At 39.1% G+C, this 144,179-nt stretch overlaps 2 protein-coding genes across 6 annotated transcripts in view; one reads left to right on the plus strand and one right to left on the minus strand.

Annotated features, from left to right (window-relative positions):
- The first annotated feature begins 19,523 nt into the window (after positions 1-19,523).
- On the plus strand, positions 19,524-88,443 carry ppp4r1 (protein phosphatase 4, regulatory subunit 1). Of its 3 annotated transcripts, XM_073047249.1 has the most exons (21): positions 19,531-19,569; positions 19,831-19,875; positions 28,393-28,528; positions 35,468-35,574; positions 37,960-38,102; positions 41,174-41,320; positions 43,154-43,261; positions 43,345-43,410; positions 45,072-45,230; positions 48,067-48,191; positions 53,093-53,652; positions 59,490-59,674; positions 61,009-61,110; positions 69,247-69,333; positions 70,771-70,956; positions 72,301-72,462; positions 73,642-73,742; positions 81,327-81,447; positions 83,610-83,744; positions 84,604-84,745; positions 85,621-88,443. In XM_073047249.1, exons 1-21 carry the CDS (start codon positions 19,563-19,565, stop codon positions 85,782-85,784), a joined length of 2,988 nt encoding a protein of 995 aa, XP_072903350.1. In that variant the 5' UTR covers positions 19,531-19,562; the 3' UTR covers positions 85,785-88,443. The 3 variants fall into 3 exon arrangements, with proteins under 3 accessions (XP_072903369.1, XP_072903350.1, XP_072903359.1); XM_073047268.1 differs by lacking the exon at positions 28,393-28,528 and having other exon boundaries at positions 19,524-19,569; XM_073047258.1 differs by lacking the exons at positions 19,531-19,569; positions 19,831-19,875 and adding an exon at positions 20,141-20,234.
- Positions 88,444-99,494: 11,051 nt separating this feature from the next.
- The window catches only part of ralbp1 (ralA binding protein 1), a 56,350-nt gene continuing 11,665 nt past the window's right edge, over positions 99,495-144,179 (minus strand). For all 3 annotated transcript variants that reach the window (XM_073047281.1, XM_073047301.1, XM_073047293.1), the window contains exons 2-10: positions 143,049-143,337; positions 141,415-141,876; positions 138,436-138,785; positions 130,676-130,837; positions 118,999-119,130; positions 116,320-116,430; positions 110,674-110,795; positions 105,392-105,518; positions 99,495-100,695 (exon numbers count right to left, since the gene is read on the minus strand). In XM_073047281.1, coding sequence (XP_072903382.1) covers positions 100,426-100,695; positions 105,392-105,518; positions 110,674-110,795; positions 116,320-116,430; positions 118,999-119,130; positions 130,676-130,837; positions 138,436-138,785; positions 141,415-141,876; positions 143,049-143,292 — 1,980 coding nt within the window. In that variant the 5' untranslated portion in view covers positions 143,293-143,337 and the 3' untranslated portion in view covers positions 99,495-100,425. The remainder of the gene's footprint in view (positions 100,696-105,391; positions 105,519-110,673; positions 110,796-116,319; positions 116,431-118,998; positions 119,131-130,675; positions 130,838-138,435; positions 138,786-141,414; positions 141,877-143,048; positions 143,338-144,179) is intronic.

Genomic DNA, 144,179 nt, shown 5'->3' on the forward strand with positions numbered 1-144,179 from the left:
CAACAGAAAATACGACGAGACATACATAAAATATGGCTTTAATGCGACTGGTGACTCGCACGCTCCAAGCCCCCTGTGTGTGATATGTGGAGACAAGCTGTCTAATGAGGCAATGAAGCCCTCAAAACTGCTTCGGCACCTTGAGTCCAAGCACCCTGCACTTATAGACAAACCTGTTGATTTTTTTGAGCAGAAAAAACGTGAGCAAGCGGGACAGAAGCAAGTGCTGAGAGCCACCACCTCCACAAATGCTGCTGCTCTGAGAGTGTCGTACTTAGTGGCTAGCCGTATTGCTAAGGCTAAGAAACCTTTCACTGTTGGTGAAGAATTGATTCTGCCTGCTGCCAAGGGCATGTGCTGTGCACTGTTGGGAGAAGCTGCAGCTAACAAGATGACACAGGTTTCTCTTTCAGCTACCAGTTTCAAAGAGAATTGATGACATAGCAGAGGACATCCAAGCACAGCTGTTGGAACGGCTTAACGAGTCACCATGGTATGCCATCCAGGTCGACGAGTCTACCGATGTTGACAACAAGGCAATACTGCTGGTTTATGTGCGATATATATTTCAAGATGATGCAAACGAGGATCTGTTGTGTGTACTGCCGCTGCCAACTAACACAACTGGGGCAGAACTATTCAAGTCTTTGAATGACTACATGTCAGGCAAACTGGACTGGTCATTCTGTGTTGGAATGTGCAGAGACGAGGTTGCAGCTATGACTGGACGGCTGTCTGATTTCACTACTCGAGTCAAAGAGGTTGCTTCTGAATGCCAGTCTACACACTGTCATACACAGGGAAATGCTGGCTAGCCAAAAAATGTCACCTGATCTTAACAGCGTATTGAGTGACGTTGTTGAAGTTATCAATCACATCAAAGCAAAAGCCCTTAACTCACGTCTGTTTGAGCAGCTTTGCGAGGAAATGGATGCAGAGCACAAATGCCTTCTCTTACACACTGAAGTCAGGAGGCTATCAAGGGGGAGAGCCCTGGCCAGGGTTTTTGAGTTAAGAGAGCCACTACAAAGATTTCTTTCAGGAAAAATGTCACCACTGAACTGTGGGGACGGCGAGTGGACAGGGGCATATTTGACATGTTCCCAACATTAGCTGGGATTTTGGGACAGACTGAAGCTGCACCGTCCTTCTCACAGCTGGCGCACGATCACCTATCTTCGCTGTCGTCAGAATTTGAGCATTATTTCCCAACCGCAAATGACCCAAGACGTGCATAGGAATGGGTCCGTGACCCATTTGTGAATGTCCCCGGTGAATCATCCATGTCAGCGCAGGAAGAAGGTCAATTCCTTGAGCTTGCAAATGACGGTGGGCTGAAAAGTATGTTTGACATAACATCTCTGCTTGCATTCTGGATCAAAGTCAGGCTGAATATCCTGAGATAGCCACGAAAGCACTGAAAACGTTGCTTCCATTTCCAACATCATATCTCTGCGATTGGTGTGTTGCAATGATTTTATATGTTCAGACGAGGAAAATATGCGCTGTGTGTTTAATATCCAAACGTCACTTAAAATGTTATGATGCTATTGACTTATAAGTGAGTTATAATTGACATATCACTATATTCATGCGAGGAAAATATGCGCTGTGTGTTTAATATTAAATTCATTAGATAAACCCTTTCAGAAACGAAATTGAGTGTATTAGCCACAAAAATGTGACTTATAGTTGACTTATCACCTATACTCCAGTCGTGATTAACACCCACACCCCACCCCATCGGCCAGTCTGCAAGAATATTGTCGATATTAAACTGGTCCGCAGTGCAAAAAAGATTGGTGACCCCTGATCTAAATCATTTATATACTAGCATAAAAAGAAGTTGGTCCCAACACCGACTCCTGCGGAACACCACTAGTCATTGGCAGCTAGCCAGAGAAAGATCCTTTTTTTTCCACTCACTGCCTCCTATCAATCAGCCAATGCTCTAACCATACCAGTAACTTTCTTGTAATACCATGGGCTCTTAACTTGGTAAGCACCTTGTCAAAGGCCTTCTGAAAGTCCAAATATACAATATCCATCGCATACCTTTTATCTATCCTACTTGTAATCTCTTCAAAGAATTCCAACATGTTCATCAGGCAAGATTTTCCCTTAAGGAAACCATGCTGACTTTATCCTAACTTGTCCTGTGTCACCAAGTACTCCATAACTTCATCCTTAACAATTGACTCCAACATCTTTCCAACCACTGAGGTCAGGCTAACTAGTGTATAATTTCCTTTCTGCTGCCTTCCTCCTTTCTTAAAGCATGGAGTGACATTTGCAATTTTCCAGTCCTCTGGCACCATGCCAGAGTCCAATGATTCTTTAAAGATCATTACTAATGCCTCCACTATCACTACTGTTACCTCTTTCAGAATCCTAGGGTACAGTTCATCTGGTCCAGGTAACTTATGTACTTTCTTTCAATTTTTTAAGCACCTTCTCCCTTGTAATAGTAACTGCACTCACTTCTCTTCCCTAAAACCCTTCAACATCCAGCACACTGCTAGTGTCTTCTACAGTGAAGACTGACACAAAATACTCACTTACTTCATCTGTCGTCTCCTTGGCCACTGTTATTATTTCTCCGGCCTCATTTTCTAGCGGTTCTATATCCACTCTCATCTCTCTTTTAATTTTTACGTACTTGAAAAGCTTTTACAATCCACTTTGATATTATTTGCTAGCTTGCTTTCATATTTCATCTTTTCCCTCCTAATGATTCTTCTAGTTGCACTCTGTGGTTTTTAAAAGCTTCCCAATCCTCTATATTCCCGCTAATTTTTGCTTTGTTGTATGCTCTTTCTTTTGCTTTGACATTAGCTTTGACTTCCCTTGTCAGCCATGGTTGTACTATTTTGCAATTGGAGTATTTCTTTTTTTTTGAAATATGTCTATCCTGCACCTTCCTCATATTTCCCAGAAACTCACGTTGTTTCTGCTCTGCTGACATCTCCTTCCAATTTACTTTGGTCAACTCCTCTCTCATACCAATTTCCCTTACTCCACTGAAAGACTGCTACATCAGACTACTTTCTCTCTATTAAATTTCAAGTTGTAACACAATCATATCCTCCAATTCCCCTGGAACTTCACTTGTCTCTAAGGATGATTTAAATATCTCTGTTAGAGCCCCTACAATTTCTGCATTTGCCTCCCAAGGATTCAAGGGAACATCTTGTTAGTCCCTGGGGATTTATCCACCCTAATTTGCCTCAAGACAACAAACAGCCTCCTCTTCTATGATCTACATAGGGTCCATGATCTTGCTGCTGCTTTGCCTCACTTCTATAGACTCTGTGTCTGTCTCCTGAATAAGTACAGACGCAAAAAAGAAACTCCATTTAAGGTCTCCCCCATCTCTTTTGGATCAGATTACCATTCTGATCTTCCAGAGGACCAATTTTGTTCCTTGCAATCCTTTTGCTCTTAACATTTCTGTAGATTCCCTTTGAATTCTCCCTCAGCTTGTCTGCTAGGGCAACCTCATGTCTTCTTTTAGTCCTCCTCCTTTCTTTCCTAAGTGTTTTTTTGCATTTCTTATACTCCATAACAACCTCATTTATTTGTTCCTTTCTGCCTATACCTGCTATGCAGGTCCTTTATGCTCTTAACTAGGGCCTCAGTATTTCTCAAAACCCAAGGTTCCCTAAACCTGTTGTCTTTACCTTTTATCTGACAGGCACATACAAGATTTGTACTCTCATAATTTCTTTTTTGAAGGCCTCCCACTTACCAAGTATGTCTTTGCCAGAAAACTGTTTATCCCAATCCACACTTGCCAGATCCTTTCTGATATCATTAAAATTGGCCTTTTTCCCAATCTAGAACCTTAAACTGCGAACCAGACCTACCTTTATCCATACTTGCTTTGAAAAAAATGGCATTATGATCACTAGATACAAAGTGTTCCCCTACACAAACTTGTCACCTGGCCTGTCTCATTCCCTAATAGTAGACCAAGTATCGCACACTCTCTCTTGGGACCTCTATGTACTGATTAAGGAGACTTTTTCAAACACATTTGACAAACTCTATCCCATCTGGTCCTTTTACAGAATGGGAGTCCCAGTCAATTTGTGTTAAGTTAAAATCACCTACCTTAACAACCTTATGTTTCTTGACTCAGTCTGCAATCTCTCTACAAATTTGTTCCACTAAATCCCTGGGACTGTTGGGTGGTCTGTGGTCATACCTTTTTTATTACTCATTTCCACCCATAATGCCTCACTAGATTATTTCTCCTTATGATTCTTACAACAGTCTGTAATCTCTCTACTTATTTGTTCTTCTGAATTCTGCAGACTGTTGGGTGCTCTATAATACAGCCTCATTAACGTGGTCGTATATTTCTTATTCCTCAATTCCATCCATAAACCTTACTTGACCAGTCCTCCAGTCTGTCGTGGCTGAGCACTAACATGAGATTTTCTCTGACTAATAACACCACCACTCCCTCTTTAATCATTCCTGCTCTGTTGCGTTTAAAACAACAGAACCCCGGAATATTGAGCTGCCAGTCCTGCCCCTCCTGAACCAAGTCTCACTGATGGCAACAATATCATAATTCTGTGTGTTACTCCACTCTTTAAGAAGGGAGGAAGGCAAAAGAAAGAAAATGATATGCCAGTTAGCCTAACCTTAGTGGCTGGGAAATTGTTGGAGTCTATTATGGAGTACTTGGAGACTAATGATAAGTCAACATTAGCATGATTTCTGTAAAGGGAAATCCTGCCTGACAAATCTGTTAGAGTTCTTCAAGAAAGTAACAAGTAGGGTGGACAAAGGAGAGGCAGTGAATGTCATTTACTTGGATTTTCAGAAGGCATTTGATAAGGCACCACACATGAGGCTGCTTATCAAGATAAAATCCCATGGCATTACAGGAAAGATACTGGCATGGATAGAGGAATGGCTGACAGGCAGGAGGCAGTGATTGGGAATAAAGGGGGTCTTATTCAGCTGGCTGCCAGTGACAACTGGTGTTCCTCAGGGGTCAGTATTGTGACCACTACTTTTCACATTGTTTGTCAATTTCTTTTTAATGGATTTGATAGCTTTTGGCAAAGTTTGTGGATGATATGAAGTAGTTAGAAGGATAGGTATTGTTGAGGAAACAATGCGATTGCAGCAGGACCTAAAGAAATTGATAGAATGGGCAAAAAGTGGTAGAAGGAATCCAGTACTGGGAAATATATGATAGTGTGATTATCTAAATGGGGAGAAGGTGCAAACACCAGAGGTGCAGAGGGACTTAGGAGTCCTCGTGCAAGACTCCCAGAAGGTTAATTTGAAGGTTGAGTCTGTAGTAAAGAAGGCAAATTCAATGTTAGCATTTATTTCAAGGGGAAGAGAATATAAAAGCAAGGAGATAATTCAGAGCCTTTATAAGAGATTAGTTAGGTTGCACTTGGAGTATTGTCAACAGTTTTGGGCTCCATATCTCAGAAAGGATGTGTTGTCATTGGATAAAGTCCAGAGAAAGTTCACGAGGATGATTCCGGAAATGGAGGGATTAACATATGACGAGTATTTGGCAGCTTTGGGCCTATACTCACTGGAATTTCGAAGAATGCAAGGAGATCTCATTGAAATCTACAGAATGTTGAGAGGACTGGATATTGATAAGGTGGATATGAAGAAGATGTTTCCTGTGGTGGGAACAACCAGAACTGGAGGGCACAGCCTCAAAAGTGAAGGGCAACCTTTTAGGACAGAGGAATTTTTTTAGCCAGAGAGTAATGAATCTGTAGAATGCTCTACCCCAGACTGCAGCGGAAGCCAAGTGTGTGGGTATATTTAAAGCGGAAGTTGATAGTTTCCTGACTGGTCAGGGCATCAAAGGATATGGCGAGAAGGCAGGTATAGGGGGTTGAGTGGGATCAGCCATGATGGAATGGCAGAGCAGTTTCAATGGGCTGAATGGCCTAATTCTGCTCCTATGTCTTATGGTCTTGTGAACCTATGGAGAAGACTCTGGAGTCTGCTGAATCACCCCCACTATATAAGGAGCCTCAGGAGTCTCCTCAGAGGATGTTCAGAAGTAATTGCAGCACCCAATTTTGTGGGAAATCCCTTCCCTCAACAAGGATTTGGAAGAGGTCTTCAGCAAGGAAGGGCCTCAACTCTTCCACTGCACTGAACTTATCACTGAGCTGTATCTCTACTGCCTGGGACATGTCCTTAGTGGGGCCGACTACATGCACTCTCAGGCCTGTAGAGAAGCACAATGGAGGAGCTCTTGCCCTGGGATTCATTTGGCCCTTCACCTCTCTAGGCAGTGCTGGTATCTTCTCCGTACAGAAAAAGGACAGGAGCCTGCAGCATGTATTGATTATAGAGCACTGAATTGCTTAACAGTCAAAAATCATTGTCAAATGCTATGGTTTCCAGGGGTTTTCCGTTTCTAGCCCTGTCGCACATAATCACCTTTTTTTACCTACTACGTACGATTCAGCATTCCATGTTTGGTATAGGAAGGGCATCAGACATTTTGAAGATCTCTTCATTGATAATCGCTTCGCTTCTTTTCAGCAGCTCTCTGTTAAGTTCAACCTGCCTAACGCTCACTTTTTCAGATATCTCCAAATCCGACACTTTATTGCTCCTTTAATTCCTAACTTTCCTGAAATGCCTGCGAAAAATGCTATGGACCTATTTCTTTCCATTAATCCACTAGGTAAAGGTTTAATATCAATTATCTGAGATAAACTAGCAGCCTTACGACGGGCCCCTGTGGATAAAATTAAAATGGCCTGGGAGCAGGATTTAAGTATCTCCTTATCCGAGGAGAGCTGGGACTCAAGTTCTCAAATCGGTTAACTCAACCTCTCTTTGTGCTCGCCATTGCCTTTTACAGTTTAAGATTGTTCATAGAGCCCATATGTCTAAATCTAAACTATCTCGATTCTACCCTGGCATTAGTCCGCTCTGTGATAAATGCAAGAGGGGCGTGGCCTCTCTCATCCATATGTACTGGCTCTGTCCTAGCTTGGAGAAATTCTGGAAAGATGTCTTCACTACATTATCGGGTATTCTGAATCAGCACCTAGAACCAAACCCCTTAATTGCTCTGTTCGGTTTTTGGGGCGAGACAGATTTATGTCTGGGTCCGACCAAATGCCAAATACTATCCTTTGCCTCTCTCCTGGCGAGACGCTTGATCCTCCTTAGATGGAGAGATGTTGCCCCGCCCACTCATGCGCAATGGCTTAATGATATTATGGCCTGCTTGGACCTCGAAAAAATTCATTATTCAGTTCTTAATTTGGATCTAAAGTTCCATAAGGTCTGGGGACCTTTTATCGAGTACTTTCATAACCTTCCTCTTGACTAGGGTTTTTTTTTCTTCTTCTTTTCGGTCCCTTGCTTTCAGCTTCCTTTTTTTTCTGGTAGTAGGCATTATTATCCTCTATTGCTAAGTGTATTCACAGTCTGGGAGTTTGACTGTCCTGACCTATACTCTTTATATTGTGCTGTGGTCGGTCTGGAGTTTTTGTTTTTTTTTCCTTGTGTTGTGGGGCTTGGGGAGGACACTAAGCTTACTTGTCTTTAATTTAGGTGCTTTTTTGTGAAATTCTCTTCCTTTGTAGCATATTGTTATTGTATGCTTCATTTTGCACTGTATTAATGCTCCTCATTGGGATTTGGGGTTTTTAATTTGTAAAATGTTTTGAAAAACTAATTTTAAAAAATTAAAAAAAAATCATTGTCCTCTTTCATGCATGAACACGGCCTTCAAGATTCTCCAAGGGGCAAGAGGATCCTTGAGGCTAGACCTAATTTGCATAAAGAAGGGTGACGAGTGGAAGACAGCACTCAACACACAGACAGGGCATTGTGAGGACCTGGTCATGCCCTTTGTCCTTGTGAACGCACCAGCAGTTTTCCAGGCTTTTATACACAACACTCCTGAGGAGGCTCTCTGTAAGTATGCCTTCATCTACTTGGATGACAGTCTAATTTTCTCAACGTCCATAGAGGAAATATCCTAAAGAGACTTCTTTAATCATGGACTTAATGTCAAGCTGGGTAAGTCTGAATTTCACATAACCACCATTCCATTTTTAGGTTTCATCATCTCAAATGGCAATCTCAGGATAGACCCTAGTAATACGCAATAAAGTCAGAGATTGGCCACAACTATCCAATGTAAAACAAGTCCAACAGTTCCAGTTCCAGGGATTTATCAACTTTTACCAAAAGTTCATCAGCTCAGTGGTGGCTCCACTGACAACACTAACCAAGGTAAGCATGGGCCCTTTTGTTTGGATTACCGAAGCAGAGGCTGCTTTTGCAGAGTTCAAACAGCGCTTCATGACAGCTCCTTTCTTGGCTGCACCTAACCCAGACCTTCCCTTCATTGTGGAAGTGGACAGCTCGAATGTCCGACTGGATGCTGTGTTATCTCAATGGACACCTTCGGGCAATAAACGGCACCCATGTGTTCTTTTCCAGATGGGTATCTCTGGCAGAGGTGAGCTGTGATATTGGAAATAGAGAGCTGCTCACAGTCAAGTTGGCTCCAGAGGAATGGCTTGAGGAGGCCAAGAACCATTTTATAGCATGGACAAACCAGAAGACACTGGCTTTTATTCAGGAGGCCAAGATACTGAATTCCTGGCAAACCAAGTGGTCTCTTTTCCTTAACTGCTTTAATTTCATCTTGACCTAATGACTGCTGAAGAACCAGAAGGCAGATGCCTTGTCCTGTCAGTTTGACAAACCCAAATGAAAGGAGTAGCCTACCACCATTTTGCCCCAAGCCAAGGTGATAGCAACAATTAGTTGTGGAATTGACACACCAGGTGCAAGGGGAGATTCAACAGAATGGCCCTCCAGGTCAACTGTTAGTTCCTAGTTCCGACCGGTTTCAGGTTCTTCAATGGAGACATGCATCAAGAATGACCGCTCACCCAAGAATTGCCAGGACCTCCGAGTTAATTACGGAAAGATATTGGTAGCCTGGAATGGTGAGAGAGGTCTGTCAATACATGCAGGCATTTAAGTTGTGCGTCCAAAACAAGGAGCCTGCACCCAACCTCAAGGGATCCTTCTCCCTCTACCTGTTCTGGACAGACCATAGGCACACCTCTCCATGGACTTTGTCACAGATCTTCCTCCTTCCAAGGGGAAGACAGTTATCATAGTAATTGTGGATCAGTTTTCAAAGGCCTACAAATTCATCACCTTGGACACGACTACCATCTGTGGTGGGGATGGCCAAAATTGTCCTGCACCAGATCCACAATTTGCATCATGTTTTTAGAGGGCGTTCTGTAAGCTGATTGGGGCAACTATGAGTCTTTCCTCTGGGCTTCACAGCCAGATGGAGCAGGTGAACAAAGAATTGGAACAAAGCCAAAGAACGCCTAGCTTCTGAAAGACCGGATGAGTGGTGCAACCATTTGATGTGGGTGGAGGACACCCACAACACTTTACAGCATTCAGCACAAGGGATGTCCCCTTTCAAATGCCAATCTTGGTTTTCTCCGCCACTCTTCCCTGAGCAGGAGGCTGAGATTTGGGTTCATGCAGCCAAAGATCTACTTTGGTACTGCAATGAGAAATGGACTAGGGCAAGGGAGATTTTGTAAGCTTCTACCCAGAAGGCTGAAATAAAGGCTAAACACAAGAGAAGACAGGGCAAACACGTCCACACCTGTGCTGATGTAAAGGGCTAATTCAGAACTGGCAAGGTGCCCAGATAGTTCAAATCATTTGAAAGCCTATGCATAACTGATTAAATCAGAAACGTTACACACACTTAGCACATCATATGGCCAGCCAAAAGGGTTACTTGTCTGTTTAACTCTTTGAAAGATTAGAATTTTGAAACATTATATTTAATGTATTGTGCACTCCCATCTGCAGAAGAACTATGCCAGATTTTCTCATACTTGGCAAAGCTTCACACTGCAAGCCATTTGTGATTGCAGTTATGCTTCTAGTGTTGGACCACTAGATGGGGTTTAGTACCCAGGAAGCTTGCAATGCACGTTAAGCTAAAGATGTGGCTGCCTCAAAAAACACCAGACACAGAGCTTCAAATCTACTCTGCTAATCATTAGAATAAGGCTGAACTTCTGCAACTGCACTTCCTCACTGAGTCTATATATTGCATTCTATTGAATACAGACGGTACAGGCCATTCAGCCCACAATGTTGTTGGTGACTTGCATAGACCTACTGCACATGCACAATGAGAGAGAGGGAAAGGGAGAGGGGGAGAGAGAGGGAGAGAGAGAGGGGGAGAGAGAGGGGGAGAGAGGGGAGAGAGGGGGAGGGAGAGGGGGATGGAGAGGGGGATGGAGAGGGGGAGGGAGAGGGGGAGGGAGAGGGGGAGGGAGAGGGGGAGGGAGAGAGGGAGAGAGACTTTTACATTCTATCCTCTCTACCATGTCTGCAATAAAGGACAATGTTCCATTTGCCTTTTTTATACCTGCATGCTAACTTTCTTTGTTTCTTGCACAAGGACATCTAGATTTCCCTGAACCAAGATTGAAAATAATTATGCCAAGAAAAATAATGTCAAAATATTATCTGCTAAAGCACAATGGGTTAATGCTTTGGCGTAACTATTCATGAGAAAAAAGAAAAGATGTAAAGACAAAACAGAAACAAAAGCACCTGCTCACGTTACCATCATCCTGTTTATTGTACTGCAGGTTATAAAAAGTTCAAGCTAGATATAATGCCACAGAGCAAAGATGCAGGGACTTTGGCCCACTGTATCCAGACCAGTTACCATCATTTGAATGGTGAAGCAGAGTCAATGGGCCAGGAGGCCTGCTTCTGCTCAGTAATTTTGTTTTGTTTCTCTGCTTTCTCAAGTTGAGTTTATTGCTTTATGCAGACGTACTTACTGTATATGCATAGGTACAATAAAAAACTGACCTGCAGTAACATCACAAGCACATACTCAACTTGCTAAATTACATAAGTAATTTTCTCCTTTCCTGCAGAATCCCCATGTAGTTTGCCCCTTGTAAATGCTTCACCTCAAACATCTCTGAATTACACTGACCACTTTCCTACCCAGCTGATCAGTATTTCTTCCAAAATCTTCTTGACTGGAGTGGAGTCACCTTTGAAATAGAAAATGGGAACACTGAATGTAGTACACACTTCAAAGTCAAAGTAAATTTATTTTCAAAACACAGATATGTCATTTTCTTGCAGCATTTACAGGAATACTTTTTTTAAAACAGTAGAATTTATGAAAAACTCTAAATAACAACGACTGACAAACAACCAATATACAAAAGAAAACAAATTGTGCAAATAATTTTAATAAGTAAATAACACTGAGAACTTAAGTTGTTGAGTGCCTCAAGGTCAGTCCACACATTGTGGAGTTAGGTCAGTGTTGAAGTGAGTGAAGTTATCCACACTCGATCGTGAGCCTGATGGTTGTAGGATAATAACTGTTCCTGAAGCTGGTGGTATAGGACCTAAGGGTTTTGTACCTCCTGCCCAATGGCAGTAACAAGAAGAGAGCATAGCCTGGTTGGTGGGGATGGTGATAATTAATTTAGAAGTTCTTCAGCTGAAAAGACTGTTTGGGTCCATAGCTTGTGGGGAAGGAAGAGGTGAAGGGGTAGGTTTTGAATATGAAAGGTTCATTTGATGGGGAATGGTTGGTGGAAACAGAACAGGGAGTCATCAATATAATAGTTTCATTGAAAAGCTGAAAGGGAAATATAGATTTGATCTACAGAAAAATAGAATCTCATTGGAACTGTTGAAAAATGTGAAGGATGATCTGCTGAAAGTAGGATAAAATACAAGGATTAGGGGAATTCTGTTCAAGAGGAGAGGTGGTGAAAACAGAGGTGCACAAAATAGATGAGGTCTGGCCAAGGGCTTTACCCATTATAGTGTCGAGGAAGGCACAGTTTAGGAAGAGGCACCTGGGCCAATATCTTATCATTGGAGTAAATGTGATGGAAAGCAAAGGAACTGTGAAAGTGGAATGGAGTCCAAGCAGGTCGCAGGGTGGAAAAAAAGTATGGTCAAGGTAGCATTCCAACTAATGTTTGTAAGACCTACAAGTATCTGGGAGTACAGTTAGACGAGAAGCTAGACTGGACTGCCAACACAGATGCCTTGTGCAGGAAGGCACAGAGTCGACTGTACTTCCTTAGAAGGTTGGCGTCATTCAATGTCTGTAGTGAGATGCTGAAGATGTTCTATAGGTCAGTTGTGGAGAGCGCCCTCTTCTTTGTGGTGGCGTGTTGGGGAGGAAGCATTAAGAAGAGGGACGCCTCACGTCTTAATAAGCTGGTAAGGAAGGTGGGCTCTGTCGTGGGCAAAGTACTGGAGAGTTTAACATCGGTAGCTGAGCGAAGGGCACTGAGTAGGCTACGGTCAATTATGGAAAACTCTGAACATCCTCTACATAGCACCATCCAGAGACAGAGAAGCAGTTTCAGCGACAGGTTACTATCGATGCAATGCTCCTCAGACAGGATGAAGAGGTCAATACTCCCCAATGCCATTAGGCTTTACAATTCAACCGCCAGGACTTAAGAACTTTTTAAAAGCTATTATTAATGCTTTTTGAGATAGTGATTTAGATGCATATCATATTTTTTACTGAGTTAAGTATTGTATGTAATTAGTTTTGCTACAACAAGTGTATCGGACATTTGAAAAAAAGTTGAATTTCCCCATGGGGATGAATAAAGTATCTATCTATCTATCTATCTATCTATTTAACTCCTGAATTTCCTACAAACATGGGACTTAATTCAAATTTTGAGGCACTATTATTTCTATAACCGCTAAAACAGAACATGACAATTTAATGCTTTTATGAGTTTTCTTCTGTTAAAAGAACATTCTTGTATTTATTCACTGCCTTTCAGAGTATAAGTTGAAGTATAGACACTGTTGTGATGTCAGAAACAAAGCAGCAAGTATTCCGCATTTTATCAAAGTTGTTAAAACACAGAAGCAAAGTATTTAGCTTATTCATTATTGTTATAACAAAGGTGGAATTAATCTTTATCTATACTTTATGAAAGATACCCGGAGGATTAGCTACTTTGTGCCAATTCAAGAATTTGATTTCAAGCACAAGGTTGAACTCAAGCCGAAGAAATATTTTCCTTGTTGTCACAATACAGATTAGAAACAGGCCCTTTGGCCTAACATGTCTAGGCTGACCAGACCAAGATGCTCAACTAAACTAAATTCAATTGCCCATGTTTGGTCATATCACTCTAAAACTTTCCTATCCATGTGCCTCTCCAAGTATTTTTAAATGTTGTTCTTATACTTTGCTCAACCATTTCCTCTGGCAGCACGTTTGTATGTGTATCACCCTCTGCATAATGAAGTTGCCCCTCATTCAGAGGTCATGGTTCATGTAGGTACCAATAACATAGATAGGATGAGTGATGAGGTTCTGCAAGATAAGTTCAGGGAGTTAAGTGCTAAGTTAAAGGACAGGACATCCAGGGTTATGATCTCAGGATTGCTACCCATGACACATGCTAGAAACAGGAAGATTATACAGTTTAACACGTTGCTGAGGAGGGAAGATGACAGATTTTTGGATCATTAGGCTCTCTTTCACAGAAGGTGGAACCTGTACAGAAATGCGGCATGTTAGCTGGAAGGTTTGCTAGTGTTGTGTTTCATGGGGGGGGGGGGGGGGGGGTTAAACTAGAGTTGAAAGAGGATGGGAACCAGAATTCCAAAACAGATGTTGGAGAGGTTGTGGTGACAAAGGTTGTTAAGACCTTTAAGTCAGGAATCAAAAGGTTGAGCATGGCACGACTGAGAGCCTGACCTGCCTGTATTTCAATGCAAGAGGTATTGTAGGAAAGGGGGATGAGCTCAGGGCATGGATCAACACATGACATTAAGATATTGTAGCCATTAGTGAGATTTGGTTGCAGGACAGGCAGGACTGGTACTCAGTATTCCGGGGTTCATTGTTTTAGACAGGACAGAACAGGAGATTAAAGGAGCAGGGGCGGCATTACTAGTCAAGGAAACTGTCTTGTGCTCAGTCTGGAGCAGGAGAAATAACCTAGTGAGGCATTACAGGTGGAACTGAGTAATAAGAAAGGAATGACCATGTTAATGGGGCTAAAATACAGAGCACCCAACAGTTCCAGGGATTTAGAGGAGCAAATTTGTGAAGAGATTGCAGACTGCCTCAAGAAAAATAAGGTTGTTATAGTAGATGATTTTAACTTCCCACAGATTGACTGGAACAACCAGAATGGATAGAGTTTCTCAACTGTGCTCAGAAAAGCTTCCTGAATCCGTACGTGGAAGTCCTCCATGAGAGCGGGTGCTATACTGGATCTGCTATTCGGGAATGAGACAGACAGGTGACAGAAGTTTGTGTAGGGAAACACTTTGCATCTAGTGATTACAATGTCATTAGTTTCAAAGTAAATATACAAAAAGATAGGCCTAGCCTGCGTGTTGAGGTAGTATCAGAAAGGATCTGGCCAGTGTGGATTGGGACAGGCTGTTTTCTGGCAAAGGTGTACTTGGTAAATGGGAGACCTTCAAAGTGAAGTTTTGAGATTACAAAGCTTATATATGTCTGTCAGAATAAAAGGTAAAGATAACAGGTGTAGGGAACCTTGGTTTTCAGGCAATGTTGAGACCCTGGTTGGGAAATAAAAGGAGGTGCATTACAGGAATAGGCAGTTAAGAACAAATGAGGTACTTACAGAGCATGAGAAATGCAAGAGGACACAAGAAAAAAATCAGGACAAGGTGAAGTTGTCACTTTTTATTGTCATTTCAACCATTGCTGCTGGTACAGTACACAGTAAAAATGAGGCAATGTTTTTCAGGACCATGGTGTTACATGAAACAGTACAAAAACTAGACTGAACTACGTAAAAAGAAACACAGAAAAAAAAAACTACACTAGACTACAGACCTGCCCAGGACTGCATAAAGTGCACAAAACAGTTCAGGCATTACAATAAATAATAAATAATAAACAAGACAATAGATAGATAGATAGATAGATAGATACTTTATTCATCCCCATGGGGAAATTCAACTTAGGGCAGTAAGTTGGTGTCAGTCCAGGCTCTGGGTATTGAGGAGTCTGATAGCTTGAGGGAAGAAAGTGTTACATAGTCTGGTCGTGAGAGCCCAAATACTTCGGTGCCTTTTCCCAGATGGCAAGAGGGAGAAGAGTTTGTATGAGGGGTACGTGGGGTCCTTCATAATGCTGCTTGCTTTGCAGATGCAGCGTGTCATGTAAATGTCCGTAATGATGGGAAGAGATCTTCTCAGCTGACCTCACTATCCGCTGCAGGGTCTTGCGATCCGAGATGGTGCAATTTCCGAACCAGGCAGTGATGCAGCTGCTCAGGATGCTCTCAATACAACCCCTGTAGAATGTGATGAGGTTGAGGGGTGGGAGATGGACTTTCCTCGGCCTTTGCAGAAAGTAGAGACACTGCTGGGCTTTCTTTGCTATGGAGCTGGTGTTGAGGGACCAGGTGAGATTCTCCACCAGGTGAACACCAAAAAACACCAAGAAATCCTAAGGAGAATCCTGAAGGAGAATCCTAAGGGATTCTGCAGCTATGCTAAGAACAAAAGTATCACAAGAGACAAAACTGGTCCTCTAGATGATCAGAATTGTAATCCATGTGTGGAGCCAAAGAGATGGGGGAAGATGATAAATTCATTTTTTTTGCATCTGTGTTTACATAGGAGACAGACACAGAGTCTATCAAAGCAAAGCAAAACGGCATCAACTTCATAGACTCTCCACAGATTACAGAGGAGGAGGTGTTCGCTGTTTTGAGGCAAATCAGGGTGGATAAATCCCCAGGGCCTGACTATGCATTCCCTCGGATCCTGTAGGAGGCAAGTGTAGGAATTGCTGGGACCTGAGTTTGGAAAGATTGACTGGGTTAGGACTTTATTCCTTGCGACATAGAAGATTGAGAGGAGATTTGATAGAGGTATACAAAATTATGAGGGGCATGGATAGGGTAAATGCAATCTGTTTCTTTCCACTGAGGTTGGGAGGAACCACAACTAGCGGTCATGGTTTTAAGGGCAAAAGGTGAAAAGTTTAAAGGGCACATGAGGGGAAATTTCTTCATGCAGAAGGTCATGAGAGTGTGGAATGAGTTGCCAGAGCAAGTGGTGCATACAAGCTCGATTTCAGAATTTAAAAGAAGTTTGGATGGGTACACGGATGGTAGGGGTATGGAGGGGTCTGGTCCTGCTGCAGGTCGATGGGAGTAAGCAATTTAAATGGTTTCTGCGTAGACTAGAAGGGCCAAAGTTTCTATGCTGTACTTTTCTATGACTGAGGTCCCTTTTCAATATTTGCCTTCTTGTCTTAAACCTATGTCCTCTAGTTTTTGATTCTCTTTCACTGGGAAAAAGACTGTGTGCATTCATCCTATATATGTCCCTCATGATTTTATACAGCTCTACAAGATCATCTCAGTCTCCTTTGCTCCAAATAATGATGTCCTTGACTGCTCAGCCTCTCTCTATAACTCAGGCCCTCAAGCCCTGGCAGCAAATTGTAGATCTTCTTTGCACTCTTTCCAGCATAATGATGTCTTTCCTCTAAGATGATAACCAAAACTGTACCCAATACTCCAGGTATGGCCTCATTAATTTCCTGTGTCACAAATTTATTGTCAACTTTGTGCATTTTGCAGGAAGAGATAAAGTTTGTTGGATATTGCCTTATTTTTCTATCTTCTACAGTAAATATTGTAGCTTCCTTGCAGGATATTCCAAATGCAGTTCTTTATGGTTGATATTGCCAAGGGTGGTAATGGAGTCAAGCTCCCACTGCCGATTAAATGCTCCCAATGACATCTGCCTCAAATAGCCTCTGACAACCAAGTCCAGTCCCCGGACTTCATGTGTAACTTAGCCACTAAGCCCGGCAGAACCGTTTCTACTGACAGGAGAAGGGGCAATGGCAGGTTACTGGTGCCTTAAAACCAGTCACTTTGGGCAGGTGGGGCTTGTTAGCCATGGTTGGAAGCTCACCTAGGAGAAGGAAAACTCTAATCTCAAACTTCCACTGCCTTGCAGCTATACCCACTGATGGGGAAAGCCTTGGGAGTAAACTGATGGAAAAATCCAGAGCTGGAGTCCCAAAGCATTGATGGCAACCCCTGCGATGCTGCTGGTACCAAACTGTGTCAGTCTCTGCCGTTCCTTTGGGTTTATCAGATGCGTGGAGAGGGGGAGCTTGCTACATGGGCATCAGCTTGCTCTCCATATTGTACTGCCCAGGCTTGTGTATCTAAACAGGTAGGACACAATATCCATGATCAACCTTGACTGGTAGAGCCCCTCATTACAAAGGCAAAGTGGTTAGAATTGCATTTCCTCTCCCCCTTTCTCTCCCTGACCCCCTCCTTTTGTTCTTCCCCTCCCATGAGGTTATTTTTCTTTTGTTACCCACTATCTTCTCCTTCATCCTCATTTCATTCTTGTAACTGTAATAAAGCAACAAGTTTTGTACCTCATTCTAGACTTCCGAACAACCTTGGATCAAAAACATCAGGATTTAACATTACTGACAAAAAGGACACAAAGGTCCAAGCAAATACATGCAAGTTCCCTTCCCAAAGCCATGCACTGCTCCAATATAGAAATAAGATCGCAAAGCCAGAAGAGATAGGAAAACAATTAGGCCATTCAGCCCACCAAGCATTCTCCATCATTCAATCATGGCTGATTTATTTTACCTTAGCCCGTTATCTACCTTCTCCTCGTAACTTCTGATGCCCTTACTAATCAAAAACCTATCAACCTCTGATTTAAGTATACCCACAGCTGTCTGTGGCAAGGAATTCCACAGATCCATCACCCTCTGGCTAAAGAAATTCCTCCTTATCTCTGTTCTGAAGGGATAACTTTTCTGTGTCTGTACATCTTCTCCATGGTCACTGTTTTTGGCCTTTCAATATTTGGTAGGTTTCTCTGTGATTCCTCTCATTCTTCCAAAGTACAGCCAGTACAGGCCCACACCCATCAAATGCTCCTCATATGTTAGCCTTTCCATTCCTGGAATCATCCTCATAAACCTCCCCTCGACCCTCTCCAATGCTAGCTCATCCTTTCTAATAAAGGGAGCCTGAAAATGCTCACAATATTTGAAATGTGGTCTGAGCAGTGACTCATAAAGCCTCAGCATTACAGTACATCCTTGCTTTTTATATTCTAGTTCTCTCAGAATGAATGCTAATATTCCATATGCCTTTCTTATCACTGACTCAACCAGCAAGTTAACCTTTAGAGAATCCTGCACAATGATTCCTAAGTCCCTTTGCACCTCTGATTTTTGAATTTTCTCCCCATTTAGAAAATAGTCTATGCCTTTATTTATTCTAACAAAGTGCATGACCATACACTTCCTGACACTCTATATTCCATCTACTACATCTTTTCCCATTCTCCTAATCTGTTTAAGTCCTTCTGTATACTCCCACCCCTCCACCTGACTTTGTATCATCAGCAAACCTGACAACAAAGCCATCAATTCCATCATCCAGATAACATGAAAAGTAGCAGACCCAACATTGACCCTTGCCGAACACCACTAGAAAAGGTGCTCTTTATTCCCATTCTTTGCTTCCTACCAGTCAGCCGGTCTTCTATCCATTCTGGTATCTTTTCTGTAATACCATCCCCTCTATGTTGTTTGGCAGCCTCATATGTGGCAGCTTGTCACAGGCCTTATAAAAATCCAAGTAAACAGCATTGACTGACTCTCCTTTTCTATCATACATTTTTTTTCCTCAAAGAATTCCAACAAATTTGTCACACAAAATTTCCCTTTAAGGAAACCATTTTGACTTCCACCTATTTTATTGTATATCCCTAAACTTAATCCTTAAATTATTACTATTGCCTTCTGTGGTTTAAATTCTACTCAACAACACTGTGAGAGTATTATCACCAGGAGTGGCCTCATCTTCTTAAGGACAGGCAAAGATGGGCGATTATATAATATAATTATCATATATAATTTCCAAAACAACTAAAATTGTTTCAATCATAGCAACACACACAAAATGCTGGAGGAACTCAGTAGATTAGGCAGCATTTATGGAAATGAATAAACAGTCAGTGTTTTGGGCTGAGACCCTTCATCAGGACTGGTTTCAATCATATTAGGATTTCTCTAATTTCACAGATTGATTCCCATAAATATTAGCGTGAATTACAATGGGTGTTGGAAATCCGAAACCTGCTAAATAGTTCCTCTGTTTCCTATTATTCCGTGAGATGTTACGACACTTATTGGTCTATAAAAGAACTACACTAAGTTATCATCTGATGTTCATTAAAGTTATTCATGTTAAAATACCTCATATATATTTATAAAAAGGAAATATCAAATCTAATGCTCATACATCTTTCTGCTCGGCTGTGGTGCTTCAGTCCCTGGGACATCGGGCCCTTTTCTCGGGTGCAATGTGCGTTGTCCGGCTGGTCTGGTAGAGACACACACATTCGTGTATACAGCCAGGACCTGCGGAGCGTTTTAAATGTAGGACCAGGGGGGCAAGATGGCGGGTAGGGGAGAGCTGGCTCCTATTTATTTATTTAATTAATATACTGGAAAAATTCATCATCTGAACAAACTCAGTTTGCATGCACTTATTGTTTAATTTCGACAAGTGTATATTGAGATTTTATTTTTTTAGTTTAAAAACGTTTTACAAGGAAAAACTTGGTTGTGAAATTTTGAGGAGTTTTTTTTCTCACTCTACATTTCCATTTTTCCGGGCTCGATGTTTGAAATCATCTTTCTCTCCCCCGCCTGATTTGTTGCAGATTTGTCGCTGGTGCAGGAGGAGCTGCAGGAAGAACTGGACGGATGTGAGTGGGGTCTGGGCCCGGGTCCTCAGGGGCGGGGTCCGGAGGAATTGGGATGGGGGGGAAGCAGGAAGGGAAGCTTGGGGTCTTGCTCCAGGCCCGGGTTTTGGCCTCCTTTCCTTGGATCCCGGGTCCAGGGGTCAGTATTCAGGGTCTGGGCTCAGGGCCGATCCCCGGGCGACTGTTCCCGTCTCCTTAGGCTTTTTCCTCCGCTCCGTTTTCTGTGGGTTCGCCCTCACGGAGTTGGCAGCAGTGCCAGAACGGGGGGTGGGGGGGAGTAAACCCTAAATACTCCTTCGAAAAACACCCGACCAGATGCATGGGATACAAGATTCACCGGAGCCGGAGAGAGGCCGGGAACAGTTAAGATGTTTCCAGTGTTTGGTTTTATTGTTTTCCAGGGAATGTACCGTAGTTGTAAGAAGAAAGGGGGTGGGGGGTGGTAGTCGGAGCTAAAGCAGAATTTCAGCTGCCGATGAATTGTCTTTTTTTAAATAAATTTTAAGTAAGAGATTGGTATAAATAGTTTTTTTTATAAATAGTATTTTAATGTAAAAATCATTATTTTAAGAATTCGAGGATTTGAAATCGGAAATGCGTTAGTTGAATTGTCTGCTGTCACTTTGTCTCTCAGTTAAAAATGTTTGGAGTACTGTTGTTTCACAGGGTTTGCCCAGGATTAAGTGCGTTGAGTTGCGCAATGAAAGTGTCAAAGTACTTATCAGACCACTGGCGTCCAGTTGATTTTTTTCCTCCCTTCGCTTATTTTTAAGGTGCTGTTTGACTCCATGCTGGGTTGCCGTTTTGTACCTACGGGTGCGCTCCAGTATTTAGTCCAAGTGCCCATTTTTCATGTGTGACTTGGATGGTGAGTGGTAGCAGGCTTTTCAACTGCATCATAGCCAAGGCCTGATCCTATCCTCTTTTGCTGTTGCCTGTATCCAGTAGGTAACCAGTCAGAATTAATTTTCCTTCTTTAGCCCAAATGTTGCAGCAGTTTTCTGTTGACAGTCTAATTTATTAAAATAAAGACCTGGAAATATTGTGGTCAACATGATTGAGATTCCAACAAGTTTTCTAGAAGCAATTTAGGAAATTAAAGCCACCCTTTATTTATTTTTGAATTCAGTCATAAGCTGTCAAGTGGTAGCAGGCATTTAGTCCAGTGAATATAATAAAGTAGGGTTTTCATGATTTAATATGGAATAGTTTCATGTTTTAAATTGAGCTAGAAAATAGTGCAGTTGGTCATGAAATCTCTGCATTAATCACGTGTTCCTTTCCTATTTTACACATTTTAGTGATCATTGATTTTTGTCCTTCATGTTTCAACAGGCAGATTTTCTAAAATATACACCAAGACCTCACTATTTGCAAAAGATAGGACTTCCTATGGATTAAAAAAAAACATTTGCACCGCACCAAGGCCAATGATATTGACGTTAAGGCTGCAATCTGTCTATGCTTACTGTCTCAGTAAAGCAGCCGGCATAATCAAATACCCCAGCTACCCCAGACTTGCTCTCATCTCCCCTCTTGTAGATACCAGAATATGCACAAGGTTGAAAGCACATGGACAGTTTCAGCCCCATTGTTCCCTCGTACAATAGATGGACTCTTGACCTTACAATCTGCTTCATTATATCTTGTACCTGCACTGCATTTTCTTTGTAGTTGTTGGACTTTATTCTGTAGTCTGTTAATTGTTTTATCTCAATGAACTGTGTCATAATTGGATCTTTATGAACAATATGTGAGATGTGCTTTTCACTCTATCTTGGTACGTAAGAATAATGAAGCAATTCCAGTGTACAAAGCAGCCAACCCCTCCATGAATAACTTCAGCTTGTATGTTTAGCTTTGCAATGCAACCCAAGTCCCAACCCTAGCTCTGACTTTGCACTTAATGCATACTATTGACCCTGATCTAGCCCTAAATCTCCCCATGTTCCTGATCAATATCTTGGCTTCAAGCTGCACATTCCAATGCCTGACTCTGACCACAAACCTGTTCACATTCCTGAACCTTGTTGTTCCCAATTCTGGATGCACATTGTTGATATTTCCTTACTTGTTAGCAGAAGGCATCAAAGGCATTTCAGCTTAGTAGGATTCACTGGACCCTGGAGGAAGGATTCTGCTGTATTTTCCGAGGCACCCAGCATTACATTGTCAAATTGCCGGTGCACGGAACTGCAGATAACGAGGACTTTGTGTATAGTTGTAGATCTTCTGTTTCGTGTGTGTTTTTTTGCATAGAAAGTTTATGACAATGGGTGGCATTTGGTTACTGTTTTAGTGAATTCCATTAGTGTGGTGATCAGCAATGGTCACTGTAGCATGTGCACAAGTCTTTCCTGCATGTATATCCAATGTGTAGAGGAGCTGTTAATTTTAAGAATATATAGGAACCAAGCAGGTTTTGGACCAAAGGAAGGTCCATCTAATATTTTGTTACTAACCTGGTTGTTGCATGAAAGATGGTAGATGATTGTGTTTTGTTTGTAATACAGTGACATTTTTGATGTGATACACAAGCTCAGATGTATTATATGGTCATGTTTTCAGCACCTTTTAATGGCTTGTTAAATGTTTAAAATGCAGTACATTACAAATTGTAAAAGTGTTAAATAATGAATCATCACTGTGAGAGCTTGTGACCTAGTGGACTTCAGATTTGCATCTGATTTTTCTTTGATTTCCTGTTATCATCTAAGTATTCGGGAGACGCACTGTAAATTGAGGTGCCTTTGGTAAAAGGTGGATAATTTAATGCAGCTAACTTGATCTTGTTCACAACGCACCTTCAAGTGGCATTGGCAGAATCCTAAAATAGTTCACCTGTCATTATTTTTAATTTTGTTTTTCGTACCCATTTGAAATATATGGGGGCCAGTGCATTCAGAGAAGTTGGCTGCAAATTGGGATTCAGTGGTAGCAATACCTTACCTTATGGGGTAGATGAGAGAAGAGGATAGCTCGTGTTAGTGTTTTGCAGAATAATTTCAGGACGTAATTCTGTAAACCTAGTTTTTGGTGTCTTGTAGCATGCAATTTTTGAGTTTTTAGATCTATATTAAAACGTTTTTTTTGCACGAGTACTTGAAAGATCCTGTTTGCAGTTTTTGACATGGGAGGATGGGCTAATGTGCAGATCAACATGAGGAAATTTTCTTTGCTGCATTGTCAGATTTCTTTGTCAGTAAATGTCAGTTGTGAAGGCTGTTACCTCTCACTTGTACATTTCCTCCAACCTTGTTCTTTATTAATAATGACATTGGTAACCTGGATTTGAATATTTGAAAGGCTTTCATCACTGTTGCCAATTCATGCATTTCGTATTACCATTTTAGAATTGCAATTGACATTGTAAGCCACCCACAGTCCTAGTAAAGTAGTTTGAAATATCTTCTGTAATGTGGCTAGTAACTTCAATGTAGTGGCATGAGAGCATGTTATTCATAAAATGTCTCTTAAATTTTGCTAAAGTATGCAAAGGATCCATTTTTCCATTTATCTAAACTTCCCTAATTGACTTTTAGCTATATTTTATTTGTTACAATTTCACAGATGAATAGTTGTAAAAGCAAATTTCAGCTAATGTGAAATAAAAATAAACCCGTGCACTGAATGTTATATTAATAATACCTTTGTTCATTGTAGATTGGATTCGACTTTGTTAATATACATTCCAATGTTAGTCGAATCTGATGTGAACGAATGGTATAAAACTAACAAGAGAAAATTTACCAGAGTAAGCGATATAACAATGAAGTATGAGTTAAAGAGACTTGCAGTTGTAAGGAAATGGGCCCTGGAAATGAGTGTCCAATAAAACCAAGATTGATGTTAGTATTTCTTTTAGTGATGGCAATGAGAACTAAATAGTCTTCATATTCTGATTCATTGTTTTGAATGCAGAAATGAAACAGAACATGAAGACATCTGGTAAGTAACAAGTTAGTGCATCTTCTGAAGGAGGGTAGGAAAGAGTGTAGTAGCAATTATACTTGAAAAGTGTAGTTGAAAATATTGATAGCATGCAGCAGATGTAAATACCTTTAAACATTGAATAACAGCATGGTCATTGATAGTGGGTCAAATTGGAATCCAAGAAAGGAAACCATCCGAACAAACCTTCCAACTTTATTGGATGTTGCCAGTGTTGCAGTAAGGGTGAAGGGGTATGGGAAACAAGGGAAAATGTTTGAGATAGCATTTTAAAATGTTGGGACCATCCAAAAGCGAAAAGGCTAGTTATTATGATAATGAAGCTTGATTTATTAATGAAGGTTATTTATGAATTTTGCAGCACCTGTGCCTTTGTTGTTATCCTCCTTGTAGGCTCTATACATTCCATGACACAGGTCTAATAGGAGGCATCAGAACTCTAATGCTGATTTGCCTCTTTACATGGCATTTACTCCATGTTTGAGCCAATAGAGAGCAGCAAATGAATTCTATGATATAGAGTCATAGAGAAGTACACTGCAGAAACAGCTCTTTGTCCCATCTAGTCCATGCCAAAACCATCTGTACTGCCTACTCCCTTTGACCTGCACTGAGGCCATCGTCTTCTGTACCATTACATATCTAAACTTCCCTTTAAAGTTGATATTGAGCTTGCAGGCACCTCTTGTTCTGGCAGCTCAATCCACACCCTCGTGGCCCTCTGGGTGAAGAGTTTCCCCTCGTGTTCCCCTTAAAGTTTTCACCTTTCAACCCTTAAACCATGACCTCAGGTTGTAGTCCCTCCCAACCTTAGTGGAAAAAACCTGCTTGCATTTATCCTATCTATACTGCTCATAATTTTGTATACCTCTATCAAATCTCACAATCTTCTACATTCTAAGGAATACGGTCTTAACCAATTCAGCCTTCCCTATAATTCAGGTCCTCCGAAGCTGGTAACATCTTTGTAAGTTTTCTCTATATTCTTTCAACTTTGTTTTCATCTTTCCTGTAAGTAGGTGACCAAAGCTGAACACAATACTCCAAATTAGGCCTCACCAGAGTCTTGTACAACTCCAACATAACATCCAATCTCCTGTAGTCATTACATTGATCTATGAAGGGCAATGTGCCAAAAGCTTTCTTTATGACCCTATCTACATGTGCTTCCACTTTCAATTAATTATGGACCTGTATTCCCAAATTCCTTTGTTCTATCACACTCCTCAGTGCCTTACCGTTCACTGGGTAAGACCTACCCTGGTTGGTCCTACTGAAGTGCAAAACTTTGCACTTGTCTGCATTAAATTTCATCTGCCATTTTTCAGCCCATTTTTCCAACTGATACTGATTCCTCTGCAACCCAGAATAGCCTTCCTCCCTGTCCACTACACCCCCATTGTTGCTGTCATCTGCAAATTTGCTTATCCAGTTAATCACATTATCATCCAGATCATTGATATAGATGACAAACAACAAAGGACCTAGCACTGATCCCTGCAGCACACCACTTCCAATCAGAGTAGCAAACTTCAACTACCACCCTCCCACAAAGCAATGTGTAATCCAATTATCACCTCATCTTGAATGCCAAGTGACTGAACCTCTTGACCAACCTCCCATGCTGGACCTTGTCAAATGCCTTGTTGAAGTCCATGTAGATAACATCCACTTTACTGGTAACTTCGTTAAAGAACTCTGTAAGATTGGTTAGACTGAACCTACCACCCATTGAACCATGCTGGCTTTCTTTAATTAGTCCATTTCTATCCAACTACTTGTATATCCAGTCCCTTAGAATACATTCTAATAACTTTCCTACAACTGATGTCAGACACACCAGCCTATAATTTCCTGGTGTATGTTTAGAACTTCTTTAAAACAGTGTAACAACATTGGCAATTCTCCAATCCTCTGGTACGTCTCCTGTACCTGAGCATGATTTCAAGCACACCTCTTGAAGGGTCCAAGGGAACACCTTCTCAGGCCTTGGTGATTTATCCACACTGAGTTGCCTCAGGATAGCAAACACCACCTCCTCTGTAATCTGTGCGGGGTCCATATTTCCAGCTGGTACTGATTATAATCTCTGTACGTCAATGTTGAGTCTGGTGCTTATTGCTCAACAGAATTAGTCATGCGTGCAAACCATTTTAGCAACTGACTGGCTCCAGGATATAAATGATTGTTCTTAATCCCATCACCTCTACTGGGACTTAAGCCATCAACACGAGCTCGCCAGAATCCTCTATCCTGGGCCTGTATTCAAGTTGTCTCCCAAGTGTAGCCCATCTTTGAAGATTGTTCCTCTTCCAGGGATGATGTATTTGGAGCTTTTGTTGTTGTTTCTGTAGCACTGGAATGTTACAGGATGGGGGTTGCTAGCCTCGTTCCCAGTCTTCCTCCTTTCACATCCAGGCTTGGGACCGTCCAGGACAGAGTAATAAATGATTGTGGGTATGGAATAATGAGAACTCTATGCACTACCAGTGTTCATATGTGTTTACTTTTTATTTATCAGTTTAGCTATCAGGGAGATATTTGTACTGTGTTGTAGTTGTTAAAGATATGGAGTACATGTAGAAGTTTGTAATGGGATAATTTATTGTACTAAATTGCTTGGCACGTTCCTACCAGTTTCTCCATTGAAACTCTGGTTTGGTCTTCCACTTTAACTTGATTATCTATTCTGTGTCTTAATATTGAGTTAGTTTGGAAAGCTTTTGGCAATCTAAATGAAGTTTCTTATGGATTTATTTTTTAATTTCAAAAATAAACTTGATTCATAATAAAAAGGATACAAGAATAAACAATACTTTTTTATTCATATTCAAAGCATTCAGCAATGTAATTTGATTTTTTTCAAACCATAGCACCATTGCTAATTATGGCCCCGGGGGGTGATGTGCCATTTCTATGTTTAGGGGCTTCTATATTTGATTTAGCCTTTATGTGCAGTAACGTAAGGAGCCTACACCGTGATCCTTCACCACAGCTTTTGTGTTGGGTGCGTCAAGCTTCAGTGCGAGCCTCAGCATGTGCTTCTGCACCCTGGAACATGTCAGTCAACAGCAGATTTAAATAAGGCAGAAGATGCAGCTTCTTTGTCCATTTCTTTAAACCGAAAATCGATTCCCTTTGTATCTTGGCTCAGTCAAGAATTTCAGGCCTGTTTCTCGGATATTGGGTGTTCTCTAAGACTGTTCAAGGTTGTGTATTATTAATCCGGGCAAATTGTTTAACCAAGAGGAAATCTTGTCTCAACCTGGCAACCATCCAATTACTGCTATTATCAAATACTAATCAAAAAAGAATTTAAAATTTGATTGTTTATTTCAGGTTAATTCAGCATCTCTTTGGAAAGGCTACTCGAATGCTGAATCTTCAGGAGAAAGGATTATGTTGCATTTTTCATCTTAAATCATTTGAGGTCTCAGGATTTAACTTACTGAGGCTTGGTTGAGCGTGTAGTTTCCTTTGTAACCAAGCAGATGTGGAGGAAGAGCACTCCCTTCTAAATCAGCTGCCTGATTCTGATGCTAACAAAGCTACAATGGAACTATTGTTTGTCAGGAAACCTTGACAAAATTGACGAAGGGACTACTGTTCTCTTCCTCCTTTCCAGTCATTTTGAGACCAGTAATTCAGCTACATAGTAGCTTCACTTAATCATATAAGCTATGTTTTGTTTTTTTGTGTAGTTGAAAGCCTAGAAGAAGGTCTCATTAATGTGGTTATACAATTGGCTTTGTGAAATCATTGAGGATATATTTCAGTGAACAATCTATTGGAAGAACTCAGCCAGTCAAGCAGCATCTAATAAGGGAAAAGGAGTTGTGTTGATCTTAGGTAGGGCAAGTTGGGCCTGTAGGTAAGAGATGGGCTTGAGATGGTATGAGGGATGATATTAGAAGGAGCCAAGTAAGGGAGGGAAATGAGTGGAATTGGGAGGCAGAGGCAAGAGAGTGATAGGCAGTCGGGGGTGGGGGGGGAAGGGTCTAATGCAGCCATGTTGGGGTGGGTGTGGGTAGTGTAGGGTGAAGGTGGAGATGGAGGATAATGAATAGGGATAAAAAGGCTACAATTGCTGGAAGCCAGTATGGAAGATGATTTTAGGAGCCATTAAAGGAGAGATATTCCCTTGTTTTCTGTATTACTGGTCCCTATCTCACTCCTTTCCCTTGCTTTATACCAGACATTTCCCCTCTTCACTTTCAGTCTTGATGCAGGGTCTTGACCAAGAATGTCAGCTATTCGCCCTGAAAGCACCCGTAGGTGTTGCTCAACATGCTGACTTCCTCCAGCAGTTTGCTTTTCATTCCAGATACCAGCATTTGCAGTGTCTTGTGTTTGAAATTGTTAGTGAATTTATCAAAGTATTATAGTGGTAGAAGCAAGCAATGGTTTACAGCCTATAGCTTCTTGAGGTTTTAATATCAACTGTGAACAGGCCAGTGGTTTGAGTTCATGTGGATTTTCCAATATATCAGCACTGTATTTAAGGAATCATTCAGATTTACAGATTAAACAGGTTGCAATTGCAAATAACATTTCTGATGTCTCTGCCAGTTGGTGTGGATGACTACAGCTCAGAGTCTGATGTCCTTATTATACCTTCAGCCTTGGATTTTGTGTCTCAAGACGAGATGTTAACACCGTTGGGCCGACTGGATAAGTACATTGCTAGTGAGAACACATTTAACAGGTATGATGTGAAGAAGTGCATTTATACAGACAAATCTGAAATATTTATCTTCTATTTTACCTTCCAGAAAAATAATGTTTGAATAATCAATTTTATAGCCCAAAATGCTGACTTGTATTGGACGGCTAGGTGGAGTCGATTTAAAATCCATACGGGCAAGAAAATCATCCTTTTTGTTAGTGGAACATGACAATATTACTTGGACATTTTGTGATTGATTAAGATAAATTCTTACAATAATTATTACTATTTGCATTTTAAACTTCCAAGTATATTTTCACAAATAACACTGAAATTAGTAATGCTCTAATAGCATACTTTTTACTTTACACTAAGCATTTATTATGTGAGTATCTAATTGGGGTCTCACTGAGTTGTAAGCAAGCACGTTTAAGTTCTGATATAGGTTCTCTAGCTGAAACAATTCCTCCACCCACCCCCTAAAGATGCTGCTCAGCTCGCTCAGTTCCTCCAGCAGTTACGTTTCTTTTGTTCTAGATTCCAGTATCTGCAATCTCTTCATTAGGTTCATGTTCTGGTCTGTGCTACACTGACTTCTGTAGCTGTGAAGCCCTTGAACTTTAGGGAAGAGCAGTTGTCAACTTTAGTTTGCAGATCACGGATGAGAATTGTACATGAGTGAATATTGAGTGAAATGGTGGTTCATCCCCAGATATAATTTTTTTTTATTCAATAAACCTAAATCTCTCAGTGGTGGTTCTCATTCCCAATGAAGTTTACATGAATTAACTGCATTTGGGACGGGAGCAGTGTTAATTGTGACTTGCTACTTAGACTATGTTTAGACAAATTTCTCATCACCTCATGGAAAGCAACAATCATAAATTGACTAACACAAATATTTTGATGTTTGCATTTAAAAGTTAGTTTAGAGCAGGTGCTAGTTTATTAGCAACACTTAAAAGCTTGTGAATGCAGACTGAATTTTTTCAGTTCTTCTAAAATATTGCATGTGGTCAACATTGTGAATTAGTAGCTGGCATTGAGGCTGTATTTTTTTTTACTCACAACCATTGATAATTCGATATTCCAAAACTTTATGGAGAGGAAAGTGATTGAATGGTTAAGTTTATGGAAAACTGTATTGTTCAGTTTAAAGCTTTAATCGGTTCAACAGTAGCTGAAGGCACTTAGACCTAGCTGAGAGTATGTGAAAAAGGGTTTTTGTTCCTTTGCTCTTGGGCAATCTGCACCTGACTTCTGGCTTTGGGTCTATGTGTCTGGTGTGCATTTAACTTGAGGAAGAACTCTATTTGCATGATCTCTGCATTGGTTGGTTAGCAAACTGTTCAATGTTACAATGGGCAACTGCCTAAAAAAAAACAACGCCCAACACTCTTTCAGCAAAAATACAGTGAATAATCAATGCAAGCCCTTGCACTTTGAGGTGTGCCATAACTAAGTGCACTTTATTTTGCTTCACTTGAAGTCCTGTTTCGGACATTCAAATCAACTGCCTTGTTTAAGGTAGCTATGTCATTTTTAGGTGTGCCTTTGTCTCAGTTGCAATGATAGAATAATATAAAAATCTAAGTGAAAGCTGGGAAGGCCTGCACGGCAACTTTCAATGTACAGAAGGTGGAGTTCAGTGTACTGAAACATACTAGAAGGGTGCAGCATTTCCTACTATTCCAGACTCTGCAGCACTTGCATAGAGACACAAATTTCTGAGACTGTAAAAGCATTCATTAATTTGATTAGATATTAGAACTGTATCTTGATTTTATGCTAATAATCTTTTGGAGCTTGAGAAAAATCCAGTTAGATTTTCAGTGGAGTTAGCGTTTTTTTTAGTGGTATCCAATACTGGAGGCTTGTGGGCAAATGTATGTGGCCTTTCTATGTGCTACCAAATTACAATGTAGTGTTTAATTGAAGTACCAATGCAGTCATATGAATATTATAGGAAGATTAGGTGCAGATTCCATAGTGTATTTTCCAAAATGCTGGAGTACTCGGGCCAAATGCAGTGAATAATCAATGCAAACCCTTGTTCCTTCAGCATTTTGTGTGTGTTGCTTGGACTTCCAGCAACTACAGCATTTGTTTTGCTTGTGGATTTTCCAAATGCAGCTATGTGATTTGTTACAAAATAGATTCTTAAGCTTTGGGGAAGGAAGTGAAAATGTGTTCATGATTGAGTCATTTAGTGCAGAAGTGATAAAAATGAGGGAAGAGTTTAATGTGTTATTTATTGATGCAAGAACTGTGAAATGAGAGGTTTTGTGCAATAAAAATGGATTTGACCTGCATGAACAAATGCATAACTTTCTATAAGTAAAGTTAGCTTTTCTTCACAGAACTGTGCGCTTCACATGAGCTTTTCGATTAATTTTAGTTGTACAGAATTCTAGTAGTCCTGCAAATTGGGTTTGGGTTTTGTGGAAGATTATTTTAATGGAAGTTCTATAAAAGCTGTCTGCCATATTCATTAACATATAAAGTTTTTAAATCGTGGGGAGGATTGCAGTCTTTTGGTCAAGAAGTCAAGGATCCAGTTGCAACGGAAGGTTTTCTGTCCCAGGTTTGGGAATTTGGAGATGAATTTGCTTGGAATTATAGTATTGAGGATGGAACTGTAGTCAATCCAGGCATTAGGGGCACTTAAGAGGCATGTGTAAAGAGGCAAAAGAATAAAGTTCTTTGTAATCTATCTACATGTTCACCCTGGTGGACAGCTCCTGCCTGAATTGGCCTCCTCAATTACTTTTTAACAAATAAAATCAGGGCAGAAGCAAAGTGTCCTTGATCCTGAGATGCTTCCAGAAAAGAAGGCAGAAGCTGAAAGTGCATTAAAAAAAGTAACCTTAAATTGGCCAATAAGGCAGTACAAAGTGAAATGAGACTTGTGAACAGGCTTGTATAAATTACAAAAAGCATGGATCTCATTTTTACGACCTCATGAGTAAAATCGGTAATATTTATGGAGTTGATACATTAATATTAACTAGATTACTGAGGAGAACATTCCTAGAAATGGTGCCATGAGACGCTCTATGTCCACTTGAGATAGCAGAACTGTTGCCAGTGGTAATGTTGTGCCACTAACTTTAGACTCTAGTTGGTTATGACATCTTAGTGCTGTGATGGATTTTTATCAATCTAAGCTGTAGCCTTTTCAGTAAAATGCAGTCAGTTCCACTTGGAACTGCTGGCATTTCCATCTAACAAGTTCAGGATTTCCGTGTGTGTGTGTGCGCTTACGTACGTGTACAGAGGTCTTGCTCCTCCTGACAGCAAGTCATTGCTGAATCTCTGATTCAGCTCTGGCTTTGTATTGTCTGAGCTCTAAAGGAGTAGGAATTTCCAGCAATTGACCAGTGTTACAAACATTTATTAATTCCAATATAGAGGAACAGCTGTAAGAAACAACTGATGTTTGAGTTGTTTCTCCAACTTTTTTTTTAAAAGGTGTTTTAAAGTTAATGAAATTTTAGGAATGTGATCATAGTTAAAAATAAAATTTAATATCAAAGTACATATATGTCATCATATACAACCCTGAGATTCATTTTCTGGTGGGCATACGCTGTAAATACAAGAAACCCAATAGAATTAATGAAAGACTTCCCCAACAGGAAAGACAAACCATCAATGTGCAAAAGACAGAAAATTGTACAAAAACAAAAGGGGAAAAAAATCCATAGAAGAAATGAACATGAGATGAAGTGTCTTTGAAAATGAATCTATAGGCTGTGGGAACAGTTCAGTGATGGGGCGAATGAACCTGTCTCTTTTTTTTTACTTTGAATACAGGAAGCATTCAAAATGATTCAAAGTTTTGATAGCTGACATTTTTTTGTGTGGGTGGGCCTGTCCTAATTGCATCACTTATTGGCCGTACATCACAGATTTTCCTATCATACTGAAGGGTTTTGTTCCCTGCCAATGATAGAGTCGACTTTGTCCAGGAGGTTCCTAATGTGAAAAGGTTAGTAGTTGCAGACTTGGTTACTCAGCCATTAACCAGAAAGTTTAACTGATCACTTGCGTAATTAGTTAAAACATTACCATCTATACTGAACATGTTTTCTAAAAATATCATTTTTGACACATTGCTTATTCTTTGAATTAATTTTTCCCAGTGTTTAGTCATTGAATATCTTGAGCTATTGATGATATTAAAGGAAGTCCTATGATTTTAGAGTTTTAAAAAAATCATTTGACAAGAACACAGCCCATTTGGTCCATCATGTCCACACCAACCAGTGGTCACTAACCCATTATGTTAATCCCTTCTTCCAGCTCTTGGCTCATAGCCTTCTATGCCTAGGTGATTTCAATTGCTTATCCAGACTCTCTTTAAATGCTGTAAGCAACTGTTTTTTCACTGTCAGTGTATTCCAGATACCGCTAAGGAAAATAAAGGCCCCCTTTCATCCTTCAAATATTTCACCCCTTATCCTGGACCTATTTCCTCTAGTTTTATCTGCCTCTGATATGGAGAATAATTTCCTGCAGTCAACCCTGTCTATAATCTCAATTATATATAGTTGTAATGTGCCTTTTTTAAACTTCCTCTGCTACAAGGAAAACAGACGTAGCCTTTCCATTCAATCAGTACTGTTCTTCATCCCAGGCAATTTCCTCGTGAATTTCTGTAGCCTCTCCCATTGCCATCCTGTCTTTCTAATAGTGTGCTGACTAGAAATGCATGTACTTCAGCTGAGGTCTGACTGATGTGTTATTAAGTTGGAGCATAGCTTTCCTGTTCTTGTATTCATGAAGCATAGTATCCCATATTCCTTCTTAACCTCATTACCAACCTCTGGTGCACCTTCAAATATTTGTGAATTTGTATTTTAATGTTCCTCTGATTCTCAGCACCTTATGACCCTAACATTTGTGGTGTTCTAGCTCCATTAGTACTTCACAAGAACTCGAATTTGTTTGGATTAAACTCCATTGCTGCTACTCAGCCCATCGATATCACCCTATAGTTTTAAAAACTCTTTCACACTATCAGCAACTTTGCCAGATTTCACATTATGTGTGAACTTACTGATCATGCCATTTCTATTCAAATCATTTACAAACAGCAAAGATCCCAGAATTTCTCCCTTTGGAACACCACCAGTCACAGGCATCCAATGTCAAAAGTAAACCTTCATCTTCTGTTGCCAAGTGGATTTTGGATCCAGTTTTTCATGCATGTATCTGGAAGTGCAACTTTAGTTTTTACTAGTGCAGTGTTAAAACAAAGTGGGAATAACACAGAGCCAAATATAAATATAATTTGAAGAGGCAAAATTGTTTTCAATTCCAACCCAAGCTTTTAACTTTTTGGTACCTATCTGTGTTATATAATGTATTGTGATACAAAGACAGGTACAGATTGTATCGAGCTTCTGCTAATAGGTATGGGATGGCACTTAGCAATAATTCTAGATATGTTTCTGAATTCAAATAGAATAATATTCAAAATATTCCTGCATTTTTAATAGCTACTCTGTGTAGAAATTGATATCTTTGTTGTCTTACTCAATGGCACAGCTTGTCAGTCAGAGCTGTAACTAAGCGATGAGGAAGTAGGTAAGGCACATAAACTATCAGCAAAATACATACTGACATTATGCATTGTCAATTAGATTCTGTTAAAGTACCTTACTTAGAAATTTGCCATTTGTGCCAGTTTCTGAAAAACTAAATGAAATTTTCCATTTTAATGTAATTGGATTATTTTACTGCAACTAAGCCTGTGAATGCTTATCAGTTTGTGTTATGGAGTAGATAGCATTGGGTGTTATTTTTAATGAAAAGACAACATTTTTCTATCAAGAATAATTGATTTTCTTTACTAAGAAGTCATTCATTTAGTCATACAATTCATGGAGGCTATTCATCCCATTCTAACTTGCTTGTTGTCCAATGCACATGGTCCTGCAAATTTTCCTACTTCATGAACTAATAAAATTAAACTTCAGCTTGGTTGTTTAATTCCAAATTTTAGCAATGGGAAGTTCTAAATCCAACTGACTATTGCGGTAGCAGTGGAAGATGTATTCTCTGTAATGATGGTGGAAGTTATTCTGTAGATTGTCTGGTTACCCATTTCCCCTCCCCTACTACGGGGATAGATTGGTCCTGGATGCAGATTTTGTTATTTTTTCCCCTTCAGGATTTAATGATTTATGCTGATGGCCTCCATCTAATTTAAATCATGCTTCCTGTGTTGCTAGGGTGGGTCAACAACCAATTAATGCCACTATTATGGATCAAATCTATCAATTTGGCTCAGAGTATTAAATAGGATTTTGGCCCTTTTTGGATTAATTTCACATTGAAGAATGCTGATTACTACTGAATTATTGTGGAGCCCAGCTTTTGGAGGCCAAGAAGTAGTTCAATTTTGAAAAATCTAGCTGCTTGTGGAGCAATACTGTGAAACATCTGAAGATAGTCTATCAGAAGAAGGAATAGAATGACCCAATCAAAACATTATACAGTAGTACTTCTGCTAGATTAAGTATCCGTTATTGCCAGTGATAAGGAGGGATGACATTCTTCTGTAGTTCCTGAGGAAATAAAGTTGACAATGACATTGAAAACTTGCGTACTTGCTTTGCCTGTTGCTTCATTGCAAAATAAAAGGACTTTGCATGGTGTGAAGAATGCTTTTTAATGTAGCTGAGAAGAGCAGTGCTTATTTCTAGGCTTCTGCCAATGCTGTCTAATTAATCATCAGAAAATTTGAGTACATGATGGGTGAATTTCGAATTTGCTTGATTTTTCTCTTAATAACATCTGAAATCAGAACTTGATGCAATTTTGTACCACTTGTGTGTCTTTCTGTGTGATTATAGTGAATCAAATCTAAAGTTTTCTTTGAAGTGGAGAAAAGAAAAATATAACATCTCTTTACAGAAGTATGGTGAAAGATTGAAGTATTTTGAATTTGAATTTTATTTTCTTTAATAGACAAATGGTAGCAAGAGGTTTGCTGGACACGCTGCGGGCAGTCAGCGATGATGAAAAAGACTGCCTCGCGGTGCTCGAGAGAATAAGTAAACTAGCAGAAGATCCAGGTAATCAGCTTCTACGTATATTCTATAATGTGCAGCAAGATTTTATTTAGAGCTTAAAAATTGTAATTTAGTTTTATTATATATTGCAATGTATTGCTATTGCAGAACAACAAATTTCATGACATATGCCAGTGATATTAAACCTGATTAAGATGGTGTTGTATAAGGAGTAAAGAGAATTGGTCTTAACTGATTTTGTTTTTTCAATTACACAAACTGGTTCATAGCCATTACTAATTTTTCTGACATTATTGTACAGAAATGCATTCTCATTATGAATGCTGTGCAAAAGTATTCTACTTTCAGAATATAAATATAACTCAACTTCTGAAAGACTGCTGGATGTTGCTCCATCATATACCATGTTTAATGTTAGGGACCATAGCCGAATAAAGGAAAACTTCTTTAAAAACCCTAATCAGTACTTTTGTACCAGATAGGCAGATTTTTTGGACTATTGACTCAGTTCACTTCTTTCAGCTGCTACGTTGTTTAATATTACAATAAATTTTCCAGTGAACATGGTAAGTCTTAAGATGGCATGGGGAAATGGAACTAGAGTAATTTCATGGAAGTGTGGATATGTGTCTCCAGTGTACTGGAGGAATTGTGGGAATCAGAGCCTTGGTGTGCTGAAGAGTATATTAATGCAGTGGGAGGTTTTACACCAGATTAAGCTTGGACTCATTTATAGGTGTGTATTTCCTTTGCCACAGCTACAGTTGCTAGAAATTATGAGGTGGCAGCCATAATAATAGTGTTTGAAAATTTAGACCAATTTACTCTGATTTAATTTGTTGCATGTTTGTTCAAAAGGCTTTGGATCTTCTGGATTTTTCTTGGAATGTGAGGAGGAAGACAGGAAATGGTTGCGATGCATGAAATATAAGTGAGGAAAGATTTGAGTGTTTATCTGTTTACATAATATTGCTTTATGGGCAAAAAGCAATGTTTGTGGGACTCTTTTTGATAAACAAGCTCTGAAAACTGGTGTGGGGCGAGTGTTTAAGAAATAGGATTTTGTAAAGGATGCAGTACATGTGTATCGATTCATTTCAAAGTGTGATTAGAATTTTATAAAACCAGTGACCAACAACGTATCATAACATGCTGCTGTTAATCAGGTTTTCCTGTCAATGTATGTACTGAGCGTCACAGTAGTGTTGCTGTTAGCATAATGCTATTACAGCTCAGGCTGTTAGAGTTCGGAGTCCAATCCAGGTTTCTATGTCCTGCCTGTGGAATGTGTGGATTTCCTGTGGGTGCTCAGGTTTCCTCCCACCAGTTAGTCCCACCCAAAGACCTACCAGTTATTAGGCTAATTGGTCATTGTAAATTGTCCCGTGATTGGCTAGGGTTAAATCTGGGGCTGCTGGCCACGCAGTTTGAAGGGCCGGGTGCGGCTATTCTGCACTGTATCTCTAAACAAAAAAAATGCTTAACACTGCTAGATCACTTGAACTGCATATTATATTACTGCCCATAATTAGTGATGACTAATGCAACTGTTGTCAGGACTGGATTTGCTCCTAGTTACTGTAGTGCTGCATTTTTCTGCATGCTTAGTTTAAACTTGTTCCAGGAATTGAAGTGAATTTGAATAGGCATATAACAGTTGTTTTTTGCCTGCATTCAGGACTGTTGTAGGGTGTGCAATTTTTTTCTCTGCTAAAGGGCTGGAAATTTAAAAAAATTTCATTGGCCTATGGAGGAGATGTATGTTATAAAATCTCAATGTGTCAATAAGGGGAAGTGCAATCAGGAGAGACAACATGAAGAAAAATGTATCCACCAAAAGATAACGTATACCCTTGGTGAGTTATTAAAATGTTAATTTTTGCCCTGCCTGTAGGTAAGTAAGTCTCATTTGAGTAGTGGAACTTGTACCTTGCCACTTTAGCAAGCAAATCAATTGATGCGACAGGAAGTGCATTTTAAAGGCATATTTAAGTAACTTTTATAGATTGGTTTAGATTATTCATCAGCTCCTTAGCTTCAGAGCATGCTACAATGAAGTTTGCATGGCTGCTGCATTTGCTTATCAATGTTTTAATGGGTCACTAATGGAATAAATTAGGAGGCTCACGTAATTTGTCAAAATAGAGAAATAAGCAGAGAATCAAATGCAAATTTGAATGTCAAAAGCTACGAACACGGGGAAGCTGAGGAAAATAACGTCTATCATTACCGTTTTCTTAACTATAGACATATCAAATTCATTGTAGGCATTTAGCATTAAATGCAAGCAATTGTCCTCTCTGCATTTTTAAAACAATTTTCTCTTCAGAATGCAATCCAAGCTGATCTGACATCACCTTGTAAATTATCTGAACCTCATTCATCGTGTTTACTGCTCATTGTGTAATGAAGCCATTCTCTTTACAGAGCCAACTGTCCGTGCGGAGTTGATGGAACAGGTGCCTCATATTGCCATATTCTGCCAGGAAAATAGGCCTTCCATTTCTTATGCTTTCTCCAAATATTTGTTGCCCTTCATGGTTAGATGCCTTGCAGACCCCAACAACCAGGTATTTTTATTTCTTTTTTCTGCAAATTGTCCACTGAATGCTTTAGTTCCCATTGAGAACATTTATTCAGAGGTTTTCTGTTTGAGTGTGAACCTATGCAAACTTCTGTCCTACCTCAAATGTAAGCTTATTAATAATGCACAAGGTGCAAAATCAGTTCATCCCCCGGAGAAGGAAGGATTCAAAGGGGGGAAAGGGGCCACAGTGGTTGACAAAGGAAGTCAGAGATTGCATAGCATTAAAAAAAAAAGGAAATATGACAGAGCTAAGGTGAGTGGGAGGACAGATGATTGGGAAATTTTTAAGGAACAACAGAACTTAACTAAAAAGGCAAGACGGGGAGAAAAAATGAGGTACGAACGCAAGCTAGCCAGGACTATAAAGGAGGATAGCAAAAGCTTTTTTAGGTATGTAAAGAGAAAGAAGATAGTTAAGAACAATGTTGGGCCCTTGAAGAATGAATTGGGTGAAATTGTTATGGGAAACAGAGAAATGGCAGAAGAATTTAATAAGTACTTTAGATCTGTCTTCACTAGGGAAGACACAAGCAATCTCCCAGATGTATGGATGGGCCAAGGACATAGGTTAACAGAGGAAATGAAACAGATTGACATTAGGAAGGAAACGGTGATGAGTAGACTGATGGGACTGAAGGCTGACAAATCCCCAGGTCCAGATGGTCTGCATCCTAGGGTACTAAAGGAGGTGGCCCTGGAAATTGCGGATGCATTGGTAATCATTTTCCAATGTTCCTTAGATTCAGGATCAGTTCCTGAGGATTGGAGAATGGCTAATGTTATCCCACTTTTTAAGAAAAGAGGGAGGGAGAAAACAGAGAACTATCGTCCTGTCAGCCTAACATCAGTAGTGGGGAAGATGCTAGAGTCCATTATTAAAGATAAAATAGTGGCATATCTAGACAGCAGTGATAGGATTGGGCCGAGCCAGCATGGATTTACCAAGGGCAAATCATGCTTGACTAATCTATTGGAGTTTTTTGAGGATGTAACCAGGAAGTTAGACAAGGGAGATCCAGTGGATGTAGTGTACCTCGATTTTCAGAAGGCATTTGATAAGGTCCCACATAGGAGATTGGTGGGTAAAATCAGAGCTCATGGCATTGGGGGGAAGATATTGACATGGATAGAAAACTGGTTGGCAGATAGAAAGCAAAGGGTAGCGGTGAATGGGTGTTTCTCGGAATGGCAGGTGGTGACTAGAGGGGTGCCACAGGGCTCGGTATTGGGACCACAGCTGTTTACAATTTACATCAACGATTTAGATGAAGGCATTGAGAATAAGGCAAATTTGCTGATGATACTAAGCTGGGTGGCAGTGTGACATGTGATGAGGATGTTAGGAGAATTCAGGGTGACTTGGATAGGCTGAGTGAGTGGGCAGATACTTGGCAGATGACGTTTAATGTGAATAAGTGTGAGGTTATCCACTTTGGGAGTAAGAACAGGAAGGCAGATTATTATCTGAACGGTGTAGAGTTAGGTAAGGGAGAAATACAAAGAGATCTAGGAGTCCTTGTTCATCAGTCACTGAAGGTGAATGAGCAAGTGCAGCAGGCAGTGAAGAAGGCTAATGGAATGTTGGCCTTTATTACAAAGGGAATTGAGTGCAAGAGCAAGGAAATCCTTTTGCATTTGTACAGGGCCCTGGTGAGACCACACCTGGAGTACTGTGTACAGTTTTGGTCTCCAGGGTTAAGGAAGAACATCCTGGCTATAAAGGAAGTGCAGCGTAGATTCACAAGGTTAATTCCTGGGATGTCCAGACTGTCTTACGCAGAGAGGTTAGAGAGACTGGGCTTGTACATGCTGGAATTAAGGAGATTGAGAGGGGATCTGATTGCAACATATAAGATTATTAAGGGATTGGACAAGATAGAGGCAGGAAATATGTTCCAGATGTGGGGGGAGTCCAGTACCAGAGGGCATGGTTTGAGAATAAGGGGCAAGTCATTTAGGACAGAGTTAAGGAAAAACAACTTCTCCCAGAGAGTAGTGGGGGTCTGGAATGCACTGCCTCAGAAGGCAGTGAAGGCCAATTCTCTGGATGCTTTCAAGAAGGAGCTAGATAGGTATCTTATGGATAGGGGAATCAAGGGATATGGGGACAAGGCAGGAACCGGGTATTGATAGTAGATGATCAGCCATGATCTCAGAATGGTGGTGCAGGCTCGAGGGTCCGAATGGTCTACTTCTGCATCTATTGTCTTATTAGGGTGATAACTCTCTGCTGATTTATATATTGTCATATGTCTCCATATGCAAATAGATAAGTTTGTAACCTGCTTATTTTTTGTGTAATTGTCCACAAATTAAACAATTTTTCTTGTTTGTTTCGGCTGGTTTCAACTCTCATCCAAGACCTTATCATGCTATGTTAATGATTGATAATTGTAGGGAGCTGTCTTAGTAACCACTTGTGGTGAATGAGTTCTGCTTTTAGATTGAAAAAGGAAATTGGATCCAAGTACAAGTCCTTGCCACAGGCATACTACCTGTAACTTCCTGATAAGGATTTGGAATTTTTCCCCTGCTGACTGACTCTTTTTGTCCATCATCCTCCACACTTCTTTGGTCCATCTATCATTTACTGGCTCCTGCCTCACCCCTTCCTCCCTGTTTATATTGGCTTTCTTCCCTTAAACTCTCAGCCCTAATGTAGGCTCTTGACCTAAACTGTCAATCTTTTCCTTCCCACAGCACTGCTGAGTTCTTCCAGCGGTTTGTTTATTGCTTCAGATTCCAGTAACTGCAATGTCTTGTCTCCACAATTTACTTTGTTAGATTCTATTAATCTGTTAATTAGTTGTGCATTTCTTAGCTTGAAGGCTGTGGCATTTGAACTTTTCCCACATAATTAAAACATTGTGAAGTCCCTTTTATAAAGATAATTGTATGATTCTGGAGAAATACCACTTGTAATAACAGTACTAGTGTTGTGTATTCTTCCCACTCAACTTCCAAGTGAGTCAATTAATTAAGATGTATATATTTTGTTTGTGAAACTTGTGGTTTTGTAATCTGTCACATGATAGCTTCCTTTTCTACTTGTAGGTGAGAAAGACAAGTCAGGCAGCATTGCTGGTGGTATTAGAACAAGAGATAATCGAAAGATATGATGTGGAGACCAAAGTATGTCCAGTTCTACTGGATCTAACTGCTCCGGAAAGCAATGATGATCTGAAAACAGAAGCTGTAGCAGTAAGTGAAATGCCAGTTATTTTAAATTTATAATTGTGAATTTAATAACATTTCAGTGAGATCTGGGCACAAAATGGTAATGACAATTTAAAGTATATAAGGTAAAATGAGAACATTGGAAAGGAATTTGTAATGGAAGTTGTCCATTTTGGTGATGAGAAAGAAAGCAGTTAAATGGTGGCAAAACAGACTAAATAATTGAAGATTGATAGGATTCACATGTGAAATGATGTCACAAATTTATTAAGCTTGGAGAGATCAAATATCACTTGTGAGAAAACCTCTGTCGAAATTATAGTCCATTGGTGTAGCAGCCAGTATAGTCATTTCAGTGTGTGTTGGCAACTACAGTGTGTGTTGGCAACTACAGTGTGTGTTGGCGTTCCCCCTCCCCCTTTACAAAGGTAGAGCGTTTCTGTGAAACCTTTCTTAAGCCGAAATGGTGTAAAGTGAAGAACCATTAATTTGTATGGGAAAAATTTTCGTAAAAGCAAAAATCCTCTTTGTAATGCGAAAACAGGTTACTAATATAGGTCTTTTGTAAAAGCGAAGTGGCGTAAAGTGGGGGACACCTGTATTTATCTTTCTTTTATTTCAAACTTCAGCAATGACAAGATGTTGGTGTGAAATTTTCTGTACATGAATGTGCTGTCATTGACTAGGCGAGGGGCCAAAGGATGCAGATATGGTCAGCTCATGGACCAGTGTTCAAGGTTGAGTTGGCAATCAACATTGGGGTCTGGCAGTTGAGTCAGCAATTACGTAGTTGGGCCAGGATTTGGGTGGAGAGTCCCTGAAAGGGCTTAGGGGAGAATATGAGAGGGAGATGGATGAATGTGAAGGTCAGTACCATGAAAGGTATAAGTGACCTTAGTTTGATTCTGGTTTGGTCACAAGAGAATATTGCAATCAGCTCTGGTCACCAGATTTGAGAAAGATGTGAAGGTCCTAGAAAAAATTTATTGGTATAGTTCCAGGGGTGAGGGGCTTAAAATAAGCTGAAAATGAAGAAGCTGCAGCTTTCCTTGAAGGAAAGAAGTCTTAAAAGTTAATAGAAGTGAACAAGGTCATGATTGATTTGATAAAGAGTGTAACATTTCACTTATGCATATTTCAGTTTTGGAAAGATCCAAGGGAAATGGTTAGAGGAACATTTTTACTTTAGAGGAATGTTAGCACCTGGAATTAGGTGGTAAAACAAAAGCAATGCCTTTTGAAAGAAAATCTGGAAAGGTACTGGATGAGGAATAATTTGCAGGGTTAGACAGGGAAGAGAATGGACCTGTACGTGGATTCAATTTAATTTTAATGAGCCCGGTGGTTTCGTTTTATTCAGATTTCTGAATTTGGAAATAATTTGTGTCATCAGAGCAGTTTGATTTTGGCCAAACAGAACAAAACTTCTGCTACTGATGTTAGGATTGTTCCAGTGATATCTTTTGTTTTATATTTCACTTGTAACTTTTGAAAGAGTGGCACGTGGCCAAGTGGTTAAGGCATTGGACTAGCGATCTGAAGGTTGTGAGTTCGAGCCCCAGCCAAGACAGTTCCTTGAGCAAGACACTTAACCATACATTGCTCCAGTTCACCCAGCTGAAAATGGGTACTGGCAAAATGCTGGGGGTTAACCTTGCGATACACTGGCGTCCTATCCGGGGTGGGGTGGGGGCTAGTCTCGTACTCTCAGTCGCTTCACGCCACTGAAACCGGCCTAAGCACTAGCCTGATGAGCCTACATAAAAACCTCAGGACAGATTTTAACTTTAACTTTGAAAGAATAAGAAATGTCTTTAGTCTTTTTATTCACTGCATTCACTTTTTACTTAATTGTAGATAATGTGCAAAATGGCCCCCATGGTAGGGAAAGCTATCACTGAAAGATATATACTGCACCGATTCTGTGAAATGTGCTGTGATTGTCGGATGTTCCATGTTCGAAAGGTTAGTATATACATTCACATCTTATTGGTTTCTCTGCTTGGCTTTATTTGTTTAATTGTACAAGACTATTTGACCTTCTTCAGGTGTGCGCTGCCAATATTGGCGATATATCCAGTGTTGTTGGTCGTGAAGCTACTGAAGAATTGTTGGTAAGTATGCATAGGTGGTGATAACACAACATATCAACTTTGGCCATCAAAGAATGCAAAAAGGATTTTTTTTTAAATAGAAGGGTATATTTGCAAATCTGTAATCAGAACTGTTTCTTGACAATAAAAAAAATGCTGGAGCAACTCAATAGGTCAGGCAGCGTCTATGGAGAGAAATGAGCAGTCAGTATTCACCTGGACTGATTATATAGAGGGGAGGTAGCTAGTATAAAGAGGATTGGGGTGGGGCAAGCAAAAGGTGGATCCAGATGAGGAGAGTGGTAGGCAAATGAAACAGAAGTGTGGAAATACCAACAGAGGCTGGGAGGTGAGTGGTGGAGGCAGCGTGGGCTGCAGGTGATGGAATTTGATGGGAAAGGAAGGTGGAGTATGGAATGAAGTAAGGCAAGTGAGGTGGGTGGATAATCCACTGGGGGAAGAGTGGGCAGATGGAGTAAGTTCCTAGGTGTAATGTTAGGATGAGTGAGTTTAGGCATGTTATGAATAAGTAAGAAGGTTAACGGTTTTGCTGAGCTTGTCAAGCACTGTACAGTACTTGATCCAACCCACGGCTAATAATTGGGGTAAATTTGCTTTCCATTCATTTGTAATAAGTACCATTTTATGTAATTGGACTGCATTTAATTATGTATATTTGTACATTAACATAGTGTTTTATGTTTTGAAAGAAAGCACTTCAAAAACTAGTACTCCAGTACAGTATTTGTCGAGTGTTTCTATTGTGGTTCTTTTTGCAGCTCTTGAGGATGTATTACGGTTTCATTGGCAATATCAACTATTTGCAACAGGTAGAACGAAATAGGTTTTAGTGTTTTTATTTTCATTTATTTGTTTCCTATTTCCTTCTTTTCCTCCCTTTCCCTAGAAGGCTCATCCTGGGGGTAAGGTTCAACAGATGTCGTCAGCCTTCTGGTAATTACCTAAGAACCATCCTTAATGTGTGTACTTTGGCAGTGATTGTTAGTAGGCTATTCGAGCAAAGCAAGAGTGAGGTTATTAAAGCTGATTTTGATCCCCTCCTCAATATATGCCTCTTGTGGGTGTGAGGCTATGGCAGACTTTAGATAGAACTTGTTGCCTGAAATTTTCAGGAACTGAGAGCAATTACCAAGATTGGAGAAAAAAACTCAGTAGAGACCACATTTTAAATCCTGTATATTTTAAATGTATAAAGCTCTGTTTTGAAGCATCATCACAGTTTGCTTTTCATCTATTTCCTTCAGCTGTTGCAGATATAATCTATAGTGAATTTTGAAGGGGCAACAGTTTGAAAGTGTTAACTGTGTGGGCTGATTTTCTTGCCTATTTTCACTTCAAATGAACCTTGCACAAAGCTAATTTTTAAACCTTGGATTATTTTGACCTTCTCTTGTTCCTGCCACTCACACACTGCTGTGGGACATCTTGCTCCATAAAACTTAGGAATTCCCACTTATTTACTACTAAGGCTTTGACAATATTTTAATTTTAGTTTGAATTGTGCTTGGTTCTGTTTTTGGAAACTTGGAGTTTGACTTTAAAATGAATACTTCTGTGTAGCTGTAACCCAGTATCTGTGAATTGCGTTCCTTGAATGTTACCACCTAAAATGTTCTGGCAACTATAATTGAAAAGAATATTTTTTGGGTTTTTCTTTGTAGTTACCCAGGTTCTTCCAGCTATGCTCTGATAATGTATGGGGAGTGCGGAAAGCATGTGCTGAATGCTTTATGGGTGTTTCTTGTGCAACCTCTCAGGAAGTTCGTAGAACAAAGCTATCTTCGCTCTTCATCAATCTGATCAGTGACCCTTCACGTTGGGTAAGTTGTTTAAAAAGTTTTTTTTTTAAAAAATTCTAAATCTTTAGTGGGTAAGGAATGAAGTAACCTCATTTGTTTTGCTGTACTTGTCTCCTTTGTCATCATTTTGTTCAATGAATTCCATTGGTCTGTTTGAGATTTTTAATATTTATTTTTTAGAGATGGCGTAGGGCTGGGTTTGAGTTTCCAATTGTCATCAGAAAGCTTTCATAATTCCTTCCTTCCATGTTCCAGATGATTTAGGTTCATTTTATTTTAAAAGATATTATAACACTCCAAACCTCTCTTATCACCAAACTGTTCCAAATTCATCATTGTGGAAACATCTCCTAAGTGGCCTACTGATTACCTAAAGGTTGACCTGGCTTATGTGTCTTCCTTTAGCCTTGACTCCTGCTTCCTATCAGGATGTAGTGTTAATTCAGTGTCCAAGTTTTTAAGGTGTATTTTCCTTGTAAATACAGCTGTCTGTGGAAGTACAAATAGGAAAATTGCTGTGTCTCATCCTTCCTGTGTGCAGCAGTGTTGGACATGTCCTGTAATAGAGTTCTGTCCGTTTCCACTGAACTGTTGACAAGTGTTCGGGGTGGAACAGTGAGAGGAGATGCCAGTAATCAGATGCAGATGTATATATTTGATAAGGTAAAGTTTCAGTGACAACAAAAATTATGTGGGGAAATTAGAAGTGAATAAGGCAAGAACAGTTTTTGCTTAAACTAACCAGCTATAAGCGTACAAAGTTTCAAAAGTCTGGTCCACTGTGCACCAACGTAGAAGTAGATTAGATAATGAGGATTTAAGGCCAAAGATGGCTTATCTTTTTTTAAAAAAATTAGCGTGTGTATTTGTTGAGCAAACGCAGAAGAAAAATAATGCAGTCAGTTTGAGCAATAAACAACAATTTTGATGTTATTTTTCTTAATACCTTTCAATAGCTAATTATACATTGTTAATTCATTGTTTTAACTAATTCATGCTAGCAAGTCCAGCATTTTGCTTTTTGTCTGCAATTGTCCTTCGAGGTTGTAGTGAGTCACCAGCTTGAGTGGCTGATACTCATGGGGCACCCAGTTTCCATTAAGTAAAATTGCCTCTAAATATTTGCTTTTTACTCTGTTACCAATCCCTATATCCACCTATTCCTAAGGAATTTTAATCAATACATAAAATGCTGAAGGAACTCAGCAGGCCAGGTAGTATCTATGGAAAAAAAAATACAGTTGACGTTTCAGGCCAAGACCCTCCAGCAGGTCACAGCCTGAAACGTAGACTACTTTTTTCCATAGGTGCTGCCTGGCCTGCTGAGTTCCTCCACATTTTGTGTATGTTGCTTGGATATCCAGCATTTGCAGGTTTTCTCTTGTTTGTGTCAGGAGTTTTAATATCTGACTGCATAGTTTCCTAATCCCCGATGTTTTCATCCATTTCCCCAGAGTGAACAGACAAGTGGTGGAAGTCAATTTGATCTCTTCCTTTCCCCCCCATATTTTCCTCTTCAGATGATCTCAAAGCTTGATGAAAGGTTTTAAGCAGCAGTCTAATGAAAATGAGGGATGTCTTTTTGTGATTTCAAGAGTCTTTTGAAAGAGTGTTCATGGATCAGAATCAGGCTTAATAACACTGGCATTTGAAATTTGTTATTTTGTGACACCAGTACAGTGCAATACATAATAAACAATAAATTACAATAAGAAATAGCTGTAAAAAAAAATATAAGTAGTGCAATAAGAGACCAAAGAAAAGGTGGGAAGGAAGTGTGGTGGTGTGCATGGGTTTATTGTCCATTCAGAAATCTGGTAATGGAGGGGAATAAGGTGTTCATAAAACGTTGAGTGTGTCTTCAGGCTCCTGTAGCACTTCCATGATGGTAGCAACAAGAAAAGGGCATGTCCTGGGTTAATGGGGGGGGGGGGGGGTCCTTTAAAGATAGATGCAACTTTTTTTGAGGCATTGTCTTTTGAAGATGTCCTCAGTACTGGGAGGCTAGTGCCCGTGTTAGCTGGCTGAGTTTGCAACTTCCTGCGGATCTTTCCGATCCTGTGCAGTGGCCTCCTCCATACAAGATGGTGATGCAACCATTTACAATTGCTCTCCACCGTACATCTTCAGAAATGTAATAGTCTTTGATGACATATCAAGTCTCCGACATACCTCAAATTCTTAATGTAGTGCCGCCTTCGTAACTGTGTCAAAACTTTGGGCCTAGTGTAGATCTTCAGAGACGTTGACACCCAGGAACTTGAAACTGCTCACTCTTTCCACTGCTGATCCATTGATGAGGACAGGCATGTGTTCCCTCGACTTTCCCTTCCTGAAGTTCACAATGAATTCCTTGGTCTTACTGACGTTGAGCACGAGGTTGTTATGACACCACTCAACTGGTTGATCTATTCACTCCTGTGTGCCTCCTCATCTGAAATTCTGCTAACAATAGCTATCATTAATTTAACAGTTGGTGAACAGAGCACAATCATACTAAATATTGCTAGCCAAAACTGCCACAAACTGCCACATCACCTGGTTTTAAGGATCATTGCTAGATGCCTCTTTACCTTCTAACTGCATCCAAAAATATGGGACATCAATCAATAATTTCTCAGGTTTCAATATTTGTCAGTTTAACAGTCAGTACTGAAACTGCCTACACTCATAAATAATTGAACATGTGCTGTGCATCTCTCAGTCTATTACTTAATATGTAAAACTACTGAATGATGTGAATGCCAGCTATTTCAAGTGGATACTGGGAAGTAATTGTATTTCTCCAGCCATATAGCAGATTGTGATGGGAGATATATTTAGGATAATGTTTAATCTTGTGGTCTGATGCTCACAGGTTCGTCAGGCTGCCTTCCAGTCATTAGGCCCTTTTATCTCAACCTTTGCAAATTCTTCTGCTACTGGTCATTACTTCAAAGAGGAAGATGTATCGAAGAGCGAAGGGACAAAAAAGAATGACAGGTGAGCTGTAAAATAAGTAGCTAAATTTACCTGGTATAGTATATACAGATCCCGAGATTCCCTGAACCATTTACTGGTCCCCTACATTAATTCAGAGCAAGTTCCTTTCGTAAACCACCAAAGTGAGTTGGTGAGGTTTAACATGATTCAACCCAGCAGCTGCATATACTGTGAGATTTGAGTTTGTTTCCTGGTTTATTAATTCAGTCCATTGGTGTCCTAATCAAGTAAGTTGTTTAGTTACCTTGCTGTATCTAGGGATTAATTTCATTGATACTGACATGTTCCTCAGTGATGTTAATGCAGACATAAGAATTGTTTGCAATGAGCACTTTTTTTAAAATCAAAATGCCATCTAGTGTAGAAAAAACAATGTAAGCAACTCACCTTGAATTTACCCTTTCTTATTAAGAACAAGCATTCTATAATCTGTATGGTAACAATGATTCTGATTATAGCATCTTGATGCAAAATAGATTAAGTAACGTAAATTTATAGTGCTGGGTTTGTAATGGTAAAGCTATTTGTGTAATCATTTGAAATGAGGAATGTAGAAAGTTTAAGTTTTTCTGCATCAGATAGTACTTCCATATTAATTGACATTGTATTCAAAGAACATTCATAACTATCATTATGAATTTACTTAGAAAATAGGTAAATTTATCATAAAAGGCATTACAAGGACTCACATTGGAATTGCATAAATAGTTATGAATTATTTTTTTTAAAGAAATGAATTTACATTACCTTTTGATCCTTGATATTCCTGATCTTTTATTGTGGAAAGGCAATTAGTAATTTGAAGATGAATATAACAGTTCAGAATACAGTCTTACATGACAAGGTGAATAATCGGGCTGAGGCTTTTCATTCTAGAACGAAGAAGATGTCCTTTTTCAAAGAAAGGGTTTCCCTTCCTCTACATCAATGCTGCCATCAACCGCATCTCTTCCATTTCACGCATGCCTGCTCTTACCCCAACCTATCGCCACCCTACCAGGGATAGGATTCCTCTTGTCCTCACCTACCACCCCACCAGCCTCCACATCCAGCACATAATTCTCCGAAACTTCCACCACCTCCAACTGCATTCCACCACCAAACACATCTTTCCCTCCCCTCCCCTCCCACTTTCTGCTTTCCTAGGGGTCACTCCCTACATGACTCCCTTGTCCATTAGTCCCTCCCCACTGATATCCCTCATGGCACTCATTCTTACAAATGGAACAAGTGCTATGCCTGCCCCTACACCTTCTCCCTCACTGCCATTCAGGCCCCAAACAGTCCTTCCAGGGCAGGCGTCACTTCACCTGTGAGTCTGTTGGGGTCATTTACTGTGTTCGGTGCTCCTAGTGTGACCTCTTGTATATCAGCAACACCCAAAGTAGATTGGGAGACCACTTTGCTGAGCATCTGTGGTCTGTCCGCCAGAGCAAGCAGGATCTCCCAGTGGCCACACATTTTAATTCTATTCCCATTCCCATTGCCATTCCAATATGCCAGTCTATGGCCTCCTCCACTGATGGGATAAGGCCACACGGGGGTTGGAGGAACCACACGTATTTCATTTGGCATGAGTATTGATTTCTCAAACTTCCAGTAATGCCTCCTATCCCACCCCCCGCTTCTCTATTTCCCGTTCCCTTGTCCCTCTTTCATGTTATCTCCTTGCCCGCCCATCATCTCCCTCTGGTGTTTTCTCTCCCACCCCCCTTTTTTTTCTTCCATGGCCTCCTGACTCACCAGTTTCCTAGCTTTTTGCTTCATCCCTCCAAGTTTCACCTGTCGCCTGGTGTTTCTCTCTCCCCTCCCCACACCTTTCAAATCTGCTCCAGCTTTTTTTCTCCGGTGCTGCCAAAAGGTTTCGGCTCAAAACGTCGGCTGTACTTTTTCCCATAAATGTTGCCTGACCTGCTGAATTCCTGTAGCATTTTGTGTTTTGCTCAGATTTCCAACATCTGCAGATTTTATCTTGTAGGTGAATAATCAAAATTGGCATCGGTGGGGGAAAACCACTTTATACCTGTAAGCAACACTGTAGGATCTTCTAAATGAGCCTAAGCAGAGAGACTTACAGATAGGCAGCATCTGCAGAATTCAAACCATTCTAAAGATTAGTTTGCATGTACAGTGGATTACAGTGAAATGGTCCATCAGTGAATCAGGCTTCTGCTTATTTGGGACAACTCTTAAAGAACAAAATCTAATCGAAAGTATCAGGAATTCCCTTATTTATTTGGGACATTATGATACTTAATTTGAACAGGAGACTTGCTGAACTGTTTCTAACTAGCATCAGTCACATGAACTTGTGTGGCTGCTAGACACAACACCATACTTAGAACAGTTTTTTTCAAAAAGTGTCAGATTTGTGTATTTCAAAAAGCAGTGACTGGCAAGAAATAAGCAGTAAGACAATTCAAAACTGTTTTGCTCACTGTGGTTTCAAGCATTCAGGAATGGAAATGCCAGAAAATGCTGGGAGTGAAATTGAAATTATCTCACTAGTTTAACAAGTTAGCAACTAGAAGAATTTGAAGTAATTGACAATCATCTTGAATGTTACAATGAAAATGAAGATTTGAAGAATGCAGTCATTGAAAGCATTGTATGAAGGCAGTCCATTATCTGATTTGGGTGTCTGCACTAATTTTGTTCATTTTAAAGTTCAAGAGTTCAAATTATGTATACTATATACAACCTTAAGATTTGTCTCCTTGCAGGCAGCCATAAATAAGAAAAACAATAGAACACATTTAAAAAGAAGCCATCAGACACCCAGTGTGCAGGAAAAATATGCAAACAATAAAAGTAAACTAATAACATTTAGAACTGAAATTCATGAATGTGTGTCCATAGTCTAGAAGCTAGTCATTGCTGCAGCCAATTCACGAACAGATTAATTGTAGGCCAAATCCTCAGTTCAGCACAGAGATGACAAAAGGTCACAGAACAGTGAACTGAAATCCGTCCCATCTACCATGTTATTTTGATTTACGTCAATCAAAGGAACAGGGCAGTGTATAGGTTGTCCATTGTATCTGGTGATGTCAGTGAAACCCTGTGCAGGGGAGTTTTTTTTTAAAGTGGAAAAGCCATTGCATTGGGACAGTTCCACTCTCAACTTCGGAAGTCTAGGTCCAATGGTACAAGTAGACGTCACGAACTGAGGTCTTACTTGGTTGCAGTGGATATCCATGATAACTTCTGTGCCTTATCATGCCCTTCCCTCTGCACAAAGCATTGCAGAACCACCTTCCTGACTGTTTGATCCACTGGAGCTGACTTTAGATACTAGGACAGTCATGCCCCTTTTTCATCGGGGTATGAAGCCTGCTGGCTTCCCATGCTTGGTTTAGATGTCTGTTGGAGCGGTGTACCGGTGGTTGACCACTTGCTTGCAAACAGCTACTTGGAGTTTAATTTTATATGTGAGAGCTTGGTGTCCAGCGGGGACCAAAGGTGAATGGACATGATAAGCCCCTTCAACAGAGGTGCTACCCCCTCCCAGGACACCCCATACATGGTAGCGTACACTGGATGAATTCCTCTGTCAATAACTATAGGAACTAATACATAGTTTTATAATACTTCAATAGTATTGGTAGTTTTTATTTGTTCTATATATCATTTAAATACATAATTTGTTAGTCAGTTGAACAGTAGTTTGTCTTTTTTATACCTATTTTTATAACTATTTTCACAGAACTTCCACTAATTAGGGCAGCCGCTTAATTGGACCCAGTTCATTTTGGCCCTATGTGTCCCAATTAACCATAATCCACTGTATATGGGATTTTTAATTGCAAACAATGCATTTTGTTGGCTTAATAAAATTTATGGATTAGTTTGGAAGAGTTGATTTAAAAATTTGATCAAAATGTTTTTTTAAATGGTTATCTTAAATGGAAGAGGGAGGTAGAGAAATTTAGGGAAGAAATTCCATAGCATCTGATCTAAATGATTGTCAGTTGTGGGGAGAGAGAAAAGGAATTCAGCTGTGCAAAATTATTTGAAAGAAAATGTTAGTGTGATAAAAGATTTTAAATAAGTTTAAGTTTGAGGCATTGAGAAAGTGGGAATTGATTATCGCTAATGGATGAGTGTTAGAGATACCAGGAAGGTTTTGAGCTTTATTAAGCTGAAAATTGAACTTAAAACAAAGGAAATATGCTCTTAATGATCACCTCATTACTAGACACAGGCTTTATCCTAATAAAATCAAGTGTGAAAATGTACGTTGCACTCATTGATCGCAAACCTTTCTGTTACCAGCAAAGAAATATGCAATGTTATATGAGCACATAGGTCAAATTGCCTACCTTTCTCAAACTGAAGCAGTGCAGCTTTCAAATTATTAAACATTTGAATCATATCTCTATTGTATGAACCATTGAGAATTAGAATTCAGAACCCTATTTAGTTGATTAAGCAGAGTAGGCTTTGCAGCAAGAAGCAAAGCTAATGCATGAAATGTGTCATTGTTTTAATAAATTGAACCTTAAATGTAAAATCATAGATTACTTGAAATTTGGAGGAAGATAAACCATAAGAAAATGCATGCCAGTCACAAATGTGTCATATCTGTAATACTCATTCTAAAGGAAACTTAGTGAGCATATCTTTAATGACCAATTTAAGTTCTGAAACGGAAAATACTTTTGTATCAGATTATGATATAGTGTGGGCTGTCAGCATTTAAGTGATCTTTGAAGTCTATAAGGCCTTTGTGTAGAGAATAAGATTTTTATTATTAATGCTTCTCAACTAGCTATAACCGGAAAGGTTAAGATTTTGTGGATGTGGTACATTGCTTTGTCAGGAAGGGGTCTAAGCACTGAAACAGTGTGCATATTTGACTTATTAGCTGCTACTTGTGAAATGTGTTTGTTTGTTCATAGTTCAAAATGTGCTACAGAACCAGAAAAAGTTACAGGTGAAGTCACGGAACTTGTTGAAACGGAACAACAAACTACAGGCTGCGGCACTGTAGAATCAATGAATGATGCTGAACTCTCGCTGAAGGGTGAGCAAGACGGCAACAAAGAATGTAGAAGTGATTTCAGTCAAGTCCAGGCGGTATCACTGCAGTCATCCGATTCAAGTATATGCACTAAACATCAACCAACTGACACAAACATAGTTTTCAATGGAAGTTGTCTGCCAAACTCATGCTGCACAAATTCAGCAGAATCTACACAAGAATCTTGGTCCAGTAGGGAAAAGACTGGCATTCTAGAGGAAATGTACAACTCATTCCATTACTGGAGGACTCCTATACCTACCATAGACCTTGATTTGGAACTGGAGCCACTGAAATGTCCAGATAAGCAAGAAAGCAAAGATCCAATACAAGCTGAAGCACCATTGAACTGTTCAAGCTTTAGCACAGCTACCAGAAAAGAACTGGAAGAAATGTTGGAAAACTTGGAACCACACGTAGATGACCCAGATGTAAAAGGTACAGTTTACTTATTTTTGTGGTTATACCTAAGGTCATGGGCAGGATCCAGGAGAATCTTTAATGACTTGGCTCATTGTACCACTTTTTTACAGTTGGCCATGCATTTTGCCTAATGCTATGGAATGTTTTGTGCCCATCTGAAAGGTAAACTGGGAATCAATTTTAACAATTTGCCCTTCAAGCACACCTTAAGATTGTGCAACAATTCTTCTATCTTGATTATTTCATTATTGTCTTGAGATGGAGACTTCAGAAGCAGATGAAGACTGATTTGAACTGCATGGTTCTTCATATCTAACGAACAACATCAATGTATATGATAACATACACTGAATGAGAATTGGTAGTTTAATTTCACTAGCAGTGCCAGTGCAGATAAATTAATAATGGTTGTAAAAGATGGTCATGAAAATCAAAACAGATGCTGAATGGTCAAAAGAATGTTGCACTACTTTACATCTGAAAATGTAAAAGCAAGAAGGAATGTTGCATTATGCAAAGAAGGCAGCATTTGAAATGTGTTTTGACCAAGTGTTTGAGATGAAACTTTGAAAGGATGGGATTGAGTTGAACTGAGTAAGCTTTGGTTCCTTTAAGATGAGAAGGTTCTGGGATCTGGGTGCTGAAAGGATTTTATCGGGTGAATTAAGAGTAGCTTTCCCTTCTCAACAAAGAATCCAGTGAAGAGGGAAATTACTGCAAGTAGCACATCCAAGCCTACTGAAATGTTGGTCAAAGTGGTTATGAGCATGCGCTAAATGAGAAAATATGATAATATGTGCTATGCTTAATTTCATATATTGTATTGCAGTTAGGAAAGGTATCTTCAAATCACGCGATTTAAATTTGTACATTGAACCATGTGCTAAGGTCAACAAGAATACAAGGAGTGTGCAAGGACTTAGAAATGTCTTCTTGCTTTCAGTTTTATGTGAATGAACACCTTGTCTTCCTATACAATTTATAAAATTGCTGCCTACCTGAAAATGTGGAACACCATCCAAGTATTTGGTATCCTTATAACACAGGACAAATCAGTTTTGCCAACCACCGCTCTAACAGCAATGTGATGAAAGTCATAGTTAATATAATTTACATGGCAGGAGCTAAGTGTATAATGGAATGTTTGCCAGTTGCCTGTGTGTAGCTACAACACACAATTGGACAGCATCCAGAGTTGAGCAACCTGCTTGATTTGCACCTCATTGATTAATCTAAATATGCACCACCATTTTTATGATTGTGGTGTATACTATTTACAGAATGTACTGCAACAACTCACTGAGCGACCTTCAACATATCCCAAACTTGACTTTAACCTAAGTGAAGGGTGTGTATAAAATAGCTGTTGGAATTGTCACTGTGTCCACTGTGCAAACTATCCTGATCTGGGCATCTATTGCTATATTTTTTAGTTTTCCAGTAATAATATTGTGGAATGTGTTAAAGTTGCAGAACTTGGTCTTTTGTTCAGAACTGGTTATGGAGATCCTATACAAATGATTTTAGGATTGAGTAACATTGCAGGATCCTTCTCTTGGGCATAAATCAGAAGGTGGCAATCCAAATATAAAATTTAATGGGATATCACTCTGATAGTGTACAGATGTAGCGGTGTGCTACACGCAGCGCTAAAATAACGACACGGAGTCGGTAAACTGCAGTCAAAGATAAAGTTTATTCCAACTTCACAGTCTTGCTTTAAAGCCTCCCTCCCCCGCCGGATGCCTCGAGAGGCACGTACTGACACCGCCTCAGGCTTTCTCCCTTTGTTCCGGACCTAGCCTTTGTGCCTGCACGCTGGCTAATTGTCAGCCGGTTCGAGTGTGCTAGTAATTGGGTTGCCACACAGAGATAATTAGGCAAGTTCAGTAAATGCTTTCCTTGCCAGCTATGCCTGCCCATACTCCTGTAGGTAAATGTGAAGAAAAAAATATTATTGTGGCGGTTTTCTTTCAGAAGAGAACTTGCCAATTAAAATTTGCCTTTCAGTTTTATGAACCATACTCCAAGGTGTTTCGCTAAGTTGAGAAAGGACTATCACAAAAAGCTTGTTTCAACTTTTTTGTATAATAGATGTTAGAGATTTATAAGGAACCATTTCCAAAGGAAATGTTTCTGATGTGATGAAAGATAAGAGCCATTTTATAGGGCCTGAATTTGGAGATGGACAGAGGTGGAGTATGACAAGACCAAAGATGAATTAAGATTTTAAACTGTGATTGGGAGAATCTAATGTAGAGCTGCAAGGACAAGGAGGATTGAACTGTTCAGCTCGGAGTATGATAGAGATATATATATATATATATCTTGAAAACTTATTCAACCCACAACCCTTTGCTCATGTAAATGAGTATTACAACCAAGGATTTTGATCAATATAACTGAGAATTTTTCTTGTGAATCACATGATTTTTTTTCACAGCCCAAACAAAAAACAGAGAAATTTGTAAAGCATGGAAAGCAAAATAATTGAAAAACTGAAACGAAATGTAACAGTTGAAAAGTACAGGTAGTCCCCGAGTTACGAACGTCTGACTTACGGACAACTCGTACTTACGAACCGAGGAAGGAGAATGCCGTCCACCATTTTAAGTTGGATTGCAATGCCATCCGCCATTTTAAGTCGTTGCTGTTGACACTGTGTTGAGTGTGTAACTTTGCATTTGGCTTAAATTTTTCTTAGCAAGATTCACCCTGACCCTGCCTCCTCCCCCCCCGCCCGTTCCAGTCGGCTGGTGGCACAGTGAGATCAGCGCCAGGCTGGAGAACAGAGATTTCTGAGTTTGATCCAGTGACAGACCGCTCCTGTGCCATTTTAAATTCCCACACGGAATATTGTGGAGAATCAAATACTCAAACCCAGCACAGCCCCCACTTGTCCCATTTAACCTGTCTCTGTGCAGTGGACTTTTGAACCTGGGGAATTCAGTGTGGTGGTCCTTAGGACCCAGTGGACCTCGGGACCTGCCACCTGCAATGTTTCTGTTCTGTTGATGGGAAGCGATTGTGATTGAAAATAAAGTGGAAATAAAGCGTTTGGAAAGAGATGAAACGCCATCGGTCATTGGAAAAGTGTTAGGCTACAGTCGGTCAACAATTGGAACAATTTTAAAGGATAAAGAGAGAATAATGGAGAATGTGAAAGGTCCTGCCCCGATGAAAGCTACAATTATTACTGAACAACGAAGTGGTTTAATTATTGGAATACATACATTTCTTAAGTGTTTTATATGCATAGAAAGGTAAAATATATACTAAGACAAACGTTTGACTAACTGACACTAAATAATACCGGATGTACTTGTTCCGACTTGCGTACAAATCCGACTTAAAGACGGACTCAGGAACGGAACTCGTACGTAACCCGGAGACTGCCTGTATTAATCCCCCTTTGCTTAGTACTTGAACCACATGATTCAACAAGATTTGCTCATTCCTCCTTGCAAAATTTTTCAAGCTGTGCCAGGTTAGTTGAGCAGCTGTAGTGGACAGCAATCTTGAGGTCTGAGCAAAGGTGGATGAATACTTTAGAGGGGCTAACATTTCAGCTTTTCAATTTTTTGGTTTTCATGCTTGACAGTTTTTCCTGTTTTTTGGACTCTACTGTGGAAAAAGGAACAAGTGATTCACAAAGATTTCTCAGTTAAATTGATTAAAATCCCTTGTTGTAATACTCAAGTGAACAAATGGTTGGGGGTCGACCGTGGATGTTGCATCCCAACTGTCTACGTGATATGCAAGCCATGGCAGTATCATATGGAGAGCAGGCTGTCCCTCTCCACCCAGCAGATGAATCCAAATAATTGACAGAGGCTGATACAGTCTTGGCATCTTGCAAGAGTTGTCAAACAGTTTTGAAATCACTGTACTGGACTCCAGCTTCGAATTTTTTCTCAGGGTTTATTTCCGAAGTCTTCCTCATGAGGGGGTATAGCCACAAGGCAGCAGATGTTTGAGATGAAAGTTTTCCTCTTGTTACGCCTGTGGACCCTCCTTTTTGAGAATGGCAGGATCACTATTGATTCGAGTCAGGAGACCCAGGAAATGAGAGAAAGACATGCAGAATCCACAAAGAGTTTGGAATGTGTCCTGGCCTCCGAAAGGCGGAACCATTGATAACGGCTATTGTCTCTTGGAGACAGACTTGTGTATTGAATCCTGTACGATGCATCGAAGCCCCCAGGCAATGAACTGAGGGGGGGATTGGAAGAGGGATTGCATCATCCCACCCTGATTGACATCTGAGACCCTGTGAGTCAGGATAAAAGAGGGTCTGAGGAACAGCTCCCTCAGACGCACCAGAAGAAATGCTAGAACTCCTGTAACAGCGAAAGCCAGTGGAACCAGCCCACGTGTGTCCTTTTCCATTTGCCTCGGAATTGGTGGGTCTTGCCACGGAAGCACGGCTTTAGTTAACCTCGAAGGGGAAATCAGTCCCCCAATGACTCTTGTAGGATTGACGTCATAAAAGGAATGGGCAAGTTAAACCTCCGTCTTTCTCTCCAACCAAAAAGGCTGCAGCCTACAGCTTGAGTGAACTAAAGTGACTTTTATATTTCCATCGGACAATACATTATCCCCTACTCAATGATAGAGCTATTTCTTATTGATTATTATTATACCCGCGCTTTTAAATTTAGTATTGATGAAGTATATTATCTGTATGTTTGCTTTGATATTATTTTGTGTATGTTTATCAATAAATACTGTTAAAATTAGTACCATCAGACTTCGACGGACCTCTCTATCTTTGCTGGTAAGTGACCCAGTTATGGGGTATGTAACACTCTGAACTGCCAACCACAGCTGACAAACCCTATCTGCTCAAAGCAGCCTGTGTTAAGGCACCGTTAACCCGCCTTTGCCCCTTCTCCTGTCAGTAGAAACAGTTCCAGTGGGTTTAGTAGCTAAGCAATATGTGAAGGCTAGGAGCTGAATTTGGTTGTCAGAGGCCATTTGAGATGCATGCCATTGGGAGCATTTAATAGGTAGTGGAACTTGTCCCCACTACCACCCCCAGCTATAGCAACCTTAAGTGCTATAGCACTAATTAATAGTACTTATTAAATGTACATTGTTCACAACAAAGTTAAGATTGAATGTTGAAAATCCAATTCCAGATGAGACAAAATTTTTTAAAAAGTTTTAAAAAAACACAAAATGCTGACAGAACTCAGCAGGCCAGACCGCATCTATGGGAGGAGGTAGTGATGACGTTTTGGGCTGAAACGTTTCAGGAGATGAAGGGTTTCGGCTCGAAAAGTCGTCACTACTCCTGATGAAGGGTTTCGGCCCGAAACATCGTCACTACCTCCTCCCATAGATGATGTCTGGCCTGCTGAGTTCTGCCAGTATTTTGTGTTTTTTATTTATTTCCAGCATCTGCAGATTCACTAGTGTTGCCTTTTTTAAAAAAAAAAAGTTGTAGGGTTGAGAATGGAGGGGTGGTGATAGTGGTGAAAGTACTTATTTTGTGTGGGCAGTGTTTTGATATGAAAAATTTTGAGAGAAGCCACATAATTAGCCCTTTTAGACTTGCTCACAACTTGTTGGAGAACACTTCCAAATCAACTGCTTGCTTTCTTGGAAAAAGGTCATTTGTCCTCAAGTATATTGTCATTCAAGACAATATTAACTGATCTGCATCTCAGTTTGGTTCCATAATGGTTAATGCACTTGCCCAATGATATTGAAATGTTTGAAATTGTTTACTGCCAATTTTTAAGTAACCTTATTGATTGTAAAATTAATATGAGGGTTGTTTTGAAAATGGAGGATATCGTTCTGAAGTGATTACAAAATTAAAGTGAGATTTTTTTTTTGTTTTGCAGCACAAGTGGATGTTCTAACTGCTGCACTGCAAGCTTCAAATCTTGAGTTAAAGGAAGAAAAATCTGTAGGGCCACTGTCTGACCAGACACAGACACAGTCACAAACAGAATCTGCTGCAGTTGATACCACAAATATTGACCAGGACAATGTGCCTTTAACGGCTGAAATTTCAGCTATCGTTGAGGTAGGGTAGCCATCACGGAGGTTTGGACTTTGGCATTCTTTTAAATGAATGACATGTTGGCTAAATCTAGTGATTGGCCAAAGGTTAATTGCCATTAGTATCTGGTAGTTTATTGATTTGATTTTACAGTACACTAAAAGTAATTTTTTCACGTAAAATGACATTAAATCCAACTTGAAAATGTAGAGTTCCAACTAGATAGGTATGCATGGGGGTCTGTGTTCTCCGATCATCCACCCAGAAGCAACCACAATTTTCATCCAGAAACTTAACTTTTAATTGGTATGAGGGTCTGCCTGGTAGTTCAGGTAATAAGGATAATATGGAAAATGGACAACTGATACTCTAGCATCAAGTGTTCATTTTTTAAATTTCATATTCTCTGTTCACCATGTACATTCTGATATGGTGCTTATACCAAGATCATAACTATGTATTTCTGACATTTTTTGCTTCTTTTTATTTTGTAGCTTGTTTGACTTTAGCTCCAAGTTTGCCCTTCACTCCTTTTGATCCATGTCCATTTTAGTTAAATTGGTACTTCATAGGGTTTCATTTTAAAGCTAATTTTAAGGAGAGCAGTCCTTGGTAAATGAACTATGTGATACCTGGAGACATCCACTGAGCTAATTCCAGTGCTTGAATATCTTCCTTGGTGCTCTGCTCAGAAAACACCTCAGGAATTGTAACCAGTTTTGGTCAGAGTACTACAATATTAGGAGCACTTTATCAGCCTAATTCTGAACATAAAATTTTGTTTTACTTAACAATGGCTGCACAGTCATAAATACTATGTCCTGTGTTTGTGCTTATGAATACTTGATTTTTGTATGCAGTACTCAATACATCATTTTTGAACCAAATAGTCTGATTTAGCAACTAGTTCAAAAATCATTTTGATTTCTGAGGAAAGATCTTAGCCCAAAACGTTGACTGTTTATTCCTCTGCATAGATGTTGTTTGACCTGTTGAATTCCTCTAGCATTTTGTGTGTGCTCAAGATTTGCAGCATCTCCAGAGAATTTGTGTTTTTATATCTTTGATCAGTTGAACTGCTACATTGTGATCTAAGCTTACTGAAATTGCGATTTTGTCACTCATAATTTGGGACGAAGCTGCTTTATTGAAAGCTAACTATATTGTGCAAATTGTAAGATATTTTTTTTAAAAATTTTAGAATGAAGTTAGTGTTTTATATATAATATCTAATCTGCTCTCACTTCACACCTTTGCAAAATAATTTATTAATTTGGGATATGCCAATATCAGTGCTTGAATTTAGTAATAATTAAGTTAGTTTTATCAACTACATCTGTGTTCACCTGTACTTCCAGGAAGATTGTGTTAGTGATCCAATGCATGTCAACCAATCACTGAATGCATCGCCCTTTTCAACAATGGTACCAGATGATCGTGTATTCACCTATTTCGAGACGGTGAGATTATGAAAAAAGTTTGCATGCAAAAATTTCATGAAAAATCTTAAATATTGTGATTAAAGAACAAGGGTTTGTAAATTACTGCCCTGACAAATTTAGTTACCAATTCTGGCATTTCGTTTTATCAACTTTGCTGAACTTCAGATTGTCAGTGACTTTTGCATTTCCTTCTCTGAGCACCTTTCTGAATTGGAACTTTTTGAAGTAAGGAGAAATTGCACCAACCCATGGTGTATAGTGTTGAAAGCCAGTATTGCAAGCAGATAAAATAGTCCTGATTCTCAAACATTCAGTTATCTTGAAGCATTATGTAGCTTATTGTTCTTGGCCATGTTTGGCCCTCTGCATCTGCTCTGCCATTTGTCATGATCTGGGCCAATTTTTGACCAGATCTTCACTTTCCAGCACTCTCTGCATATCCCTTGATTTCATAAATATCCAGAAATCTATTGATTTTTTTTGAATAAAATTATTCAGCTTTTTCAACCATGCAGAATAGAGAATACCAAAGATTCATCACCCTTTAAAGAAGTCTGTAATATTTTCTATAGTAATCAGTCTATTCCTTTATTCTGAGACTGACTTCTGTAGTTATAGATTGCTGTGGCAGGGGAAATTCACCCTGTTGAGCCTGGTGTTACGTATTCAGGCAACAATAATTATAGATGAGTTAGACGAAAGGGTTTTATAACGAATAACACGTTTATTAAACACTGATAACAAACCCCCTTCAAATGTAAACAAACCCAAACAATGATCCGAGCTCAGCTGCTCAAACAGTCCTTAATAGCGTTGCAGTCCCAAACAGTCTTTAAAGCGGTATTGAAAAGAACTCAGTTCGTTAAAACGGTATGCCGAAAGAAAACAGACTTTAAAACGATATGCCGACAGTTCAAAAGCTCACGGTACTTTTAAAAGGAGAGACTTTTTAAAACGATGTAAATTCTCTTCCACGTCGATGTCCTTCGATTCCCAGTGTCGAACTCCCACGTCGAATCTTATTAAATATAACAACTTAAAGTGACTGACCTTCCTTCCACAATATTCTCAATCTCCCGCTTTTCCAGCGGAGACTATCATGAGAATAGTAAACGAAATCCTTCCGAATGAGGATCACACAAGGTCGAAGTCAATCCATCGAAAATCGATTCTTCTCTTCACTCTCCATTAGCAAAGAAACCGTTGGCTCTGACCTTTTAAACTTTAGGCATTATATAAAACTTCATTTTTAACTAAACTGCGTCATCACATTAAATCACACAGTAACATGAAGTCATCTTGGCAAATCCTGCCACGAACTGCCCCACCTGACAGGGTGGGTCTCCCTTTTATACCCTGTAGAAAAAACCTGTCACATGACCTCTACTGGCGGGAAAATGACATCACTCCACCATTACCTCATGTCCAGTATAACTTCAACCCCAGTCACGTGACAAGGGTACCACTGTCACGTGTCACGGGTACGTAACACCTCCCTCCAAAAAAAACATTTTTGGTCTGTCAAGAACAAAAATTTTAACAATTACTTACAAAAAAAAACCCAAAAAAAAAACAAAGGTATAAATTATATAACATACACAATATACAATACAGTAGGAGTGTTACAATAAAAAAAACCACTCCAAAAAAAAACATTGTACATTCAACATCGAGATAGACAATCAGCAACCACATTATCTTTACCTTTAATATGAGTTATCACAATATTGTACTCTTGTAACATCAAACTCCAATTTAACAATCTTCTGTTTTTGTTTTTCATCTTACTCAGAAAAACTAACGGATTATGATCAGTGTAAACAATAAGTGGTTTTTGAGTTGTACCAACATATACCTCAAAATATTCCAAAGCTAAAACAAGAGATAACAATTCTTTCTCTATTGTTGAATAGTTTCTTTGATGCTTATTAAATTTCTTAGAAAAGTAAGCTACTGGATGATCAACCTCATCACCCTCATTCCTCTGCATCAATACTGCTCCCGCAGCTTCATCACTAGCATCTACAGCTAATGAAAAAGGTTTTTCAAAGTCAGGTGCCTTAAGCACAGGTTGTTCACATATCATTGTTTTCAATTTTTCAAATGCTTCCTGACAAAACACTGTCCACACAAACTTCACATTCTTCTGCAGAAGGTTAGTTAATGGAAGGGCAACATTAGCAAAATTCTTACAAAATTTTCGATAATATCCTACCATTCCCAAAAACCTTCTGAGAGTTTTTTTCCCCGTCGGAGTGGGAATTTCCAAAATTGCCTGAACTTTTGCCTGAACAGGAGCTACCTTACCTTGACCCACAACATAACCAAGGTAAGTCACAGTAGCATGTCCAAATTCACTCTTGGCTAAATTAATAGACAAGTTAGCTTTTGAAAGCTTTTCAAACAATTTCTCCACCGCAATAATGTGTGCTTCCCAAGTATCATTTCCTGTCACTAAATCATCAATATAAGCATCAGTATCTTTCAAACCCTGAATCACAGAATTAATCATCCTCTGAAAAGTACCTGGGGCATTCTTCATCCCAAATGGAAGAACATTATACTCATATAACCCAGATGGAGTTACAAATGCAGAAATCTCTCTACCTCTGTCCGTTAGTGGAACACACCAATACCCTTTCAATAAATCAATCTTTGTAAGGAACTTTGCTTTTCCAACTTTATCTACACAATCATCTACTCTAGGAATTGGATATGCATCTGTTTTCGTTACAGCATTCACCTTCCTATAGTCCGTACAAAACCTAATACTACCATCAGGTTTTGGCACCATTACACATGGCGAACTCCAATTCGAGTTAGAATGTCTAATAATATCATTCTCTAACATGTATTCAATTTCTTTCTCAGCAAGTTCACATTTTTCCATGTTCATTCTATATGGATGTTGTTTAATAGGTTTGGCATCTCCAACATCTACATCATGTGAAGCTATAGTAGTCCTTCTCGGAACATCTGGAAACAAATCCTTATACTTAAAAATCAATTCCTTCATCTGTTGTTTCTGCTCTAGCTGTAAATGTGCTAATTTCTCATCAATATTTTCCAAAATAATCGAATTAGGTAACCTAACAGAAACAATGTTAGATTTAGAATGAAAGTCAGATGAATCATCTATCATGTTCCCAGTTAAATCCAACTCATTCTCACTAACCACAACAGTCACAGTATCAGATTGTTTCTCAAAATATGGTTTAATCATATTTATGTGGCAAAGTTGTGTTGACCTTCTACGATCTGGAGTTTTTATTACATAATCCACATCATTAACTCTAGACACAATTTCATAAGGTCCATGAAATCTAGCTTGTAAAGGATTTGTCTGCACTGGGAAAAGAACCAACACCTTATCTCCAGGCTTAAACATCCTCATCCTAGCTTCCTTATCATACCAAGTTTTCATTTTCTCCTGAGCCAACTTCAAATTTTCCTTGGCTAAGCTACAAGCTTTATGTAACCTGTCCTTAAATTTCAAAACATAGTCCAACAAATTAGTATGCACTTCCTTACTAATCCATTGTTCCTTCAATAAAGCTAAAGGTCCTCTAACTCTATGCCCAAACACAAGTTCAAATGGACTAAAACCTAAAGATTCCTGTACCGATTCCCTTACTGCAAATAAAAGTAAGTTTATACTCTCATCCCAGTCACTTTCATTCTCCACACAATATGTCCTAATCATATTCTTGAGAGTAGAATGAAACCTCTCCAAGGCACCTTGCGATTCTGGATGGTATGCAGACAAAGTAATTTGCTTAGCTCCCAATTTATAAACTATCTGTTGAAACAATCCAGACATAAAATTACTACCTTGATCAGTTTGTATTTCCTTAGGCAATCCAAAATAAGTAAAGAATTTTATAAGAGCCTTCGTCACAGTTTTTGCTTTTATATTCCTAAGTGGTACTGCCTCTGGAAACCTAGACGAAGTACACATGATAGTCAACAAATACTGATAACCAGTTTTTGTCTTTGGTAATGGACCAACACAATCTACAATAACTTTAGAAAACGGTTCACCGAATGCTGGAATAGGTCGTAATGGAGCTACTGGTGTAACCTGATTTGGTTTACCCACAATTTGACAAGTATGGCACGTCTTACAAAACATCGCCACATCTTTTCTTAAACCAGGCCAGTAAAAATGTTTTAAAATCTTGTCCACAGTTTTCCTTACCCCTTGATGTCCACCTAAAGGCACACTATGAGCTAAAGTCAAAATCTCATTCCGATAAACTTTAGGAACAACCACCTGATAAACAACATTCCATTCCTCACTTGCAGGAATTGTAGGCGACCTCCACTTCCTCATCAACACTCCTTTTTCCAAATAATATCCTACTGACACCTTCTCAATTTCACTACCTAGTAAAGCTTGTTCCCTTAATTTTACAATCTCAGGATCTCTATTCTGCTCTGCTATCATCTCCTTCCGAGACAGAGATAAATCTTCATAGTCAGACTTACTCCCAGAATCTTGTTCAAACAACGAAGGTAAGAAAGTCTCTGACACATCCTCAAAACTCAAATCCTGAGTTGAACAGTCATGAGTAACAACCTCATTCTGCACATCAATTTTTTTAGCCATAGCTCTAGTCACAACACAAGAAGAATCTGTGTTAGAATTCACCTCTGGTTCCTCTGACTCCATTGTCAAATGCACTTCAGGAAAAACTTGTCCACCTGCCAAGTCATTACCTAACAATAAAGAAATACCCTTCACAGGTAAGCTATGCTGTAATCCTACTTTAACAAATCCTGTAACTAACCCTGACTTTAAATTTACTTCATGTAAATGTACAGGCATAAAATCACTTCCAACACCTCTTATGTAATTCACCTCACCAGTATCACTCTCTTCATTAAACTTCAACACACTATCTAACATCAGTGATTGAGAAGCTCCAGTATCCCTAAGAATCTTTATTGGCACCAGAGTAGATCCTTCTTTCAAGGATACAAACCCTTCAGTTATAAAATGATCATATCCCTTTCTAACTTTGTCAGACTCTAACAAATCCTCATTTGTGTTTACCAAACCCTGTAACTTTACAGGTGCTTCAGTATGTTGCACACAAGCATCTGGAACTGCTTCCTTCTCTTTCTTTTTCAATTTGAAACAGTTAGCTATTACATGGCCAGGCTTCTTACAATAGTTACAAATAAGACCAAACTGTCTTTCCTTCACAGGTTTTCCTTCCTCCTTACCTCTCTCATTAACCTCTGATTTAATTTCTGATTTACCTTGAGTCTCCATATTATTTTTCCTCTTAAAAATTCTACCCTGAGGAAATTTATTCTTATGGATTAAAACATACTCATCAGCTAATCTAGCACAGTCCTGCAATTTATCAGTATCCCTCTCATTTAAGTAGGTCCTTACTTCAACAGGAATGCTTCTTTTAAATTCCTCCATTAAAATCAGCTCTCTCAATGTCTCATAGTCCTCATTTACATTCTTAGAAGAAACCCATCTCTCAAAACACATAGCTTTATCATAGGCAAATTCCACATAAGTCTTTTCCACAGACTTTTTCAAACTCCTGAATCTTTCCCTGTACGCTTCTGGGACCAATTCATACGATTTGAGAATATTTTCTTTCACAATATCATAATCTAATGCTTGTGCAGCAGTTAAAGCTGTGTAAACGTGTCGTGCCTTGCCTTTGATTACACTCTGTAATAACACTGACCATTTATCTTTCGGCCACTCTGACATCCGAGCAATAGTTTCAAAATGTTGAAAATATCTCTCCACTTCTGTTTCACTAAATGGAGGGACCAACTTAATTTCTTGGCTAGCAACAAACGGTTTTTTAGAATCAGCAGACTGTTCTACAGACCTTAATTTCGCCATTGCATATTCAAAATCTCTCTGCTTTTGCTCAGCTTCCAATTTACACCTTTCTAACATCATTTGTTCGATTTGCAACTGCATCTCCAGATTACTTATTGGAAACGATTCTAAAATCGATTCTTCAAAATGACCCGAAGCCACAAAATGTGATGCGATCTTTCTCTGTATTACAGCTTTTGATGTAGTTGGCAAAATCCCTTTAAGATGCAACCGATTAGCAAGTTCAGAGACTTCAGTTTTTTTCGCCTTCGCTAACAAATCCGCGACTGGCGAATCCAGAAACTCATCAATATTCATCGTTGCCGAATACCACTCACAAGCCAAACAAACAAAAAGAATCGAGCAATCCCCGTTACCAAAACACCGATTCAAAATTCAAAAAGCTTATTAAACTCAAACAAATTCAATTCCGGACGTAGCCCCCATATTTATGTTACGTATTCAGGCAACAATAATTATAGATGAGTTAGACGAAAGGGTTTTATAACGAATAACACGTTTATTAAACACTGATAACAAACCCCCTTCAAATGTAAACAAACCCAAACAATGATCCGAGCTCAGCTGCTCAAACAGTCCTTAATAGCGTTGCAGTCCCAAACAGTCTTTAAAGCGGTATTGAAAAGAACTCAGTTCGTTAAAACGGTATGCCGAAAGAAAACAGACTTTAAAACGATATGCCGACAGTTCAAAAGCTCACGGTACTTTTAAAAGGAGAGACTTTTTAAAACGATGTAAATTCTCTTCCACGTCGATGTCCTTCGATTCCCAGCGTCGAACTCCCACGTCGAATCTTATTAAATATAACAACTTAAAGTGACTGACCTTCCTTCCACAATATTCTCAATCTCCCGCTTTTCCAGCGGAGACTATCATGAGAATAGTAAACGAAATCCTTCCGAATGAGGATCACACAAGGTCGAAGTCAATCCATCGAAAATCGATTCTTCTCTTCACTCTCCATTAGCAAAGAAACCGTTGGCTCTGACCTTTTAAACTTTAGGCATTATATAAAACTTCATTTTTAACTAAACTGCGTCATCACATTAAATCACACAGTAACATGAAGTCATCTTGGCAAATCCTGCCACGAACTGCCCCACCTGACAGGGTGGGTCTCCCTTTTATACCCTGTAGAAAAAACCTGTCACATGACCTCTACTGGCGGGAAAATGACATCACTCCACCATTACCTCATGTCCAGTATAACTTCAACCCCAGTCACGTGACAAGGGTACCACTGTCACGTGTCACGGGTACGTAACACTGGTTAGAACGTTTAGTCTCAGACGTCACTTCTTATTCTACAAACCGCAGAAAAGTTAGGCCTATTCTACCTAATCTCTCTACTTACAGCCAGCATGCTATCCCAAGACTAGCCTTTGATTCTTTATTGCAAGTAGTTCCTTTTACTAGGTTATAAGACCAAGCCTGTACATAATACCGGTTTTGGACTTGTCAGGGCCTCTGTTACTGTAGTATGACATCTTTATAAATGTATTCCAATCTTGTCATATTTAAGACCAATCTGTAATCTCCCTTGCTTGCAAGTAAAGCTATTGCTTTATTCTAATATAACGTAGTGGATGTCATTTATTCGGGTTTTTAAGATCATTTTCAAAATGCATCCATTTGTTTAACAATCATGTGCTGTGTTTAGCTTTTGGAACCCAACACTTTGCAAAATCATGAACATTTACTTGGAGACATGAGAAATCTGTCATCTGAGTGATCATTAGACACAATTAAAACTCAACTGTGCAGCCAGCGAAGATTTGCCAGGATGTTGCCTGAGCTGAAGTAGTTCAGTTATGCTGCAGAAGCTAGGAATGTTCTCCCTAGAGTGAAGGAGTTTAAGGCAGGACATTGAGTCTTATAAAATAGAGGGCTATAGATAAATAAGATTACAGGAAACCTCTGCATAGGTAGATAAATATATGGTCAAGAAAGAGATTCAGAGGGGATATGTGGGGGACTTGCTTCATCTCGAAAGTGTCAAGATTATTGGAGCATTTTTGAAGGAAGTGGTTGAAGCAAAGTCACTGACAGCTTTTAAGTTGTGTCCAAAATGAGCACATGAATTACTTAGATGTAGAGAGCTGTGGACACGGAGGTTGAGAGATGGGATTAGTACAACCAAGTGGATGAGTTGGGCTGAAAGGGATTTTTCTATGCTGGATATTTCTGTGACTCCAATGTAGTCTCATTCTTTTGTGCTAATATGTTCAGCATCTTCAAATTCACCTGGATTCACTCACTGTATTGCTTCTCTGCAGAATCTGGAAGGCAGACTTCAGTTCATCCAAGATAGTTCATGTAGAAGGCAAAGCAGTTTTGATGATGATAAGAAATCTAAAATTCAGGTAATTCAAAGTCACAGGTAAGGATTTCTCATTGTAAAAATGCAGAAGATTTGAACTCATTCATCCAGCATACTTGATGGCTATTTTACAGTAGCCAAATAGCCGTCCTCAAAGGTTGTAATTTGTTACTTTCCAAAAATGGGGACTGTATTGACATGTGTAATATTGAATTATATGATAGGAATTGAATTACACGGCAGGAATTGAAAAAGGAGGTGGCATTGTAGTAGTGATTATGGAAACCTTCACTGTAATAATGAGGGTGGATATTGTAGAAATCACTTTGAATAATGCATATTAGAGGAGCTTAAAAACAAAAAATTAAGAACCATTTTTACTGCATGTTTACTGTAGGCCTCCGTACAGCCTTTGGGAGATCAAGAGCTGGCAAATCATTAGAATTGTAAAATTTATAGTATTATGGTGAAGGATTTTTTTGCCCAAAATTAGCTGCAATTGTCTTAGTGTCAAAAGCCTTACAGAGGTGGAATTTTTAAAGTGCATTCAAGAGGATTGAGCTAGTAGTCGATAGTTTTGGTAGAGAAGGAACAGTACTGAACTTAATCTGAGGGACAGCAGTTAGGCAGGTGATTGGGTGTCAGTGGTGAGTATCCAGGAGGTAGTGACTCTGTTTCAAAGGAAATTGTACGACCTTACTGGAAATAAAAATGATGAATGAGGGCAAGACAGATTTCAGTAAGCCAGAATTCAGTACTGGCAGATGTCAACTGGGAACAGTTACTTGAAAGGAGAGTGAGTTCCTGGCCAATATGCTGCTGTGAGGGCAAGGTCAAGGGAACCTTGTTCATCAATGAATTTCAAGGGTTTCATGAAAAAAGGAATTAAAAAGAATAGCAGAACTACAAATGTGGTAGATCCACTGGCAATGTGGAGTTTGGGAGTATTTAAAGAAAGAAATGAGGAGTTGGCACAAATATTAGTGGCAGATTAGATTAAGGCAAATTTAAGAGCACAGTTATAAGTACTGAGGATGCAGGCTTAAGCAGGGAAAGGGTAGGTTCCATTGGATTTATGTGTGGACCCAGTGAAGTAGGCAAGTTCATCTGCATTCAATAAGGAGAGGGTCATTGTAGTTTGAAAATTCAGAGAGTGAAATTCTATTAAATTTGTTATAAAAAGCAGGAGGTATTAGATGTCTGAGCAGACCTTAAAATGAAGAAATCCCCAGGGTCTAATGAGATGTATTGCAGGTTGCTATGGAAGGTGAGTTGAGATTGCTGAGGCTCTGACAGATTATAAAATCTTGTTTTGTGCTACTGACTATATTTTAACATCTGAGTGTGCAAGGCAAACTGAAACAAATTGAGTGTTTTCAAAACTTGTTTAAGCTTTAAATATTGGTCATAAGCTTTACTAATATATTGCAAGATCTAGAAGATTGATTTTCTTTTAAAACATTTTCTTTTCCTTGTCCAGGATGTTGTTCCACAAGCATTGCTAGATCAATATCTTTCAATGACTGATCCTTCACGTGCCCAGACGGTTGATACAGAGATTGCAAAACACTGTGCCTATAGTCTCCCTGGTGTGGCGTTCACTTTAGGCAGGCAAAACTGGCATTGCCTGAAAAATACATATGAGACACTGGCCTCAGATATGCAGGTATTCCACATAATAAATTATTGAAAAGAAATTGTCTATATTTGTATATAATTCATATATGTCTTGATAAAAATAATCCTCTCCAGTTCTTTTCAACTGCCTTAATGACTCACCTTTGGCAGAATGATCATAAAGGTCTTTGAGGATTATACCCAGGCATTTGTAAATGCAGACCTTGCAGTACTCTTGCGTAAGAATACAGAAAATGTCATGTAGTTTTTGTGTTTGAGGAGTATTGGGCTTAGCATTGAGATCCTCCATAGTACAGTGCCCTTATTGTTGGATTACGTGCTTACAGCCAAAGGTAGATAAAATTATCAGGATGGTTCCTTTATGAGCACAGAAATGGGCCCAGCAAGTTTGTGTTGACCATCAACCACCCATTTACACTAATCCTTTCTTTTATTCTCTGCATATTCTGATCAATTCCTCCCAGATTCGTCCACTCAGCTAAACAGTGGGGGAATTTGTAATGGCAAATTAAACTACCATAATGTAGGAGGAAACTGGAGCATCCAGAAGAAACCCAGTCACAGAATGTGCGACCTTCACACAGACACCACCCGAGGCCAGGATCGAAGCTGGGCTTCTGTTGTGAAGCCACATCTCCTTCCTTCCTTTTGGAATCCTCATCCACATAATATAAAACAATGTCATGTTTAATGTGATCACCCTCATTAAAGAAAATAGAATTAAAGCCAATAATTTTGAATTTGCAGTTTTTGAATTGAAACTATAACTTGATATTTTTTCTTGAAAATGTAATGATCTGTGATTAGAATAGTTGTGATATTAAAGAAAGGATAATATTCAGCTAGGTAATGTTGTATTTGTGAATTCTCAGCTAAGATTTTAGCAATATTTATAATTCAAAGTGTGGAACAAAAATCAAATGTGCAACTACAGGATTGAAAGTATTTCAGCAGAGTAAAAGTAAAGTTTTGTGTGAAGTCAAGTTTGGTATACTTGATATAAAACATGTCAAAATGATACCAGATTAGAAATTTGCAACAAAAAAAAACAAACTAAGTTTTGCATGTTGATACCCTTGACCATCTTGGAGAAGGTTAAAAATCTTCTGGGTCCAGGAGTAGTCCATTTCAAGCTGAGCTTCCCATGTTTCCGTATTGTCAACTTTCCTTCATACCTTCGCATCTCTAACTGCTCTCCAATTCCACCTTTAGTTTTGGATGAAAAAGTGGTAAATACGATCTTTCTGAAATGGGTATTACAAAATAAAGGTAGCTGGTGAGCATTAAAAATTGTGTTAAGTGTATACATGATAAGATGTAGCTCTATGTACTGTATCTGCTTGCTATAAGTATTTCTGCTTTGCATTTTCAGTGGAAAGTTCGAAGGACTCTTGCATTCTCCATTCATGAGTTGGCAGTCATTCTTGGAGATCAGTTGACCGCAGCAGATTTGGTTCCCATTTTTAATGGTTTTTTAAAAGATCTCGATGAAGTTCGAATAGGAGTCTTAAAACACTTGTACGACTTCTTAAAGGTAATGTCTGGGTTCAGCAATTTCAGTCTGTTAGTGCTCTCAGAAAGTAAAGTGTTGTCAGGTGATGCAGGTGGCCACAAGATTTTAATAGCCTGTATTTTTTTATTGTTGCAATGTGGGTCTAGTAACTCCTTCAGAGATCCTCTAGTAGTTTTGTTCCAGATACCAACATCTGCAATCTCTGGTGTCTCTAATATCTCCTGTGTAATTGGGATCTTTATGTCCACAAGAATCCTTTCTGGGATTATCCCTTGGCACAAGACCACAGAATGAAAATGACCACTGAATTAACGCTACATTGAAAATGTCAATTAGAGGCAAGGAGAGAGAGGAGCACAATCAATTTAACAGAAAAGAAATTGAATATTAATGACTACACTTCATTTGAGCCTTACTCAAACTGGTCATTTTGACTTTGTGTTGTACACCTTAACCAGCTGTGTCTAAACCATGTATACAAAGCCTTTAACCCACAATGTCCATGTGTCAGCTGCCAGTACGTACCTCTGCTAATTAATTTTTCAGTATTTGGCCTATATGCTGTCTTCTATGCCATGTCATTTTAGTTGCTTGTTCTTAAGTACTACTGCAATATAAGGGTATCTACTAAGCTGTCTGGAAATCCCTGTTAATATTGATAAAATTACTATTTTGTTAAGCAGCCTCACCTGGAAAAAAATCCATACAATTGATGACCAGTTACAGAGGTATTCCCAGTGTTATAGGACCTGCACCACAGCAATGAACCAATTCCTTCAAAGATGGGGATGCAAAAACTTGTAGTGCAAAGTAAACTGTCTGAAAAATTCAGAATTCCTCCACCTTCGAACCATGAGCATTTTGTAGGCTTGAGCTGTGCTTAACTTGTATGCATGTGCTTGTCATGGGGTCTGAGTCACCAAGGGAAAAGTGTTCCATTCACCAACAAAAAATTCACAGAATAGTAAATAAACTACTTTGATAATTACATTAGAGTAGGTGATGGATGTGGTTGTAAATATATATTTATCCTATTATTCCCTAAACATTAATTTTGTAAACTTGAATATTATATTACATAATATCTGTATTAGTGAAATTTTCCTCATTTTTGATTCAATGTTCTGGTATACTAATATGCTATATGGATTGTCCTTTTATAAATGTTTACCATCAAATCATTTTTGCTTTGTTTTACAGTTGCTTCAAGCAGAAAAGAGAAGGGAGTATCTATCTCAGCTCCAAGAATTTATGGTAACAGATAACAGCAGGAATTGGCGTTTCAGAGCTGAGCTTTCTGAGTACGTGATTTAATGAGCAATTATTTGAATATTCCACAGCTTTTCTTTTTGGCTTGAGTAGACTAATTTTTAAATATATTCTATAGATATTTCTTGGGGAATTTTTTTGCACCAGATAGATAAATTAATTGCTGTCTGTGCTGAAATTTAAAAAAATAATTATGTTTAAAGAACAATTTGCATTTTTAATATGTAAATAGTTCTTATTCAATTCTACTCCAAAATCTGAACTTAAGCTTGATTTCTCTTCTGGCCACAGTTATTTTTATCCTCTCAGTTTTAAAATAATCACCATGAATTCATGGTTTACCAACGGGTGTATAAAAACAACTTGCTGCAGAGTATGTAATCATACCCTTCCTGATAATTAAATTGTTATTATAATGATATTTTTGTACATAAAGCAATTCTGTGTTGATAATACCTACCCGAATTGTAAGTAAATCTTAGTGTATGTTTACAACAGTCTCTGTTCACAAACCTGATTCACAGAAAAAAAACACAGTTGTATGGGCCAATTCTAGCGATTTTGACTCATTGCCTAGAATAGTTGTCTACAATCTGCATGCACTTATTTGATCCGCATATGGATCATGTAATCGTGAAGCAGAGAAATATGCCCTTCGGCAGAGCGAGGTACCTGCCTGAGCTAATCCCATTTGCTGCATTTGGCCCTTATCCTTCTAAACCTATCCTTCCATGTACCTGTCCAAATGTCTTTTAACTGTTATAAGTATTGTGGCTTCTGACAGCTCATTCCATACACCCACCACCCTCTTGAGAGGAAAAATATGCCCCCAAGGCCCCTGTTATTTTGTCCCTCTCATTTTAAACTTATGCCCTCTGATTTTACATTTGTCACCCAAAGGAAAAAGATGATCCACCTTATCTATGCCCCCCATGATTTTATAAACTTCACTGTTGTCAATCCTTAGCTGCCTCCTCTCTTGGGGAAAACAGTTCCAGCTTATCTGATTTCTTCTGTAATTCAAGCTTCCCACTCCCAGCAGTTCGTTATGAATTTTTCTGAACCCTTTCAAATTTAATCATGTTTTCTATAGTATTGCGACCAGAATCGCACACAATATTTCAAGTACGGTCTCATCAACATCTTGTAATGTGACATTCCAACTCCCTTACTCAATGTCCCAACAGAAGTGTATCAAACACAGCCTTTACCACCTTGTCTAACTGCATCACTACTTGCAGGAAACTGTTTTTCCGCATTCTGCAACTGTCCCTAGTGCCCTGAAATTCATGGAGTATGTCTTCCCTGGTTTAGGTTCCCAAAACACATCACTCTGCACTTCTCAGTTAAATTCCATCTGCCTTTTCTTTGCCCATTTTCCCAGTTAATCTAGATCCTCCCTGTTGTAACTTTGAAATCAGGTTCATTGTCACTGCCATAAGTCGTGAAATTTGTTGCTTTGTTGCAGCAGCACAGTTCAGACATTACAAATTTCTGTAATTTACAATAATATTCTTTTTAAGTGTTAAAGAGGAATGGTGATGAGGTTGTGTCCTTAAGTTCATAGACCATTCAGAATCTGATGGCAGAGGAAAAGAAACTGTTTCTATAATCTTTAGTGCGGATCTTCAGAATCCTTCTCCCTGATGGTAGTAATAAAAAGAAGGCATGTCCTGGGTGGTGAGGATCCTTCATGATGGATGCCACCTTCTTAAAGCACCACCTTTTCAAGGTGACCTCAATAGTGGGGAGGCTTGTGTCCATGATGGAGCTGGCCTTCACTGGTCTACAACCTTCACTGTCCTTAACACAATATCATCTGTCATATCACAACATTCTTATCCAGGTCTATTTATGACAGAACTGGACCCAGCACAAATCCTTTATAATAAAAATCAAAAAGTTTGCAAAGTACAAAGAATTTGAACAATTATGATGTTGTTTATTCAGTAACTCATTCCCTTTTACCTATTCCATTTACCTTTACCATATCTCTTTGCCTTTATATTTTCAGTTCCCTTCTAGTCTATCAAAAACCTTGTGTGCTTAACTATTCAATGTTTGACTACCCACTGTGAAACAAATTCTGGTTTCTCCTTCATCCTTCTACTTAAAGTTCTTGACTTGTGGCAGCATTGCCTTTGGATTAACTAGGTGATAATTTTTCTCCAGTATCTCCAAACTTTAATAATTTATTGAATCTTTACAGGCTTGATCTTGGTTCATTCTGTTTAAGTGGGAATAGGGCAAGTAATTTTATCTTAATTGCAGTTGTAACTTTTCATGCAGACATGGTCAAGAGGTTAATTTGTTCTCAAGCATCAGAATGGGAAAGAAATTTTATCTAAGTGACCTTGACTGTGGAATGTTTGTTGGTGCCAGACAGGATGGTTTGAGTTTCTCAGAACAGACAACAGTCTCTAGAACTATCAGAGAATGGTACCAAAAAAAAGAAGAGAAAACATCGAGTGAGCAGCAGTTCTTGGGCACAAATGCCTTGGTAATGGGAGAGACCAGAGGAGAATGGTTCAATCTGTCAGGAAGGCAACAGTAACTCAAATAACCACATGTTACAAGAGTGATGTGCAGAAGAGCATCTCTGATGAATGTTCTACATGTCAAACCTTGTAGTAAGTGGGCTTCAGCAGCAGCAGCAGCAGCAGCAGACCACACTGGGTTCCAATGTGTACTTAATAAAGTGGCCACTAAGTGTATATCCAATCTACTGGATCTTCACTGCATTACTTCAAAGGTTTTGATACTTCCCTCCCCCCTGTAACTTGCAAAATGTTAGCTGCAAATTATTCAGATCTGCAGCATTTTGAAGATGATTTGTTTGATTTGTGTCTGGCAGGATTTTGTGGTTTTTTTTTTAAAAGTGCAGTGTTTTCTACCTTCCTTATTTTTATTGTTTAGTGTGTAACTATCCCAGTCCCTATTCCAATACATTTATCTCCATTAAATTGCTTCTGCATGGTTTAACTTGTAGAATTCATAACGTTACAGTATTGTGTCTGGGTTCAAATCTGGAAGGCTTATTTTCTTCATTGGCTATGAGAGTTATTGACAAACCCAGCACTGTATGATGTTTTTATTATTTGGAGACACGGCCTAGAATAGGCCCTTCCAGCCCAACAAGCCATGCTGTAACCCACCTATTCAACCCCAGCCTTGTCACAGGGCAATTCACAATGACCAATTAACCTACTAACCAGTGCTTCTTTAGACTGTGAGCGGAAATCAGAATACACAGAGGAATCTCACGCGTTCACAAGGAGAACATGCAAACCCCTTACAGATGGCACTATAACACCCTGAGCTGTAAGAGCATTGCGCTAATCGCTATGCCACCGTGGTGTCCATTTATTCTCTTCCTCTGATGAGTTTGAGAAAGATAATGAGTTTTAAATCATTGCACTTTGTGCACTGAAAGTGTGCCTGCATTGTTGTGTGGGAAAGACTTTCAGAATTCGAATGGGCAGTGATGAAGGACAAATGTATTTCCAACTGTGAACAGGTACGATCTAGCTGAGAGATTGCAGCTGATCTTCCCATGTCCCTGTCTTTCTAGATAAATTTGTGAGGTACTATTGTAAAACCTACTAGTTGCTGCATTGACCATAATATATAGGAGCAGAAAGGCCATCCATCCCATTGAGTTTGCTCTGGCATTTGAGCTATTTTCCCCCTCAACCCCATTATCTTGCCTTCTCTATGTAAACTCTTGTCAGCCTTACTAATCAAGATCCTATCACCCTCCCGTTTAAATGTACCCAATGACTTGGCCTGCACAGCTGTCTGTAGCGATGAAACTCCATAGACGCATCACCCTCTGGCTAAAGAAATTCCTCATATGTTCTAAAGGGACCCCCTTCTATTGCAAGGCTATGCCCTGTGGTCCTAGACTCTTGCACAATTGAAAATATCATCTCCATCTCCATTCTATCTAGGCCTTTCAATATTCAGTACGTTTCAATAAGATTACCCCCCCCCCCCCACATTCTTCTAAACAAAATTAATTAAAGATGTTAGAGAAATGGAAGCAGCTGCCACTGTTGTGAATAAATATCTATTTGAATAGTTGTGATGGTATGACATCTTGAAGGTGTGACAGTAGCAAACAAAATCGATGTAAATTGGTTAATGTAATTAAATTGTGTGACCTTTCTTTTTAAATTAGATTTTAATAATCACTTGTGTTGTATATTTGGTATACATTGTGGGCAAGGCCAGCTGGTAATGGGGGAATTGGTATTTTACAGTGGTGGCCAATAAACTACTTTGGCTTAATTATGAATAGTGTTGTATGTTTGTGTTGGAGCTGCACTCCTGCTCCAAGTGAGCAAAGGCTATTCTAGCACTGCAGATTGTCTGGTATTTAGGTGACAAGCCATTCATCATCATTATTCACTTTCTGACCTGTTCTAATGCCAGGCTACTTGGCTACTTTGTGTGTGTGTGTGTGTGTGTGTGTGTGTGTCTCTGTCTGTCAAGTTTGGTTTGGACCTTGGCCATCCTCAAGATGCTGGTGATATAATGTAATTTGATGTCAAGTGGAATTAAACGTTCTTCCTGGATATAATCATAATATTCTAGCACTAATTGTTGGTTACACCATATCCTTTGTCCTGAGCAATCAGGAAACTATCAACTTCCACTTTAAATATACCCATGCACTTGGCCTCCACCGCAGCCTTTGGCAGAACATTCCACAGATTCACTAGCCTCTGGCTAAAAAAAATTCTTTCTTATCTCTGTTCTAAAAGTTTGCCCCTCAAATTTGAGGCGGTCCCCTCTAGTTCCGGATACTCCCACCAGAGGAAACATCCTCTCCACATCCATCCTATCTAGTCCTTTCAACACTTGGTAGGTTTCAGTGTGATTTCAACCCCCCCCCCCCCCCCCCCCGCATTATTGTAAATTCCAGTAAGTACAGGCCAAATTATGCCAAATGCTTCTTGTTTGTTAACCCCTTCATTCCTGGAATTGTCCTAGTGAACCTCCTCTGGACTGTCTCCAATGACAACACATCCTTTCTGAGTTATGGAGCCCAAAACTGTTAACAATTCTTCAAGTGTGGTCTGACTAGTGTCTTATAAGGTCTTAGCATTATCTCTTTGTTTTTATATTTTATTCCCTTTACCACAGACTCAACCTGTGAACTAACCTTCTGGGAGTCTTGCACATGGGCTCCTAAGTCCCTCTGCACCTCAGACTGAATTTTCTTTCCATTTAGATAATAGTCTGCACTATTGTTCCTTTTACCAAAATGCATTATTGTACATTTCTCAACACTGTCTTCCATCTGCCACTTGTTTGCCCATTCTTCCAATTTGTCTGTCCTGCTGCAATCGTATTGTTTTCTCATCACTACCTACCACTCCACTTATCTTCATATCATCCACAAACTTTGCCATAAAGATGTGATCAATTCCACTATCTAAATCATTGAAAAACTATGTGAAAAGTACTGACCCCTGAGGATCACCACGAGTCACTGGCAGCCAACCAGGGAAAGGTCCCCTTTATTCCCACTCACTGCCATTCCTCTATCCATGCCAGTATTTTTCCTGTAACTCCATAGGATTTCCTCATGTACCGCACCTTATCAAATGCCTTTTCAAAATCCAAATAAATGACATTCACTGCCTCTCCTTTGTCCACCCTACTGGTTACTTCCTCAAAGAACTCTAACTGATTTGTATGGCAAGATTTCCCATTACAGGAACCATGCAGACTTTGACTTATTTTGTCATTAGTCTCCAAGTACCGTAAAACCTCATCCTTAATATTAGACTCCAACACTTTTCCAACCCCTGAGGTTAGGCTAACTGACCTGTAATTTTCTTTCTTTTGCCTTCCTCCCTTAAAGTGTGGAGTGACACTTGCAATTTTTCAGTCCTCTGGACAATATCAGAATCAAGTGATTCTTGAAAGATCATGACCAATGCATCTGTTATCTCTTCAGCAACCTCTTTCAGGACTTTGGGATGTAGTCCATCTGGTCCAGGTGATTTGTCCAACTTAAGACCTTTCAGTTTGCCTAGCACCATTTCCTTTGTAATAGCAATGGCACTCATGCTCGCTCCCTGACACTCGTGGACCTCTGGCACACTGCTAGTGTCTTCCACAGTGAAGACTGATGCAAAGTATTCCATTAAGTTCATCTGCCATTTCTTTGTCCTCCATTACTACCTCATCAGCAGCATTTTCCAGTGGTCCAATATCAACTCTCACCTCCCTTTTATTCTGTATACAACTGAAAAAACTTTTACTATCTTGATTTATATTATTGGTTAGTTTCCCCTCATATTTCACCTTTTCCCTTGTAACTTTTTTAGTTGCATTTTACTGGATTTTAAAAGCTTCCCAATCATCCAACTTGCCACTCACTTTTGCTACCTTATATGCCCTCTCCTTAACTTTTATGCAGTCCTTAACTTCCCTTGTTAGCCACAATTGCCTGTCCCTGCCATTTGTGGGGAATTTCTATCCTGTGCCTTATGAACTATTCCTAGAAACATCTGCCATTTCTGCTCTGCCGTCATCCCCTCCACTATCCTTCTCCAATCCACCTGGGCAAGCTTCTCTCTCAAGCCTCTATAAACCCCTTTGTTCCATAACACAATTTTTTTCAAAAAAAAACAACAATCCTGTTTGAATGTTATGGATTTTGATGGGAATGTAGTAGATTCACTGAAAGTGGATCTTTAGTTGGTAAACTATTTGTCAAAGATTGTTGGGGCAAAACTTCTGAGTTTGCAATATAAGCACAGCTGAAGACAAAATAATGATACAGGTGTAGATTTGGAGAGTTATAACAGGCTTCAAGGATAGTGGAATAGACTGTGAATATTTATTTTGTATATTTTGAGTGTGTTTTAATATGGATGAGCAAGTTTCCCTGAGAATGGATAAGAATCTGAGTACACATTGCCTGTAAAATACTTCACAATTTTTTTCCTTTTATTATTTCTTAATTTGCTCTTGGCATACTGAGCATATACAGCATTTTAAGTTTTCTTTCTGACAGTGTTATTGTTAAACTGTTCCCTTGAGTTATAGAGTGAATAGTACTTGGTTTCTAAAGTTAGAACAGTTGAAGCAGAGTCTTTAATTCAGAGTTGGGTTAGTGCCTGAGCTGCCTGGAAGTCTCGAAACCCTTTGTCAGCTTCTCTTTTTAATGGCAGAATGTATAACACTGCAATTATTTCTTCTAAAAAATTAATTCTATAAAATAAAAATTCAAGCTACCGAAAATCTTATCCAGTGTTTACCCTTGTGACAGGAGCATCTGTTATAGGTAAGACACTCCTTATGGCAGAGTGCCAATTAAATTTTGTATAACCTGCTCATTGTGAGAATCATTGCAGAGTTAAAATGGTTCACCATTGAAGGAATGCAGCCCAAAATACTTGTCTGATGTTTTCTTCAGCTCTTTTGTTATTAGTGCTTGCTGTCTTTTATTGTTTTTCTCCTTATGCTGTCACCTTATTCATACTCACTATTAATGTTTTTTGTTCCTCTTTTATCCTCCCTTGCTCCCAAAACTTGATTTGCATGAAGTATTTGCATTTGAGTGCATAGTATTTGACCATTTCTCAACTTTATTTTAGGCAACTTATTTTGCTCCTAGAACTGTACAACCCCAAAGATGTATATGACTATCTACGGCCCTTATCTCTCAGCCTCTGTGCAGATAAGGTATCTTCAGTCAGATGGATTGCCTACAGACTGGTAAGTTTAGCAACTTGAGGTCTCCCTGCCAATGCAGAATGTAAATATATTTCTATCTTCAAAGAACTCGATGTGATATCTACTCCCTGAGGAATATTTCACATTGAACAGAGTTTATATTCAAGCATTAAACAAAGACTGATTTTGATCCAGCATGCAGTTGCCCACAGTTAAATTGGGACATTTATTTTTCTGAATCTGACAAGATGTGAATGCTTTAAATCTGCAATAAAAACATTACGCTGAAAAACAACATGCAGCATTTGCAGAGAAGAGTTGGTGTTTCAGATCAAAGGCAGATGGGTGCAGAAATTGTAAACTAAAGACAGGAAATGCTAAAAACCCTAAGCAAGTATAGGAGAGAATTATTTTGGTCCTATAATTCAGAATGATTTGAGCTTCTTTATCAGGACTCTGAAAGATCTTTGAACTGAAAATGTTGTTTCTTCATCCACAGTGAGCACCTGGCCTGAAAATTTCAATATTTTGTTTTTCTTTTATTTTGGATATTATCATTTTGAATGTTGTGGAAGACCTTGCATCCATGGATCTACACTTTAAGAATGTGATATGACTTCTGATTATATCTTACCTTGTCATAATGCTGAGATACTCCAGAGTACATCACTCACTACAAAGGTTTATCACCTTTATAACAAAAGTTTCAGTTATTTACCTGCGATTAATTATCGTGGTTCGACTGAGTTTTTAAAAAGAATAATCGGTACCAAAAAAAAGGTTCCGTTTTGAATGATAGAAAGACATCTTAATGTTTAGTACTGTTGCCAGTCCAGTAATGCTGAGTCCCTTGGTGCTATATTGAAATGTGAAATTGTGCTCAATTCTTCAACTAATGATTTAATCCTTGACAGAGGCTTGCAAACTGATATCAACTTGAGCAAAAAAAAGAGTAGGAGATACAGTAGTAATTTTTATTTTATATGATGGATATGTACAGGTAGTCCCTGAGTTCCGAACGTCCGATTTACGAACAACTCGTACTTACGAACCGAGGAAGGAGAATGCCATCTGCCATTTTAAGTCGTTGCCGTTGACACTGTGTTGAGTGTGTAACTTGTATTTGGCTTAAATTTTTCTTAGCAAGATTCACCCTGACCTCCTTTTCTCCCCCCACCCCCAACTTTTACGGTTGGCTGGTGGCGCAGTGAGATTAGGACCAGGCTCAAGAATGGAGGTTCCTAAATTCAATCCAGCGACAGAGCACTCTCCATCCATGCCGGGTTGATGTCGAGCACGCAACTCGATCTCGTTTTAAAAAAAACACTGCCACCTTCAGTTTAAATTCCCACGTGGAATATTGTGGAGGATCAAATACCCAAACCCAGCACAGCCCCCACTTGTCCCATTTAACCTGTCTCAGTGCGGTGGACTTCAGGACCCAGGAGATCAGAGCAGTGGTCCTTAGGACCCGGCGGAGCTCGGGACCTTCCTCCTGCAGTGTTTCTGTTCCATTGATGGGAAACGTTCACGAATGAAAATAAAGTGGATATAGTAAAGTGTTTGGAAAGAGGTGAAATGTCATCAGTCATTGGAAAAGCATTAAGCTACAGTCAGTCAACGATCGGAACAATTTTAAAGGATAACTGATGAAGTGAGAATAATGGAGCAAGTGAAAGGCCCTGCCCCGATGAAAGCTACAATTATTACTAAGCAGCGCAGTGGTTTAATTATTGGAATACATACATTTCTTAAGTGTTTTATATGCATAGAAAGGTAAAATATATACTAAGACAAACGTTTGACTAACTGACACTAAATAATAACGGATGTACTTTTTTCGACTTGCATACAAATCTGACTTAAAGACGGATTCAGGAACGAAACTCATTCGTAACCCGGGAACTGCCTGTATTCTGAAGAATGGTCTGTTTTTGTTTCCACACGATGGCACAGTTACAAATTTTAACATCATGGCTGATCATTCCTCGTGTATTAAATTACACAATGTTCTTTGACATATTTCTGCTGGTGTGGAGGGAAAATAACTAAATTCTGTAGTAAATGTATGAAGTATCTTAGATTTGATGCTGCTGATTTCTAGACAGTCATTCTTGTAAATTTGCAGCCTTGAAAAGCTTTGGAGTTGAGATTTTTTTTGCATGAAAGCTGACACAAGTTATTGATTAAACCTCTCTTTACAGGTGAGTGAGATGATTAGAAAATTTTATGCATCTTCAACTCCTGGGTTGGCAGTGGACTTGATCAATGAGCTTGTTGATAAGTTTTGCCATAGTGTGAAGTGGTCAGGTCGTCAAGCCTTTGTTTTTGTCTGCCAGGTAAGAAATTCTCATTTATTATTAACTGAACCCCTTGACATTGTATTTCTCTCATCTACAAGAGAAATTTGCATGCAATGAAGCCCACTTTTGAGCATTATAATTAGATATAATTAAGATTTTGTGCATTTGACATGTATACAGCTTAGATGCTATTTGGCCCATTTTTAGATATAAACTATTTGCTATCCAACTAATGTGGGAAGTTAGTTACAGATGTGTGCTGAATCATATAAAAGTATTTATAAAATCCTCTAGTTTCTATAGAAATGTCATGTTAGAGGATATGCATTGAAAATGATAGTGGAAAAGATTAAAGGAAATTGAGTTAATTTTCTTTTGCTCAGTATGGTGGGTACCTGGAACAGGCTGCTGAGGACAGTGGTGTTAGTAGATATGATAGAAGTGTTTCACAGTAGCAGTGATGCAAGAATATATGGGGAATGGAGAGATCTGGATCATGTAACAGCAGGAGAAAATTAGAATTCAGTATAGAGTTCAACAACAGTGGGCTGAAGGATTTTTCTGGCATTGTACTGTTTGTTAGTGATACTCCCATGTGGTTAATGAAAACTTATGACCCCTAAACTGAGGGAATTTGGGAATGGGCAGCAAATAGCATCAGTTTCAATGCACTGACATCCCATAACAGGAAGCACGTTTTTACCTTGTTTACTGATTCCAGTGTGGTTAATTAACTAATTTGCTGTGAAGTACAAAAGATAAATGTTGTAATAAAGTAATTTAATGCCATTTCTTTTGGAGTTGAGCTACTTTCCCTGTTGATGTCAGTTTTACTTTGTATGCATTAAATATTTGGGAATGACTTTTTTCTGTATAATTATATTTCAACTCGCAGGCTGTGATTGAAGATGATTATATCCCTATAGAACAGTTTGCCGAGCATTTGATGCCACATTTGCTACAGCTGGCATCTGATCCTGTGCCAAACATCAGAGTGTTGCTAGCAAAAACTTTGAGGCAAACTTTGATGGAAAAAGGTGGGGTCAATTTCTGCATTAACAACATCGGTGGTTGTGTTTATTTTGCATTATCTTTTTTAAAACTATATTTGTTTATAATTAATATTTTAAAACATTGTGGTCTATCGTAATATTTTCCTTATTTAATGGCAAGAAGGTCAATACGTTGAAAATGGAAAATATCAAAGTAGCCACCTAAAATTGGTCAGTTAGACCTCTTCAGTTTTCCACAGATGTTGAATTTCTTGCCAATTGCTCCAAGAAGTTAAAACAGCCTCAGTAGATACTGAGTTTGGATGGAGCCATTGTAAATTTTGCAAAATGGGGAGTATGTGAATATGATCGTGTATCGATGCACACTTCATCAGTGAGGGTCTGGTAATGTAGATGTCCATGTTAGCACTTGATGTTTTTAAATTTTCGTTGGTAATGCTCTTCAAAATTGAATTTATTAGCTCTGTCTTGTATGATATGAATTTTGTTACTTTGCAACAATACAGTGCAGAGGCATAAAAATTACAAAATAAGTAATAACAAGGTAGTCTTAATAGATTCATGGATCATTCTGAAATCGGATGGAGGGCAAGAGGTGTTCAGGCTCTTGTATCAGCTCCCTTACAGCAGTAACAAGAAGTGGGCAAGTTCTGAATAGTGAGGCTCCTTAGTAAAAGGCACTGCTTCTCAAAGAACTGCTTGATTGCGCTCATAATGGAGCTAGCAGGGTCTACAATCCTCTGCAGCCTCTTGCAATCCTGTGCTTTGCTGTGGTGTGTTTTTTTTTGTTTATGATCCCTCTAGAGTCCTTGGCAGGGAAATGATGACTTAAGGTTGAGAAATAACTGTTGTTTTACCAAACTACTAATTTTATCTATTATTGATGTTTGATTTTACAGAATACTTCCTGAATTCTAGCAGCTCTCAGCAGGAAGCCATAGAGCAAAGTGTTATGGCATTGCAGGCAGATCAAGACCGTGACGTCCGCTACTTTGCCAGTGTACATCCCAGTAGCACAAAGCTTGCCGATGATGCCATGAGCACGGCCTCTTCCACGTATTAAAACCAACTGATGTTTTTCATCGGACTGTGCAGACTGGGAGTCACTAATGAGTGATTAAAATAAATGTATCAGCTGGAATGTGCTGAATGAGTGCTCCAGAATACAGTGAGATAACTTCTATAGACTGAACAAATGGGGTTTTACAAACACGGTGACCTGTAACGGCCCTTGATTACACTGAGATTCAGTTAGACCCTTACTAGTCGTGAATGCATGACTTCTGTTTTATGCGTTTTGACCACTGAAAAGTTCTCAGAGGATCTTACCACCGAAGCCTTAAACTCCTGTATTAAACTAGAAAACTGGAACACCTGCAGCCTTCTTAATGGAGGAGGGGATTATCCATGTTGAATCTTATCATTCCTTCCCAAAAATGATATAAGAATGTTACCAACAATACTTCTCTAAGCAACAATTTCCTGCATTTGCAAAGAAAATGAACCAGTAAATTTAATGCATATTTATCTTAATGCTGTACTGATTCAAAAAAAGTCCTTTTCAACTGTACTGGTTTGATAAAGAGGTTGTTTTTTTTTCTTAATGGATCAGTAATACCTCATTTAATTTGAATATGGACAGTGGACTTGTTTTAGCTCCTTTAAATTATCCCATTCATATTACAGTAAATTTCAGTCTAGCGGGTATGGAAAATATGGCTGCCACTTGGACTCTCTTTAACCAACTTGTTTATTGTTCCTGTGGGTTTTGTTCTACCTACTTCGACTGTTGCACAGGACTTGACAGAAGAATTACAGAAAGAACTAAGATGAGAATTTTTGCATTACCTGCGAAGTGTTTTTTACAAATTCCTTCTACCAGCACAGAGGCACTAAGTTGCTATGTGAGCAGCTGTGTAATTGTTTTAATATGCACCCTGCCAAATTGACCTCAATTTCATACCTCTGGCTGAGGTGCATCTGATTGACTTCAGATGTGAAATTTTTCTCTTTCTTTGGTTTGGTGTGAGCATCAGGAATCAGATTTATTTAAATTTACATACTAATCTGACTTGCTGCAAATCAAACATGGCATCTTTTTATTTCTCTTCATTCAATATGTGAACAGGATTATTCACCAGCTTGGTGGAGAGGAAGGAAAGAGGTGAGTCGGCCTGAGTAACCACCATTGGATGACTTTTACCTATGTGAGGTGGTTTTGATCTCTTAACTCTCTACCATTTATAAGATGCTATTCTTAGTTCACACTCCACCATCTTGTTTCAAGCTGGATGGTCTTTGTGCCTTAGTGGCAGCCTGCTGAGGTCTGTCTCAATTAACTTGATTCTTTGGCCTCTGGTCAGTTTTAAAGCTTGTAATGAATATCCTGAAACGACTTCCGGTAACAAGCATGCATTGAACCTGTCTTCCATCCTTGCACGTTTCACTAAGCCGGGGGTTCCCAACCTGAAGTCCATGGGCCTTTCAATTAATGGTAGAAACCCATGGCATAAAAATGGTTGGGAACCCCTGCTCTAAGCTTTCAGGCCTGTTCTGACTTTAACATCAATTGAAAGGTTAAATTGGCTGCAAACTGTAGATAGAATAATTGATTCCCATAATCTAGGAAGTCAGACCATTCACTAAACAAGTTTCCGAAGAGAGATTGGCTAACTATGAAGTGGATATTGTCATCTTGAATAGCTCTTTGAATTTGTACAGTGGCCACCTCGTGGTGGATTTTCTAGTGTCTACCAGAAAAAAAGTTGGTGTTTATTTGTTTATTCCACCCCCACCCCACCCCACCCTAAACATTGCTGTTGTGGCCTGAAAGTGTAATGTGGTAAGTAATTTGGTATTGTTGTGCTCCAGATCATCCTACAATTGTAAGTCTTCAGTGCCCCACCTCCCACTAGTGTTGTATTTCTGTTAGTGGAGGTTGAATATACAAATACAAGATTGAGTCTCCCTTATTATTTGAAAGAAGCTCAACCTCCACATATAAATTTCCCGCTGTGTTCATCAGTCTGCCTAATCTCATGCTGATGTGGGGTGAGCTCAAAGTTAGTGGCTTAATGAATTTTACCTCACTTTAGTTTGAGACCTCTTAGAGCTACCTTGGATAAAAGGATCTCATTCCAGCCGGCAGGATAGAGAATGTTTAGCTGATTTTCTGCATAGTTAACAAAGTTATTTAGGCTAATTGACCTTATGTACCCACCCTTCCTTTGACTACCACTACCTTTAAATCACCAAGGAAAAATGAGAGATGAGCAGTACCATATGTGGATCTTGAACCTTTTTCAGAAAATGAGGTGCTGCCTATGGCAAGTAATCTAATATCACATGCTGCAAAGTGTGAAAAGAGGTTAGATTTCTCTGCAAGTATAAATGTGTGCAGTTGGAACTCCCAAGGGCTCAGGCCCAGCACTAACACTACAAAGTAGTTAAATGATTTTAAAGTACAGCACATTTCTGTGTTATACGGAATTGTCTTTTTCATGCTGGTCATGTCCTGCGGAGTATGCTTGAATTGGGTTAGCACACAAGCTTTAAGTCTGAAAATTCAGGTATTTTAACTTTTTATCATGATCAGCTGAATGCTGCACCTTTTATATGTACATATCTGTGAGCACTCTGAGTGCCTGTTGTTGATCATGTCATAAAAAGAAGTTGTGATACAAGTTGTTCTGTACTTGTCCAAATAAAAATATGCAACCTTATTTCTTCCTGTTCCAAAGGCTACTGCTATTGGATTTTTATTTCATGTAGTTCGGATTTCTCCAGAGCAACTAAAATCCTTATCTATAACTTGTAAAATTTTAATTGTGCAGTTCAGATGTGATCACCTGAACATGTGAACTCAGTTTACAATGTGGTTTTTATGCAATCTAGTTTCTGTGTAAGTTTTTCCCCCACACACCACAACTTAAATTTGTAACATAACCTTCAATGGTGACCTAAGAAGTGTGATCAGCAAAAAAAAATTCCAAGTTAAAGGAGAGTGGTGTGGAAGAATAAAATAATCATGGATTGTGTATGTTCTCATCCTTAAATAGGAATTAGAATCAGGTTTATTATCACTGATACTTGTCATGAAATTTGTTGTTTTGTGGCACCAGTGCAGTGCAAGACATTTAAAAAAATTATGGTTACAATCAAAAATAGTACCAAAGGTGGTGATACTTACTAGTTTTTAATGGTCAGTAAATTGTCAAAAGATTCATGGGATGGCTTTTAGCTGAGCCATGGAATTTAAGAGCAGTGAGATTATGATAGAACTATACAATGCCCCACAGCTTGAATAACTAGCAGGAAAAGATGTGATTGCACTTGACTGGGTGGAGGAGATTAACAAAGGCGTTCACTGGGCTGAAAATTTTGAGCATGGAGAAATGTTAGTTAAGCTAAGGCTTTCTTTAGAACAGAGGTGGCTGAGGAGAAACAATTGAAATGCATAACATGATGGGTCTAGATGAAGTAAGTGAAAAGATCCATTTAACTTTGAGGGCCAAAGTACTGGCTTTTAAGTAACTGAAATGTTTGTGGAGGAATTACAAGGGGTACATGTCTTTTCCAAGGGAAGACTTCAAATGCAGTATTTTGGAGGACTGTAACAGGTCACAAGCAAATGTTGAATGTTAACTCTATTGCCAATCCAATTAGATGGGTAAATGGGCCTTGCTACAAGTTGGAATATATGGGAAACAAAGCCCTGGACAGGATAGAATTTGCCTGGAGAAACGTCATTCTGTTGCATAAGGAGACATTGTCTACAATTCTCCTGTGTGGTGCCAAAAAGTCCTGTATAAATGTGGTAAGACACCTTTACTCTGGTAGTCATCCACTTGCAATAAACGCCAATCCATCTTGTGCCTTCCTAAGTGCCTGCTGCATTAGCTTTCAATGATGTGTTCAAAGGATATGCATCCTTGTACACCAGTGTTTCACATTTTTAACAAAAATAAACTGCACTTGTTTATCGCTGCCGAGAATCCTGCATAACCTGATATTCTTCCTCTGATGCAAGTCAGCTTGTCTGCATCCCCTCCCAGAGGCATCCTCATCACTGCTCTCATTCTCACTTAGTATTTCTGCGTTGATGGCATGCAGTTTTTGGTCTGTTCCACCTAATCTTTGACATAGTTTGTGAATATTAGAGGACCAAGTACCAATCCCTGTGGTACCAAACTTTCTCAGTCTATCCACTAATGAAGGGCTGGTTTCTTCCCATTCAGTATTAATCAATTCTCAAATCATGCTTTTACCCCTAATTCCATGTTCACCAGCCTGTGTAAAACCGTATCAAAAGTCTTCTGAAAATCTAAATACTCATCTCGCCAACTTGCAGATACATTCTCAAAGAACTCAGTACAACGTGTACATGTACTTAGTACAACATGTAAATCCATATACTCTGGGCAGAACTGACTTGTGCCAACTTCTGCACCATAAGGAAATCTGAACTGTGTTTTAGAAACATAGAGGAGAGCAAGGATCACCTGCCTGGTGGACCACTAGACATGTTTGAGGTCTTAAACTTAGATCCTTTCAACTAATACAGCATTTTTGCTGTTCTGCTTTGCCTCTTTAGGAATTAGCAATATATGTTACAAATCTGCCTTCTACATTTTTACTGAAACATCTAGTTGCAAACTGCCTTCCAAGTGTATTGTATTTCCACCCGTCAGTGATGCTTGAAAACATCCAATCAGGTGAGGAAACAGATGAAACTAACTCAGAATTAACCCCATCTACCATCAGGTGTGGCCTCATTGGTAGCACTGAATGTATTCAAGGCCCAGGAGAGGATTGAGCACAATTTCTTCAGTGCAGACTGAGTGAGTACTGCATACTGTGGTTTGGAGATGTTAAACTAATGCTACCTATCTTGGGGTGGTTGAAAAACCATGGCATTATTTTTAAGTGTCCCTAACAAAATTTATCCACAGTTACCAACAAAAGGGACAGTATGTTCCTATTATTATGTTCCAATTTGTAATTCCAAGGTTTCCTACATTACATGAGTAACATTTCAAAAGTGATTCATTAATCTGAAATGCTTTAAATTGTCCTGAAATGAATGTGAAATTGGTTACCACACAAGGTGGCAGTATTTCATAAGTCAGCTGCCCCAGCAGGAAGTTATTCAGTTTCTTTGCTTATGTTTTCCAAATTTTTAATCATCAGCTTTTATTACACTGCAGTGTCTTAATTTATCTTGCCCTCCAAGTATTTCCCTCTGGTTCTATTGTCTCTGTACTTACGTGCAAGCCTGCATTGTTTCAGAATACATCTATGTGTAATGCTATCCTTTGAAGAGAAACTTAACTCTTTTCCAACCATCATGCTGAGCCAAGAAAAAAAATGCTCAAGTATTTACATAATTAAAACATATTTTGTTATTGTAATGTCTATTCTAGGTTTTTTTTACATAAATGCATGAGAAATAATATTAAGAGGTCCCGGTGAATGTAGACTCTGTTCTCTTTTCCATGGATCCTGCCTGGCCTGCTGTGTTCCACCAGCATTTTGTGTGTGTTGCTTGAATTTCCAGCATCTACAGATTTTCTTTTGTTAATATTAAGAGGTCCTTTAAACCACCCAACATTCCAATACCAGCTCCACTATTCAATGAGATTGAATATAATCTTTTATATATGTCCTTTTTCCTGCACTAATCCCAGTTTCCTTTACCTAAAATAATAAAGGACAGACCTCTACAGCACTATTGAGTAGAAAATTTCCAGGATTCACCACCCTATTGGCACAGAAAGGTTTCCCCTCTGCCTGATTTCCCCTACCTGACTCCTGGTTTCAGATAGCCCAACATTATCTTTGGTATCAAATCCCATCTGTGATCTTTAGTGACATATTTCATTGTTCTAAATGTCTTCAGTGCTCTTGGTTCCTGGGTATCAATTCTGATAGTACAGTCATGCATTCATTAATGTTAATCATTTGATATTGGCATTAAGGCTGGAAAAGCTAGGACCTTGATCTCATTAATAATAGAATCCACTAATTAAAAGATAAATGTAAGTGTACTAATGGCGTAGACTTTGAACAAATAATCCTTACTATTTCATTCCATCTACAAACATAAGTGTGCTACTCAATTTCAATACATGGTGGTATAGCGAAGTTCACCTTTGCTAAATCAAGAATAACCATAGGAAATGTAAGTATATTCTGACACTTGATACTGGAGTCCTTGTGCAGTTACTATTATAACTACAAATATCATCTCTCAGTACTTTGATTTTCACCAAGTCACCTCTTTCCTCAGCTGCTAGAGCACCTGGATTCAATATTTCTATAATTATCTTTTCCACGTGCATTCTTTTCTCCAATTCCAGTCTTCATTACTACTGTCCCATGCTGCCTTTGCCACTAACCAAAGCTTCAAACCAAGCACCTATTAACTGCTCCTTTTTGTCACCCCCATTCTCTACCCTTTCTATCCCATGTATGTGAAAGTTTACCATAGCCAATTCTCACCTGACATAAGCATAGCACTAATGGATACCAGCAAACAGTCTGTTTTCCTCACACCTCTTACTCGCCATCAAGGTCTTTATTATATATTTTAAATCATCGAAAGACAGTGGCCCAAAGTAAACATCTCCTCAGCTTCTCTCTTGCTGTAAGTACCCATGTGACTAATCAAACAACTTGATGTGGGTTTAGGGCTTGTTTTACTATCTTAATCACATAGTTTTATTGTACCCAAGAACAGACATCCAATGTCTTCTGCTATAAATCTCAATGACTTGTGACCTCCCCTTGATTGACTTTTACCAGTAAAGTTGAGGAGCTTTCTGAACATTAAATTCTCCAAGGGAATGAATAAACAGTTGATGTTTTGGGCTAAGGCCCTTCACCAGTCCTGATGAAGGGTACTGGCGCAAAATGTCAACTGTTTATTCATTTCCATAGATGCTGCCTGAGGTGCTGAGTTGCTCCAGCATTCTGTGTGTTGCTTTGGATTTCCAGCATCTGCAGAATCTCTTGTGTTATTGAATTCTCCAGTTTCAGGTAAATCCTCTCCCTTATTTAGCCAGTTCCTCCTACACTTTCTACAGCCCTCCCCTTCCCCGCACTTAATTTTATGCTTCTTCTTCCTCTCATGTCAGACTCCCATCAACAACAGTCAATCACCTTACAGCCTTTGTTGCCATTTCCACCCTCTCCTCCTTGGCTGGATCAATCTATTGCCTGCTGTTGGTTTAGCCCTCCCCTAAATACTTGCTATCTTCAGTCTAGATGAAGAGGCTCTATCCAAAGCAATAACTGACCATTTCCCTCTGCAAGTAGTGGAAGCAAATACAATAGAGGTGTTTTAAAAAAGGCTCTTGGGCACATGAATGTGCAGAGAATTGAGGTTTATGGACATTATGTACTGAAAAATGAACTTAGGCATTAATTACTGTTTTTAATTAAGACCATAAGATACAGCAGAATTAGACCATTCAGCCCATTAGATTAGATTCAACTTTATTGTCATTGTGCCGAGTACAGATACAAAGCCAAATGAAATGCAGTTAGCATCTAACCAGAAATGCAAAGAATAGTGTTATTTACAAAATAACTGCAAATAAAAAGTAAATGCTACAGCATATAGATATAAAAGTAATGAGACAGTCCAATATGGGTGTAATGCTGCTTAGCACTGTGATGTGAGGTTCAGCAGGGTCACAGCCTCAGGGAAGAAGCTTTTCCTGTGCCTGCTGGTGCAGGAGCAGAGGCTCCTGTAGCGCCTACCAGATGGGAGGAGACTAAAAAGTCCATGGTTAGGGTGAGATGCATCCTTGATAATGCTTTTCACCCTGCCCAGGCAGCGTTTATGGTCGATGTTCTCAATGGTGGGCAATTGGGTGCTCATAATCCACTGGGCAGTTTTCACCACGTGCTGGAGTGCTTTGCAGTCTGATACTGGACAATTGCCATACCACACTGAGATGCAGTTGGTGAGTATGCTCTCAATGGTACAGCGGTAAAAGTCTGTCAGTATCCTGGGACAGATATTCTTGATGCTCCACAGAAAATAAAGGCACTCTTGCGCCTTTTGATCAGGATGAAAGAGTTCAGGGACCAGGTGAGATCCTCGGAAATGTGGACACCAAGGAATTTGAAGCTTGATAAATGCTCCACTACAGCTCCATTGCTGTAGATGGGGACGTGAGTGTGGCTGCTAGCATGCCTGAAGTCCACAATGATCTCCTTGGTCTTCTGGGTGTTAAGGGCCAGGTTGTTGTCAGCACACCATGTGGCCAGGTTCTGGACTTAATTCCTGTAGGCCGTCTCATCATCCCCTTTGATCAGGCCAACCACTGTGGTGTTGTCTGAGAACTTGATTATGGAGTTAGAACCATGTACAGGAACACAGTCATAGGTGAAATGGGAGTACGGAAGAGGGCTCAGCACACAGCCTTGAAGCATGCCGGTGTTCAGGGTGAGAGTGGAGGAGGAGAGGTTGTCTAACTTAACAGATTGGGGTCTGTTGGTCAGAAAGTCCAAGGTCCAATTGCAGAGGGATGAGCTGATACCAAGCTGGCGAAATTTGGCGATCAGCTTGATGGGGGTCACAGAAGTGAATGCCGAACTAAAGTCAATGAACAGCATTCTGCTCTGCCATTTCATCATGACTGATCCATTTTCCTCTCAACCAAATTCTCCTGCCTTTTCCCTTTCATGCCCTAACTAACCAAGAACTTATCAACCTCCACTTTAAATATACCCAATGACCTAGCCTCCACAGCTCCCTGTGGCAACAGATAAACCCAACCGGGTTAACAAAATTCCTCTGCATCTCCGTTCTAAATGGACATCCCTCTATTCTGAGGCTGTGCCCTCTGTTCCTAGACTCCCCCACCACAGGAAATATCCATTCTATCTAGGCCTTTCAACATCCGATAGAAGAATTGGGATATATCTCATTGAAACCTAAGTTCCCACAAGTACAGGCCCAGAGCCATCAAACTCTTCTCATTTGATAACCCTTTCATTCCTGGAATCATTCTTGTGGACCTCCTCTGAACCCTCTCAAATGTCAGCACATCCTTTCTTAAATAAGGGGCCCAAAACTGCTTAACACTACAAATGAGGCCTCATCAGTGCCTTATAAAGCCTCAATATTTTATCCTTGTTTCTATATTACAGTCCTCTCGAGATGGATGCTAACATTGCATTTGCCTTCCTCACCACAGACTCAACCTGCAAATTAACCTTAAGGGAATCCTGTACAAGGACTCCTAAGTTCCTTTGCACTTCATGTTTCTCTGTTTAGAAAACAGCCTGCCCTTTTATTCCTTCTACCAAAATGCATGGCCATACACTTCCCAACATGGTATTCCATCTTCTTTGCCCGTTCTCCTAATATGTCCTTCTGCAGTCTCCTTGCTTCAACACTACCAACACACCTATCTTTTGTGCTGTCTACAAACTTGGCCACAGGCCATCAATTCCATCACCCAAATCATTCATGTACAATGTGAAAAGAAGCAGTTGCAACACTGACCACTGCTGAACACCACTAGTCAATGGAAGCAAATCAGAAAAGGTTCCCTTTATTCCCACTCTTTGCCTCCTATCAAGCATCCATGCTAGTATCTTTCCTGTACTACTATTGGTTCTTATTTTGTTAAGCAGCCTCATGTATGGCACCTTGTCACATGCTTTCTGAAAACCCAAAACAAAGCATCCACCATTTTTCCCTCCTTTGTCTATCCTGCTTGTTGCTTCCTCAAAGAATTCCAACAGATTTGTCAGGCAGGATTTTCCTAAGGAAACCATGCTGATGTTGGCCTATGTTATCACGTTCCTCCTATAACCTCAAGATCTCATCTTTAACAATCAACTCCCACATATTTCCAGCCACTGAGGTCAAGCTAACTGGCTGATAATTTCCTATCTTCTGCCTCCCTCCCTTTTTGAAGAGTGGAGTGGCATTTCCAATTTTCCTTTCCTCAAGAAGCATGCAAGAATCTAGTGCTTTTTGAAAGATCGTTACTAATGCCTCCACAATCTCTTCTGCTCCCTCTTTCTGATCGCGTCCAAGATATCCTGAAGTGGGAGTGTGAGGAGCCAGAGGTCGTGGTACATATAGGTACCAATGACATAGGTAGGAAAAGGGAAGAGGTCCTGAAAGGAGAATATAGGGAGTTAGGAAGGCAAATGAGAAGAAGGACCGCAAAGGTAGTAATCTCGGGATTACTGCCTTGTGCCATGCGACAGTGAGAGTAGGAATGGAATGAGGTGGAGGATAAATGTGTGGCTGAGGGATTGGAGCAGGGGGCAGGGATTCAAGTTCTTGGATCATTGGGACCTCTTTTGAGGCAGGTGTGACATGTACAAAAAGGACAGGTTACACTTGAATCCTAGGGGGACCAATATCCTGGCAGGAATGTTTAATAGAGCTGTTAGGGGGGGTTTAAATTAATTTGGCGAGGGATGGGAACCGGAATGATGGAGCGGAGGAGAGGGAAAACAGAAATAGATCTAAGGTAGTGAGCAGTAAGGATGTCAGGAAGGACAGGCAGGTGATGAAGCAAATTTGCAGCCATTGGGATGAGTTGCAGTGCAATCAATACAAAAAGTACCAAATACTGGACAAGGTGTTATACTTAAATGCACGCAGCATAAGGAATGAGGTGGATGATCTTGTTGTACAGTTAGATTGGCAGGTATGATATTGTGGCCATCACTGAGATGTGGCTAAAGGATGCATGTCTCTGGGAGCTGAACGTCCAAGGATACACGGTGTATCGGAAGGATAGGCAGGTAGGTAGAGGGGGTGGCGTGGCTTTAATGGTAAGAAATGATATTATATTAAGAAATATTAAATCATTAGAAAGAGTTGATATAGGATCGGAAGGTACAGAATCTTTATGGGTTGAGCTAAGAAATGGCGGGGTAAAAGGACCCTGATGGCAGTTATCTACAGGCCTCCAAACAGCTGCAGTGATGTGGACTACAAATTACAACAGGAAATAGAAAAGGCTTGCCAGAAGGGCAGTGTGATGATAATTGTAAGGGATTTTAAGATTGAAAGGCATGGACAGAGTGGATGTGGCAAAGTTGTTTCCCATGGTGGGGGAGTCTAGTATGAGAGGACATGACTTGAGGATTGCAGGGCACCCATTCAGAACAGAGATGCGAAAAATTTTTTTAGCCATAGGGTGGTGAATTTATGGAATTTGTTGCCACAGGCGGCAGTGGAGGCCAAGTCATTGGGTGTATTTAAGGCAGAGGTTGATAGGTATCTGAGTAGCCAGGGCATCAAAGGTTATGGTGAGAAGGCGGGGTGAATGTGGTACCAGCAGCATTGCAGGAGTTGCCAGAGAGCTTTGAACTCAATTCAACACAGGACTTAGGGACTCACCTCTTGGATTTTCCCTGTTTACTCCCAAAGCCTCTCCCATGAGTGGTATAGCCACAAGGCAGTGAAGGTTTGAGATCAGAGCTTTCCTCCTCCTAGGTGAGCTGCCAATCACAGCTGATGAGCTCAGTCTGCCTGAAGTGATTGGGTTTAAGGTGTCAGTAACCTGCCTTTGTCCGTAGAAACTGTTCCACTGGGTTTAGTAACTAAACCACCTGTGAAACCTGAGAACAGAGGCTATTTGAGATGTATGCCATTGGAAGCATTTAATTAGGTGGTAGGAGTTCATCCCCATTACGATAACCTTAAAAAACCTGCTCCACAACTTAGAATAAATATTAATTAGTATGTTTAAATTCTTTTGCCCCATTCCTTATACTTTCCAATCTGACAGCTGGAAGCTTTAAACATACTCTAGTTTAAAACCAATTTCTCCTGAGGTACCTCAGCAGCTTCTCCAGTGCAAACCTGGATTCCTGTTCAGTCTATACCAAGTTTGCTAACATGTCAGGGTGTTGGTAGTTACTTGTTTCAGTACTTTGGATTAACCTGATTTCAAGACAAGAGAATGCAGATGCTGGGATCTGAAGGAACACAGCAGGACAGGCAGCATCTGTGGAGAGAATTGGTCACTGTTTTAGTTCACATCCCTTCATCTGGACTGGCAAGGTAATAACCAGTATATAAAGGCAGAGGTAGGGCTGGAGCAGGAGTCCCAATCAATCACACGCATTCCCTCTGGGTGAGAATGGATTTAGAGAGAATCCACCGTCTATGGAAGAGTCGACATTTCTTCACAAATCCCTGACCTTTTCCCCAGAACAAAGGGTTTTGCAAATGTAAGAAAATGATGAGTATGGGAAAACTAAGCTTCACCTCCACTTTCCCCATCCAGGTTATTCAAGCTTGCTATTTACATGTTGAATTCCCTTCATCATCTCTTTGTCAAGATCATTAAAACTCCACTTAACAATACTGTGAGACTATCTTCACCATATGTATGTGCTGATAGCAGAGTAAGATCCACAACAACCATTATGGACAGAGTGTTCCTATGAAACGGTTTGTAAGCCGGAATGTTGTAAAGTGAATAAGCAATTACCATTTAATATGGGAAAAAATTTTGAGTGTTCCCAGACCCAAAAACTAACCTACAAAATCATGCCAAATAACATAAAACCTAAAATAATAGTAACATACAGGAAAAGCAGGAATGATATAAATACACAGCCTATATATAGAAATACTTTCCTACATCACTGTAGTGTAGCGAGAATTTCACTACATAGCGGAAGCACTCTCTCCAGTAACCTTTAAGCTATGAAACTGCCAAATTATACCAAATAGCACAAAAATACACAGCCTATATAAAGTAGAAATAATGTATGTACAGTGTAGTTTCACTTACCGGAATCAGGAAGATAGGGAGCACACTGATGATGGTGTGTTAGGCTGAGTCATCAGAGGTTCGGGTGCTCGACAATTTTTTTTCCAATAAATTGCGGTTTTATCACAGTTAAACACTTGCTTATATGAATAACCACCTTCTGTAATTATTTTCTTTAGTTCTGCTGGGAACCTTTCAGCAGCTTCGGTATCAGCTGAAGCACTCTCTCCAGTAAACATTAATCTATGAAGCTACCCTCACCTCAGAAACCAATCAAACCACCCATGACTACCTTTAAATTCCACTTCTGCAACACCTTCATCACCATCGTCCAGTGCTTTCTGTATCAGCTTATTAAAAAGACTGAATGATTTCTCAAGTAAAACTTAACAGAACACCATGCTTTGTACACCCATCAATCCACTCAAGCAATAGACTTTTCATTTTATCCACTATTAGATGCAGACTAAAAGAGACCACTTTGCTATGAGCAGAACCAACAGTAACATCAGCAGCTTTCAAGATTCTTTCTCTCTGTATAAATACTGTAGTTCAATGTGCGGCCAATGCCCTTACTTCGTTCACTACGATTGAAACACTTAATTATGTCTAGTTTTATGCCAAGTCCAACACCCTTACGAGCTCTTTTAGGCTTTTCCAATACCTTAGAACTCAACTTGCTAACAGATGCACAAAATAAATTGGCATAAAGTACAGATGCTCACAGGCATGTGTTTAAACAATGCCAGCTAGAATGCAGTTCTGGGGTAGGAGCTTGGCTGCTCGGTGCGCGCGCTGCCTTTTTTCATAACAATGAAAACACGTAACTAATGTAGGTCTTTCGACACAGCGAGAAAAAGCAAACGTTTGGTAAATGGGGGCCACCTGTACCAGTAACACCTACTGATCAATTTGTAAAATTAATGGTAAGTATTCATATTATTTTGCTACAATCCTCACATCCTGGGACATTTCAATTTTAGACCCATATTCTATGGAAAACAAAAGAAGTTTAAAAGGCTTTTTTTTATTTTTGTGAATGAATTACACAAAAACAAAGCAAATACCTAATATTTTAACAGCAGACAAACTAATCAATTGACGATGAAAATTTAAGAGACATTGACATTTGCACCAGGCACTCTTAGTCATTAGTGGCAATAGTTTGTAAGATAATGGCACTTGAACAATTTAACTGAGACTGCGTTCATAAAACTCACTGCCATCTCAAGTTGAAATACGGTACACAAAAGCCTCAGCTGGCTCTGGAATGTTCAACACATGCATCGGCGTACGAGCATTTTATTATTTTTATTTTAAATTATCGATCAGTGCAAACAACTGTACAAAAGCAGGAGTTATCGGAGGTCCAGGGCACAATCTATTTTCAGGTTGGTATTTCTGTAAACGCCGTAAAGATATCCCAACAATTTAATTAAATGACAAATACTGAGCTTATAAAATAAAAATAAAGCCAACAAAGGAGAAATTACTGACAACCACATAACATTCAGCAACTTTGCTCATAGTAACAATTCAGTCCATGTTCATCCATGTTTATTGTTTTAAAGGCCTCTACTCTGAACATTCCTGGCACCGAATGATCCTTAGCTAGAAATATAGATTTTTATTTAATAGGGAAAATTCAGTTAAAATAAAGTATTTCCACATGCATAATTAAAAACAAAAAATGGCCCAGAGTCTTCACGGTCCTTCTAGCAAAACAAAACACCATTTTCTATTTTTTTAAAAATTCAAATGATTTGTCTAATGTGCTTACCAAACACCATTTCACCTCATTGCTTTTGACCTTATAATTGGAATCTTTTATTCACCAAAAATGTAGAGAAAGATTTTAACAATACAGTTCACTGCTTGTACAGCTTCCTGGTCAAAGATTTAAGTGCAGCTGTAATGCAACAAATTGCTTGGAGCTCTTCAGATTGAAGTCTCCTTACGATCTTTGCTTGGAGAGGGTTTTAACGTTTCCTTCACAGACTTGGGTTGCTCATGTGCAATTCTCGCATCGCTCACAGCATCTCTGTGCTGCAGAGCACCAGTGGCATTATCTCCCCGCTCTTCTCCATCCTCCTGAGGCTGTTGCTCTTGTTTCAGTCTTTGCATTTGCAACAGTCGAAGCTGCACTCGCAGCTCAATAATGGCTTCTCGTTCATCATGGATCGCTTGGTTCAGATGGTTGTTCTTCACCTTATACAAGAATGAACATTAACAGTTGGCACATTAACATTACTTCTCATTTCTGAAATTCAAAAATATATTCTTATACTTTGGAAAAGCATTATCATCTCTGAAGCCTTACATTTGCCAGGTTATAGATGGAACGTGCTGGATGAAGACAGGGTTATACATCATAGAAACAGGCTCTTTGGCTCAACTCATCCATTTTGACCAAAAAATTCATCTGAGCTAGTGCTACTTGCTTGCATTTGGCTCACGCCCCTCCACCCCACCCCCCCCCCCGGCCTTTTTTTAAAAATCCATATACATGTACAAATATTCTTCTGGCAGCTCATTCCATATACACACCCCCCACCCTCTGAGTGGAAAACAATGTCCCTTTTAAACTACTTCCTTCACATGTTAAACCTATGCCCAGTAATTTTTAACTCCACTACCCTGGGAAAAAAACCATGAACATCCACCTTTATCTACTCCCCTCAATTTTATACACCACTGCAAGGGGAATGTCCTAGCAGAAGAAAGCCACAGCGGTCAAGTAACAGGCACTGAATCTGGCTCTGTGGTTCAGAAGGGAAGGGGGGAGAGGAGATGCATTGGTTAGGGGAACATACAGGAGGTTCTGTAGATGAGAACGAGATTCCCACATAGTATGTTACCTCCCGGTTGCCAGGGACAACTCAGATCAAGTCTACAGCATTCTTACGTGGGAGGATGAAGAATGTCAGTACCAATGATATGGGTAGGATGGATAGCAAAATGAGTTCAGAGAGTTGTGTGTATGTGCGTGTGGCCTCCATTGGTCGTGGTCGACCACGGGTACTGCGCCTCTGGTAGTCACTGAGAGTGGCCTCTCCAGGGCAGAGCTGATATGGATATCCGTCTGTTGCTCATGCAGTGGGACCCCCCTCACCATGCTGTTGACAGGTCCAAAGGAACAACGAAAGTCAATACAGTTTGGTGCCAGCAGCATCACAGGAGTTGCCGTGCTGGGTACAGCAGTCAGCCACCTTCGTGACTCCAACTCCAGATTTTTCCTTGGGGTTTACTCCCAAAGCCTTTCCTGTGAATGAGTATTATAGCTGCAAGGCAGCAGAGTTTTGAAATCAGAGTTTTCCCTCTCCTAGATGAGCTACCATCCGTGGCCCACCTTTGCCCCTTCTCCTGTCAGTGAGAACAGCTCCACCAGGCATAAGAACTATACCACATGTGAAGGCCGTGAGCTGGACTTGGTTGTCAGAGACTGTTTGAGACGCATGCCATGAAGAGCATTTGTATAGCAGTGGGAGCTTGTTCCCACTACCACCCTTCGGCTATCACTAACGTCAGAGTTAGGTGCTAAGTTAAAGGACAGGACCTCCAGGGTTGTTACCCATGCCACTTGCAAGTGAGGCCAGAAATAGGAAGATCATGTAGTATGCCACATGGCTAAAGAAATGGTGTAGGGAGGAGGGCTTAAAATTTTAATATCATTTGGCTCTCTTCCAGGAAAAATGTGACCTGTACAGAGGGACGGTTTGCACCTGAACTGGACAGAGGCTATATCTTTGCAGGAAGGTTTGCTAGTGCCACACGGTGGGGGGACAGGAGGGGGTGTTAAAATTAGAGTTTCAGAGGGTTGGGCAGATAGAACGGTTGTGGGAAAAGATGTTGTTAAGCCTACAAAATCAGGAATCAAAAGACTAAGCATGGTAGGCATAATGTGCTGAGTTGTGTATATTTCAATGTAAGGAGTATTATGGATGAGCTCAGGGCATGGATGAGCATGAGGAATTATGACATTGTAGCCATTAGTGAGACTTGGCTGCACAAAGGGCAGGACTGGCAGCTCAATGTTCCAGGGTTTCGTTGTTTTAGACGTGACAGAGCAGGAGGGAATAAAAGGAAAAGGGGTGGTTTTACTACTTCTAGAAAAGGTCATGGTGGTGCTCAGATAGAACAGACTGGAGAGCTCCATCCACTGGGGCTGTATGGCTGGGACTGAGGAATAAGAACAGGACGACCACATTAATATGATATTATAACCCACCCAGAAGTCCGCAGGATTTAGAGAAGCAAATTAGTAGAGATTGCAGGCTGTTGCAAGAAACTTAAGATTGTGAAAATAGGTGATTTTAGCTTTCCACACATTGACTAAGACTCCCATTGTGGATGGGATATTTGTCAAGTGTGTTCAAGAAAGTTTCCTTAATCAGTACATAGAAGTCAACTAGAGAGAGTGTGATACTAGATCTCCTATTATGGAATGAGACAAGAAAGGTGACAGAAGATTATGTAGGGGAACACTTTCCATCTAGTGATCATAACGCCATTAGTTTCAAGATAGTTACAGAGAAAGATAGGTCTGGTCCTCAGGTTGAGATTTTAAATTGGAGAAAGGTGTTGGTTGGATAGATGTTCTTGGTAAGTGGAAGGTCTACAAAAGTGAAATTTTGAGAGTACAGAGCTTGTGATGGCATCTGTTAGTCTTGTGAGACCATGAATCTGCGCCTGGAAAGTCTCTGGAGTGTCCTCTCCAGGGCGCAGGCCTGGGCAAGGTTGTATAGAAGACTGTCAGTTGCCCAAGCATCAAGTCTCCCCTCTCCAGGCCACCGATGTTGTCCAAGGGAAGGGCAAGGACCAATAAAGCTTGTATATTTCTGTCAAAATAAAAAGCAAGGACAACAGGCTTGGGGATCCTTGATTTTTGAGAGATATTGAGGCCTTGGTTAAGAAAAAGGGGATGAATAGTAGGTATATGCAAGAAGAAGCAAATTAGGTATGTGATGACTATAAAAAATGCAAGAGAACACTATTGGAGATCAAGAGGGATAAAAGGCAGCATGAAGTTGCTCTAGCAGACAAGGTGAAGGACAATCCCAAGGGCTTCTACAGATATATTAAGAGCAAACGGATAGCAAGTGACAAAATTGGTCTTTTGGAAGATCAGAGTGGTCATCTATACGTGGAGCTGGAAGTGGGGGGGGGGGGGGAGGGGGGAATTGTAAATGGACTTTCACAACTGTATTTACTTGGGAGACGGAAAGACCTATAGGCAAAGTAGCAGTGAGGTCATGAAACCTATGAGGAGGAGGTGTTTGCTCTATTGAGGCAAATCCTCAAGGCCTGGCCAAGTGTTCCCTTGGACACAATGGGAGGCTAGTGCAGAAATTGCAGGGGCCCGAGCAGAGATATTTAAAATGTCCTTAGCCATGCGTGAGTTGTTGGAGGATAGCTAATGTTATTTTGTTGTTTAAGAAAGGCTCTAAGAATAATCCATAAAATAAGAGGCTGGTAAGCCTGACATTAGTAGTGGTTAAGTTATTGGAAAGTATTCTAGGAACTGGATATATAAGTATTAGATAGGCAGGGATTAAGGATAGTCAACATGGCTTTGTTCATGGTAGGTCGTGTCTAACCAATCTTAGTGAGTTTTAAGGAAGTTACCAGGAAAGCTGAAGAAGCCAACACAGTGAATGTTGCCTATGTGAACAAGACCTTTGACAAGGTCCTCCATGGGAGGTTGATCAAGGTTCAGTCACTTGGCATTCAAGATGAGGAGGTAAAAAATTGGGTTAGACTTCGCAGAAGAGCCAGAGAGTGGTAGAAGATCACTGCCTCTCTGACTGGAGCCCTGTGACAAGTATTGATGCCGAGTCCATTGTTGTTTGCCATCTATATCAACGATCTTGATGATAATGTGGTAAACTGAATCAGCAAATTTGCAGATAACACTAAGATTGGTGGTGTAGTGGATAGCAAGGAAGACTATGAAGCAGGATCTAGACCAGGTGGAAAAATGGCAGATGGTATTTAATGCAGCCAAGTGTGAGGTGTTGCACTTTGGGAGGACAAAGCAGAGTAGGACTTGCACAGTGAGTGGTAGGGCACTGAAGAATGTGGTAGAACAGAGAGGGATCTAGAAATACAGATCCATAATTCTTTGTAAGTAGTGTGACAGGTAGATAGGGTTGAAAAGAAAGCTTATGGCACATTGGCCTTCATAAACCAAAGTACTAAGTACAGGAGTTGGGATGTTATATTGAAGCTGTATAAGACAATCAGGCCTAATATGAAGTTCTGGTCACCTACCTACAGGACAATCGTCAATAAAACTGTAAGAGTGCAAAGAAAATAAAATTTACAAGGATGTTGCCAGGACTTGAGAACCCGAGTTACTGTATATGGAAAGGCTGAATAGGTTAGGACTTTGCTGTAGTGCTCTATGACTCTATAAGGTTGGCATTCAACCTCCTATTATCTCAGCATATCCAATCCCTCCTCATACTTCAAGCCTTCCAGTCTGGCAACATCCTCATGAATTCTTTATGCACCCTTTGGATCTTGTGCTAATTTGGGAACCTCAGCAGGTCTGCACCCAATGGATTGACTGATTCTATATATTCATTGGTATGTTAGTACTTTCATTATTTTCAGCAGTTGACTGGAGATTACAGTACTTAGTAGTGAATTACTCTCAACATAGAACATACTGAAACTAAGGAAGGAACAACTCACATTCTGGAAGATTCTGATTAGTTAGCTAACTAGCCGATTACATCTCTGGGTGTTAAATTTCCAGAACTCTATTTTTTCATAGCTGAAATTATTAAAGTACTTGAAAATGATATGACTCTTAAAAATTTACTAATACCAATAAACTAAATCATTTGTACAGTTTTGTATTTCTGACAAGAGCACCTATTAATCTAATGTTATAAATTACCTCCAACTCTTCATTTTGTCGCTGAAGATCTTCCAGGATGAGCTGCAGCTCCTCCTCATCCTCACTTTCACTCTCACTTTCAGAAGAGTATTCCTCTGTTTCACTACGACCATGCTGTTGCTGACGGCTACGAAACAAACAGCACAAAAACATTATAATTTGGCAGGGATGGGAACTGGAGTGATAGTGCTGAGAATGAGGTACCGTAGATGTCGGATTATAAGCCGCTACTTTTTTCCCACATTTTGAACAGCTTTGAACACTGCGGCCTTTACTACGGTGCGGCTAATGCATGATTTTTTTTCATGCCGCCAAAAACATTTTGCCTCGTAACAGTAGACCAATAAAATTGATGAGTAGTTCACAGAGGTCCAATGAAATTGTACGATAAATCAAGCGCACTTTCACAATTAAATTATTGTAAATCAGTCATTTGTACTCACCCTCATCAACATGGAAAACACTCGAAGAAAAGCATTGTGCTACCTTTATGGCAGTTATTTAGTTTATAATATTTTCGCTTAGTAATTCATTTGTTAGTATTTTCTAGTTAAAGTTAGAAGTGTTTTAACTATATTTGTTTTCTGTACTACATCCCGGGATGCTATGACGTCACACCCGGTTTCGCCGCGTCTTGTGGGAAATACCGGTTTGCGATAAACGGGAAGGTGGGGGCGAGCAGCATTAGATCTGAGCGAATGCTGCTTTTAAGTTAAAGGCGATCAATAACTTTTCCTGGTAGGCTGCAGTATATATATTTTTTACCAGTCGTTAGGAGATATTGGAATGTTGTTCAGTAAAAAAATATACGCAACGTAATTTGTGTGTTACCGATACGTATGTATATTTAAAAGTAGCCGCGTTACAGGCACGGTTCGAAAAAAAGCATTTGCAATATGTATTTGTTTATGTTACCATATGGATTTAATTAAAAGTTAAAAAATCCTCACGTGTAATATCTTTCTGTGTAAATATCTCATATTACAACGTGGAACACCTGCGGCCGAAAATCCGGTGCGGCTTATACAAGTACAAAATTGATTTTCTTTCTAAAATTAGAGCCAGCGGCTTTTAATCAGGTGCGCTCTGTAGTGCGAAATCTACGGTAGTTGGTTTACAAACAGGCACTGTGCAGTGAGACTCCCAGCAAGGAGAGGATGATGATAGGACAAAATTGATTTGTAATGTAAAAGGCAGACAAAATCGAAAAGGATGAATACAGGACTGAAGGTGTCGTATTTGAATGCACGCAGTGTATGGAATAAGGTAGATGAACTTGTAGCACAGTTACAGATTGGCATGTATGATGTGGTGGGTATCACAGAATCATGGCTGAAATTAGATAATAACTGAGAGCTTAACGTCCAAGGCTACACATTGTATCGAAAGGAGAAGCAGGTAGGCAGAAGGGGTGGCATGGCTCTGATGGTAAAAAATGAAATCAAATCATTAGAAAAGTGACATAGGTTGGAAGGTGCTGAATCGTTGTGGGTAGAACTAAGGAACTGCAAGGGTAAAAAGATCCCCAAACAGTATTAAGGAAGTGGTCTACAAATTATAACGAAAGATAGAAAATGCATGGCATAAGGGCAATGTTACAGTAGTCAAGGGGGGAGTTCAATATGCAGGTAATTTGGGAAAATCAGGCTGCTGTTGGATTCCAAGAGGACGAATTTATAGAGTGTGTATGAGATGACTTCTTAGAACAGCTTATGGTGAGCCTACTAGGGGATCAATTATTCTGGATGGGACGTTATGCAATGAACTGGAAATGATTAGAGCTAAAAAAAGGTTTAAAAAAACTTAGGGGCAACTGATTATGATATGATCCAATTCACCCTGTAATTTGAGAAGCTAAAGTCAGATGTATCAGTATTACAATGGAGTAAAGGGAATTACGAAAGCATGAGAGAGATGTGTTGGCCAAAATTGATTGGAAATGAACTCCAGCAGGGACCACAGCAGAGCAGCAATGGCTGGAAATTTTGGAAGCAATCCAGAAGGCACAGGATATATATATCCATCCCAAAGAGGAAGAAGTATTCTAAAGACAAGATGACACAATCATGGCTAACAAGAGAAATCAAAGCCAACATAAAAGCCAAAGAGGGGGCATATAATAAGAGCAAAAATTAGTGGCAAGTAAGAAGATTGGGCAGCTTTTAAAAACCAACAGAAGACAACTAAAAAAATTGAGAAGGAAAAGATGGAATACTAAAGTAAACCAGCCAACAATATTGAAGAGAATAGCAAAAGTTTCTTCAGATACATAACCTGTAAAGGAGAGGCGAGAGTGGATATCGGACCCTATCAGGTCATGCTACAGCATCTCAATTAGGTTGAGGTCTGGACTCTGACTTAGCCATTCCAAAACACAAATTTTCTTCTTTTTAAACCATTCTGTTGTTGATTACTCGTGTTTTGGATCATTGTCTTGTTGCATCATCCAACTTCTTTTAAAGCTTCAGGTGATAAGAGTGCTACCCTGACATTCTCCTGCAAAATGTTTTGATACAATTTTAAATTCATTGTTCCCTCAACAATTGCAAGCTGTCCAGGTCCTGAGGAAGCAAAGCAGCCCCAAACCATAATGCTCTTTCCACCATGCTTCACAGTTGGGAGGAGCTTTTAGTGTTGGTGTGCAGTGCCCTTTTTCCTCTAAACATATCAATGTGTGTTTCTGCCAAAAAAGTTCAAATTTTGTCTCATCTGGCCACAGCACGTTAACCCAGAAGCTTTGTAGAATATCCAGGTGGTCTTTTGCAAACCTGAGGTGTGCAGCAATGTTTTTTTGAGAGTAGTGGTTTCCTCAGTGGTGTCCTTCCATGAACACTATTCTTGTTTGGTATTTTTCTTATAGTGGATACGTGAACAGACACTAGCATGTTCTAGAGATTTCTGCAGGTCTTTTGCTGTTACCCTTGGAATCTTTTTCAGCTCCTTCAGTATTGCACATTGTGCTCTTTGTGTGATCTTGCAGTACGCCCACTCCTAGGAAAATTAGCAAAAGTACTCAGTTTCCTCCATTTGAAGACAATTTCTCTTACTGTAGACTGATGAGTACTCAGCTCTTTAGAAATGCTTTTGCAGCCTTTTCCAGCTTCATGCATCTCGACAATTCTTATTCTGAGGTCGTCTGAAAGTTGTTTTGATTGAGGCAAGGTGCACATAAACAGATCTTTCTTGAGAAGAGCTGGCTCTGTTAGTAACCTGACTTTGCGTATCTATTTTAAAGGGCAGGTCATTTCTACAACCTCCACCTCCAATCTCATCTCATTGATTGGAACACCTGACTCCAAATCACTGTTGTAGAAGGCATTACCCCAGAGGTTCACATTCTCTTTTGAACCTGGACTGTGATTGTTTAAATGGTGTACTCAGTATTGATGAGAGGATGTACAATTGTTTGTGTGTTATTAGTTTAGGCAGATTGTGTTTGTCTATTATTATAAATTAGATGAAGCTCAGACCACATTTTATGAGTAATTAATGCAGAAAACCAGGTAATTTGGAAAGGGTTCACAAAATTTCTCTTGCAACTATATATTTAAGCACAGGTTGATAGATGTTTTTATTGGGCAAGGTATGAAAGAATACGGGGAGAAGGCAAGAGACTGGGGCTGAGAGGAAAAATGGATCAGCCATGATGAAATAGTGGAGCAAACTTGATGGGCCAAATGGCCTAATTCTGCTCCTATATCTTATGGTCTTATAACATCTTATTTCACTCAGCAGTGAGCCACATTTTAAGAAACACTGTTTGTATTTTTTTTTTGATTCTCAAGCCAATCCATCACAGCATGTGACCGTCAAACTCAGTACTGCTGCTAAACTGTTCTCAGGCTTCCAACCAAGTACAGTTATCGATTCTAACCAATATTTCAATGACAAGCTCTGAAATCTTCATCAGGGATGATGCATAGGCATGTCTAATCTGGTAGTACATATACCCCCGTCTTCCATCCCTCCTGATTGGCGAGTCCTCACTAGACTAGACATGCCTAGGTATCAGCCCTGATGAAGATGGCTAAGTGTGTCATTGAAATGTTGGTTAAAATCGATACCTGTATCTGTCTGAAAGCCTGAGAAGAGTTTATTAGTCACTTATACCAGGAAAGCACTGGATCCTTTTTCAGTACTTGCCACTTTAAGCAGAAGCAGATATCACTGAATGAAACAGTGCTGCAAATGCTAAGCCAGCTGAATCAGTTTAAAGCGAATTGGACTGATTTCCTCATTTACAAGCGATTTGGGTTTGCTGCAAGAAAGGGCAAAGACACAAGAGACTGCCTCCCACTTTATATAAGTGACTGGGATGAACATTTGGCTGCCAAATTTGCTGGTTATGCAGGAGAGCAAACTGAAGAAGGCATAAAGAAGTTCCAAAAATAGACACGGATAGTTAACTGAGGAAGGCAACGATTTTGGCAATTGGAGGGTTGTGTGGGAAAACGTGAAAATGCCCATTTTGATAGGAAAGATTACAGGAAAAAAATTATCTAAATGGCAAGAGAATGCAGCGCTCTGAGTTAGGTCAAAGTGCCCTAGTGTATGCTTCACAAATGACAGCAAGTGGTTATGAAACCTACCACAATGTTCACTGCTTGGAAACTTGTTTAAAGAAGGTTTTGTTTCGCTTTTATAGGTATTGGTGAGACATCATCAGCGATGCTTTATATCATTTTGGTCTCCTTAGTTAATAAAGGATATAAATGTATTAGCAGTTTAGAGGTTTGCCACAGTAGTACTTGTAATAGGCAGTTTACCTTATGATGAAAGATTAGACAAATGAGGCTAATATCCTATGGAGTTACGAAGAATGAAAGGGAACTTGGTTGAAACTCAAGATCCTGAGTCTAACAGGGTGGATGTGGAGAGGGTGCTTTTTCCCATGGAAAAAGATTTACTGAGATTCATGACAATTTGAAACTCTCTTTTGCAAAGGGCAGTGGAAGCTTGGTCTTTGTAATAATAAGGTAGATTGATTCTTGTTAAGTATGGGAATGTAAAAAATATGGTAGATTGATTGGAATGTAGACCTGCAGTTACCACCATCCACCACCAGCGTTGTGTACGGGCTACTCTTTTCTCACGGATGCTGCCTGACCTGCTGAGTTCTTCCAGTGTTGTGTACGTATTCTTTGATCCACAGCATCTGCAGTTGTATTTTTGTGTTTTAATCCACCACCTTCGATGGGCCAAGTTTCTTACTGCCCCAAATTGTAACATTCAAACGTACAAGAGTTTAAACAATGTCCTCTGTACTACAGCATATTACTTACCTCTGAATTTCTGCAATCTCTGCTCTAAGACGTTCAATTTCTTCTTTTTCAGATGCAATCTGTCTTCGTAAAAACTGCTCCATGGCCAGCAATTCTTCCTGTTCAGTCAGGATTTCATTCTCCTTTAAAATAATTCTTCAATGTGAGAATGAAAGCAACTCGAGAATGACAAAAAGGTGACGTCAAAGTGGAGAGGGGTAAACTACATAAGTATCACATATTATGGGGAAGACAGCATGTTTTAATGATTTAAACCAATGGATATAGAGCACATTACTAATCTGAGACTATATTATCTTCCACTTGCTTTCTTCTTAGTCAATGAATTGTGTTGTATAGGACTACAATTACTGGAGATCTCAAGTTCCTCAAACAAGTAAAGATTCTCACAGATAAATTTTGATATATGATAGGTGATTCAACCATGCAAATAGTTGCAGTTAAGTCCATCCTATCCCTTCCCAGTCATTGTCAATCACATCACTACAAGTACTGACTTTAACCATCCTCAGCCATTGTAAATCTGATGGTCATAAAATGGTCTCTTGTATGCTCGAAAAACTAAACATTGTAGAGCATCTGTGTTTAATCTGCTGGGATGACCTGAAGCTCCCTGCTGCTTGCTACTTTAATTCTCCATCCCACTCTGACCTGTCCGTGCAATTCTGTCCTCAATTTATCAGAGATTCCTCATCTATCCTCCTCCTATTTTCTCTGCAAGTTAAAGGTAACGTCATTCTCTTTTCCCCACAACCTGAAACATCCTCCACAGATGCTGCCTGACCTGGTACTAGCATTTCCAATTTTTACTTCAGATTTCCTACATTTTTAAAAAATTCTATGCTGAAGGTTTTAGCTAGGCACAGTTGGATATAAATGGACTGGTTTGGAAAAAATGGGCTTTGGAGGCCAACGTAGCATGTTTTCAAGTCCCTGAAGTCCTGCTAATTATACCAATTTTAGAGACTTAGTTTAAATGCTAAAAACCTCAAACCATGGGAAAAACTTAAGTAAAAAAATGTGAATGAGTTGAGGGTGGTGGTGAGGAGTTGCAGGTGGTGAAGAGTATGAAACAAACATTGAGGGATAGCAATATTTTAGTTTAAAACTTGGGATTCATGCCTCATTTTGCCCAATGGCATATATCCCAAAAACTGACTTGAGAACAAGGAGATAGACAGTTGCAAGAACAAGTTCGTGAACCCTTTGCAATTACCTGGTTTTCTGCATTAATTACTCATAAAACATGGTCTGATCTTCATCTAAGTCACAATTACAGCAAAACACAATCTGCCTAAACTAATAACACACAATCACTAATTACAGAGGTGAGGTGAGAGTGATAGCCCTTGACATCAAAGCAGCATTTGACCGAGTATGGCATCAAGGTGCCCCAGCTAAAATGGAGTCACTGGGAATTAGGGGACAAACCCTCCGCTGGTTGGAATCATACCTGACACAAAGGAAAATGGTTGTGGTGGTTGGAGGTCAGTCATCGCATCCTCAGGGCATCACTGCAGGAGTTCCTCAGGGAAGTGTCCTAGAACCAACCATCTTCAGCTGCTTCATCAATGACCTTCATTCTGTCATAAGGTCAGAAGTGGGTACGTTTGCAGATGACTGCACAATGTTCTGCACCATTCATGACTCCTTAAAGTGAACCAGTTCATACCCAAATGCAGCATGACCTGGGCAATATTCAGGCTTGGGTTAACAAGTAGCAAGTAACATTCAAGCCACACAACTGCCAGGCAATGACCATCTCCAACAAGAGAAGCTCTAACCATCGTCCACTGACATTCAGTAGCATCACCTTCACTGAATCCCCTACTATCAACATCCTGGGAGTTAACATCGACAGGAAACTGAACTGGTCTAGCCAAATAAATACCGTGGCTACCAGAGCATGTCAAAGGCTAGGAATCCTGCGAAGTGTAACTCACCTTCTGACTCCCCAAAGCCTGTCCACCATCTAAAAGGCTCAGGTCAGGAGTGTAATGGAATACACGCCACTCACCTGGATAAATGCAGCTCCATCAACACTCAAGAATTTTGACAATATCCAGTACATGGTAGCTAACTTGATTGGTACCCCTTCCACAAGCATCCAATCCTCCACCATCAACAAACAGTTGCAGCAGTGTCTACTATCTGCAAAGTGTAATAACACACCAAAGTTCCTAAGGCAGCAACTTCCAGACCCACAACCATTGCCATTCCTTCATTATCACTGGGTCAAGATCATGGAATTTCCTCCATAACAGCACTGTAGGTGTACCTACACCTCAGGGACTGTAGCGGTTTAAGACGGCAACTCATCACCACCTTCTCAAGGGCAACTAGGGATGGGCAATAAATGCTGGCGTAGCTGGCAACACTCACATCCCGTAAATGAATACATTTTTAAAAAAAAAATTGTACATCCTCTTGTCAATACCGAGTACACCATTTAAACAATCACAGGTTAAGTTCAAAAAAGTATGTGAACCTCTGGGGTAAAGCCTTCTACAAAAGCTATTTGGAATCACGTGTTCCAATCAATGAGATAATATTGGAGATGTGAGTTGTAGAGGTGCCTTGCCCTATAAAAAAAGACACATAAAATCAGGTTACTGACAGAGCCTGCTCTTCTCAAGAAAGGCCTGTTTATGTGCACCATCCCTCAATCAAAACAACTTTTAGAGGACCTTAGAAGAATTGTAGAGATGCATGAAGCTGTAAAAGGCTACAAAACATTTCTAAAGACCCGAGTGTTCCATCAGTCCACAGTAAGAGAAATTGTCTACAAATGGATGCCCTTAAGAGTGGACATCCTGCAAAGGTCACACCAAGAGCACGACATGCAATGCTGAAAGAGGTGAAAAAGAACCCAAGGGTAACAGCAAAAGATTTGGAGGAAAAAGGGCATTGCACACCAACACCAAAACCTCATCCCAACGGTGAAGCATGGTGGAAAGAGCTTCAAAGTTTGGGGCTGCTTTGCTGCCTCAGGGACTGGAGTTGAGGGGACAATGAATTCGAAATTGTATCAAAACATTTTACAGGAAAATGTCACGGTAGCAGTCCATCACCTGAATCTTAAAAGAAGTTGGATAGTACAATAAGAAATGATCCAAAACACAAGAGTAATTCAGAAATAGATTGGTTTAAAATTAAGAAAATTTGTGTTTTGGAATGGCTAACCCAGTTTCCAGACTTAACCCAATTGAGATGCTGTGGCATGACCTGAAGGCTGTTCATGCAAAATATCACCGAAATATTGGTAAACTGGAACACTTTTGTATGGAGGAATGGCCTAAAATTCCTCCTCTCCATTATGCAAATCTGATCAGCAGCTACAGGAAACGCTTGGTGGCGCTTATTGCTGCTGAAGGAGGTTCTACCAGGTATTAAATATACAGGCAGTCCCTGGGTTACAAACAAGTTCCATTCCTGGGTCTGTCTTTAAGTTGGATTTGTACGTAAGTCAGAACAGCTACATCCAGTATTATTTAGCGTCAGTTAGTCAAACATTTGTCTTAGTATATATTTTACTTTTCTATGCATATAAAACACTTAAGAAATGTATGTATTTCAATAATTAAACTACTGGGTTGCTTAGTAATAATTGTAGTTTTCATCGGGGCAGGGCCTTTCACATGCTCCATTATTCTCACTTTATCATTTACCTGTATCCTTTAAAGTTGTTCCGATCATTGACCGACTGTAGCCTAAAGCTTTTCCAATGACTGATGGCATTTCACCTCTTTCCAATCTCTTTATTTTTGCCACTTTACTTTCAATCGCAATCGTTTTCCGTTAATGGAACAGAAAACTGCAAATTTTATGTTCTATCGCTGAGCAGCAGTGAACTTTCTGATTGGCCTATCAGAGTTCTCTTCAGGAACTAGTTGACTTGATCAGCATTTCTGACCTGGCTATTGTTCACGATTGCACTTAATTTAAAAAAAATACAGCAGCAGCCGCGGGAAGCAGGTCCTCTGCTCCCCCTGGGTTCTAAGATCCACCCACACTAAGACAGGTTAAATGGGACAAGTGGGGGCGGTGCTGATTGGAAAGGAGGGGGGGGAGGAGTCAGGGTGAACCTTGCTAATATTTAAGGCAAATACAAAGTTACACACTTAACACAGTGTTAACAGCAACGACTTAAAATGGCAGATGGCATTCTCCTCCCTCCATTTGTAAATACGAGCTGTCCGTAAGTCAGATGTTCGTAACTTGGGTACTGCCTGTACAAGGGTTCACATACTTTTTCCAGACTAGACTGTGAATAATTAAAGAATGTGTTCAATAAAGACATGAAAAATACAATTGTTTGTGTGTTATTAATTTAGGCAGATTATGTTTGTCTATTATTGTGACTTGGATGAAGATCAGACCTCATGTTATCACTAATTAATACAGAAAACCAGGTACTTGCAAAGGGTTCACAAACCTTTTCTTGTAACTGTAGATAGCTAACCACAGAATTCAAACAATTCAATGTCCCTTAGAATCCACAATTAAGGGCAACCAAGATGATTTTCTGTCATAATTTCAACCCTAGCCCATTTTAGATTGCTCAGTTTTAATAACATATTTTCCATGAAACTCAATTCTTCGAAGAATTCAATTCTTCTTCTCAGTGTATTTTTTTTTGTATTCTAGCCATTGACTCTAGCCATTTTCCAGTTCTGATCAGTTGGCTGTTTACTAAGCACTGTCAATTAACTTGGACCAAACCTTCTTATCTCACAGTACTCAGAGACTGGCTGCATCATTGTGTGGTACAGAAAGTGTAAGGCACTGGATCACAAGTCCCTACAGAAGATAAAACCTGACCGGAAGATCAATGATGTCCTCTTCCCCGCTATTTGTGATATTTACTGGGAGCATTGTAGACAAAGAACCCAAAGCATTGCTGAGGATCCCTATCATCCATCCCACCATCTCTTTGACCCACTACCATCAGGAAGGAGGTACAGAAACATCAGGACTAGAACTGCCAAACAGGCTACGAGACTACTGAATACCCAACCACCACTGAGGTCTCGTCACCAGGACAACAAGCTGTTTACTATTTACCTGTGGAGCACACTACATATATACTGAATTATATTTTATTTACTTATTTATGGTAATATTTTTGTTTTATGTGCTGTGTGTGATATATGTTTTGTAGGTGCACCGTGGTCTAGAAAAACATTGTTTTATTTGGTTGTATATATGTACAGTAAGAGGTACAATAAACTTGAACTTGAACAAAAACAAAAGAAATTCTCCAGAGTGCCCTATGAACTTCAAAGATATGTATGTACAAAGTCTCACACCTATGGTTTGAATCCCCTTATAGTGCTTTGTTCTCTTTCTCCTTCCAAAGGCAGAGTTCTGCATTTCTTCAGCTAATTAGTTACACATTTTGACAGTTTATAACTCTTAGGTCTGCAGATTCTTTTCTTAATAACATTTCCGAATTTTGTGTCACATACATTCTTCCAATTTGTGCAACCAGGACTAAAGCCAAAATCACTGTGTTCCCATCCCCTTTAAAATGAGTTAAAACCTTTGTGAAACTAACCATTAGCTCAGATAATATCTCAAGAACAAAAGGACAAACTGGCATTTTATGCATTAAGTAGGATTATATCATATTGCAGCTGAGCATACCTGAGCTAGTAGAATATTAATGACCTCCTCTTCATTCTCATTCATTTCTTCTTTAGAAACTTCTTCCTTTGAAAGGCTAGCAATTTCTTGAGCAATCTTTGTTTCACATTCCTATAATAACATAGAAGCAAACAGATAAAATCACTAACATGTTTCGAGTATTTCTATTACGTCAACAATTTCTCCTGTCTATTAGATGCACTCTTCTGATTTGTATTCCACTTAGGTATTATAATGATTCCATTTTCTCAGGCAAATGATGGATCATATTTAAGCTGGACGGTCAGTCTTGTCCCTGTGTAAGGGAGTCTTAAACTACAGATCAGAGTATAAGGAGAGAGGGGACACATTGAAAGGGGTAAGCTTTTCCACACAATGTGGTGGGTATATGGAATGAGCTACCAGGGGAAGCTAGAGGGCACATAATTGCAACACTTAAAAGATATTTGGTGGGGTACATGGATAAGAAAAGTTTAGAGAGGTAGAGAATCAAACAGACAAATGGAATTAGCTTTGAAAAGTACCTTGATCCAACGTGGGATTTGAAAATAAGAGCAAGAACTTTAAATTGAGGCATTGTTTAAATGGGACCCAGTATAAGTCATTAAGCACAGGGGCGATGGGTGAATACAGACCGATGAGTTTTGGATTAGTTTGCTTATAGGTGATGGAAGATAGTAGATCAGGCAAGAGAGCATTATAGCTGTCAAGCACACAGTGAATAATGACAAGGATTTCAGCAGATGAACTGAGGCCAGATGAACAGAAAAAGGAAACGTAAACACTACTAACTAAAAAATTCTGTTAGGGGTCACTGCAGATTCGCTAAATGACATGGGTGTGTGTTTTTAATTTAAGCGCCGCTAACAATTTTTAGATTCAAAATGAAAAAAGTGTATCTCTATTCAATGCCTGTTAATACAGCAGTAAAATTGGAAAACAATTCAAATGAAAGATGTATCAGGCATTTATTCTGTTTTGAAAGTGAGAGGCAAGGAATAGATGCTCAATAGGACTCCAACATCTAAAGCTAGGTTAGAACACCTGTTTGAATCCTTACCAAATTAAGGGGGAGATAAGTGCCCAGAATCAAAACTTCCAGAAACATCAGCGGTGGGAAATATGGGAAGCTTCAGCTGGGTGTAAGGGCGTAATAAAAAATTGTAACAATTCAACTGAAAATTCTAATGTCCATAAGACCATAAGGCATGGGAACAGAATTAGGCCATTCAGCCCATTGAGTCTGCTCCACCATTCCATCACGGCTGATCCCTAATCCCACTCAACACCATACACCTGCCTCCTCGCATATCCTTTGAATCCCTGACCAATCAAACTATCAACCTGCTTTAAGTATACCCACGAACTTGGCCTCTACCACAGTCTGAGGCAGAGCATCCAGATTCACTATTCTCTGCTAAAAAAATTCCTCCTTACCTCTGTTTTAAAAGGTTGCCTCTCAATTTTGAGGCTGTGCCCTCTAGTTCTGGATACCCCACCAAAGAAAACATCCTCTCCACATCCACCTTATCCAGTAAGTTCAACATTTGATAAGTTTCAATGAGATAACATGTCATAACATAGAAGCTGATACATGAGAGATAAGGGAGCTGGGTACCTGAAGTCAGAGACGTGTAAAGTTTCCTGCTAATAAAAAGCTAGAATATAGTAATCTATTTCTATTGAATCAAATCTAGGATTAAAGCCCGATTTGACAGTCAGCCCCGTCTGTTAATTTTAAAGGCTGGATGGTTGGGGGAGGTGGCAATGAATGAGACACAACACAATCTGGAGCAGTTAGATGACAGGTGCAAAAGCAGAACTCTGCTACTACCCTTCCCTGCCAGCTGAAGCATCAGCACCAATAACAGAACTAATGTGGTAAAATTACATATGAAGAAAGAAGAAAAAAGTCAGAGACGACAGAATTCCAATGCATACAAAATAGTATGTAATTTTACAGTTATGCCATGTGTTATACTTGCATAACATTTCTAGTAAAAGTGCTTTAAGCTTACAGGAGAAATAATAGTAGCTGGGATACAAAATTATTGATGGATTATTAGCTAACAATATAGAAAACTGCAATAATAACTAGAGACATTATGTACATCAAACTGGGAATCTCAATTAATTAAATCATTTGACTAAAAAGCTAGTGGCAGATTATTCTAAAATTTCACTAGTTCAACTGGAAACCTGGAAAGAGAATCTGCCATTTTATTCTAAGTGGCTTTTATGTAGGTGCAGTTCCAGAGCACTCCATTTGATGTAACTGTGAGTAACACAGCGAGCTGCTTAGGTGTAACAAGTAATCTAGCTTTCAGTTGTGACTCTTTCCACGTTGCAGCAATGCCCACCTACACATAATAAAGGTCATGTTTGTTTGCTCATAATTTTGATTTATAAACTCTCCTGAATGTCTTTTTCAATGTATATAGCCTTATTTTTTTGGTTGTTGCTGGTCTCTCAGTAGGGATTGAATTCTAAATTAGAATACTGAAAAACTATTCTTAGCAGTAGCATGAAAATGTACAGGAACACCATCTTAATCCAAAAGCATGAAACCTTCTGACTTAATCAAACACATTACAAACACAGATGAGGAGAAGGCCTTTTAGGTTCTTCTACAACTCTTATGTTGACCTTGCCATAAAGGAAAGATCCACTGAAACTCACCTGCCTTTTAGCTTCACGAAGTTTCCGCTTCAGTGCTGTTAAAATTCGTTGCACTTCCCATAACCTCTCTTCTTTGGATAGGTCCTTTATGCCAGCTTGCAGATCTCTGTGCAAGCAATTCAACAGAAATTCCTGGGGGTGGGGGGGGGGGGGGGAGTGTGAAAAACATAAAACAATAAAGTATCCAAGAGATATAACAGAGATACATAATAAGCAAATGCCCAGTTCCCTTTAAATTTCCTCTAAATCAGAGGAAACCTGGGGTCCACAAACACCTTGGTTTATGGTAGGGGTTCATGGTATATAAAAGGTTGGGAACTCCCGCTTCAAATGCTTCAACATGGGCTAAACGATTATTACTCAAGTGAAACAAGCATTCTGGCTCATGTATCTTAGTCACTCAAAACCAATCCCACAGGGATGTGGATTTTAAAACCATGACAATTACCATTTTTGCCACTCAAAAACAAATCTACATCGAGGAAATTTATGAAAGCAATTCATCTTAAATGCCAATCATTTGTTATACAGCTACATACACACATCATTGGACAGAACTGCCTGGTCAAAGTTGTAATTGCCTTTGGTGGAAAAGACTACACTGGTGCTGGGAAGTTTGTGAACCCTGTAGAATTGTATTTTGACATAAATATAACCTAAAATGTGATCAGGTCTTCACATGGGTCCTAAAACTAGATAAGAGATCTCAATTAAATAACACAAAAAAACATTACACTTGTTCATTTGTTTACTGAGAAAAATGATTGCATATTACTTGCATTTGTTGGAAAAAGCATGAGAACCATTGCTTTCAGTAACTGGTGTGACCCCCTTAGACAGCAATGATTTCAACCAAACGTATCCAGTAAATGCACATCGCTTAGAGGAATTTTAGGCCATTGCTCCTTATTAAACTGCTCTGACTCTGGGATGTTGGTGAGTTTCCCTGCATGAACTGCTTGCTTCAGGTCCTTCCACAACATTTCTATAGGATTAGGTTCAGGATTTGACTTGGCAATTCCAAAGCACGAATTTTCTTCTTTTTCAACCATTCTGTTGTTGATCTATTCTTGTCTTTTGGATCACTGTCTCATTGCATTACCCAACTTCTATTAAGCTTCAGGTGATGGACTACTAACCTGACATTCTCCTGTACATTGTTCCTGCAGCAATTGCAAGCTGTCCAGGCCCTGAGGCAGCAAAGCAGCTCTAAACCATGATGCTCCTTCCTTTCACCATGCTTCACAGTTGGGATCAGGTTTTGGTGTTGGTATGCAATGCCCTTTTTCCTCCAAACATAGTGATGTGCATATCTGCCAAAAAGTTCAACTTTAGTCTTGTGTGTCCATAGAACATTGTCCCAGAAGCATTGTGAAGCATCCAAGTGGTCTTTTACAAACTTGAGAGGTGCAGCAATTTTTTTTTTGGAGAGCAGTGGTTTCTTCCATGGTGTCCTTCCATGAACACCATTCTTCTTCAGTGTTTTTCTTCTAGTGAACACATGAACAGAGTCTTTTGCAAGTTCTAAAGATTTCTGCAGGTCTTATGCAGTTACCCTTGGGTTCTTTTTCACCTCCATCAGCAATGCACATTGTGCTCCTGGTGTGACCTTTGCAGGATGCCCACATCTAGGAAGATCAGCAACAGTACTGACTTTACTCCATTTGTAAACAATTTCTCTTACTGTGGATTGATGAACACTCAGGTCTTTAGAAATGCCTTTGTAGCTTTTTCCAGCTTCTTGCATCTCTACAATTCTTCTTCTAAGGTCCTCTGAAAGTTGTTTTGATCGAGGCATGATGGACATAAACATATCTTTCTTGAAAAGGACAAGTCCTGTCGGGGGGCGGGGGGGGGGGTGCGTGTGCGTGAGAGAGTTTTTTTTTTAAAAAGGGCAGGGCACCTCTACAACCCACATCCCCAATCTTATCTCATTAATTGGAACACCTGACTCCAAACAGCTTTTGTACAAGGCATTACCCCAGAGGTTCACATACTTTTTCCAACAAATACATGTAATATTGGACCATTTTTCTCAATAAATAAATGAACAAGTATAGTGTTTTTCTGTTATTTATTTCATTGTGTTCTCTTTATCTAGCTTTTAGGAGTATGTGAAGAACTCATCACAGTTTAGGCCATATTTATTCCTAAATAGAGAAAATTCTACAGAGTTCACAAACTTTCTATCACCACTGTACTGGTACTCAATGACTTTTTAAAAATATTCTTATTTCTTTCCCTCAAGTTACTGGCTCCCATACCTCTGCCCAATTCCATCTTAAGCTGAACAATGGAAAATTCAACAATGCCACTTTCTGGGTACTTAACTTCAGCAATAAAGCTATACAGTGCCTAGAAAAAGTATTTGCATTTTCATGTTTTATTGTTTTACAGCACTGAATCACAGTGGATTTAATTTGGCTTTTTTTGACACTGATCAACAGAAAAAGACCTGTGTCAAAGTGAAAACAAATGGGGACGTCACGTGATGACGTAGGATCGAGACGCTGGAACCCAGCTCTCCCGTAAAAAATCAGTAAATTAATGTTTAAGTGAAGAAAAGTTAGTCAATACTTTCTAAAAGTTACTCATAAACTACTCCGGATTGTTTCAAGTTATGCCTCACAAACAGAAGATGAAGAAAACTGCTACTGTGAAGACAACGCAAGTTGGAACAGAATCAAGGCCCACTTCTGCCAAAGAACCGCGGGCTCAGGTACATTATACCTCCGGCGATACAGAACAGGAAACTGCGGCAACATCAACCATTTCTAAAGAAAAAGACCAACGAGAACTGCGCAAACGTGAAGGAAGGAGCATGCGCAAACGAGAGCAACCTGAACTACAAATCCCAGTTACGATTGAAACCCTGAAAGTGAATCTGAGGTAGATTCAGATTCTCTGGAAAAATCAGACGAAGATGGAGGTAAAAGTTTTTCTGGAAATATAGAAAAGACTTTGATGCAAATAATGCTTAAATTAGAAAAATTAAACGCATTAAAAGTAATCCAAAAAAAAGATAAATATGGAGATTATGTTTGAGAAAATGACAAAAAGACAGGAAAAAATGGAAAAGAGAATTATAGATTTGGAAACTACAACGGAAAACATGGTTGAAAGAATGAATAAAATGGAACATGATATTACTGCCTGGACATCAGAAAGAAAACAAATGTTGGAAAAAATTGATAAGCTTGAAAATTTTAGTAGATGAAACAATATTAAAATTGTTGGACTTAAAGAAGATATAGGAGAAGATCCAATAAATTTTTTTCAAAAATGGATCCCCGAAAAATTGGAAATGGAAGGAGAAACTCTAATTGAAATTGAAAGGGTTCATAGAGCCTTAAGGTCAAGACCTCAAGCTGATCAAAATCCACGATCAATTTTGATAAAATGCTTAAGATACCAAGATAAAGAAAAGATCCTGAAGGCGGCTGCCCAATGTGCCAAAAAGAGAAAAGGGCCATTGATGATAGCAGGGAAGGCAGTTCTTTTCTATCCTGATATAAGTTATAACCTTTTGAAGAGAAAGAAGGAATTTAACCCAGCGAAAAAAGTTTTATGGGGAAAAGGGTTATAAATTTATAATGCGTCACCCAGCAACACTGATAATTTTTTTGGAGGAGGGAAAAAAAAGATTTTTTACTGATTATCGAGAAGCGGGGGATTTCGCACAAAAACTCCCAACTACTTACTAATTACACATAGACATTTCCAAGTGTAATGGATTAAAGATGAAGACAGAGACAATGAATGGAAGTGATGGACATTTAAGGATGACATAGGGGAGAAAAGCAAAATTTCAGAAATACTAATTGAGAATAGTATTTTTTTCTTCTTATATATATACTTTTTTATGTTGCGGGGGGGCTGGGGAGCTTTGGATCGATTACTGCGGGATTCACGTGTGTAATCATGGCGATTGCCATGACCCGTACAACAGAGGGGGGTAATGTTGTGTTCTTTTTTTTTCACAACATTAGTAGGGGGGTATTTTGTTTTTTTTTATATACTCTATTTTTCTTCTATCTTTCTGCCTGGATGATCGGTGGGGACACACATAGCAACATGGAGAATTTTAGAAAGATTTCCCAAGATACCGCGAAAGTTGAAAGATTAGGTATTATTATAGATCGGAGTAACATAATTGAAAATAATGACTAATTTCCTGAATTTTTTAAGTTTTAATGTTAATGGGCTTAATGGACTGGTGAAAAGAAAAAGAATCTTTACATTTAAAAAAAATGAAAATAGATATAGCTTTTTTTTTACAAGAAACACATTTAACAGAGATAGAACATCAGAAATTAAAAAGAGACTGGGTTGGAAATGTTATTGCAGCTTCATTTAATTCAAAGGCAAGAGGAGTTGCAATTTTGGTTAATAAAAATTTACCAATTAAAATACAAAACATATTAATTGATTCGGCGGGGAGATATGTAATTATACATTGTCAAATTTTTTCAGAACTATGGACTCATGAATATTTATGCACCAAATGAAAATGACGTAAAATTTATACAAGAGGTCTTTTTGAATTTGGCTAACGCACATGACAAAATATTAATAGGTGGAGATTTTAACTTTTGTCTAGATCCAGTTTTAGATAGATCAACAAAGGTTGTCACAAAATCAAAAGTAGCAAAATTAACTCTATCATTGATGAAAGACTTATATTTGATTGATATATGGAGAAGAATTAACCGAAAAGAAAGAGATTATTCATTTTATTCAAATAGACATAAAACATATTCAAGGATAGATTTTTTCCTATTATCAACGAATATGCAAGATAGAGTGAAAAATATGGAATATAAAGCGAGAATATTGTCAGATCATTCTCCTTTGATAATGACAATGATAATGATAGATAAAGAGGAATCAATTTATAGATGGAGATTTAATTCAATATTACTAAAACGTCAAGATTTTTGTGATTTTATGAAAAAGCAGATTCAGTTTTTTTTAAGATACAAATTCACATTCAGTTGATGATAAATTTATATTGTAGGAAGCAATGAAGGCATATTTGAGAGGGCAGATAATGTTATACTTCTAAAATTAAGGAATATATGATAGAAATAGATCAATTGGAAAAAGAGATTACAAAATTAGAAAAAGAATCTCAAAGACATATGACAGAAGAAAAACGAAGACAACTTATTAATAAGAAGTTACAATATAATACACTTCAGACGTATCGAACAGAAAAAGCAATTATGAGAACTAAACAGAGATATTATGAACTAGGTGAAAGATCACATAAGGTCCTTGCATGGCAGTTAAAAACAGACCAGACTTTTAAAACGATAAATGCAATTCGAACAAGAGTAAATAAAATTACTTATAAACCTTTAGAAATTAATGAAACTTTCAAGAATTTTTATTCTGAATTGTATAAATCAGAATCACAAAATGATAATGTCAAGATAGAAAGGTTTTTATCACAAATAACTCTTCCAAAATTAAATACGGAAGAACAGAAGGGATTAGATATGCCTTTTACATTAAAAGAGGTTGAAGAAACTCTAGGATCATTTCAAAGTAATAAATCTCCAGGAGAAGATGGTTTTCCGTCTGAATTTTATAAAAAGTTTAAAGATTTATTAATTCCTCCTTTTATGGAGTTAATACATCAAGCAGAAAGAACGCATAAACTTCCAGAATCTTTTTCGACAGCTATTTTAATAGTATTGCCAAAAAAAAAGAGATCTTTTAAAGCCAACATCATACAGACCTATTTCTTTGTTAAACACTGATTATAAAATAATAGCAAAAATCTTATCTAACAGACTATCTAAATACTTACCAAAATTAATACATATGGATCAAACAGGATTTATTAAAAATAGACAATCGGCAGATAATGTAACTCGGTTATTTAGCATAATTCATTTGGCGCAAAAGAGGGAGGAAATGAGTGTGGCAGTTGCTTTAGATGCAGAAAAAGTATTTGATAGATTGGAATGGGATGTTTTATTTAAGGTATTGGAAAAATATGGATTAGGGGTATCTTCTATAAAATGGATTAAAACCCTAAATATTAATCCCAAAGCTAAAGTAGTGACAAATGGTCAAATTTCAACACCATTTCAGTTAACAAGGTCAACTAGGCAAGGTTGTCCATTATCACCTGCTTTATTTGTGTTGGCGATAGAACCATTAGCTGAATTAATTAGAATGGACCCAGATATTAAGGGTTTTAGAGTTAATCAGGAAGAATACAAGATTAACTTATTTGCTGATGATGTTCTGCTTTATTTAACAAACCCATTGCACTCGTTGCGTAAATTATTGTATAGATTAGAAGAATATGGGAAAATATCAGGTTACAAAATAAATTGGGATAAAAGTGAAATTTTACCTCTTACTAAAGGAGATTATAGTCAATGTCGATTAACAACTCAATTTAGATGGCCGGCAAATGGTATAAAATATTTAGGTATAAGAGTTGATAATGATATAAAGAACTTATATAAATTAATTTACTTACCATTATTGAAAAAAATTCAAGATCTTGATAAATGGGTGATATTACCAATAACATTAGTAGGTAGAGTAAATACCGTAAAAATGAATATATTCCCTAGACTACAATACTTATTTCAATCACTACCAATACAATTACCCCAGAAGTTTTTTCAAGAGTTAAATAAATATGTGAGGAAGTTTCTTTGGAAAGGTAAGATGTCAAGAATATCGTTGGAAAAATTGACATGGAAATTTGATCTAGGAGGGTTACAACTTCCAAATTTTAAGAATTATTATAAAGCAAATCAACTTAGATTTATTACATCTTTTTTTGAGAAAGATAGACCGGCATGGATTAGAATAGAACTAGATAAAATAGGAGAATACACCAGAAGATTTTATATATAAATGGGAATCTAAATGGATATGGGAAAAGAAAGAATCTCCTATATTAAAACATCTGATTGACTTATGGAATAAGATACATGTTGATGATGAGACGAAGAAATCTTTATTAGCAAAGAGATCTTTAATTCAAAATACTTATTCTTTTACAATGGATAATCAACTTTTATATAATTGGTTTCAAAAAGGGATTAGATGTATAGGAGATTGTTTTGAAGGAGGTATATTAATGTCATTTGATCAATTAAAGAATAAATATAAAGTATCAAACAACACTTTTTTGTTACTTTCAATTAAGGGCTTATTTAAGAGAAAAATTAGGTCAAACAATGTTATTGCCAAAATCTAATGAAATAGAAACTTTAATTCAAAAAGGAAAAACTAAAAAATTTACTTCTTGTATGTATAGCTTGATTCAAAAACAGGCAATTAAACAAGGAGTCCCTAAGTCAAGACAAAAATGGGAAAGTGACTTGAATATTAAAATTGAAGAAACAAATTGGTCAAGACTATGTCTTGATAGTATGACAAATACAATAAATGTCCGGTTAAGATTAGTGCAATATAATTTTTTACATCAATTATATATTACACCACAAAAAATAAATAAAATAAAATCCAAATTGATCTGATCAGTGTTTCCGATGTAACCAAGAAATCGGTACTTTTTTACATTCTACTTGGTCTTGTTCTAAAATTCAACCTTTTTGGACAAATTTAAGAGTTTTATTGGAACAAATTATTGGAACACAACTTCCACATAATCCAATATTATTTTTATTAGGTGATATTGAAGGGATAAAATCAAAACCCAAATTGAATAAATATCAGAAAGAATTCATAAAAATTGCACTGGCAGTAGCCAAAAAGGCTATTGCAGTTACTTGGAAATCAGATGCATACTTAAGTATAGATCGTTGGAAGAATGAAATTTCCAGCTGTATTCCACTTGAAAAAATTACTTATAATTTAAGAGATAAATAGGAAACATTTTTGAGAATTTGGCACCCTTATTTACAAAAGACAGCATTAAATATATAGGTGCTCTGAAGATAAAATAATTGGTTATTTAGGGAAATAAATAAATATATATATATACTGAAGTTATTACGAACTCCGTGGAGCATGTGGGGATCTTCCGATATCCAGGCACTCTTTCTTTCTTTCTTTTCTATAGGGATGTTGGGGGGGAGGGGCTAAGGGGAAGGGGGAAGGGTATATTTCTTTCTTCTTTCTGTAATTATTTGAAAACTCAATAAAAAGTTTTTTTTAAAGTGAAAACAAATCTCTACAAAGTGATCTAAATTAATTACAAATATAAAACACAAAATAATTGATTGCGTAAGTATTCGCCATTTTTAATATGACACACCAAATCATCACTGGTGCAGCCAACTGGTTGTAGAAGTCACATAATTAGTTAAATGGAGATCTGTTTTTGGAGACCTGTGTGTGGTCAAGATGTTTCAATTGATTGTAATAAAAATAAACCTGCATCTGAAAGGTCCAACTGCTGGTGAGTCAGTACCCTGGTAAAAACACCATGAAAACAAACGGACACTCCAAGCAACTGCGAAAAGTTTACTGAAAAGCACAAGTCAGGAGATGGATACAAGAAAATTTCCAAAATCACTGAATATCCTTTGGAGTGCAGTTAAGTCAATCATCAAGAAATTGGAAAAAAATGGCACAGCTGTAAAACTGCCTAGAGCAGGCCATCCTCTAAAACTGAGTAACCGTGCAAGAAGGGGACTAGTGAGAGAGGCAAACAAGAGACCTATGACAACTCTGGAGGAGTTTTAAGCTTCAGTGGCTGAGATGAGAGACTATGCATACAACAACTGTTGACTAGGTGCTTTACCAGTCACAGCTTTATGGGAGAGTGACAAAGGGAAAGTCACTGTTAAAAAAAACCTCACAGAAACTCAGCTAGTGTTTGCCAGAAGGCATGTGGGAGACTCTGAAGTTAGCTTCACTGCAACAGGCCCTGCCTGGAAGGCTTGTGAAGGTAGAGGGTAAAATCAATGCAGAAAAATATAGGGAAATCCTGGAGGAAAAGCTGATGCAGTCTGCAAGAGAACTACAACTTGGGAGAAGATTTGTTTTCCAGCAAGACAATGACCCCAAGCATAAAGCCAAAGCTACACAGGAAACTCTTAAAATCAACAAAGTTAATGTCCTAGAGTGGTCAAATCAGAGTCCAGACCCCAACCCAACTGAGAATTTGTGGCTGGACTTGAAAGGGGGTATTCACTCACAATCCCATGCAATCTGAGAGACTTGAGCAGTTTTGTAAAGAATGGAGTAAAGTTGCAGCATCCAGATGTGCAAAGCTGTCATCTATCCACACAGACTCAAGGCTGTAAATTGCTGCCAAAAGTGTATCTACTAAATATTGATTTGAAGGGGTGAGTAATTATGCAATCAATTATTTTGTGTTTTAACAACTGTAATTAATTTAGACCAATTTGTACAAATTTGTTCTCAGTTTGACATGAATCTTTTTCTATTGATCAGTATCAAAAAAGCCAAATTAAATCCACTGTGATTCAATGTTGTGAAAACATGAAAACATCCAAGGAGAGTAAATACTTTTTATAGGAACCGTATATCTAGTAAGTAGAGAAATTGGAGTATGCACTTCCTTAGTTCAAGTTAAATTTATTGTCATTCAATTGTGTACATGTATACCACCAAATGAAACGAAACTCCTCCCAAACAAGGTGCACAAAACAATACAAATAACTCTCACACAATATATCAAGTAGTATCACCACAAATTAATTAACAAGTAACAAAATATATTTCAGAGGATGAACATTTAGCACAAGGTGCATTATGATGCAAGTTAAAAGGAAAACAGTACAACACTACGGTCGCTTCATGCATGATGAAACCATGGCAGTGAAAAGGGGTGCAGTAGTCTCACAGCCTGGGGGAAGAAGCTGTTTCCCATCCTAACAGTCCTTGTCCTAAACTCTATAAACCCAGAATTTAAAAGAAAGCAAGAAACGTAATGGGAACAAAATGAAAAAGGGAAATAAGATAGTCACTAAGCCCAAACAGTGACAGCCTCCCAAAATGTTTTGCTGAGATTGACTGCTTGGCACGTTTGCAGTACAGACAGCATTAGCAAAGCAGAATCAAAGAATCCTGCCTATTACTTCAGAATGAAAATTAAGTTTATCATTGATTATGTACGCTGTTAAATTTGATGTTCTGCAGGAGCAGCACAGTGTAAGACATAAAAAAGTTACAATAAATAGAGCAAAAACAGAGTTGTGAGGTAGTGTTCATGAGTTTGTGGGCCCTTACTGAATATAATAAAAGCTGATCTTGCAACTGAGAGCAACATGTTGAAACTTTACAGTGCACCATTTATATTATCATTGCTTATTGCAGACAACCAATTACATTGGGTGCACAATGTTTACCACTTATCATTACCAAAGCAATTAATAGCAAACATAGTGCTTATGCCTTTTCAGTACACTAACTATTGTATTGTAGCCATGCGGGCAGCAGTGGAAAGGATTCACAGCTTCAAGTTCCTGGGTGTCAACATCTCTGAACATCTATCCTGGGAACAACGTATTGATGCAATTTTGAAGGAAAAATACCAGCAGCTATATTTTATTAAGAGTTTGAGGAGATTTATTATGTCACCAAAGAATTATGTCACTAGTGAAATTTTTATAGATGTACTGTTGTCAGCATTCTGACTGGTTCCATCACTATCTGGGGGTGTCAATGCACATGATTAGAAAAAGCTGCAGGGGGTTGTAAACTCAGCCAACTCCAATATGGGTGCTTGTCTCCCCACCATCAAAGACATCTTCAATAGGCAGTGCTTCAAGAAGGCAACATCCATCATTAAGAACCCTCACCATCCAGCAGGACACACCCTCTTCTCATTACCACCATCAGGAACGAACTACAAGAGTCTGAAGACACAATTTAGGAACAGCTCCTTCCCCTCTGCCATCAGATTTCTGAATAGTTCATGAACACTACCTTACTATTTTGCTACCTTTATGCACTATACATATAGTAACTACTATGTATTACACGGTAGTGCTACAAAAAAACCTAATTTCACAACACGTCAGTGATAATAAATCTGAGTCGGATTTCAATATTTCAAATAGTTTGAGCAGCTTAAGTTATCTTTGCTGAACTGTAATTTTATTAATCTGAATGTATGTAAATTATGACTGTTTTATAGGCAGGTAGCCCTCAAGTCATCCCAGTTTCTCTAGAGCTTCCATGAGTCCTTCCTACCAGCTGATCTGCTGCTGTGTTGTACAACTTTGCTCTGTATTTACTGTATTAATTTCACTACTTCCTTTAGTAGATAAATTATTTAAATAATATGCACCTGCTTTAATCTGAAAGAACTATATAAAACTATGTTCCAACTGCAATCACAAAATACTGATTAGGAACTCCCACAATATTTTCCTCCTTATCCAGAAAACATTGAAGTCCAATTCAGCAATTTCCACTGCACTGGCACAGATCAGCACAGATTTCCACCAACCCTAAGGCCATTTTGACTTTTAATTCCTTATTCCAAAATATACTAAGTATTGTAATAAATATTTTGTTATTTCAGAATGCATTACTTAGAACAAATTAAATAAAATTCCTAAAATTCCAAAATACTTAGCAGAGATTTTAAACAATGTTAAGTATTTTAATGGAGAAGAACATTGTTTTAAACAGGTAAAATTTAATACAACTTGCATACAACTTTTGATTGTCCATTCAGTTCACGTAACGATCTCAAACATACCTGCCGTCGAATTTCTTCCTTAATGCTTTCTTGTGTCTCAGGTAAAACTGGCATTGTTGCCACATTAGACCAACGAAGTGGTTTCACAACTGGTTTTAGCTCTATTTCTCCAAATAGCTCTTTTACATGAGTGAAAAACAGGTACAATACACGATTGCTGATCTAGAAAAATATGATAAGACAGGAATCAGTACATATTCCCAACATGCTTTAGGTATTTATAATTCCTAACTTTCCCTATGCCTGATGATAAAGTCTTCCTCTTAGATATAGCCCCACAAACATAGGTCATTCTTGGCTAACTTGGCAAATGGATATCCTTACATTAGTATCTAAAGGAAAACCAATAGAACTCATCAACAGAAAAAGCACAATGGACATTGTTGTCAACTGTGATTAATATAACATCTCACTAGAAAAGGTCTTGATACTGAGTAACATTATCAAAAACTATTTGATATCTCTTCTGAGAAATGAGTTATAAAGAACTTTCCGTCTACAATGAAAGATAATCAAATATTTTAATTTATGCACTTTATTACTAGCATGTCACTTGAAAGATATATTTGATAAATATTTCACCCATCAGAAATAATTTTGTACTGTCCTCCTAGGAATGAAGTTTCTCACTGTAAGGAACGAGAAAAATAAATTTATGTGAGTCCTCCATAACATCCCTGGATTAAATCCAAAACCAGAATGATTGGGATGTACAAGCTTGGGAATGTTCAGATAGGATAAATAGACAACCAGAGTGTGAAGGAGCTGGAGAGAAAAAACATGGAGAGAAAAAATAAACAGATGACACAGAATGAAAGTAATAAGCAAAGAACCAAAAGGAAAACAAAATTTCTTTTTTATTATGTAACAAATTAGTGTCTGGAACATATTGCCAAGGGGGACAAGTGAAGCACAGAATTTGCAAAACCACAACAGAGTGACTATTGAGGATTTCAACTACATTTATAAGTGGAGGGGCCAAAGGTTTATTCTTGGAGCACAAAATTTAGAGGAAGATCGATGAAGAAGTAAATGATCTTGTCAAAAGGCAAGGCACAATTGCAAGACAATGTTTGTGAACCCTTTGCAATTAACTGGTTTTCTGCTTTAATTGCTCATAAAATGTGGTCTGATCTTCATTTAAGTCACAATAGTAGACAGACACAAACTGCTGAACTACTAACACACAAACAATTGTACAACCTCCTTGCAATACTGAGTACACCACTTAAACAATCACAGTCTAGGTTCAAAAGAGTTTGTGAACCTCTGGGGTAATGCCTTCTACAACAGCGATTTGGAGCCAGGTGTTCCAATCAATGAGATGAGATTGGAGGTGTGCATTGTATAGATGCCCTGCTCTATAAAAGACACACAAAGTCAGGTTACTAACAGCCTACTCTTCCCAAGAAAGATCTGTTTAGGTGCACTATGCCTCAATCAAAACAACTTTCAGAGAACCTTAGAAGAATTGTATAAGCTAGAAAAGGCTACAAAAGCATTTCTAAAGACCTGAGTGTTTATCAGTCCACAGTAAGAGAAACTGTCTACAAACAGAGGAAGTTTAGTACTGTCGCTACTCTCCCTAGGAGTGAGCATCCTGCAAAGATCACACCAAGAGCAAAACATGCAATGCTGAAGGAGGTGAAAAAGAGCACAAGGGTAACAGCAAAAAAACTTGCAGAAGTCTGTAGAACATGCAAAAGTCTCTGTTCATGTGTCCACTAGAAGAAAAACACTGAACAAGAATGGTGTTCATGGAAAACATCATGAAGGAAACCACTGCTCTACAAAAAAAAACATTGCTGCACCTCTCAAGTTTGTAGAAGACCACTTGGATGTTCCACAACGTTCTGTGGATACATGAGACTAAAGTTGAACTTTTTGGTAGAAAGGCACATCACAATGTTTGGAGGAAAAAGGCCTTGCACACCAACACCAAAACCTCATCCCAACTGTGAAGCATGGTGAAAGGAGCATCATGGTTTGCAGCTGCTTTGCTGCCTCAGGGCCTGGACAGCTTGCAATTGTTGTGGGAACAAGAATTCAAAATTGTATCAAAACATTGTTACAGGAGATTGTCAGGGTAGTGGTCCATCACCAGAAGCTTAACAGAAGTTGGGTGATGCAATAAAACAATGATTTGAAACACAAGAGTAAATCAATGACAGAATGATTTAAGAAGAAAATTTATGTTTTCGAATGAATAAGTCAGAGTCCAGACCTTAATCCAATTGATATTCTGTGGCAAGATCTGAAGAGGTCTGTTCATGCAAGATATTCCAGAAATATTGATGAGCTGAAACAGTTTTGTATGGAGGAATGGTCTAAAATTTCTCCTCACCATTCTGCAAGTCTGACCAGCAGCTACAGGGAATATTTGGTGGATATTATTTCTGCTAAAGGATGTTCTACCAGTTATTAAATACAAAAGTGCCTGGACTGTGAATGATTAAACAAAGTGTTTAATAAAGACATGAGAAGTACAATTGTTTGCATGTTATTAATTCAGACCACATTTTTTGAATAATTAATGTAAGAAACAAGGAAATTGCAAAGAGCTTCTTGCAACTGAATGAGAAAGGAATTTATTTGTATTATTAGACATGCCAAAGATCAAAACAGTAAAATTCAAAATGAAGAGCACAGGTAAGGGAAATGTGAGGAAAACTTTTTTGAAGTTAAAGTATTTAGACCTGGAACTCGGCCTGTAAACAATGACAACTACAGTTTCAATTAGAACTTCCAATAGAATTAGATGAGTAGTTCAGAAGAATCGCCACATCCAAATGCAGCAATTCCAAGATTGGGCTGACAGTTGGCAGGCAACATTCATGCTAAATGAGTGCCAGACAATAATGATGTTTAACAAGAGAAAATCAAGCCATTACCCCTTGATTTTCAATAGCATTGCCATCAGTGGATATTCCACTTCCAATATCTTGGGAGTTACTACTAAATTAACCATATATACACAACAAGCGCAGGTGAGAGGCAAGGAAATCTATGGAGTAAAAATCACTTCAAGTGAGGAATGTGATGGAACACTCTCCTCGTGTCTGGATTCAACACTCATTAGGAAGGTTGACATCATATAAGACATAGCCCTTTTGACAGGCAAACCGTCCACTACCATTCACTCACTGCACCTCCAATGCACAGTAGAATCAGTTTGTATAGAATATTGTATCATCTATAGAATGCACTGCATCAAGTTGCCAATGCTCCTTAGATAGCTGCTTCCAAATCTGTGGCCTGTACTAGCTGGAAGGATGCAAAACACAGGAACACTACCACATAGAACTTTCCTTCCAAGCCACACACCTTTCAGACTTGAAAATACATCACTGTTCCTTCACCATTGTTGAGTCAAAATCCTGGATCTCACTTCCTACAGCACTGCGGGTGTACCCACACCTCAAGGTCTCCAACAGTTCAAGAAGAAACCATCTCAAGGGCAATTAGGGACGATCAATTAATTTCTGGCTCAGCTTGTGAAGGATGCATGCCCTGAATGAATAAAAATTTCTTCATTCCAGAACTCAACCAAGTAAGCTTTCTTTGCACTACCATCAATGCAAGAACATTCTTTCTTAAAACTTAAGACCAAAACTCAACAGTGCTCCAGACCTGGTCCATATTACTTCTAACAAATGGTCAAAATTAACCTTCTTAGTTACGCGCTGTATGCCAACCCTGTGCGTTCCACGCACAAAATCTACAAAGTCTCCTTCTACTAGAATATTTTGTAGACTCACTCCATTTAACTTTCCAAAGTGAGTAGTCTCATTATACTCTTAAGTCCCAGCTTCATACATACTTGCTTAATGTTATCAACATCCCCTAGGAGGCTCTATGGATGGTCCACAAATTTTTAATCCAGCCATTTTTAAGTTAGTAGTATATGTGGCTACAGTACACTCAGCCTCTTCATCCAAGTCATCAACATAGATTATAGATAGTTGAGGCTCCACCAATGATTACTGTGGCACCCCAGTAATTACTGACTGCTAACCCAGATGGGGAGAAAGCAAGGAAAATAGGGTTGAAAAATAAAATCAGCCATGAATGAATTCTGAAGCAAACTTAATGGGCCTAATTCTGCTTCAATAGCTATGATCCAACCCGAAAATGACCCATTGTTTTTCCTCTTGTTTTCTGCAAAACCTGCCACTACGTTGACACCAGCCTTAATATTTGATGTGCTCAAATATTGCTCAATTTTTGGCATCAAAGGACTCTAGTAAATTTATCAAACATGATTTTGCTTTCATAAGATTATATTGATTCAGATAGATTATCCAATAACTTTTTAAAAGACATTTTATCTTCTTATAATGGATTCTCATTGAAGCTCTTACAATCTGTTATAATTTGTTTAACCATGTATTATATTTTCATGACTTCTAAACATTTGAAATCTATCCTAGACATATTTCAATAGGTCAATAGGTAGATTTAATGTCAGATATACATCTACATCCTGAAATTCTTTTTCCTTTGCAAACATCGACGAAAACAGGAGTGTCCCAAAGAATGAACGACAATTAAACGTTAGAACCCAAAGCTCCCCCCTCCCATGCACAAGCAGCAGCAAAACAACAACCCCCCCCTCCCCCACCAGCAAAAAAGCATCGGCACTCTCCACCAAGCACTCAAGCATGCAGCAAAGCATCAACAAAGACACAGACTTGCAGTACCCCAAAGACTACTTGTTCACCTGGTTATTCAACATACCACAGGCTCTCTCTCTCTCTCTCTCTCTCCCCCAAGTAAAGGAAAAAGAGGTGTCCCCATTTCACAGTGAAAGGGGAGACAAACAACTTGCTGATTTATGATGTTGAAAGTCTGTTGCGTCGCTTTTTCTGAGCTCCGCACCCAGAGAGTTGGCCCCAGGGCTCAGGTCTTTGGACATACACCACACAGCAGCTAACCCACTGCTCCCGATGTTCCATGTTCTCCCATGACGCCTCAGTCAGGGACACCGACCTTGAATGCAGAGCCACGAAAATCTGGCACCCTGAAGGCAAGCTAGTCTTCCAGGCCGTGTTCCTGGGATATCAAAAAGCAGCCAGTTGTGAGGCCCTGAGAGTGCGGCCCATTCCCGCAAAGAAGTCAGAGTGTAACTCCAGGTCAGGGTCTTCAAAAGCCCAAAAACAACAGATTGTAGGTTTTTACATCACATACAAAATGCTGGAGGAACACAGTGAGTCAGGCAGCATCTATGGAGGGCAAAATCAAAGGTTGAAGCCCGAAAGTCTGAAGACTGAACTGTCCAGAAAATGGTGGTTGGAGCTCTGATGTCTGCATGTCTGGAAGTGCAGGCCAGAGAGTCTGGGGCCAAGGTCTGGAGGCCTAGAGACAGTCCATCCTGGGGTTGAAGGCCTGCATATGCAAAGGGGGTTGATGCTGCCACTATGTTGCTCTGTGTTGGGCTGAACATTGTGGGCATACTACGTTGGCAGTGGAGTGTGAGATGACACTTCTGGACTGTACCCAGCACACACTTGGGTGTGTTGTTTATTAATGCAAATGATGCATTTCACTGTATGTTTTGATGTACATATGACAATTATATCTGAATCTCAAACAGTTAATGTTTTGGGCCAAGACCTTTATCAGGTCTCAGCCCAAAACTGCAACTGTTTATTCCCCTTCATAGATACTGCCTGACTTGCTGAGTTCCTCCAGCATTATGTGTGTGTTGCTCAAGATTTCCAGCATCTGCAGAACTCTTGAGTTTATGACTACAAGCAGGAGATTGGTTTCTGTTTAGTCTATCACACCTATTGGGACACTGGCCACTGACAGCAGCTCGCCAGGTTCCTCTGTCCTAGGCCTGTCTTTCAAGTTATCCCCCAGGTGTAGCCTAACTTTGAAAATCCTTCTTCTCCCAGGTATGAAGTCTTTGGAGCTTTTGTTGACATTTCTGTAGCTCTAGATTTTTACACGATGGGGTTGAAGCCCATGCTCAACCCTCCTCCTTTCATAGCTGGGCTTGGGACTGTCCACGACAGTTAATTTCTGTCCTGATACCATCAAATAATATATGCAATAACTCTCAAAACTCAGTACCCTGAAGTTCCCCTTTCTGGCCTTCCCTCTGACAAAAAGTGCACTTCAAGTGCACTTCCCAGATTTGGTCACATATAATATCCCATTCTTTCAGTAACTCTTCCTCATTTATAAAAACAGATCTTATCGCATCCAGTAATATTTCAAACCTAAGCTCTCCATAGTCTTAATCCAACAAATCTTACAAGTGCCTTTAACATTGAAAATATATTTCATACTTCACTAAAATAATTACATACACCAAAAGACGTGCTCAAATCTTAGTCTCTGACCAACATTTCTCTTGAATAACCAAAAAATATTTTGATCAAATCAGTGCCGAGTTTCCCACACTACCATAGTAACTACACAATGAAATTACTTAGTTGGCCAGAGATCATGCAATGTGTACTTTTTCTAATTTAAAGTGATTCACAAGGGAACTTTCCATACCACAAAGCTATCTCACTTTTTCAATCATACAGCACTGAAACAGGCCATTCAGCCTATCTAGTCCCTGACAATCCAGTTTCTACCTGTGCACTTGTATCATACCTCTCTCATCCTTGTATCTTCATTTCAAAAACAATGTTCAGCAGATAATCTCTAAAATCAACAATTTAATAAAGATAAATCACAACTCAAGCACTTTTCACTTGGTCATCTGAGTAGTCCATCAGCATTTACAGTAAGTTTCAGGCAAGTCACTAAGAATATCTGGTGGCACTGTCTATTTAATTCTTATATACTCAACCAAGTTGAGTAAAGATAAGACAGAAATAAACAAGCCAAAGCACAGCAAACCTTAATATTCCATCTAATCTTAACATTCCAAAATACAGGCAAGTGACAGCAGCTCAAGATTTAACTTATTTCTCTTATTTCTTGTTGTAGAGATGAAGATGCATCATTAAATCACAAACAAACTGAAGCCACCACTGGACCGACAACAAATATTGGATTTTAGTGAAACTGACATGGACATTCATTCTCACATGCATGAGTGGACTACTATGCTCAACTTGAACTCCACATAATCTATGGAAATCAAGGGTTTAAATTTGCAAGTGTAAAACCTGTAAATCCTAAGAAAAAGATGCTGAGTAGTGCCACTTTCTCCAGAATTGAACTCAAAAGAGAAACTATCCTCATTATGAATTAAGTGACCTTTTTAATGCATGCATGAAAAAGGGAGCAACAGCGGGCCATCAGGCTCATCAACCCTGTCTCACCATTTAATACGGCCATGGCTGCTCTATACTAAGCTCAACTTTTCTTCTGTGCCATTCATTCCCCCATAACCCTCTATTCCACAAACTGTCAAATATTTAAATACTTAACCCTGCCTCTAACACCCGCTGTAGAGATTCACCAACCTGTACCTAACTTAGCTTTAAATAACAAGCCCTTGTAGTTATGTCTTGATTTTGAGAATCTTCCATTTGTGATAACATCCTAGCATTTACTCTGTCAAGCCTTGCTAGGACCTTGTATTTGAATAAGTTCAACTCTCATTCATCTAAACTTCACCCTATGTTTGTATGCAGATGTGGTAATGATAGACCTAAAACTGGAGAAACTGAACAGAAATCATGGAGGAAGAGAAAGCAAAGGTCTATCTGAATAAATGGATCTACTATTTTCTTAATTTACAGCAAATCCTATAAAAATTATACTAACAAATACACTTGTATCACATACAGTACCTGAACAGTAGGGCTAAGAACAATAGAAATATTCTGGATGTTCATTTTTGTTTCACTTTCTTTTTCAATGACATGGTTCATATGGATAATAAGCCAAGAAAAGAGAAGGTAATTAGGTGCAGGCAGTTCTTTTAGCAGACGCTGGCACTCCTGGACTTTTTCGCTGTCCGTGCCTTTCCCGCACGCATCCTCAAACTTCATCAAAAGTTCCTTGGTAAGAATATTTTCTGGCAACTCACGAAGGTATTGTTTCAAGAGGCTGGCCACTGTATTTGCATCATAATCATCCAGATTTGGAGACTCTTCACGATCATATACAATTTTTAATTCATCTACTTTTGATTTGGTTCCTAAGGCAGAGAAAGTAAATACAAAAAGCAGAATATTCATTATTTCAATGAAAATTAATTTTATATATTGGAAATAAATGGAATATCAATACAAAATTTTCCTGGATGCTAAACAGTGTAACCAAATCCAGTTACATGACTGGAAGTTTCTTGTTTTGCAGGCTTTAGGAGACTCTGTAAACCTATAATTTAGAGCTAGGCCAGTATCACTTAATTCTTAACAGCACAAAACAGGGTAATCACCTTAAGATCCTGACGGCCTGTTCACAAATGGAGCAGCTGCAGCCCACCTCTAGCAGTCCTGTCATCACTGTGCTACCATCCACACCATTTACTCCAGACAGCCCATTAAGTGCCTTCACAGACAGCCACTGCACATTGCCAACACTCCACACCGAATCATGCTCAATTCCTTTTAGATGGTTCCATTAGCACTCTCATTCCTGAAAATGCAACCCGAGTTCCAATAGGCCAGGAGTTCCCAACCTGGGGTTCACAGACCCCTCAGGTAATGTTAGGCATCCTCTGCAGAATATAGGTTGGGAACCCCTGTAATAGATGGACTAACCCCAAATGGACAATACACTGGTGCAAATGGTAGCAGTTTCAAAAATTGACCTGAAACTAAATTTGTACCTTATACTACATTACTGATTGTCAAAGTCTATATTTAGACTACAGAATTTCAGTTTGCTTTTTTCCCCACTTTAGATTTTCATTTCCCAAGTTAGTTTTACCCTCCACTGCCAGGTAACTAAGATGCTAACCTAACAACTCAAATAAAAAGCATAATGTTTAATTTAAATAAACCTATGTCTTCATTATGGTCTCAATTAGAACTACCGGTACCTTATGTATCCTAAGAAGAATGTAAGACACATTGCTGATCCTTTTTGAGCTCCCTGCATCCTAAGATCACACCACACCATTTGGGAAATCAAGTCCAAAAAAAATAAATCAGATTTTATTCTTGGCCAACTGATAGCTAGTAATTCAGTGCAGTAAGCAAGCAAGTAAGTTTATTTGTATAGCACTTTTCAAACACAAGGCAGTTCAAACTGCTTTACATAGAACAAGATATAAAAATCAAACAGCAAATTTCAGACATTATATAAGAGAATAAAATCACACAAAAAATAGATATGATATATAGAAATTATAGTGCAGGAGATTCTAATTAAAAGCTACAGTGAAAAGTTTTAAGCCTCGATTTAAGAGCTTAAAGTTGGGGCAGACTTCAGATCCTCTGGAAGGTTATTCCAAATATGTAGAGAATAGTAACTAAAAGCTGCTTCACACGTTTGGTTTTTACCCTGGGGATGGTAAGCTGATCCGCCCCAGACAATCTGAGAGCTTGAGAAGAATCATAATGCAGCAAGAAATCAAAGACGTATTTTGGCCATAGACCATTTGGTGTTTTATAAACCAGTAGCAATATTTTAAAATCAATCCTCTGATGGACAGGAAGCCAGTGTAGCGATCTGAGAACTGGAGTTATATGTTCTACTTTCTTGCTGTTAGTGAGGATTCTAGCAGCAGTATACTGAATGAGCTGCAGCTGTCTGAGGGATTTTTTTTTTACAGAGACCTGTGAAAAAGCCATTACAGTAGTGAAGCCTACTAAAAATAAAAGCACAAACAAGTTTTACTAGATCATGCTGAGACATACAGTGCCTGGAGAGGGGAGACTCGCTGCATGGGCAACTGCCGATCTCCCATACAACCTTGCCCAGGCCTGCGTCCCAGAGAAGGCGCAGATCCATGGTCTCATGAGACTAACGGATGCCACACATATAAGCCCTTTAAACTCTCGCTATATTTTTAAGATGGTAGTAGGCTGACTTTGCAATTGTCTTAATGTGGCAGTTACGAGTCCATCACAACACCGAGGATTCTGGCTTGGTTTGTGGTCTGTAATGACAAGTGAGCACTAACTTTTAATCATTCTATTTTGGCACCAAACACAAATATTTCAGTTTGCACTTTGTTTAACTGGAGGACATTTTGGCTCGTCCAATCAGTGATTTGTTCAATACAGTTTTGTAGTGATTGTATGGGACCATATTCAGTGATTTGTTCAATAGCTAAAACATTTTTTTGCAAGAGGGGCAAGTTTCCTCTATGCAGAGATTTGTATGTGCCTGGAAGAGGTTAGCAGGCGTAGTAGCTGAAGCAGGTGGTTTGATGGGGTTTAAGAGGCTTTAATATAGACACTTAAATACGAAGGGAACAGATGGATATGGGTGACACACAAGAGGAAGACGCAGTATAAATTAACATCAAGATTGGCTTATTGTGGGTCAAATGGGCTGTCCAGTGCTAGGTTCCATCAAAATCATCACACTTCTCTGGGTGAAGATAAAAAAAGATAAAAAAATTTATTGCTGATGCAACATAGTTGATTCAGAGTAACTAACTACAAATGTAAATCAATCAGCATCTGATCATCTAGGAAGCATGGATCTAACAGATACTAATTTTAAACCATAAATTTAATCAACCTTACAGTTTCATCTTACATAACAAGAAAATTCATGCAATGAAAAGGTTTTGGAAGCAAGTTCTAATTTTGCATAATTTCTCTCTTCAACAAAAACAGTGAACAGCCCAAACTAAGCTGAAACCATACCTGATACCCTATAAATGCCTTCACTCTTCATGCCATAATCTTCAATATAGTCAATGCATTCGCGAAAAACTGCTGGTAGCTGGATCCCATCGTATAGCATAGTCCTCTCAGCAGCCTCAGCCAATGGAATACCAAAGATAGGCCGGAAGGAAGAAGGAGCATCCATCAGAACTGGTTCCTGCTCTGGAACAGGTTTTTTCTTTTTCTTTTTCTCTTTCCACTGTTTAACAACATCAGCTGCAGTTATATCTTTGGACTTTTTCTCCTTGTGTTTGTCCTCTTTATGCTTTTCCTCTTTGTGCTTTTCTTCCTTTGGCTTTTCTTTGATCTTAAAATCTTTTTCTTTCTTCTTGGAGAAACTAGGCTTTTTGAAGACATGGATACCTTTTGGTCTTTTCATCTTTGATGGGCTCTCTGCTTCATCACCTGAGCTGTCCTCTTGGAAGGCTGCATACCCCTCAGCTATGTAAAAAGAAAGGAAAATAAGGTCCATGTTATTTTTGTTTTATAATCTGCTGCCTTCTCAGACCTCTCCAGGACACAACTTCTTAAACCTATACCGTGAGTCATTTGTGCAAAATGCAAGAATTCTTAAACCTCCATAATAACTCGATAAAAGTATGGTGATTACCTTAAATCCACTTTCCAAACTGATTCCCACTTCTTGGAATTTGTCGTATCCCCAAAATTCTATCAATATTAATCTTGAATATACTATCTAGCAGATTACCCATTGTTTTCTGAACTGTACAATGCCAAAAATTTAAAAGATGTCCCTGTAACTCAAATCTAAATGGACAATTTACTATCTTGAGCCTATAGCCGAATAATTCTATATTGTCCATTCATCCTTCCAAAAAAAAAGACTTCAAAATGTCAAACTCCAGAGTGCTGTACTGACAGACTCTCTCTCTTCAATCTCTAGAAGAAAATCACATCCAATGAACTAATCTACTGATTCAACATTACACTAGTTCCAAGACAAGCATATCCTTCAATAAAGAGCAAAACTACACACAGTACATCAGATGCTGACTTAAAATCATGTGGAATCACAGGAAGGTTTCCTCGCTCCTATATGCCACTTTGCAATAATGACAGTCATTTGCTTCTTAATCACTTGCTCTATCTACATACACATCGATATTCTTTCCGTACACCAATTTTTACCAGTTTCTCATCACCCAAAAATACCTTTCTATTCTATAGTACAACTACAATAATTTACTGTCTGCAAATTATGGCTCATATGGTTTCTGCTCACCATGAGAATGCTAGTATTGAGAAGTCAAATGTTTTCCATTTCAGAACAAACTGTAGAGTGGTGACATATGATATAAATTATTTGTTTTATCTCACTTCAGCCTGAGTGAGATATCTAATAATGAAGTCAGTTTATATTGTAGGTTCAACCCCATTAGCAGCTGAATTGAGAACTAAACACACAACCTTCACAGTAAATTTTTTGAGTGGAGTAAAAAAAAAAAATCAGGATCCAGGGATTACAAAGATCACTTTACCCCTCCTGTCCATCCACTACGTTCCTCACACTATCAGTTAAATCATAGTAACAGTCCTGGTGTATTTTTATGGTCATAGTAAACATATCATGATCCTTGGTGAACAATACTTACTTCTTTTTTCTTTCTTTTTAAATTTGCCTTTTTTCTTTGTGTGCTCCTTTTCATCGTCAGACACTATATCAACAGACTCATGCAGGCCTTCATGAGGAGGTGAAATTTCACCTGTTCGATACAGTCCTGGGAATTTTGTAGGACTGATCTCCTCGGAGCTTGGAGTACGAGCTAGGCCACTGCCATGCTCAGCCCTGCGATGTTCACTGGGACTGCTCGTTGGCGGCAGGAAACATTCAGTCATTGTTGCACCTGGGAATTTCTCCCTTTCATTACCTGTCCATAACACCTGAGAATGCAAGAAGTGGTATTAAACAAAAACAATTCCATAATGATCTAAAAAAGTTTACAATATGACAATCTGGAAAAGAGAAACCATTTTCTCTTTCCAATTTACGTTTAACATAAGAACATAAGAACGTAAGGAGTAGGCCAATCGGCCCCTCAAGCCTGCTCCGCCATTCAACAAGATCATGGCTGATCCAATCTTAACTCTAGTTTTCACCGAATCCCACAAGGCAACAGTGCCAACCAACAGGGCACCATGCCGCCCATTTTATTTTATTATTCATCCCGCCCAAACCCATGTGATCACCCGGGGGAAAAAAAACCGAGTTGCCAATTGAGGAGAAAAAATCTGGAAAATTCCTCTCCGACCCATCCAGGCTATCGAAAACTGGTCCAGGAGATCACATGGCTGATCTAAACCTAGCCTCATGTCCGCTTACCTGCTCGCTCACCGTATCCCCTAATGCCATTTTTATACCAGGAAAATGTCTATCTCCGTTTTGAATTTATTGAGTGTAGTAGCTTCCACAGCTCTCTGCGGCAGTAAATTCCACAGCCCCACTACCCTATGAGTGAAGAAATTTCTCCGCATCTCAGTCCTGGAACGGCATCCCCTTATTTTAAGATTATGCCCCCTAGTCCTAGTTTCACCCATCATTGGGAACATTCTCCCCGCATCCACCCGATCAAGCCCCTTCACAATCTTATATGTTTCAATAAGATCGCCTCTCATTCTTCGGAACTCCAATGAGTAGAGTCCCAATCTACTCAACCTCTCATCATACATCAACCCACCCATCCCCGGAATTAACCCAGTGAACCTTCTCTGCACTGCCTCGAGAG

Source organism: Hemitrygon akajei, chromosome 1 (assembly GCF_048418815.1).
Source record: "Hemitrygon akajei chromosome 1, sHemAka1.3, whole genome shotgun sequence".
NCBI lineage: Eukaryota > Metazoa > Chordata > Chondrichthyes > Myliobatiformes > Dasyatidae > Hemitrygon > Hemitrygon akajei.

What these genes read in the sequence shown, in the direction of transcription:
- ppp4r1 (XM_073047249.1), top strand. An exon ending in CACTGGCCTCAGATATGCAG is followed by an intron (nt 70,957 to 72,300) that starts GTATTCCACATA and finishes TTGCATTTTCAG; the next exon opens with TGGAAAGTTCGAAGGACTCT. An exon ending in ACTTGTACGACTTCTTAAAG is followed by an intron (nt 72,463 to 73,641) that starts GTAATGTCTGGG and finishes TTTGTTTTACAG; the next exon opens with TTGCTTCAAGCAGAAAAGAG.